The sequence below is a fragment of the Scyliorhinus canicula genome, chromosome 4 (genome assembly GCF_902713615.1).
Source record: "Scyliorhinus canicula chromosome 4, sScyCan1.1, whole genome shotgun sequence".
NCBI classification, from domain to species: domain Eukaryota; kingdom Metazoa; phylum Chordata; class Chondrichthyes; order Carcharhiniformes; family Scyliorhinidae; genus Scyliorhinus; species Scyliorhinus canicula.
The window spans coordinates 65850401-65985675 of record NC_052149.1 but is presented as its reverse complement, the minus strand read 5'-3'; the positions used below and the strand labels follow the sequence as shown (position 1 = coordinate 65985675).

At 48.2% G+C, this 135275-nt stretch overlaps 2 protein-coding genes across 3 annotated transcripts; both read left to right on the top strand.

The window, feature by feature from the left end:
- Positions 1-13885: 13885 nt before the first annotated feature.
- LOC119964639 (cytochrome P450 4B1-like) lies at positions 13886-70568 on the top strand. Of its 2 annotated transcripts, none has more exons than XR_005460340.1 (12): positions 13886-14142; positions 15865-16009; positions 24358-24402; positions 34123-34250; positions 36796-36920; positions 41478-41629; positions 45322-45428; positions 49890-50080; positions 52956-53086; positions 55787-55853; positions 59665-59747; positions 69160-69295. XR_005460340.1 is itself a non-coding variant. In XM_038794383.1 (12 exons), exons 1-12 carry the CDS (start codon positions 13969-13971, stop codon positions 69329-69331), a joined length of 1521 nt encoding a protein of 506 aa, XP_038650311.1. In that variant the 5' UTR covers positions 13886-13968; the 3' UTR covers positions 69332-70568. The 2 variants fall into 2 exon arrangements, 1 of the variants encoding a protein (XP_038650311.1); XM_038794383.1 differs by having other exon boundaries at positions 52956-53089; positions 55789-55853; positions 69160-70568.
- Positions 70569-105014: 34446 nt separating this feature from the next.
- Positions 105015-120899, top strand: magoh (mago homolog, exon junction complex subunit). The gene is made up of 5 exons (XM_038794382.1): positions 105015-105228; positions 111514-111572; positions 111760-111870; positions 115763-115845; positions 120573-120899. Exons 1-5 carry the CDS (start codon positions 105108-105110, stop codon positions 120670-120672), a joined length of 474 nt encoding a protein of 157 aa, XP_038650310.1. The 5' UTR covers positions 105015-105107; the 3' UTR covers positions 120673-120899.
- Positions 120900-135275: the final 14376 nt, after the last annotated feature.

The window sequence follows — 135275 nt, the reverse complement described above, 5'->3', positions numbered from 1 at the left end:
AAATCTGACTTCAATTCATTTAAAATTCCTTCAACTGAATGAATCAGAAATCAAAAAACTGGCATCAGTAATGATGACCATGAAATTAGACAATTGTTTTAAAAACTCATCTCATTCGCTAATATTCTTTAGGGAGGTATGGTGTCTGGCCCCTTTAAGGGGCAATGGGCTGATTGGGTTACATAACCCAGAAAAAACAATTGGGGACCAGGGTGGGGGTTCACCCTAACAAGCATAGGTTTTTTTGCCTCAAATCAATTCCGGACGTTGACTGGCAGCTACGAAGATGCAAGACTCTATAAGATAAAATGTTGCATACGTAGCTGGTGAGCCAAAGTTATTACAGGGAGGAAATCTGTCAGCCTCACCCTAACTGACCTATATGTGTCTCCCGATCCACAGAGGGTACTTGATTCTCGATTGCCTTCTGAAATGGTCTAACAAGCAATATAGTTGTGCTCATGAAGGCAGCTCGCCAGAACCTTCTCAATAGTCAATAGGGGTGGACAAGGGTTACTCTTGTCAGTGACACTACAACCTATGAATGAAAATGAAGAAAACTTCCTGCTGTAAGGATCCAGCTGAGGTATTCCAGGAGATGGTCACAAGATCCAGGGTAGATTGTAGAGTAGAAATGCCTCAGAAGATTCCCCAGCACATGAGCAGTTGTGGTCCCCTAAAATAAGAAAGTTATTGCCTGGATTCCCCACCACTGGGGGCGGAGTTCCCAATGTGGCTGAGAAACCCGGGTGGGGGAAAGACAGGATCGGTGCTGGTCCCCCGCTGGCGGCAGAATCAAGGCTTGCAGGCTGGCGAGAGAATGTAATCTTCGGAACAAAGAATCCAGCCCATTATTTCATTGTAATTTAGAAGAATGAGTGGTGATCTCACTGAAATTTATAGGATTCTTAAAGGGCTTGACAGTCCAAAGAAGTTCAGGTTAGGTGGATTGGCTATGCTAAATTGCCCTTAGTGCCCAAAAAAGGTTAGGTGGGGTTACAAGGATAGGGTGGAGGTATGGGATAGGATGGAGGTATGGGTTTACGTATGGTGCTCTTTCCAAGGGCCGGTGCAGACTTGATGGTCCGAATGGCCTCCTTCTGCACTGTAAATTCTATGATTCTATGACAAGATAAATGCTGAGAGGATGATTCCACTCATGAGAGAGTGTCGGACCCCAGTGGACATAGTCTCAGAATAAAGGGATGCCAATTTAAGACTGAGCTGAGGATGAATTTCTTCTCTCAGAGGGTTGTGAGTCTTTGGAACTCCTTGCCACAGAGAGCTGTGGGGGCAGAGTCCTTGTGTATATTTTAGGCTGAGATAGATTCTTGATCAGGATTATGGGGAAAGGGCAGGAAAGTTGACGTGAGGAACATTGGATTAGCCATGATCCTATTGAATGGCGGAGCAGGCTCGATTGACCGAACGGCCTACTCCTGTACCTATTTCTTATGGTCCCATGTTGGAATGGAGTCCACCCTCCTTTCCCTCCAAGTGGTCAGAGTGTTGACAGGCCTGACAGCGCCTCAGACATGTGCTGCTGTGCTTCCGCATTTTGTTTTTCATAGCTAGGGGTCAGACTTCCACATCTCTGTCCTGCTGAGCAAGGCTGGGAAAGAATGGTCCCCTCCAGTGGGCTGTCCCTGTCACCACTTGCTGCTGCTTCTCACTTTGTTCTGTGACTCACCGGGTGCAGGCATTTCTATTTCTCTATGCGAGTGCCGATATCTGTACTGATGTTGAAGGGGAATACAAGGCATTACATTGGGTATTCAGGGGTGTCTTCCCCTGAGGTACCGTCTCTGCAAGCGGCATCTTGGTATTGAGAAGCGCCTTGAGGAAAGAAGAATGGAAGAATTGAAGGTGGTAATGAGAAGCTGGAGAGGAGCGCATGAGAAGCTTGACCATACTAGTTGAAGTCTTGTAGTATAAATGCTTGTGGTAGACAAAGGTGTACAAGTGAGAAACAGTCATACACTCAGCAGAACCATCAATTTTGCCATCTGCAATACAGCCAGGATGCATGCCCAACTAATTTCCAGTCCTTTTTTACCTGTGTAAGGATCACAAACTAACATGGTCCTCCAAGATCCTGCCACACTCGTATGATCATGTGGTATTTTCTCCTGCGATAGGGGAGAGTTGAGTGGCTGGTAAAGATGTACGGCTGGATTCTCTGTTCCTGTTCTGGGGCAAGATTCGTGGAGTTCGACAACAGCAAAACTGACGCTGCACCTGGGCCGATTGAGCGCCCGTTATTGGGCCAGCGCCACGTGGAACACGATCGATTCCAATGAAAAATGGTGCAGGAATCGCCGTGATTGACACTCAGGAGGCAGCTGCATAGACACTTCACTCCCCACACACACCATCCCAGCCAACAAAATGGCAGCAAGATGCACAGCCCCGAGGTTCACCGACAAGGAACTGGATACCCTGCTAGATTCTGTGGAGGAGAGGTGGGGAACCCTATACCCCGGGGAGGGATGCAGGCTACCAGCCGCCACCATTTACCGGGCCAGGACTCAGGTGGAAGAGGTGGTCAGTGCCGTGGGCAACACCGGACCAGCCTGTAGTGCCGGTGAAAACTGCAGAACCTCCACAGATAGGCCAGGGTGAGTAGGCAGCACTGTCACCCTAGCACCAACCACCGTCCCACACACCCGTTACCCTACTCATGCCCCCTCCCACAACCCAGAGGGCAGCCGAACTCCCACCTTGCACTACATGCCGGCCGCCATGGCCAGGTGCCCTGGCCACTGAAACCACCAGCTCCACACCCCCTGGGTTGCGCCCGTCAGATTGTCTAACACTGTGTGTTTTCTGTTCCCCCATCCCCAGGAGAATGCTGCCCATAACCACCAGGGGTGGGAGAAGACTGAAGGGGGACAACTGGACCTGCAGCCCCTCACTGCAGCAGAGCAGACGGCACTGAACATGGTCAGCGGGCCCGAGGAAAGGCAGTTGTCGGGGTGGAGGTCAGCATCGGGCGAGGAAGTGAGACCCTGCTGAGTTGCAGTTCCCAATGGCACATGTGTCACCCCCCCCCCCCCCCCCCCCCCCCCACCACCACCACCCCCAACCCTACTCTTCCCCCTCGGCCCGCGATGTAATCATGCGTCAGGTGGTGGGGGTGCCTCAGGGGTTATGTCTGCTCGCGCCCCCATCCCATGGAGTAGCCTGGGGCCATCGGGCACCCTGAGGGAGGAGGAGATGATGGGCCCATGCCGGTAACTCCTGCAGGAAAGGTGCTGGAACACCGCATCACCTTGGGCTTCCCCCCAGAACATCAAGTGGGCAGCGGGCAGCACAGAGTGGCACCACTCCACCTGGGACACCCGAGCAGCAGCCCACCCATGCATCTACAGGCAGCCAACAATTCTTTCACCGGCCTGCCAACTGCTTGACTATAATGGCAATTCCATCACTGCGTTAGGGTCCTGTCACCTGCATGTCTTCAACAAGGCCATCAAGGCCACATTGCAGTTTGAAATTGTCAAGCCCGACAAGGCTTCCCTGCTTGGTGCCTCTGCATGCAAGCTACTCAATCTCATCCAGCGCGTACATGCCATGTCCTCTGCCAACATGAATCTTCAGGCCAACATTGACGAGCTACAATTGCAATATCTGGACGTGTTCAGTGGGATGGGCACGCTGCCCTACCGCTACAAAATTATGCTCAGGCCTGATGCCACGCCTGTGATCCATGCACTACGCTGGGTGCCGTCTCCTCTGAAGGAAAGTTTAAAGGCGCAGCTGCAGTAGCTCCAAGACTAGGGTATAATCTCTAAAGTGACAGAACCGACTGACTGAGTCAGCTCGATGGTCTGTGTGAAGATGCTCTCTGGAGATCTGCGCATTTGTATAGATCCCAAGGATCTTAACCGGAACATAATGCGGGAACACTACCTGATCCCGAAGAGGGAGGAGCTAACATGGCACATGCCGAATTCTTTACAAAGCTAGATGCATCGCGTGGTTTCTGACAGAAACAACTGGATGAGTCCAGCAGGAAGCTCTGCACATTTGATACACCTTTCGGAAGGTACTGTTACAACCGCATGCCGTTTCGTATTGTTTCAGCCTCTGAAATCTTTCACAGGATCATGGAACAGATGCTGGAGGGCATTGAGGGTGTGCGGGTTTATGTTGATGACGTCATTACATGACCCTGGAGGAACATATTTCTCGTCTGCAACAAGTCTTCAGCCGCATACATACAACGGCCTTAAGTTGAACAAAGCCAAATGCTTCTTTGGCATGTCATCAATCAGGTTTTTGGGTGATCAAATATCCCAGCAGGGCGTGCAACCAGATTCGGACAAAGTCAAGGCCATCGTATTAGCGAGAGGCAGCACGGTTTTGTGAATGGGAGGTTGTGTCTCATTAACTTGATAGAGTTTTTCGAAGAGGTCACAAAGATGATTGATGCAGGTAGGGCAGTGGATGTTGTCTATATGGACTTCAGTAAGACCTTTGACAAGGTCCCTCATCGTAGACTGGTACAAAAGGTGAAGTCACATGAGATCAGGGGTGAGCTGGCAAGATGGATACAGAACTGGCTAGGTTATAGAAGGCAGAGAGTAGCAATGGAAGGGTGCTTTTCTAATTGGAGGGCTGTGACCAGTGGTGTTCCGCAGGGATCAGTGCTGGGACTTTTGCTGTTTGTAGTATATATAAATGATTTGGAGGAAAATATAACTGGTCTGATTAGTAAGTTTGCAGACAACACAAAGGTTGGTGGAATTGCAGGTAGAGATGAGGACTGTCAGAGGATACAGCAGGATTTAGATCGTTTGGGAGATTTGGGCAGAGAGATGGCAGATGGAGTTTAATCTGGACAAATGTGAGGGAATGCATTTTGGAAGGTCTAATGCAGGTAGGGAATATACAGTGAATGGTAGAACCCTCAAGAGTATTGAAAGTCAGAGAGATCTAGGTGTACAGGTCCACAGGTCACTGAAAGGTGCAACACAGGTGGAGAAGGTAGTCAAGAAGGCATATGGCATGCTTGCCTTCATTGACCGGGGCATTGAGTCTAAGAATTGGCAAGTCATGTTGCAGCTGTTTGGACCTTAGTTAGGCCACAATATAGTGTTCAGTTCTGGTTGCCACACTACCAGAAGGATGTGGAGGCTTGAGAGAGGGTGCAGAAGAGATTTATCAGGATGTTGCCTGGTATGGAGGGCATTAGCTATAAGGAGCGGTTAAATAAACTCGGTTTGTTCTCACTGGAACAACGCAGGCTGAGGGGCGACCTGATAGAGGTCTACAAAATTATGAGGGGCATAGACAGAGTGGATAGTCTGAGACTTTTTCCCAGGGTAGAGGGGTCAATTATTAGGGGGCATAGGTTTAAGGTGCGAGGGGCAAGGTTTAGAGGAGATGTCCGAGGCAAGTTTTTTGCACAGAGGGTAGTGGGTGCCTTGAACTCACTGCCGGAGGAGGTGGTGGAAGCAAGAATGATAGTGACATTTAAGGGACATCTTGACAAATACATGAATAGGATGGGAATAGAGGGATACGATCCCAGGCAGTGTAGAAGATTTTAGTTTAGACTGGCAGCATGGTCGGCACAGGCTTGGAGGGCCGAATGGCCTGTTCCTATGCTTTACTGTTCTTTGTTCTTTGTTCTTTTTATCAACACAATGAAGACCCCAGAAGACAAAAAGGCGGTACTCCTATTTCTGGGTATGGTACATTTTTGGGGAAAGTTCATTCCCAACCTTGCATCACACACCATGGCTCTCAGGCATCTGATGAAGAAGTCCACTATTTTCCAGTGTCTACCCACACATCAAGCAGAGTGGGTCGAGTTAAAGGCAAAGCTCACCACTGCTCCTGTTCTAGCTTTTTTTTGACCCAGAGGGGGAGATTAAAATCTCCACAGACTCCATTGGTGGGTTGCTCCTCCAGAAGGACGACTCCTCGTCCTGGGCTCCAGTGGCCTATGCGTCCAGGGCCATGACTCCCACTGAGCAGAGCTATGCTCAGATAGAGAAAGAGTGCCTGAGCCTCCTCACCGGTATTGTGAATTTCCACGATTATGTCTATGGTCTGCCAAACTTCACAGTAGAGACTGACCACAGACCCCTCGTCCATATCATTCACAAGGACATGAATGACATGATGCCCAGGCTTCAGCGCATTCTCCTTCGACTCCGCAGGTATGATTTCAAACTGGTTTACACACCTGGAAAGGAGCTAACCATTGCGGATGCCCTGCCTCGTGCCATCACCTCGCCCTGTGAACAGGTCTACTTTGTCCGCCAAATTGAGACACAGGTGCAACTGTGAGCCAGCACCCTCCCGGCATCAGACGAACGACTCGTCAACATTCGAGGAGACCGCCAATGACCCTCTTCTGCAGCGGGTCATACAAGACCTTACCATGGCTGGCAGAAAGGGCAATGCCCCCAGTTCTTCAAGGCTGCAGACTCAGCTTCGGACTTTAACTTTGCTCTCTGGCATACAGGGCAACCCCTCTGTCCAACGGTCTGTCTCTGGCACAGCTCCTTATGAATTGTAACTTGCGGACGACTGTTCCAGCCATTCGTTTACCTGACCTGGATCACCTTCCAGTGCTGCAAAAGGTGCAGCAACTCAGAAACCGGCAAAAGCTGACATATGATGCTCATGCTACTGATTTGCCCGTGCTCTCTCCGGAAGATGCTGTTCACATCAAGTTGCCTGGTGGAGGCTGGTCAGCTCCAGCTGCTCTTGTTCGACAGGCTGCTCCCAGGTCGTTTGTGGTTCGCATGGCTGATGGCTCCATTGTCAGGCGCAACAGAAGGGCACTACGCAAACTTGCCTGCCCACCACCAGATCTCACATTCCCAGATATCATTATGCCTTCTCCGGACACCTCGCTCCATGAGGCCACCAATCTGGCTGCATTCCCGCCTGTCAAGGCGCCATCATCCCCACCCCCGCCTCTCAGGCGGTCGACAAGAATCTGACGGCAGCCCCAGAGATTGGACTTATAAACATTTCCTTTGTATATATTGTTCTGTATCTGCACGCTCGACAGCTTACATGTACATATGCATTCACTCACCAATTGCTGTAAATAGTTATTTCTGTAAATACGTCGTATATGCTCTAAGCAATCGACAATTTTTTTTTAAAAAGGGGGATGTCATAATGTGCACCCCTGCACATCATGAGGTAAAAACAGGCAGTGACAGGCACCAAGGTTAGCCAATCAACATACAGGACATAACACTACCAATCACCAGGCAGAACACCAGAGGGGGGGCTTCCAACTATAAAACACACGAGGCATCAGCACTCCGCCTCTTTCCACTGATGGCAACTGTAGTGACAGTCAGGGTGTACATATCCATCAGCACCTTCTACACGTGGATCAGAGCTAGCCTGGTCTAGATAGTTTTTTTTTAATTTAGATTACCCAATAATTTTTTCCAATTAAGGGGCAATTTAGCGTGGCCAATCAACCTACTCTCCACATTTTTGGGTTGTGGGGGCGAAACCCACGCAGACACGGGGAGAATGTGCAATCTCCACACGGACAGTGACCCAGAGCCGGGATCGAACCTGGGACCTCAGCGCCGTGAGGCGGTTGTGCTAACCACTAGGCCACCGTGCTGCCCTGGTCTAGATAGTTGGAGTTAGTTTACTGAGAGTAGTAGAGAGTTAACCCACAGCCAGCTATGTGCTTTGTTACAGAAGTTCAATAAATCGTATTGAACCAACGCCACGACTGCATCGTGTTGCAGTCCGTGTTAGCCCAGGGTGAATAACACGACACACCTCACTTAATTTTCTTTCAATCTGATTAGGCCCACAAAACCTAGCTTTTAAAGGTTCACCTACCACTGGTAACAATACTAAAACTTTATCTCCATTAGCACGAACTTTGGATTTCTTGTCCGCTATCCGTTTCATCACAAGTTGTGCAACTTTTAAATGCTGTCTAGCCAATTCACGTGCTCAATTTAATCGTTCCCTAAAATTTGACACGTAATCTAATAATGTAATTTCCGATTTCTGACTCAACAATTTTTCCTTAATCAATTTAAGTGGTCCTCTTACCTCATGACCAAAGATTCGTTCAAAAGGACTGAATTTGGTTGACTCATTAGGTGCATCCCTAATTGCAAACAGTACGAATGGAATTCCTTTATCCCAACACTCTGGATAATCGTGATCTTCACCCATATCCCCCTTCCCCATATCCCCCCATATGCGATATGAGGGAAGGGGGATATGGGGGAATGGTGGATATGGGGGAAGGGGGATATGGGGGAAGGGGGATATGGGGGATATTGGAGAAGGGGATATGGGGAAGGGGGATATGGGAGAAGGGGAGATATGGGGTGAAGGGGGATATGGGGGAGGGGGGATATGGGGGAAGGGGGGATATGGGGGGAAGGGGAATATGGGGGGATTTAGGGGGAGAAGGATATGGGGCAAAGGGGGACAGACATGGCCCCTCAGGCATACGATGCCCCCAGGATGTTCCAAGGCAGCCATGAGCCAGGGACAGACCCGGAGCACCAGGCGGACGCTGCCCACATCTAGTGCGAGTGCGGCGACGCCAGCGGGCCACACCCAGTGACGAGGAGGGCAGCCACAGCAACAGGCCGCCGTTGCAGCCGACCCAGGACACTGACGCACAAGACGCTGACGCACACGACACCCACACACAGGGAACGGATGGACAGGAATCACCACTGCAGGGGACCCCGGACTTCGGGTCAATGAGGAGCACGCTATTACGCCACTGCTATCTCCTACACCCTTCACCATCGCAGACACTCACCTCGGTTGGAAAATTTAGCGAGAGGCATTTGGGACACTAACTGGTGCATACAACACAGCCGTCCCGGTACAGCAGGTGGAGGCAGGGGCAGCCGAGGGGCCAGGCGGTCAGAGGCAGCGCCGCTCAGGTAACTATCTGCCACCCAGATGCGTCCCGGGTTCCTGGAGTTACCACACCCACCTATAGACCCGATGCAGGCACGGACCAATGGAGAACCGAAGGGGGTGACGGCCGGCTTGCGGCAGCTGCAGACAAAGGTGGAGGAATTATCCGCATGCAGGAGCAGGTAGTGGTGCCGGCCATGCATGCCACCCAGGCTGACACCGCACGGGTGGCGTCCGCGGCGGAGGCAATGGGTGCGACGGTGTCAAACATGGGTCGCAGTATGCAACCATCCCTGAGCTCCATTACTGCAAACGTGCAGACCCTTCTTGATACCAGAGCGGGCCTCCAGGACTGGCAGCGCCAGGTGTCGGGGGGATCGAGTGCTCGGTCCGTTCACGTCCCCTACCCATGGAAAGGCCCATGGGCCATCGGGCACCCTGAGGGAGGAGGAGGTGCTGGGACCCATTCCGGGTCCCCCTGTAGGGGAGGTCCCGGAACACCACGACACCTCGGACTCCTGGATTCCCCCCATTTCATCCCAGGTGCATCTGCTGGGCAACAGGCAGGCTCATCTAGGCCGGGCCGCCCCAGGAAACGGCCGCCAAACGGGTCCCTAGTCACAGGGCAGGATTCACAGGAGTCCACCTCCAGTTCGGCTGTACCGTCTGGTGAAGGGTAGGTCATGCCTCACAAACCTTATCGAGTTCTTTGAGGAGGTGACTGAACAGGTAGACGAGGGTAGAGCAGTTGATGTGGTGTATATGGATTTCAGTAAAGCGTTTGATAAGGTTCCCCATGGTCGGCTATTGCAGAAAATACGGAGGCTGGGGATCGAGGGTGATTTAGAGATGTGGATCAGAAATTGGCTAGTTGAAAGAAGACAGAGAGTGGTGGTTGATGGGAAATGTTCAGAATGGAGTTCAGTTACGAGTGGCGTACCACAAGGATCTGTTCTGGGGCCGTTGCTGTTTGTCATTTTTATAAATGACCTAGAGGAGGGCACAGAAGGTTGGGTGAGTAAATTTGCAGACGACACTAAAGTCGGTGGAGTTGTAGACAGTGTGGAAGGATGTTGCAGGTTACAGAGGGACATAGATAAGCTGCAGAGCTGGGCTGAGAGGTGGCAAATGGAGTTTAATGTAGAGAAGTGTGAGGTGATTCACTTTGGAAAGAAAAACAGGAATGCGGAATATTTGGCTAATGGTAAAATTCTTGGCAGTGTGGATGAGCAGAGGGATCTCGGTGTCCATGTACATAGATCCCTGAAAGTTGCCACCCAGGTTGATAGGGTTGTGAAGAAGGCCTATGGTGTGTTGGCCTTTATTGGTAGAGGGATTGAGTTCCGGAGCCATGAGGTCACGTTGCAGCTGTACAAAACTCTGGTACGGCCGCATTTGGAGTATTGCGTACAGTTCTGGTCGCCTCATTATAGGAAGGACGTGGAAGCTTTGGAACGGGTGCAGAGGAGATTTACCAGGATGTTGCCTGGTATGGAGGGAAAATCTTATGAGGAAAGGCTGATGGACTTGAGGTTGTTCTCGTTAGAGAGAAGAAGGTTAAGAGGTGACTTAATAGAGGCATACAAAATGATCAGAGGGTTAGATAGGGTGGACAGTGAGAGCCTTCTCCCTCGGATGGAGGTGGCTAGCACGAGGGGACATAGCCTTAAATTGAGGGGTAATAGATATAGGACAGACGTCAGAGGTAGGTTTTTTACGCAAAGAGTGGTGAGGCCGTGGAATGCCCTACCTGCAACAGTAGTGACCTCGCCAACATTGAGGGCATTTAAAAGTTTATTGGATAAGCATATGGATGATAATGGCATAGTGTAGGGTAGATGGCCTTTAGTTTTTGACTTCCCATGTCGGTGCAACATCGTGGGCCGAAGGGCCTGTACTGCGCTGTATCGTTCTATGTTCTATGTTCTACCCCTGGCTGCTGCATGCGCATCGTTGTAGCGGTTCTCCGTGTCAGTCTGTGGCCTCCATATAGGCGTCATCAGCCACAACTGCAATGGGTAATCCCTGTCGCCCAGCAACCAGCCCCTCAGCCGGGGGGGGGGGGGGGGGGGTTAGCGCCCCTTGAACATGGTGGGGATCAAAGATTGAGCCAAACGACTGAGTCATGTACACTGCCCGGGTACCGGGAGCAGATGTGCAGGATCATCATGTGGTGGCCGCAGACCCCCTGAATGTTCATGCAATAGGTCCCCTTCCGATTCGTGAACACGGCCCTGTTATCCGCAGGTGGCCGCACGGCGACATCCATCCCATCGATCGCCCCCTGGACCATGGGCATCCTGGCCACGGCAGTGAAGCCCAGGCATCCTCGCTGGCCCGGACCCCAGGGAACTGGATGTAGCGGTCTGCAATGGCATATAGGGCGTCTGTCACTGCACGGATGCACCGGTCGACCGGTGCCTGCGAGATGCCGGACAGGTTCCCACTCGGTGCCTGGAATGACCCCGTGGTGTAGTTCAGGGCCACCGTAACCTTGACGGCCACAGGGAGAGGGTGTCCTCCCCCAGTGCCACGCGCTGCCAGGTGTGCCATCAGGTGGCAGATGTGTGCCACCGTTTCCCGGCTCATCCGGAATCTCCTCCTGCATGCCCGGTCTGTGAGGTCCTGGTACAATGAGCGGGGCTGGTACACACGGCCTCCTCGGGCATCTCCGTGGTACCAGCACCACCTCCTCCTCGTCCTGCCATGCGGACGGCCCTCCAGACCACCTCTGCCACCTTTGCCCAGGCACGGCGAACAGTGGCACCTAGTGGCCTTCCTCCCAGGCCAAGGTACAGGATCATCCTTCTCTCCTCCACGGCGTCCAGAAGGGTGTCCAGCAGAGCACCACTCTTCTTCCAGCCATCTTGTTGGCTGGGATGGTGTGTGTGGGCAGCACGGTAGCATTGTGGATAGCACAATTGCTTCACAGCTCCAGGGTCCCAGGTTCGATTCCGGCTTGGGTCACTGTCTGTGTGGAGTCTGCACATCCTCCCCGTGTGCGTGGGTTTCCTCCGGGTGCTCCGGTTTCCTCCCACAGTCCAAAGATGTGCAGGTTAGGTGGATTGGCCATGATAAATTGCCCTTAGTGTCCAAAATTGCCCTTAGGGTGGGGTTACTGGGTTATGGGGATAGGGTGGAGGTGTTGACCTTGGGTAGGGTGCTCTTTCCAAGAGCTGATGCAGACTCGATGGGCCGAATGGCTTCCTTCTGCACTGTAAATTCTATGTAAATTCCATGTGTGGGGGATGGATCGTTTAAGTGTGTCTGCGTAGTGTGAGCTTCATGTTCACGGCAATCGCGGACTTGACGAATCTTGCACCGTTTTCCATGGAGTTCATTACATTCCACGTGCTGATGGTGCGAGCCCATGTAAAGTAGCTGGATCTGTCGTAAAATGCCACGGTTCCCATACTATCACTACTTAGTCTCAACATCGGAGAATCCAGCCCTAAAACCCAATAAAATCATTTTAAAAATAAATAAGGGGATATAATGAGAAATTGGAAAAACAATTGCCAGTTCAGGGATACTGCCGGGGGGTGATGGAAGCTAAGGAGTAGAAGCAGCAGAGGCAGCTGACTGGATGGTTGTTATTAGAATCCTTTATAGAGGACTTTGTTAAAAGTTTCAAGAAAATCTAGAACTATTGCATATGGGAGAAAGGTGGCATAGAGGTAATCCAGAGGCCCAGACGAGTGTTCTTGGGACATGGGTTCAAAGCTGACCATGGTAGCTAGCGGAATTTTAATTCAATGAATGAAATCTGGCCAGCATGAAACTATAATTGATTGTTGTAAAAACACATCCAGCTCACCTCATTTAGAGAAGGAAATTTGCCATCCTCACCTGGAAAAAATGTTTTTGCACAATGGATGGTTCGGGTCTGGTATGCATTGCCTGGAAGTGTGATGGAGGCAGGTTCAATCGAGGCATTCAAGAGGGCATCAGGTGATTATTTGAATAGAAACAATGAATAGAAAAAATATGGGGAAAGGGCAGTGGAATGGCAGTAAGCCATGATGCTCCTTTGGAGAGCCAGTGCAAACACGATGGGCCTTCTTCTGCGCTATAACATTTCAGTGATATGACTCCAAATCTATACCTATGTGATTAACTCAGAACTGCTTTCTCAAATGGTCCAGCAAGCCAATTGGTTCAAACCGAAGAGTATTTACAGACGGGAAACAAAAGTGATAACGACATCCCATGAAAGAACTAAAATAAATTACTTCTTCCAGAATGTAGTTTGTCTGTAATATCCTCAAATATAAATGTTTAGCTGACATTTCTTTCAAATTTTTCTGAGCAGCATTCATAGCAACACTCCTTAAAACTATTCCTTTAAGGTTAATACTTTAAACTGAATCACATTAACAGTTGTTTGGTTTTTCTACAGCTTGTGAAATTGAGGGGGGGGGGTGGAGAATCATTGCTATCGGAGAGAGAATATTAGAGTAAATTGTTAAGTCTGCGTCAAGAGGACTATACTCCACATTCAGCCTGTCCTATAGTTGACCTGGGTGTGCCAGGAGTAATGTAATTTATATCATTTCTAATCAGGACAACACCTTTAGATTATTTTCTGAATGATATCCAACACGCAAAGTCATGGTTCAGACTCCTTTTACACAATATTTGGACAGTTTGTGTAAATTTACTGTGGGAAGCTGCAGTGAATTTTTTTCTGGAAGGCTCTATTGTCTTCTACAATTGCTTCATAAATTGACCCAATTTCAGGATAACCACTATTATGATATAGGTAAGCCTTGTACTCCACAATAATAAGCTGTAATATCAGTTGCAAATTTCACAATATTTACAGTTTAATGTTAAATCAATGACAAAAAGGTACCCAGAATGACTTGTGAAACCACACAGTAGGAAAAAAAAATGAGGGTTGAGAATTGGAGAATGTCCAGGGGATAGGCAATCAGAATCTGCTTTATGCTGGAGGTGTGGCTCTTAAAAGGCAGATTCAGAGTGAATTCACCTCATTTGAGACTCCAGACCTGCAGGTTTCGACACTTCTTCTTTGAAGATAGCGTTTGCTTAAAATTCACACAACCGCAGAAAATGGTCTCGTATACTATAGACCTAATTCAGCTGTTTCAGCTATTTGTACTTATTTGTTTATCATCTATTCTGATCAAAATATTGAACCTTTTTCGCAAGAGATGGAAGTTGATGGCAGCACTGAAACCTTTCCCTGGACCTGCAGCACACTGGCTATATGGCCATGCCCTTGAGGTATGTATGAAATAAATCACTCAAATGTTATTGCCTTGCTCTTGGAGAATTCTCCTTCTCAACAATATCCAATATTTTCAGCAGTCATTTTGTTAATTTGATGAATTTTACTCTGCTCCAGACACAGTTCAATCATATATAAGAGAAAAAGAGATAACTTTTCTCTCTTTCCTGCCATCATATATTGCTGTGACAGCTCAGTTCAGTTTGTACTGCCCTCAACTCTAGTTAATAAGATTTTGAATTTCAGCCTTTGAGGTTTGTGCTCCAGTGCAGTACTTAAGCAGCACTGTATAGCCACACGCCTCACCTTTGAGATGAATCATTTTACTCAATTTTATGAATTCTCACTTTCAGTGGAGACCGTTGATCACTGAGAATGCATGTTAGGAAATTGTGGAGAGAACTCTCTGCAATTTGTTCCTGCTGCTATTCTTCTTTCTCCTCTCAACCAATGCTACCAAAACATCGATCACCTGATTATTCATCCCATTTTTATTTATCAGAGACTGATGTTGCTGAATAGTTTGCCTATATAACAAAGTCATTTCAGTTAAAAAATGAATAATTATATGATGCACTTTTTCAATATGACATGGTGCTATGAAAATGTTTTTACTATTTATAAAATTATATCATTTATTTTCTGATTGTTCTATGAATTCGGCGCTGGGTTGTTCCCTATGTTCCCTCTCCTCTGAGCTGTCTCACCTTGTTCTTTGAGGGTTTGGGTGGAATCTAATCGTTTTCTGAAAATATTCTTCCATGTCTCACCTGTCTGTGAGATATTCTTGATGGGTTCCTGAGACTGCAGGCCCAACTGCAGGAGTGGGCGCAGGCAATTTAGCCTCCCGAGCCTAATGGGATCATGGCTGATCCCATCCTGGCCTCAACACCACCAGCTGCCATTATGACGTTGTGCGCTGTTAACCCAGTTACAGCTTATTCAATGTAACCTTTTCAAGGTTTCTGCAGAATGCAGAGTAAATTAAAAGTGGAAATTCACACCAATTCAGTTATTCCTGTTTGACTTCCTTCTGCAGAGGGACAGAGAATCACTAAAAGCAACTTCAGGATTTAACTGCACGTGTACCGATGCCAGAAGTCGCTGTGATTTTTGACAGAGTAACCATTGGAAACACTGTCAGTTTCATTTTTATTACAATTTCAAAATCTGGGCCAGTGAACAGTTTTCAGCAGCTTTCTGACACGTCTGCAGGTAACTGTGCTGACAGCTGTAGAACCAAGTTCTCCGGCAAGGAAAATCCTCAGTACTCCTGGGTGTAGGAAAAATAAATGATTCAGGATTCTCTGATTATTTAGTGATGCCTGCTGGAAAATGTATGAGCTGGAACTGAAATATGGCTCATGCCTGAATGTGGTGCCTTTCGTGCTTGAATAACCTGCAACAGGTTTATAGTCTAGAGTTACTTGTGAAGAGTTGTCATTTGGGTAATATGCTGGAAAACTAGCAAAATAAATACCCTGAGGAGCAGAAACTAACATAAGGATCCCATCCTCTTTCTGAATGCTTTAAGACTCCAGATCTTGTTCACTTTCACTGGCGGAGAGTATTTTTGTGTTAAACATCTCTACTTTGAACCTTTTGTTTTCTCCTTGGTAATTAGTTATTCTGAGTATACCAAGATCGACATGGACTTCAGAGGTAACTTCCTGCAAATTTGTCAATGTTTTATTTCACCTTGTTGAATTTCATTGCAGTTTGCTCAAGATGGGACAGATTTAGACAAGGCAGTGGCATGGGCAAAACGCTATCCTTATGGCCACCAGGTGTGGTTTGGTCCATTTACAGCATACTTGGCTGTATACCATCCTGACTATGCTAAGGCATTACTTGCAACTTCAGGTAAGAAATAACAATTTTCTTTCAGTATAAATTAGCTGAAGATCTTATTCTGAATTGTTAAAGGAGTTTGCCACTTTATCTAACGGGAAATATGTCACATTTTGCAAGATAAGCAAGGTTATTTTGGTGATTCAAGATTGGTTTGTCAACACGAAATGAAAGGGCCTAACAACATCTTAAAAGCAATATTGCTGCTTTAATGTGTGGGATTTTTAAAAATATCTTACTCTATTGAAGCGTTTATTATCCTTTGCAACATTGTAAAGTCATTTTGTGGTATGGTGACTTATACTGGTATTTAAAAAGAAAACTGGTTGTATGAATTATCCCATGGTTCTAAATGTAGTAAAATACTAAAATGTAAAATTCACCAGAGCAATGATTATAATAGGTTTGATAGAGAGGTTTGCAATGGAACACAAAAAGATGCAGGCTAGGGGAGAGAGAAACAATACAGAGAAGAAAATAAGCTTTTTCTTGAATCCTATTCAAAAGGACTGTGAGAGGATCCTCCCAGAGGGAGATCTATACATGTCTTGAACAGATGAGGGGAGTGCTTGTATTCAGTAAAAGAAAAGGAAATTGAATGCCTGGGCCAATTTTGACAGTGTAATGTGAGCTTTGATTTAGGTTTCAGTGATCGTATCATCAAGGACAACCTCTAATTGGTCAAAAATTACCACCTGCCATTTTCAATTATGTTCTGGTCTCCAAGTTCCTTTTCACTCCCTTCTATCATTTCTAAAACTCATAAATATATAAAAATTCCTTTCCAGTTGATTTCTCTCTATATATATATGTGGTAGTATGACTAGGGGTATTACGGTACCTGGAAGTAAGCTGCTATTGGTGCAGAGGACCCGCTGCCCATTGGCCCGGGTAAGTCACATGCCTCTCAGCCGATTGACTGAGAGGTAGGTAGCTCCGCCTACGAGGCGGGATTTAAGAACCCGTGCTTCCCGGCAGTCGGCCTTTCTTCTGTACATCTGCTGCCGGATACACTTCTTGTGTATATAAGCCTATCGTTCGGACTTCATCTACGTTTCATGTCCATTGATTGTGCATCAATTTAATGCACATGATTTGAAAGGATGGAGCTTCGTATCAAGCCGGAGTGCCTTCAACTCAGTCACACGCAGCAAATGCAACAGCAGCATTTAAACACTGGCTGGCGTGTTTCAATAGCTACTTGAGCACAGCCGAAAATGTCCCATCGAGGGAAAAGAAATTGCACATCCTCCACTCGTGCGTCGGCACCGCCGTGTACACGCTCATAGAGGACACGACAGACTACGACGTGGCCATGGACTTGCTTAAAGGACATTTCACCAGCCGGTGAACCAGGTCTACGCTCGGCATTTACTGGCCACGAGGCAGCAATTCTCTGGTGAGTCTTTAGACAAATTTTACCGGGCCCTCCTTGTTCTGGGGAGGAACTGCGGCTGCCCACAAGTTTCTGTGGCCGAGCACACCAAACTTTTAATCAGAGACGCTTTTGTTGCGGGTATGAAACCTTCGCAGATTCGCCAAAGACTTTTAGAGAAAGAGACTTTAAGCCTCACCAAGGCACGGGCTCTCGCCTCCTCCCAAGACGTTGCTAATCGTAACGCCCGCACGTACGCTCCCGACCGCAAGGCGGCCCTCTGGGCAGCATGGAAGGCGACCTCCCTCACCTCCGCATACTCGGACACCCCCCCCAGACCTGTGCCGCAGGGCGCCCCGATAAACCCACGGGGCCCCGCTGTTTCTTTTGCGGCTAGGCAAAGCACCCCCGCCAGCGCTGCCGGACCCGCACCGCAACCTGTAAAGGCTGCGGCAAGAAGGGCCACTTTGCGGCCGTCTGTCAGTCTAAAGCGGTCGCTGTGGTCCCGAGCAGCGACCGCGGGTCCCCCCCCCCGCTCTCCTTAGGGGCCCTTCGCCATCCCTTGCCCCGACATGACCACGACCACCATTATTAACGCCCTACACACCATCTTCTCCCTGTTCGGTTACTCTGCTTACATCCATAGCGATTGGGGGTCCTCCTTTATGAGTGACAAGCTGCGTCAATTCCTGCTCAGCAGGGGCATCGTCACCAGCAGGACGACCAGTTACAACCCCTGGGGTAACGGACAGGTCGAGAGGGAGAACGGTATGGTCTGGAAGACCGTCCTGCTGGCCCTACGGTCCAGAAATCTCCCAGTCTCCCACTGGCAAGAAGTCCTCCCAGACGCCCTCCATTCTATCCGGTCACTTCTCTGTACATCCACCAACCAAACGCCTCACGAACGCCTTCTTGTTTTTCCCAGGAAGTCTTCCTCAGGGACCCCGCTCCCGACCTGGCTGGCTACCCCCGGGCCCATTCTGCTCCGGAAGCACGTGCGGGTGCACAAGTCGGACCCGTTGGTCGAAAGAGTCCAGCTACTCCACGCAAACCGGCAATACGCGTATGTGGAGTATCCCGACGGCCAAGAAGACACGGTCTCCCTTCGGGACCTGGCACCCGCCGGATCTCGGCTACACCCCGCAGCTCCAGCACCACCCCCCCAACCCCAACTGCCCCCAGCAAGCCCCCCCACCGGCCCCACCAACACCCCCACGGCCCAGCGGACAGGATGCCCCTCCCCCGGCCTGGCCCCCGCTAGCTCCGACCAGGGGTACGGACACAGGAACAGGATCGTCGCTCCCGGAGTCACGGACGACCACCGCTCCAACGTCGCCGGCACAGCTACGCAGGTCAAGCAAGACATCAAAGGCGCCCGATCGACTGATTGAATCAATGTGACCTACTGGTGGACTCTTGCCTGAGGATGGACTCTTGTTTTCCTTGTTTGTTCTCCATTTTTTTTTCTCCCCCCCCCCTCCAATTTTTATACACTGTACATAGTTGTTGTATTTTGCACATAATTGCGGGCCAGTGGGCAAGTATCAATGCAATGGTACGACCTAAACATCTCTAGTCATGCTACCAGTCTCTCACGTACTCACGGGACACGCCCACCCACCCCCATGTCCGTGTTTCCCGTACCATCCCCTGCCCCCGGTTTTTTTTCAACAAGGGGTGAATGTGGTAGTATGACTAGAGGTATTACGGTACCTGGAAGTGAGCTGCTATTGGTGCAGAGGACTTGCTGCCCATTGGCCCGGGTAAGTCATGTGCCTCTCAGCCGATTGGCTGAGAGGTAGGTAGCTCCGCCTACGAGGCGGGATATAAGAACACATGCTTCCCGGCAGTCGGCCTTTCTTCTGTATGTCTGCTGCCGGGTACACTTCTTGTGCATTAAAGCCTATCATTCGGACTTCATCTACGTTTCGTGTCCATTGACTGTGCATCAATATACATATATATTGAGTACATCTATTCTCTATCTCTTTCAGTTCATATTTCGTATAGATATACAGAAAATCAGAATAATACGGTGTAGAAGACCATTTTGCACACTGTGCCTACACTGATTCTTTGAAATATCCATAAACATATATTTTCTTTGTTGAAACTTTCTATTCCTTTCCTTATAAGTATTAACTCTTTGGGCATAATTCTCCGGGAAAATTTCTATGTGTGGACGTGAGCGGGATTTTCCGCGAGTTCCCGGCACTTGGCCCAGCGAGGCCAGGAACGTAGTTCAACATTAATTGGTCAACTTAACGAGGCCTCATGGGCTTCTCGCAATTGAGGGCCGCCAACTGCTTTGCTGGGACCACGTTCGCCAGAACTTCGCTAACAAAGTCGAGCAGCACTTCAGCTGCACTTACTCAGCCAACCCCAGCCAGCTCGCAACAATGGTGCCGAGGAGACCAGCCCCAGGATTCGGGGATGCTGACCTGGGGAGGCACATAGACATGGTGGAGGCCAAGAGGGATGTTCTGTCCCCTGAGGGTCCTAGAGGGAGAGTCAGCCAGTGCTGCCTGGGTTGAGGTGGTGGTCACTGTCAGCTCGAGGAGTATGACCAGGAGGACTGGCCAGCAGTGAAGGAAGAAGGTCAACGACCTACACCAGGCAGCATGAGTGAGTAGACACCAACCCCCCTCCCACTCTGCTAAAGGAGCACCCACCCCTCAAATCTCCATGCGACCCCCCCAGCCCACCCTCCCGCCTCAATCCCCCAACCCCAAATTCACATCCCCTCTCCCACCACTGTGAACCAATGCCCTCTCTGTGTCTCCTCAGGAAAAGATCTCCCATAATCACCGAGAGAGGGCCCAGAACGGCAGAGGGGTGCCAGAAAAAAGAATTCTCACCTCCTTCGAGGAGCGGGGTCTGGAGGTGACCGGTGTGGCCGAGGATAGATCAGTCAGCCTTGCGGAGGCTGTCGGACGCCGCAGAGTTAAGGGACTACCACGCTCCACCTGGAGGACCTGTCAAACATGAGGGGTTATTGTCTTACTGACTGACTGACCCATCCCTCCCACTGACAACATGTAAATTCTCCTTCAGGCCCTTCAGCCGACAGAGCCGGTCCATCCCAGGCAGCACCCTCTCCTGACTCTGAGGAGAACACCTCGGAGGAGAGCCCTGAGGACGTGACCTTGGTCACGGCACAACTGTCATCCCCCCCCCCTCACCCACCCCCCCCCCCCCCCCCCCCCCCCCCCCCCACCCCCTCCCCCCAGCAACACAGATGCACACACCTCGGTGGGACATATTAGTGGACAGGCTTCTGGGCTTCTGGGAAACAATCTGGTGAGCACCACACCACTGATGATGCACATCAGGTGGAGGCAGGAACCCCCAGGCGAGACAGCAGTCAGTCTGCAGGATCCCAGGATCCAGCTGGGCCCCAGCCTGATGCTGAGCCTCTGGTACAGGGTTCTCCGGAGCTGATGGACACGAAAGGGACCAACCTGGGCATTCAGAGGGAGATGTCAGCGTCACTCCAACAGATCTGTAGCCGTTTGGAGGAGTTGCAGAGGATAGGGATGTAGGAGATGTCGCTGGCCAATATGTGGCACTGAGGCCAACACTGTTAGGGTAGAGACCGCAGTAGAGAGCCTGGTGCACAATGTCGGCACCATGAGTGAAGGTGTCCAAGGCGTTGCACAGTTGGTGACGGCCATGGCTGAAGGTCTCGGCTGGATGTCCGACTCGCTGAGGGATGTTACCCAGTACCATGCCGACCTTGATGAGGTTCTGCGGGACATGTCCCGCTCTCAGATGGGAATGGCTGAGGTGCTGCAAAACTTGTTCCACTCACAGGTGGGCATTGCTGAGGCACTGCAGAGCATGGCCCAGGCACTGAGGAGCATCGCTGAGGGCGTTGACACCATTGTGCAGACCATGGGGAACCACCAGATGATGCAGGGGTTGCCGCAGCTCAAACCAGCTGCCCCTCTATCCCAAGGTGGACCTTGGGACCCTAAGAGCACCGGTGGGGAGGAGGGGGTGCTGTGTACCAAGCCAGAACCGTCCCATGGCGTGGCAACAGTGGCCACCAGCTCCCGCGAGTTCCACCACTCTGATGAGGTTGCGTCTCGCAGTCAGCACACAGGACAGGGTAACACGGCTGTGCATGTGCCACCGACAAATGAGCTGGGGCCCTCAGGCCCAGAGCCCCCAGAGGATGCTCTCCAGGGACATTGAAGGCCAAGGGACGAGTGATAGAACCATCAATTCACCAGACACGTGTTTTCGATATGAATCTAGGCTTTAATCGACTTACTACAGAGCCAGCCTGCTACCCGTTGATGAACTCTCAGTGAACTGCAGGCTGACTCTGGACAAGGGTATTTATACAGGCAGCACTAGGGGGAGGAGTCATGGGAGGAGCCAAGGGTGGAGCCCTGTACAAGCTCCTGAGCCTTCCCAGAGCTACTCCCCCTAGTGATCGGATAACGCTACTGCGCTTACAAAGACATAGTGTGAGTTATCATATTACATTCACCACAACGAGGTAAGCAGCTGTCTGCCTCCAACTCTAATGTGCATCCTGGGGAAGCACCAAGATGTAGTGGTAAACCAAGGAGGGCCAAGCATGTCGTGGACCACTGAGGGCACAGGGGGGAGTTAGGTGTGGGATGGGGAAGGGGGGTGCGGGTTGGGAGGGTGGTCAGGGGCGGGACCATCAGAAGTGCTGTACCCCACACCCCACCGAGCACTGGAGTGGCAAGCCCAGCATCCCCGGCTCTTTGCCTGTGAGGAAAGATTGCTACTCACCTCCTCGGCTCCCCGCAGAAGCCCTTCCGTCATGTTTACGTTTTTCAAAGGGAGCATTAATCTGCACCAGCATGAGTACTGGTGAGGCTACTGAATGACGGGAGGCTGTGGAATATGGATATGGGGTGGCTCTCGTTCCTTGTATGGAAATGGGGCTTAAGTGGTGATAATTGTTTTCTTGCCATGCTGTGGCGAAATCCCAATTTTGCTTACGGGAGCGAGCCGGTTGCATCGCAAACTGTATGGCATCTGGCACGGATCTCAGGCGGGATTCACACAGCACGGGGCCAGGCCGGAGAAACCCGCGACACGCCGTCCCGACACAGAGCGGAGAATCGTCGCAATTGGTGCCGGTGTGGTCGGCGCGGTGCCAGTCGGGCGCCCCCCCCGCCGATTCTCGGCCCGGGATGGGCCGAGTGGCCATTACAAAAATCCTGAGTCCCGCCGGCGCCATTCTAATCTGCTCTCAGCCGATGGGACCTCAGCGTGGATGGGTCCGGGACGGCCTGTGGGGGGGGAGGGGGGGGGATGGGTATCGACCCCCGGGGAGGGCCTCCGTTGTGCCATGGCCCACGATCGGGGCCCACCAATTGGCGGACCGGCCTCTCGGGCTGGGGGCCTCCTTTCTTACACGCCAGTCCCTTTAGCCCTACGCCATGTTGCGTCGGGGCATGCGCGGAGAAGGGAGCCACTGCGCATGCGTGCATTGGCACCCGTGCCACTATGTATGCACAGACACTGTGGTGCCCAGTTTACACCGGGATCAGCAGCTGGAGCAACGTGGATCGCTCCAGTGCCGCGCTGGCCCTCTGTAAGGGCCGGAATTGCTGATCCTGAGGCCATGTTGATGCCATAGAGAAACGCGACGCCGTTTCTAACAGGGTCAACACTTACCCTCAGGATCACAGAATACCGCCCGTCATTTTTGGCTTCTCCATCTATTCACTGGCCTCATTGCGCATAAGAGAGAGCGTGACAAAGCCGGAAAATCACACCCATAGCTTCTTCCCTTTGAACAATTATTTCCTTATTAATCTCCTGTCCAGTCTTACCTTTTCACTCAATCCACCCTACTGTCCATATCCCTCTTTATTTTGCATGCCTGAACTTACCCCATTAATCTAACTTTCGTATAAAGGTAAAATACAGAATAATCACTCATTCCAAAAACCAACTGCCTCTGGGGAAAGTAGGATTAGAGGGCTGAAGTTATTCACCCTCAAGGGATCAGCTACCGTAACAATTTCTTAGGATTCACAAAAGATACAAAAGGGAGCATATTACCTGTAATATTTAAAAGTCGCTGGTCTCAGCCAACAACTATTGATGAAAAGATACATAATAAAATGCAAAAAGATCCATTAAACAGATGAATTAGTGGATAGTAAATAGGTTTCAATGCAAGAAAATATAAGGTTACACACTTTGAAGCTGGATACAAAACCTTAACAGGATGAAAGGGTGTTCATTCACAAATGTGGTAAGTAATTTTGGGCAATTATTGGCTATTTAGTGAAAATATCAAATCAACGTGAAGCAGTATCAACAAGGTTAGCCGGTACAGGGTTACCTCTGAAGACCATTTGATTGTAAATCAAATCAGGTGACTTTTACTCTGTTAAGGTTTTTGTTCAAACAATAGTTTAATAACCTGGTAAGATGCTCCCGGTTCGAATGGTTGTCACAGGTAGCACTATTCAGGAACTTGAGTGACCATAACCCATTTTTACATTTGTTAAGTTAAATAGGACAAGTTAATAAGGGCTGAGATGAGGAGGAATTTCTTCACTCAGAGCGTAGTGAATCTTTGGAATGCTCAACCTCAGAGGGCTGTAGATGCTCAGTTATTGTGTATGTTGAAGACAGAGATCAACAGATTTCCAAACACTATTTGTTGATGTACCATTTGTCAATGTACTCTGTCGATTATTCTTTGGTCTACTATGTACATACTGTGTATGTTCCCTTGGCTTCAGAAAAATACTTTTCACTGTACTTCGGTACATGCGATGGTACGGGGATACCACAGGAAAATAGCATTGAGATACACCATCAGTCATGGTCTAGTTAAATGAAGGAATAAACCCGAGGGGCCGAATGGTCTATCATACTTTTTAGAATGTAATGAGAATGAATAATGCAGTAATGAACAAGTTATTGAACTTGAATCGTGTTTACAAAATATATTTTGTATATAAATGTATATATTTTACAGAGCCAAAAGATGATGTGGCCTACCGGTTTATGCTTCCTTGGATCGGTATGTATTCTGAACCCTATTCACCACACCACTGCAGAGCATTGTGTTACTGTTTATTAGCAATTGCAGCAGCTGTGTTGAGTACTTTTTATGCAATAAAGTACATAGAAAAATATTTTTAGTTTCTGAATAGATAGCACAGCTCGCCTATTTTGAGAAGTATTTTTCTTCTTTTCCATACTTTTGTGGGTTTGTTATGTTTCAGCACCATTCGCCCAATATTATTTAATTGATTTAGTATATTACAGCCCCAATTTTCACCGAAGCAGAAATCAGGGGCATGATTCTTCGGAAACAGGCGGGACGGGCTACTCCGGCGCGAAGGAGTGCCATGAACCACTACGGCGTTGGGCTGCCCCAAAGGTGCGGAAGGGCCTCCGCCGGCCGGCGCAAGTAGGCGCATGTGCGGGAGCACCAGCGTGTGCTGCCGTCATCCCAGCGCATGCACAGAGGGTGGTTAATCGCCGCGCCAACCATCGCGGACCGTTACACCAGCTGGCGCGGAGGAATAGAGTGCCCCCACAGCACAGACGCGCCCGCAGATTAGTGGGCCCCAATCACAGGCCAGGCCACCGTGGGGGCCCTCCGCGGGGCCAGATCCCCCTACGCATGCCCGAGGACCCCGGAGGCTGCTCGTGGAGCCAGGTCCCGCAGGTAAGTACCTGTCGTACCATACGCCAGCGGGACCAGCCGAAAACAGGCAGCAGCTAGGCCAATCACAGGCTGGAGAATCGCCGGGGGGGGGGGGGGGGGCGCTGCCAAAGTCCCCCGACCGGCGCTGCGTGATTCCCACCCCTGCCAAATCCCCAGCGCCGGAGAATTCGGCAGCCGGCGGGGGCAGGATTCACCCCCCCCCCCCCCCCCCCCCACCCCGGCGATTCTCCGATCCAGTGGGGGTCGAAGAAGCCCATCCCAGCTGTGCGGCATCCAAGAAAAATACTAAAACTCCATTGATCTCAGCAGCCTGTGGCCTGGGAGATTTTAACTTGATCCGTTTCTGCCTGCCCTGCTCAGCTGTCTCCACAATTTGCAGGAAGCAGATTGGTGATCCGGCTCCTCTTCCCACTAGTTTCAGCTGGTTGGTAAATCCCATCTGCTTCCCCTCTTTCAGCAATAATAAACTGCCAGTCAAGCCTCAATCGGTAAATTTAATGAAGGACCCCACTGGTTTTGGGTGCGTGTAATTGTTGCTCAGAAGAACATGTTGAAGTAGAGTACAACATGGGACAGTAAATTTTAATTGCCTGCTCAATCAGTTTCCATTGGATCCATTATGTGTTGTAATACCATAACTAATATCTAATACTATTTAGCTGGTCTTTATTGAACATTTCCCACTGAGTTTTTCACTTGCCAGAAAGTGAATCATCTGCCTTTACAATTTTTTTGATATATAGGACAGCAAGTACAAAGACACATAGGCTTGGACCCTCCAGGTCTACCCACTAGATACAGGGGGCGGGATTCTCTCAGCCCGGGGTCGGGCCGGAGAATCCCCGCGAGTGGTGTGAATCACGCCACATCGCCCCGATGCCGGCACTGGTTGGGGCCGTTCGCCGCAGCTGACCCGCCGACTCTCGGCCCGGGATGGGCCGAGGGGTCGTCGTAAAATACCCGAGTCCCGCCGGCATCGGCCACACCTGCTCATCAGCCAGCAGTAACTCATCGTGGAAGGGTCGGGGACGGCCTGTGAGGGGGGGGAAGGGGCGTCCAATCCTGGGGGGGGCCTCCAATGTGGCCAGGCCTGCGATTGGGGCACAGCAAACGGCAGGTTGGTCTCGCTGGCTGGGGGCCTCCTTTCTTCCGCATTGGCCCCTGTAGTCCTGCGCCATGTTGCGCGCGGCCGGCGTGTTGAAGGAAGCCACTGCGCATGAGCGAGTTGATGCCGGTGCCACTGCGCATGCACGGATCCCGCGATGCCCATTTGATACTGGGATCAGCAGCTGGAGCGGCGTGAACCGCTCCAGTGCAGTGCTGAATTGCTGATCATGAGGCCGTGTTGACGTCGTCGTGAAACGTGAGAAAACCCCACCCAGCCAAAGTTCCCACCGGTATGAATTGGTGAAAATACTGAGGAATGTGGACCTGTTGGTTTGCAGTCCGAAGGGTGGAAAAGTGGTAAGTACCCTCCCAACAATTGCCATCAGGATCCAAGGGGAATCCTTCATGGGAGGTGAGGGTCAGGAGGGCTTGTGCTGGGCTGAAGGGGCTTAGGTCATGGGTCTTCGCTGGGATCCAGCTTTTTTGGTTGCTCTATCCATCTGCAGTTTTTAAACCCATTAAACAGTCAGTAAATATGTGAGAATTAAAGTTTTCTCATAATAAAGTGAGAGTCTTTCCATCTGTATCCTAATACATTTAAACAGCCATTCAGTATCTCAGAAATACATGTCTCTCATAATTAAGTGAAAGTGTTCTTTTCTCTGCCGCTATACCATTTAATCGGTCACTTAGTATCACAGAGATACACATCCCTCATAATAAAGTGAAAGTGTTCTCATCTGTACCCCTAAATCCTTTAAAAAGTCTGTCAGTATGCCAAGTTTAAAGGTCTGTGAGATGAAAGTAAAAGTAATCCCTTTAAATGATGGGAAACTTTGAAGTGGTTTCCACACATTCAATTTCATTGCTCAATAAAGTACAGACATCTGTGTGTATGCTTATCAGGCTGAAAGCTTTGATCCATATTGTTCACATTCAATTTCATGCCTCATTGCATGCTAGCTTTATGTTGACAGATTGAGGCTGTTTTGAAGGGGAGAATCAGGTTGTGTATTTTTATAGCTCTGCAGGGATCCATTAACTCAGAGGAGTAGGTGTCTTCCTACCATAGTTTTTTTCTGAGTCTGCCTCTTTGTCCTCAAGTGCTTTCTGGAAAGTGCACTGTGGGGGCTGGCCCTCCACTTTCTAGGTGCAGGACCTGTCAGAAAGATTAAGTCTTGCTGCTCTCAGTTGCAGCACGGAATGACATGGAAAACCTGGTTTTGTTACAATAAACATTCCAAAGTGCCATAACAGGGCATGTTGGGGTTGCTCCTAATCTCAGTGGGAATCACTCCGGTTTTCCGACTGGCAGAAACACTTAGGGCGCGATTCTCCGCACTCACGCCGGAGTTCGGAGAATAGCGGGCCGCGCATATTTTCACAGCGACGCAGGTCCGACGCCCTCCCGCTATTCTCTGAACCCCGCACAAACTACACGTCGGCATTCCCGGCAAAGGCCTCAAAAGCCCCCGCCGACACGACCAGAATCGGTACTTATTGGCCCCCCGCTATTCTCCGGCCCGGATGGGCCGAAGTCCCGACATCATCACGCAATGTTTTCACGCCGGCCAACACACCTGCTTTTCAAGTTTGTCAACCAGTCGTGCTGGCTGACGAAAGCTTCGAGTAGATGAGCGCACCGCTCAGCGCACCGCTCAGCGCACTGCTGGAGTCTGGCCACAAAGGGGAAGGCATCCCCGAGAACGGGAGGGGGGTCCAGAGCGGGGGTGAGTGGGGCAGACTGAGGGGGGAGTGGGGGAGTGGGGGAGACGGAGGGGGGGGAGTGGGGGAGACGGAGGGGGGGAGTGGGGGAGTGGGGGAGACGGAGGGGGGAGATGGAGGGGGGGAGTGGGGGATTCTGAGGGGGGAGCGGGGGAGACTGAGGGGGGAGTGGGGGAGACGGAGGGGGGAGTGGGGGAGATGGAGGGGGGAGTGGGGGAGACTGAGGGGGGAGTGGGGGAGTCTGAGGGGGGAGTGGGGGAGACTGAGGGGGAGTTAGGGAGACGGAGGGGGAAGTGGGGGTGACTGAGGGGGGAGTGGGGGAGACTGAGGGGGGGAGTGGGGGAGACTGAGGGGGGAGGTGGGGGAGACGGAGGGGCGAGTGGGGGAGACTGAGTGGGGGTGTGGGGGAGACGGAGGGGGGGAGTGGGAGTGGGGGGGGTAGGGAGAGAGTGAGCGAGTGACCCGTCCAACCCCGTTACAAAATGTCTGCCACCATGCCATGGCGTGCCGGTCACGAGAACACGGCCGCTGGTTGCCCTGTGGCTTACGGCCACAGGCCACTGATGCACCGGTGAAGAGGACGTAGTTAACTGCCCTTTGGATGCAGAAAGTGACCAGGGGTTAGGCTGCCCGCGTGTCAGCAGCGCGACCAGGCCACCGGGACACACAGGTATCCCGTGGCAGGCGGCTGCCGAGGTGTTGACTAACCTCCGTCTAACATGTCCCGTTTCTCTGCCCCCCACCACCCTTCTGTAGGTTAGCACAATGTCTGCGAACAGAACGGCTATGTTCTGCGCAGTGGTTGGGGCCGCTGTACTGCATTTGGCGATGCAGCAGCATCCACAGCCACAACCCGCAGTGGATGCAGGGCCAGCTGCAGCAGCAGAGGGAAGGGCCGAGGAGTTGCTAGTCGTCGAGCAGCATGGGGAGGAGGAGGAGGAAGAGGAAGAGGAAAGAGTGAGGGTGCAGCCACGGCGCCAGAGGCGACGACCAAGGCCGAGGGTGTACCGTGCCCTGATCTCCTTCCTAACAATGACGGACATCACCTGCAGGAGGAGACTCCGGCTGCGTAGGCGGACAGTGATACATATCTGTCACCTCGTGGCGCACCTCGCCCCACGTGGAACGGGGGGAGGACACGCGATCCCGGTTGCCATCAAGGTGACGGTCGCTCTTAACTTCTATGCGACCGGCTCCTTCCAGTCTCCGAGCGGGGACCTCTCCGGGATCTCCCAGTCATCGGTCCACAGATGTATCCGGGATGTGACCGACGCCCTCTATGCCATCGCTGATCGCTACATCACCTTTCCCGAGGACCGAGCAACTCAAGACTCACGAGCTCGTGGATTTGCCAGCGTGGCCGAGGTACCGATGGTGCAGGGGGCAATCGATTGTGTTCACGTCCCCATGCACCCGCCTGCAGGGGACAGGGAGGTGTTCACAAACCTGAGGGGGAGATACAGCAGGAGTGGAGGAGGACTGCTGCGAATCGCCCCCTTCGACTCGTTTCTCCTTCGGCAAGCGTTTCCTGGGTCGACCCGGCCTTGATGGGCCAGGCTGCTCTGCAGGCGTCTCGGGTGACGTTGTGCCACCCTGCTCTGCCTGCTGCCCACCCGATGCACCAGGGATGGGACGGGGGAGGCCGAGAATTCCGGGACGTCCCGTGATGGAGTTAATGGGACGGGCCCCAAAACCTCCTCCTCCCTCGGGGAGCCCGGTGGCCCCCGGGCCTCACTTTGGGACAGAGGTGCGAGCGGGGAGGTGCCCCATCGCGCCACCGACACCTGGCGCTGCCAGTCCTGGATGCCTGCAACGATATCCACCAGGATCCGAAGGTTTGCAGAGACGGAGTCCAGGGAGTTAGACATTCCCGCCAGGGACTGTGCGATCTCAACCTGTGAGTGCACGACGCCATCCAGCACATGTGTCAGGCGGTTGATGCTCTCCGCGACTGACTGCTGGGACTGTGCCATCGACTTCTGGGACTGTGCCATCGACTGCTGTAACAGTGCCATGGCGTGCTGCGACTGGGCCATGACCTGCTGAGACTCGGCCAAGGCCCGCAGCGCGCCGGCAATGTCGTGTTGGCTCTGGCGCATTGCTGCCTGTGAGAGGGCAACCCTGTCCTGGGCCGAGGATGACGCGTGCACATTAAGCCCAACGCCTTGCATAACCTGACCCATTGCCTCCACCGCGGATGCCATCCGTGCGACGTCGGCCTGGGTTGCTGCCATGAGCGGCACCACTCCCTGCTCGTGGACGCGGTTCAACTCCTCTAACAGCGTCTGCAAAGTCTGGAAGACAGCCCTCATCCCGTCATTGTGTCCCTGGGTTTCTTGATGCATCGGCTTTGCGGGTGGGTTGAGAAAGTCCAGGAACTCGGAAAACGTCTCGGAGCCAGCTGCATGCTGGGCCTGGCCTGGCCTCCGCCAGTCTGGGCCCTCGGGGCTCCGAACTCCACCTGCTGTACCTGCTCAGCTGTGATGTGCGACCCAGACTGTGACCCAGGAGCCTCATCACTAAATAGCCCAACCGGGGTGAGTGTCTCTGGGATCGTGGATGGTGTGGGAGATAGCTGTGCCGCAAGCTCAAGGTCGTCTTGGGTTGACGCCTCCTCCATGTCATCGGCCCGCTGAGAGGCCGCAGGGCGTTCGCGGGCCATTTCTCTCTCTGGCTGTGTCGCCGCCCTCTGGGCGTCCTGCTCCACAGATTCTGTTGGGGAGGATGGGACTCCCCGCTGATCGGGCACCATCTGTTGTGCGGCCCCGGGTGAGGTGGCGGCAGATGCCTGTGTCCGCCTGGAGGCAGACGGCCCTGGTCATTCGGCATCACGTCCTAGGGAAGAGAATGAAACGGGTTAATTAGAGACGCTCGGCCGGGCGCTGGACAGTCCCAGTTGGCAGGGTGTGAAGGGACAGAGGATGGGGGAGGTATCCCAGTGGGCAGGGTGTGTGAAGGGACAGAGGATGGGGGAGGTATCCCAGTGGGCAGGGTGTGCGAAGGGACAGAGGATGGGGGAGGTATCCCAATGGGCAGGGTGTGTGAAGGGACAGAGGATGGGGGAGGTATCCCAGTGGGCAGGGTGTGTGAAGGGACAGAGGATGGGGGAGGTATCCCAGTGGGCAGGGTGTGAAGGGACAGAGGATGGGGGAGGTATCCCAGTGGGCAGGGTGTGTGAAGGGACAGAGGATGGGGGAGGTATCCCAGTGGGCAGGGTGTGTGAAGGGACAGAGGATGGGGGAGGTATCCCAATGGGCAGGGTGTGTGAAGGGACAGAGGATGGGGAGATGTCCAAGTGGGCAGAGTGTGTGAAGGGACAGAGGATGGGGGAGGTGTCCAAGTGGGCATGGTGTGTGAAGGGACAGAGGATGGGGAGGTGTCCAAGTGGGCAGAGTGTGTGAAGGGACAAAGGATGGGGGAGGTATCCCAGTGGGCAGAGTGTGTGAAGGGACAGAGGATAGGGGAGGGGGAGGGGGGGTGTTTGTCATGCAGAGTTGCCTCACTTGTTGCAGCTCCGCCAACCTCGCATTGCGCGATCTCCCGGGTGGCAGATCCCCCAACAAGGTCCAGTGCCCTCTGCTCAAACGTGGTGAGGGGATGCAGGATGGGAGAACCCCCTCCAGTCTTGTTCCGCTCACGGGTGTTGTGAGCGGTCTTGTCCTGTTGGGGGAGGGGGCATAGGTAGATCATTACAATACGGCAGGTATCAGCAGTCCATTCAGATACTGGCACAGTTTGGGGGTCAAGTTGTAATAAGACCATTGCATCTCTCCACGGGGGCCAGAGCGCTGGGTCTGTGACTACTTTGTGAACCACCCTCAACTCACTCTGCCCCAATCCCCCTCCACCCCCTGTGCCGGAGGGGGGGGGGAGGTGGGTGATTAAGTAAAGGGGGGAGGGATGGTTGTGACCCGGGGGCACCCTCTTGGCACTTACCCTGGCAGCCCTGGTGAGGTCGTGCATCTTCTTCCGACATTGGTCTGCAGAGCGAGGGGTCTGCCCCACAGCACTGACGGCAGCAGGCACCTCATGCCAGGCCTGGCGCACCGCGCTGGCAGGGTGGCGATGCCCTCTACGCGGGCAGATGATGCCCCTCCTCTGCTCGATTGATTCGAGCAGCGTCTCCACGTCAGCCTCAACGAATCGTGGGGCTGCTCTCCTGAGCTCCGACATCCTGGCCTAGTTTCTGTGCTCGCCCGCGCCCTTTAACAGCGTCGGGCGGCGTCACGTGGGCGTGTTCGTATCGTCACCGCGTTCCGGCGTCATCGCGCACGTGATTGATGCGGCCCCGGTCAATACCTCGGGAAATGGGCCGTGTCGGGCCGTCGCAAAAGTCGGCCGTTTTCACGGCCGACTTCGCGATTTTCCACGGGTGCGGAGAATCGCGCCCTTAGTCGCAGCTCAGGAGGATCGTGTTCATGAATTCCAAACCGATTTAGCTTTATGGTCCATTTCACTCATCCACTCTTAACAGAGGTAATTCATCCATAATAATAATAATATAATAATCTTTATTGTCACAAGTAGGCTCACATTAATGCTGCAATGAAGTTACTGTGAAAAGCCCCTAGTCGCCACATTCTAGCGCCTGTTGGGGTACACGGTGGGCGAATTCAGAATATCCAAATTACTAACATTACGGGAGCGATTCTCTGCTCCCACGCCGGGTGGGAGAATCGCGGGAGGGCCGGGCGACTCACGACACGCCCCCCTGGTGCCCCCCGCGATTCTCCCACCCCCGCTCGGAAGAATCGGCGCTCGCCGTTTTTCACGGTGACCGGCGATTCTCCGACCCGGATGGGCCGAGCGGCCTGCCGTTCGCGCCAGTTCACGACGGCGGCAACCACACCTGGTCGCTGCCGTCGTGAACATGGCGCCAAACGCTGGTTTGAAGCTTGTGGGGGGCAGAGAGGGGAGTGAGCACCACGGCCGTGCTCGGGAGGGGACTGGCCCGCGATCGGTGCCCACCGATCGTCGGGCCGGCGTCTCAAAGAAACGCACTCTTTCCCCTCCGCCGCCCCGCAAGACTAAGCCGCCACGTCTTGCGGGGCAGCAGAGGAGAAGACTGCAACCGCGCATGCGCGGGTTTGAGCCGTCAGCCGTCGTGACGTCAGTCACGCATGCGCGGGTTGGAGCCCGCCAACCTGCGCATGCGCGGCTGACGTCACATAGGCGCCGCCATCACGTCATTCTCGGCGTGCCGCCTTGACGGAAGCGTCAAGGCCCGGCGGCCGAGAGTTACGGAGCGCCGCTCCTGGCCCCTCGGGTGGGGGTGAATAAGGTGAGAGGAGCGGCCTCAGAGACCGTTGTGAAACTCGGCCGAGTTCACGACGGCCTTCCCGATTTATCGCGAGAGCGGAGAATTCCGCCCTACGTCTTTCGGGACTTGTGGGAGGAAACTGGAGCACCCCGAGGAAACCCACACAGGGAGAACATGCAGATTCCGCACAGACAGAGACCCAAGCCGGGAATCGAACCTGGGACCCTGGAGCTGTGAAGCAACAGTGCTAACCACTGTGCTACCGTGTTGCCCGGTATTGGGTTATTGCTCAATGAGTGTCAGCCAATTACAACTGGCCTGCACCATAAATGATCATTAATCATGTCTGAGCCGAGGTAGTGGATGTGAGCAGGCCATTTGACCAATGCGCCATCACAGCCATGCACCATGCTGTACTTAGCCAATACCCACACAATTACACTTTCCAGAAAGTAGCACAGGGTAGCAATCAAGAATAAAACTCCTAATTTTTATTTATCTCAGCGACTCCGAGACCCATTGAACAATCTTCCTGCCACCCTGGCAGATTTGAACTAAATTAGAGAATCAAATCTGGGATATTCCTAAATTCCATGGTTTACGTGTGTGCGTGGGTTTCCTCCGGGTGCTCCGGTTTCCTCCCACAGTCCAAAGATGTGCGGGTTAGGTGGATTGGCCATGCTAAATTGCCCGTAGTGTCCTAAAAATGTACGGTTAAGGGGGGGTTGTTGGGTTACGGGTATAGGGTGGATACGTGGGTTTGAGTAGGGTGATCATTGCTCGGCACAACATCGAGGGCGGAAGGGCCTGTTCTGTGCTGTACTGTTCTGTGTTCTGTGTACTTCAACTCTGTGCAATATGCTTTTTTGCTTTTTTCTAAATTAACCATCCAACTATTTAAATAATGGCAGAAAAGGCTAACAATTTCACTGGCATTATAGCTCTGTGGCTAAAAGTGAGCCTCTGAATTTCAGGTGATGGTTTACTAATAAACAGTGGCCAGAAGTGGTATCGTCATCGGCGACTCTTGACACCTGGATTCCACTATGATATATTGAAGTCGTACGTGCAGGAGATTGCAGAGTCCACCAAGATTATGTTGGTATGTTTTTTATGAGGCTTCTGATTTTAACGCTTAGATTGTGATGTTCTGACAAGGGTGCTCTGTGCAAAACCCTGGTTATTGCCGTGAGTAAGCATGCCGACCTTCCACACCCTGCGGCCTGCAATTGACACCAGCCCGGGTGGACAGAATGAAAGCTTCTCCTTTTATTTGTTCATTAAGTTCTTATGCAAAATGAGTTTGGGCCATTTCTTTAATTTCTCAGTATAAAAATGCCCATGATGCAAATTTCCTTGTGAATTCTCCTACATTTGGCAGACTGAAGCCCTATTTAAGAGACAAAGTGACACTGGCACTGGAAGAGACATTCTGGGCAATGTCCACCCACTATTTGAAACTAAACTTTCAATTTAATTAAATGATATGGGAGCTTTACAGTTAAAACTCACATCCATCAGTTGCTGCACATTCTCACAAACTGACATGCCCTACAGCTCCAAAGCCATGGCGACCTTCCTCCTTTGGGATGGTGACACAACATCTGCGTGGGTTTCCTCCGGGTGCTCCGGTTTCCTCCCACAGTCCAAAGATGTGCAGGTTAGGTGGATTGGCCATGCTAAATTGCCCTTAGTGTCCAAAAAGGTTAGGTGGGATTACTGGGTTGCGGGGGATCGTGTGGAAGAGTGGCCTTAAGTAGGGTGCTCTTGGGCAGCACGGTGGCCTAGTGGTTAGCACAACCGCCTCACGGCGCTGAGGTCCCAGGTTCGATCCCAGCTCTGAGTCACTGTCCGTGTGGAGTTTGCACATTCTCCCCGTGTCTGCGTGGGTTTCGCCCCCACAACCCAAAAATGTGCACATTAGGTGGATTGGCCACGCTAAATTGCCCCTTAATTGGAAAAAATAATTGGATAATCTAAATTTATTAAAAAAAAAGTAGGGTGCTCTTTCCAAGGCTGGGTGCAGACTCGATGGGCTGAAAGGCCTCCTTCTGCATTATAAATTCTATGATTCTATGAGCAACGTCATCGAAACCCCACTTCTCCTGTTCTGTCATGCTCTGTGAATCAATCAGTGCCACTTCCTCACTAACACTGATTTTTGCACTACCTTCCCCAGCCCCACACTGCCCCAAGGGAGTGAATAAGCAAGTGAAACAATGGGTTGTACAGAGAAGATTTATAAAAGGGATCATGGGGCATAATGTCGATCCATGGATTCATGGGTGCGCTTAAACTCTTCTTTAACCTGGTTATTCTTCTTTTCATAATTATCTTCAGCACAGTCCAAGAAGATGATTTTCCTTCTTTCTTGACCCTCTTCATCCTTATCATCACCATCAATACCATTATCCTCCCTGTCCCTATTGTCTTCCTCCTTTCCCGGTGATGGACCTGTGTGAAAGAGTGGCGAGTGAGCTGGGGTCATGTTAAGAATGAGTCAGCATAGCACAATCGCGGTTAAGAAGACAGAGAAAGATTTTGAAGTTAATTTTTGTAAGGTGTGTGCTCACTAAACCTGGTGCTCTCACTATCGTCCAGGGCTGAAGCGTAACATTTGTCCTGAAGCTCCTTCGTTTTTCTCCTTGCAGGGAGTGGGCTATTTATTATTGAGATGCTCCCTCTCGTGGCCAAATATTCCTACAATTTGAATGAACGAATTACAACAGCAACTTATATTTATATAGCACCTTTAACGTAAGGAGCATTATAGAACCAAGTATGACACCCAACCACATAAGGAGAATTAAATTCTGCCCCCCAACCACCACTCCTCCCCCCAATCAGCAAGGGAACAGGCTGGCAGACAAGGGGAGGGCATAACATTGGATGGCATGATGTGGGTTTGGGCTTACTGCCTGTCCACTTTCACTGCAATTATGCTTGATTGTCTGTCTGCCCTTGGTCAATTGAGGCCCTTAAGTGAAGCATTGGAAGGGACCACATCATGTGACGCGTTCACCAGGCATATCCAGGCAGTCTGACTGTGGGTTCAGGGTGGGATTTCTACCTGTTTGGAAATCCTGTGCCTCACAGAGGGCCCCCAATAGGAGGGTCCCCCAAGCGGAAAGGCTAGCCCTGTTAATTCACTCCTCCTCTTCTGTCCTTCCAATCACCACCAATCAGACGCACCCCACCCCCCCTCCCCCAACTCTGCAACTTGTCAGAGTTTACATGGCTGACTCTAGTCAGCCCTCCCCACTTACCTGATTCTCATGCCTTCATCGCTGCTCCTGTTTGGAGAACTGGCTGCACTCCCAGTGTGTGGCCACCACTTATGGTGGCTGGGACTGAAGAGATGCCAGTCAATCCTGGAAGCAGGACATCCTGCCTCTGGGGGTATGGAAGGCACAACCTCAGGCAACTAATGGCCTGAACACATTAAATAGAGTCGTGGCTTCCCGGGCCAGCAGAGGCAGACTCGCCACTGACTTTCAAGCCAATGGGTGGACCATCACCTCCACATTAAATCTTGGCCATCATGTCCACAGCTTTGGTGTGAAATGAAGCCATCTTGCAGGAAGGCTATAATGAAAGTGTCTTGGCAGCCCAGGATGGTTTGTGAATTAATTGTAATTTTCCCACAGGACAAATGGGAGCTGCTCAGCACAAATGGGAATTCCTTGGAACTCTACCATCATATCAGCCTTATGACATTGGACAGTATTCTGAAATGTGCCTTCAGTTTTCACAGCAATTGTCAGCTTGAAAGGTTAGGACTTGAAAGTCTTAGAAAGTAACCTATGCATTCATTTTACTGATAGTTGTTCACAGATAAAAAAAACAAACTGAGTGTCTCTCTTCCTGTAACTGTCTCCTAATCGCCCACTGTCTATATATTTTCTTCCTTTCTTGTAATCATAGAATCCCTGCAGTGCAGATGGAGGCCATTTGGCCCATCGTGTCTGCAACGATCCATATCCCACCCTACCCCTGCAACCCCATAACCTAACCTTCACATTCCTGGACACTAAGGGGCTGTTTAGCACAGGGCTAAATCGCTGGCTTTGAAAGCAGACCAAGCAGGCCAGCAGCACGGTTTGATTCCTGTAACAGCCTCCCTGAACAGGTGCCGGAATGTGGCGACTAGGGGCTTTTCACAGTAACTTCATTTGAAGCCTACTCGTGACAATAAGCGATTTTCATTTTCATTTCATTCAATTTAGCATAGCCAATCCACCTATCCTGCACATCTTTGGACTGTGGGAGGAAACCGGAGCACCCGGAGGAAACCCACGCCGGCACACGGACACGGAAAAGCGCTGCTCCCTCCAGATTTCCCCCGCGTCCCAAACAATCACCCTTGCTTCCGGATCACATTCAATGCAGATCCGGGGGTACTGTGTCACGAACCTCGCGATACAGGGTGCCGAGTACGCCAGTTTTAAACTCTATGTCCTCCCCGATCTCTGCGCTCCTCTCTTGTTAGGACTAGATTTCCAGTGCACCCTCAGAAGCCTGACCCTGAAGTTCGGCGGACCCCTATCCCCTCTCACCGAATGTAGCCTCGCGACCCTTAAGGCCGCTCCTCCCTCGCTCTTCGTGAAACTCACCTCCGACTGTAAACCCGTCTCCACCAGGAGCAGTAGGTAAAGTTCCCAGGACAGGACTTTTATCAAGTCGGAGGTCCAGCGGCTCTTGAGGGAGGGAATCATCGAGGCCAGTAATAGCCCCTGAAGAGCCCAAGTGGTGGTCGTCAGGACCGGGGAAAAGAACCGAATGGTTGTAAACTACAGCCAGGCCATAAATCGTTACACGCAACTCGATGCGTACCCCCTTCCCCGCATAGTGGATATGGTTAATCAGATTGCACATTACCGGGTTTTCTCCACGGTAGATCTGAAGTCCGCATACCACCAGCTTCCGATCCGCCCGGAAGACTGCCACTACACTGCCTTTGAGGCAGACGGTCGCCTCTTCCACTTCCTCAGGGTCCCCTTCGGCCTCGATCTCAGTCTTCCTGTCGAAAAGGAGGCTCAAGTCATTGTGGAAGCTGTGCGGCATTGGAGGCACTACCTGGCAGGTAGGAGGTTCACCCTCGTCACCGACCAACGGTCGGTAACCTTTATGTTCAACAACACACAGTGGGGCAAGATCAAGAATGATAAGATCTTAAGGTGGAGAATCGAACTCTCCACCTATAATTACGATATTGTGAATCGTCCTGGGAAGCTCAATGAGCCCCCAGATGCCCTGTCCCGCGGCACATGCGCCAGTGCGCAAGATGACCAACTTTGGGCCATCCACAATGACCTCTGTCACCCGGGGGTCACCCGGTTTCTCCACTTCATCAAGGCCCACAACCTGCCCTACTCCACCAAGGAGGTCAGGGCCATGACCAGGGACTGCCAAGTCTGCGCAGAGTGCAAGCCGCACTTCTATCGGCCAGACATGGCCCACCTGGTGAAGGCCTCCCGCCCCTTTGAGCGCCTCAGCATCGATTTCAAAGGGCCCCTCCCCTCCACTGACTGCAACGTGTACTTTCTCAACGTCATTGACGAGTACTCCCGTTTCTCCTTTGTTGTCCCATGTCCTGACATGACCGTGGCCACTGTCATTAAGGCCCTGGACAGCATCGTCACCCTGTTAGGTTTCCCCACTTACGTCCACAGTGACCGGGGCTCCTCTTTTATGAGCGATGAGCTGCGTCAGTACCTGCTCGGTAAGGGCATTACCTCGAACAGGACTACCAGCTACAAACCCCGGGCAAATGGACAGGTGGAGAGGGAGAATGCGACGGTATGGAAGGCCGTCCTTCTGGCCCTACGGTCTAGATGTCCCCCGGTTTCCCGCTGGTAGGACATCCTCCCCGACGCATTCCACTCCATTCGGTTGCTCCTCTGCACAGCCACGCACGAGACCCCTCACAACCGTCTATTTGTCTTCCCCACAAAGTCCATCTCCGGGGTGTCGCTTCCGTCTTGGCTGACAGCACCTCCTTCGGAAGCACGTGAGGAGTCATCAGTCCGACCCCCGGTCGAGAGGATCTAGCTCCTACATGCCAACCCTCAGTGTGCCTACATGGCGCGCCGCGACGGACGACAAGATACCGTCTCCCTCCAGTATCTGGTGCCCGCCGCTTCCCCAGCGACCATCACAACCCCCCCTATACTGCCTATCACCACCAACCAAATCCCTCATGGGTGCCTACCAGCTGCTCCCCTGGGGATCCTGAACACCACCCCCGCCCCTACAGAGCCTACACCCCGCCTTCCCCCATCGCCGACACACCGTGATGAAGCTCCAGACGACATGCTCCCGGAGTCAACGAGTCCAACACCCGGGCCCGCAGCGAAGGCAGAGCTGAGGCAATCACAGAGGCCGATTAAGGCTCCGGACAGACTCGATATGTGAGCCCACTTCACTCCCGCTGGACTTCAATTTTTAACAGGGAGTGAATGTGGTGAACGTATTGCTACTGCAATTCACCACTGTATTGTATTCTATTATGTTGATGCCCCTGTGGGCTCTGCCTGTGGCTCCGCCCCCTCAGGGGAGGTATATAGATCTGCAACCTGTAGGCGGCACTCAGTACAGAGCAGTCGCAGGCAGGCACAGATCTAGCTTATTAAAACCACTGTTCACTTCTACTCATCATCTCGTGTGAATTGATGGTCGCATCAGAGAGAAAAATGCCAGCTTTAACTGGGTTGTACAAGATGAGTACTAGTTTCAATTGCTTGAATATGGCTGAACAGGATAAAGGCACTGCAATGATATAGTCCCGAAGGTTTCCTTAGTTGAATAAAAGAACTTTATCACCAAAACTGTTTCACTAGCTGCATGCTTCCAGATCTTTCGTTCGACTGAAGAAGCCTCCAGGAGTGCATCTTTCCATCTAAAGTGACAATCACCACAGACACATATCCTATCAGCAGTTGGACAAAGTTACACTGAGTGGCATGGAGAATACACGGAGGCAAAAAGAGTTTCCCGATTCTTGCGAGATTTTCTACCCTCGCTGCCGATCCAGCGGGTGGCGAGTGCGGGCTCAAGATTCCGCCCTAGCTTTTGCGAGTTTTTTTTAATTGGCCATTATGCACTTGAATGAACCTGTAACTCGCCTTCAGTAAACAGAATAGAACGTTGGATGACTGAGGTGGGCATGGCATATTTATGGCCTGAAATCAAGAGAGGTTGATTGCAGTGGGGAAGGCTGCAGTTGGGAATAATAGGTCACCAATAATTGTTTGAAGGGAGTACTTTAATGTGATAACATTGAAATGGGAATACAGTGTGAAAAGTTCAATTTTAAAAATATGGAAACCCTAGATGCTCAGGAGCAAGTGAGAGGCAGTTTTGAACTGAGGAATTGAGAAAGAAACAAACAAAGACTGACTGCCTGGAACTGAGGACTGGAGAAAGAAATACAGTACAGCCAAGCTTGGGGGAGTGAACTGATTAGGTATTGGAACATGGCACGATGTGAAGAAATCTCTCCTGTGTGTAGAAGATAAATCTAATGTGGATCTGCCCTACTCTTTCATTGGTAGCTTTGTTTAGATTTTAAACCATAATTCAGAGAGTTTCTCTCGCTATGATTTTAACCTGGAGCGGGTTTCAACCTTAATTGGGTGCAGCATGCAGCAAAATTCACTTCCTAGATTAAGTTTCAGGCCCTGTATTCTTTAACTTCAGGGTTCATTTCAATGCAGCCAGTCCACTTCCTGTCCAAAGGAGCTGTGAGCAGAGGAGGTGCTAGCAGTAGATCAGATGGTCAGGTTGTGGCAACGAAGGGGTTTCTGGAAAGTCTCATGAGAGGAACATGAACCACTCGACTTTCTAGAAAGAAAGAACTAACATCCATATGAGGGTAATCTTATATTCACGTGGTTTTAGTAGTACTGCAGAAAGGTCCATATTTTCTCAGCCTTTGGATTTTCCAATCTGTGTTCCCTGTGAGTGGTGCAGCTCAATACCTAATTCAAAGTCACCTCCAATGAATTACAGTTGAAAAGTGCTCACTTCAAAGATAGTAATCAATTTACACACAGCAAGATCCCAAGATAAGAAACGAGATGAATGACCAGCTAAGAAAAATAAGTAACACTTTTCACAAACTCAGGATACCCCAAAGACGAAAGTGCGACCAATTGAACCCAGCTGTCACTCAGTGAATTTCACTACTATCTTTATGATAGCAAGTCTGTTTCAAATATGACACATTAATATTAATGCCAATATTTCAACGTCAGGATGTGCTATAAGAACTATTGACCAAATGGAAGTTCAGCAGTTCTCTTTTCTAAATTCTGTTTTCACTTTCCAGTAATAACACGTACATCCAGGCTGTTTATGAACTCGGATTCCTTGCCAGTGAACGCTTTAAAACATTCCAGCATCATTATGACCTCATCTACTATCTCACCCCTAGTGGAATTCGATTCCGGAAAGCCTGCAACCTAGCACACAAACACACAGGTAAGCAGGAATGGCCAACATGCTTGATAGGCTTATGGCAAACGATGATACTGAGCTGTATGATTCAAAAATAACATCAATATGAAGGGATGGTTAATCATTTGCCCAGCTTTCCATTTTAATACACTTTCAAAACATTAACCAAGATGTTCCACCAGTGGCCCTGAGCATCACTGGATGTCTCCAAGCAACTCACCAGTGAAGAATATTTAAATGTTGGGCCACTGCAACCCTGACAGTGGGTCGCTGGGAGGAGAGAATTGCGCACTTCCGAGGGAACGTGGCACTCAGGAATGGCAGGAAAATGATTAATGAGTGGGGTGTGCTAAGGAGGAGGAGGAGTTTAGGAAAGGCCGCGTTGAAAGCTGTTAGCTGCAGTTAATATGAGAGGAACCCACCTGCACCCCCAAGCTCATCATTCAGAGCCATATATTTTTTAAACTTCCCATTGTCAAAGGGCTTCAGTAGTCCCTTTAAGGGCTGGGCCCAATGCAGCAGTGTACAGGCCTTCTCATTTTTGTAAAGGGAGTCTCAAAAAGACATTGGTTCCTCATATTTGTTTAGGCTTTACACTTGGTTTGGGACACTTCTTTTTCTGCCTTTACTAATATGTAGGCAGCGCATTTTCGGCATATAATACACACAAGTGCTGCCCACGACATATTAGACAACTTCTGAAAAATAACCGTTGTATTATTAGATTTCAGTCACTGAAGAGACTGAAGGTTATTCATAACTTAACAATCGTACATGATTTCAGGGGAATTAAATTTTCAGAATGTTAGGGAAGCTCCATGAGATTTCCCTCACTTTCTGATCTATCTGAATGTGGCACCCACAGCAAACGGTTTCTCTTCCCAGCACACGATGCATTGACCTCTAGGTTCTCTGAGGATCTATCCTTGGCCTTTTCTCTTCTTCACTTGCATGCGGTCACTTGTCAATGTAATTTAGGTCAGCTTACACAAGTACATTGATGACACCAAGCTCGAAAATCCGCTCTTTTGTTAGAACAGTACAGATTACCAGAAGATCTGATAGAAGTTGGTAAAATTATGAATGAATACACAGGATAGATTGGAAAAGAATATTCCCATTATTTGAGGATAAAAATGAAAGGCACTGCATGCCTGAAGGATCCAGGGACCGAGGTTCAATTCCGGCCCGGGTCACTCTCCGTGTGGAGTTTGCACATTCTCCCCGTGTCTGCATGGGCATCACCCCCACAACTCAAAGATGTGCAGGGTGGGTGGATTGGCCACGTTAAATTGCCCCTTAATTGGAAAAAAAAGGGGATTTAGAGCCAAGCATAGGATGACGATCATTACACAATCTTATTGATTGGGGCAGAACATATGTTAACACTTTTAATTAACATTGAAGAAATGGATGAAGGAAAAGGAACAGAGCAGGACAAGATAAGCATTATTTGCTTGTGTGGGAAGTAAAAAGAAAAATGGACTGATTAGGCAAAATGGCCTGTTTTCTATGGACCTTTTCACCAGCACATTCGCCTTGTGCTTTTGGATTGTAAGATAGCATTCAGGGGGAGATATTCCACTGAGTAGCACCCTTTTTTAGGCACTGCATGCATAGTCTCCTGACCTTTAGAAATGGTGGTTTAGATGGAAAGTATTATGTTCTGTGTGGCCATTGTAAAGATGCACACAGACCATCTAGTTCTTTACTAGTAAGATAGTTTATTGATAAAATCAACACATGGAAAGATAACTAAAGAATAACAATACAAACGGTAACGATAAGTGAATTCTCCTGGAGCTACTTCTAATGCGACTTTCCTTTGATGTGACTTACTACCAACTGCTGGATCTCTGGAGTCACATGGTGGATCTCTACCGCTACCTGCTGGCCGGATGTCATACAGATAACTATATGCATTACTGTACATATACATATCACCACAGAAAGTACATTGGACTCTATTACGGTACCTGCACCCACAACTTTCTGTAGCATGCGGAGCAGGAAGACGATGATGTCAATTGTGAAACACTAGTTTGACATCAATGCTCCAATTTTCAAAATCCACACTCCAGCCTACCTTACCTCATACAGCTAACATTAGCGCTTGAAGAAACCTCGACTAGTGACACTTATAAGGATCATTAACTACTCATAGTTGCTGCATTATTTTGTCTGGCTGCTGGTGCAATTGTACACATTTTTGGAGTTTTTCTATATTTGGCAAAAGTTTTAACAGTTTACAAGAAGTTGTCTGATCAGGGCCGGCTCAAGGCACCGGCAACTCGGGCAGTCGCCCGGGGCGCCATGTGCTAGGGGGCGCCATCAACGAGTGCGTGACTGGCGTCAGAGACCTGCCGACAGAGAGACCGGCCCGCCGATCGGTGAGTCCCGATCATATACCAGGTCATTCCGCCCCCCCCCCCGCCCCCCCGCCCCCGACCCCCCCCCCCCCGGCCCGACCCCATCCCCCCCCCCCCCCCGCCGACCGACCCCCCCCCCCCCCCCCCCGCACCGAAGGGCGCCGAAGTTCAGCTTGCCCGGGGCGCCAGCAACCCTAGGGCCGGCGCTGTGTCTGATGATACTAGAGTCCCTTTTTAGTCATTTAAAAGTTTGAGCTGAAATAGGTTCCTTCCAGACATGGGTGACTTGGTAGGCCTCGATCTCTTTTTTGAATTGAGTATAACTGCATTCAGAACTGCAGGATTCTGGTAGAAGAGGAAGGAGGAGGAATGGAAGAACAGCTCTCAGCAGCTGTCCATATCTGCCACAGGTCCTAACGGAGCAATTCTCTTGCCCATACTTCAGCGACAACCAGTGCTTGGGACATCTTCCCTTCACAAAAGAGGCCATGACTAAAACATGCTAATTCTTCAGCCCCAACTGCAACCTCAAAGTATGGCCAGGGCATCATTGACTGTGGTTGTCAAGGTGACTGTAGTTTTAAAAGTTCATGTCTCTAGCCCTCTCCAGACTGCTGCTGCTGTAGAAATAAGCAACTACTTGCAGTTTGTAATGCACTGCTGCATAAGGGTCATTGAGGTTCTCTATAAACAGAGTTGGGTGTAATGGAGGAATGGATCAGGGTGTCACGGAGGGAGAGTTCCCTGCGGAGTTTTGAAAGGGGCAGTGAGGGGAAGATGTGTCTCTTGGTAGTATCGTTCTGGCGTTGATGGAAATGACAGAGGATGATCCTTTGAATGTAGAGGCTGGCGAAGTGGAAGTGAGGACAAGGGGGTCAGACTGCCTTTAAGTAGGGCGAGCTGCTCTCAATATCGGGCCCCCTGCCTATGTGTGCAGCCAAGGAACAGCATTGGCTGCATGGAACAATAATATAAGGCAACAGGTAGCATGCATTTGCTGTGTTGCCTGAATAATAATGAACAGTCATGAGGTAATCTTGTACTGAGATCCTTGTGCCCGTTTTCTGGGATTAGCCAAATTCACTTCCTCGGTGTTCCTGCAACTCAATATTGTCTTTAACTTATCCCAGTTTGGAATTCAGAATCTTACTGCAACATCGTCTTATATGGTTAAGCATATTAGCGGTCGAGACCACATTGTCAGTGGCAGGACATGATTTTAGATCAAAGATTAATCACACTTGTCTCCCATTCGCAGTTGCCATCAGACAGGTATAAATTAGGATGGGTACTTATCTGTAGCCTTCAACTGAGACATTTATCAAAATTAAACTATTCTTTTGCCAGACATGGTGATACAGAAAAGGAAGGAGGCACTGAAAAATGAGAAGGAACTGGAAAGAATCAAACAAAAGAAGCATTGTGACTTCTTGGATATTCTTCTGTGTTCAAGGGTTGGTACCTATTTGTGTTTATGGTTATGAACATGTTTTCTATACTGAATAGGAAAAAGTCAAATTGATCATCCTTCCATTTTCTAAAATATCTGTGGTGCAGTGTAGCTGTTTATTGTAAAGTTGAGCAGTGTGTTACTACCCACAATTACAAGGAAGAAGAGTATTAATTTACTTGTTAGATAACTAATCTTATTCCAATTTGAGTCTGCAATCCAAGGGGATAAGAGAAGTGGCACTTGGTACCACACCACCTATCTTCACATGGCATCTGGACTTTCTTTCTCTGGTCTTTTGCTATTTTGTTGTATTTTACCCAAAGTATCTGAGGATTGGTCTCATTGACACTGCATTTTTTCAATATCTTGTTCCCTTCTCTGGGTGACTCTGTCAGGTATTCCACTTGAGGATGCATATTAAAAGTACTACAGATCACACAGTAGTCCTCCAATTCAACCATCAGACATTGTGCTCAGACCTAAGCCAAATTCTTCTTCAGTTCCCTGCTGTTTCATCAGCCTGTTCAGCATTTCTAATTTCCAAACATCACCAATCCAAAGCATTTTTCTGCATGAAGGAGATGTGCCAATAAACTAAAAGTGACTCATTAAGTGAGTTGACTTCAGCAATTTACTGTAAGCTTAGGGCAGGAGGAACTCAGGGTCGAATCTTTGCTTCCAATTTGGGAAAATTCCAACTCTGCTTAACCCAACTCGAAAGAAAGTGACCTAAATCTTCAATATTTATGGGGGTGGATGCACACGGGAATCAGGCCCCCTGAAAGGGCTTGGAGGCAGCCAGAAGGGCTGTCAGGTGCAGAGGCAAGCTTTTGAACAGGCAGGCCTGGGTGATCTGGGACGTCATCTCAGTTACAATAAAAACAAGGTAATCTTTTAACTCTTCTTTTTTTCCGCCATTTCTGGTTTCTTCATTTCCGTTTCTCTTTGAAGTGGTCTCCCTTTTTCCTCCAATTCAAGAGTTTTCATTAACAACGAGATTTTAGCCAATTCAATTGCCTCCACCCTTGGAGATCTTGATCCCTCAGCTATCCCGTGGAGTATCAAAAGCTCAGCTAAACTTTCAAATAAGTCTGTTTTCTTTAGCCCTGCAGGTAATCCTAATTGCAATTTATCCACCAATTTATTTTGTGTTACACTTTGCAAATCCTCCAAGGTTATATATCCTCTACTCCCAATCAAATCTTAGCAATTGACAAAGCTATTTTTCAGTCACCCGCTTTGAAATCTCACAATACTTCCCCTGGTTCAATATTCTCCTCGCTGTTGTAACTTTTAAAAACAGTAATTCCAATACAATCAAGGAATTATGTTTCTAATATCCCAAATGAGCCCCCCTCCAATGTTTATTGAGAGCACAGCCACTGTTAAATGCTAAGGTATTCCAAAACCCAGAAGGGAACTTTGGAATGCTTGCTCTCAGCTGTATTTTGCAATTTAGTATAATGTGAGGAAAGAGATGAAGACCAGTGAAGGATATTGCAGACTCTGATGTGATGATTTCATATAAAATATATTTTTATTAAACAGAAAAACAGACACAAAAAAGTCAATTAAAACATATTAATGGCTAGCCACAATATCTTTAGCTGTACCTAGTTCCAGCCCCTTTTATTTTCCTCACCTCAGAGCTGAACCTCCCCAAACAACATCCCATAGGTTTTAGAGCTATAAGCAAAATCTAGCAATAGTTATCACATCAATGCCTACATTTTTAAGGTTGCTTCTGAGTTAGAATAGAGACAACTGGCTTCCAAAACAGGTTTTCTCAAGTTGCAGGTTGTTGGGGGAGGGGGCTATGTGGGCTGCAATCTCTAACAGCTTCCATGCAGATGGCAAACTTGCCTCTGATACTGTATTTTCTTTTTATCTTCCCTGATATGAACTAACCTCCTCAGAAGTTACCCATAATGATCTTTATCACATGAGTTCACCTTTTAGAATGTGATTGTGAAATTCATTCTCATCTTCCATTGCTACCATTTGGTATAGGTAAAGATTTTTTCCTAATTGCAGTGCTAACCAACTTGCCAAAGCCCTAGTTCCACCAACTCAGCCAATCTGCCTTTCTCCCAATTTCTAATCTTAAAAAAAAACTTGTTTTTCCTTTAAACACACTCTCATCGGAACATATTCTCAATTATTGGATTTTCTTATTTTTCCCATTTTATCACAATGTCCTAACATAACCTATCCCCCTCTCCCCACCCTCCATCCCAACTTATGACCTCCCAGTAGTCTCCATACCTTTTATAGCCCTTATGTCAAGCTAGTGCCAACTCATGCCTACAAATGCCACCCCACCGACCACCCTTTCCCTTTATATCGTCCATGTCAACTCACTCAGTATCCATCATGAACAGATGTCAGGAGGCGTGGTGAGATGAAATAAAATAAAGTTCTGTGTCTTTTGCAGACTTCACTATATTTTCATAAAACATCATTGATAACATTTAAATACATTTTAGTACTTAATTCTTTGTGAAAACATATATCTGTATTCATAGCCCCACATCAGAGACAGGTAATCGCTTTGTAACCACTTGGAGCTGTCAAAGTGTGAACTTACAGGTCTCAATTGTGATCATTGGTTACAGAAGCAGTCAAACAAAATTAATCCTTATGTCAAAAAACAGTGAAATCGCAAGAACGGATTTGTTTTCAATTGCAGGCTGGATGTTCTCTTTCAAAAATTTAAATGGCTTGGGGATTGAAATTGCTTTACAACTTGATAGTTTTATAGAACTTCTCAACTTTTTATATACATTCATGTGTAAAGCTATAGAATCACACAGCACAGAAAAGGCCCTTCGGACCAACACGCCTGCACTGGTCAAAAAACACCTAACCATTCTAATCCCATTTTCCAGCACTTAACCCATAGCCTTAGTATGCCCTGGGATTGCAAGTGCACATCTAAATAATTCTTAAATATCATGTGGGTCTCTGCCTCCATCAATCTTTCAGGCAGCGAATTCCACACACCAATCACCCTCTGTGCAAAAAAGCTTTTCCTCACATCCCCTCTAAACCTCCTGCCCTTAACCATAAATCTATGTCCCCTAGTCATTGATCCCTTCACCAAGGAGAAAAGTTTGTTCCTGTCTACTCTATCTATGTCCTCATAATTTAATACATCTCAATCATGTCCCTCCTCAGTCTTCTCTGCTCCAAGGAAAAAAATACAAGTCTATCCAATCTCTCTTCATAACTAAACTCTCCAACGCAGGCAACATCCTGGTAAACTCCTCTGCACCCTTTCCAGTGCTATCACATCGCTCCTGTAATGTGGATTCCAGAACTGCACATGATACTTTAGCTGTGACCTCACCAACATTTTATACAGATCCAACATAATTCCCTGCTCTTAAACTCTGTGCCTCAGCTAATAAAATCAAGTACACCATATGCCTTCTTAACCACCTTATCCACCTGCCCTGCTACCTTAACTGACCGGTGTATATGCACATCAAGATCACTCTGATCCTCGGTGCTTCCCCGTGTCCTGCCTTTTATCATGTATTCCCTTGCCTTGTTTGTCCTGCCCAAGTGCATCACCTCACACTTATCCGGATTGAATTTCATTTGCCACTGATCAGCCCATCTGACCAGCCCTTCTATATCCTCCTGAAATTGAAGGCTATCCTCCACACTATTTATTACCCCACCAATTTTTGTATCATCCGTAAACTTACTGATCGCCCCTCTTACATTCATATCAAAATCATTTATATATCCCACAAACAGAAAGGGCCCCATTTAACAAACCCAAGGCAGCACCTGACTTCTCCCAAAGAGACACATGACCTCTCTCAAATAGCACCTTATCTCTCCAAACAGGTACCATACCTCTTCAAAAAGGTACTGTACCTCTCCAATTAACTCTTGACAGCCTCAGACATTTTCCTCAAATGTCTAAAGACCCATGAGTCAGATTTTGGAACTCCAGATTTGTTTGAAGGCAGCTAAACGTGTATATGTGTCGCTGCCTCTGTGAACCACAGATGTGCAAAGTACAACCCACAGGTGAAAATGGTGCATGCCAGATTCAAGGTTACGATTTCCACAATTGGAGCTCTGGTGCCATTTTGGCTAAGATACAGAGCCCTTCCGATTCCGCAAAAAAAATCAGGCCTCAGTATGTGGAAGTCCTACCTCCAGAGCACAGATCTGCAATCACCCTGTGGATTCTTGAGGCCACGAATCATCAATTCATCAATTTTAATGCGAGTCTCATTCTGACACTTGTGTTTTGACTTCACAGACAGCTGTAATATTGTTAAACTTAGAATGGCAGAGGGAAATAAAGATAATTTCATTTTCTAATGGTTTCTCTGTAGACAAAGAATAATTTGTCAATAGTATCCAGTGTCTTTTCTCCAATGAGAATAGGTTTGTGGTAGATAATAGGTTCTGACTCAGTGTCACTATCATTTTGTTTTAGGATGAAAATGGAATTGGATTATCGGATGAAGATCTTCGAGCAGAGGTGGACACATTCATGTTTGAAGGCCATGATACTACAGCTAGTGGAATCTCCTGGTTCCTATACTGTTTGGCTCAATATCCAGAACACCAGCAGAAGTGTAGAGAAGAGATCCACGAACTTCTGGAGGGTCACGAGAAATTTGAATGGTGAATTTTAGAATAAATTTTACTCTTGTCTGTGGTTATTTGATGTAAAATCGGACCTTCTTGATCAGAATTTTTTGTACATCATCATGCTTTGCATGAATTAGCAAACAAAATGATTCAGGTTACATAGTGAGTATTGTGTTTAGTACATCTTGAGAAAACATAATCAGACAATGACAAGAAAACAGAAAAGCAGCAGGACAGATGCCAGTGTAAAGGAGATGAATGATGAGAAATGATTCGGCTAGAAGGGTAGTCAACAGGGGAATCACTGAGGTATATGGAGTAACCTAGAGCACTATTGTAAATTAAGCCAGGAAGTAGAACCAGAGAACATAGGCTTCAATTTTACACAACTTTTCTGGCTCATGAAAGTGTCAACAGAAATAAATATTGGTCAGGAAATATGGCTACGGGCAGGAGACCTGATTCATGACTTGCCACATTGAGGTGAAAAATTGCTAGTGTTACGAGGGTTGTGTTGTGGATCATTGCAAGCCTCATGTTTATGAGTAAGTGCCACGCTGAACTTAACAGTTTTCTCATTGTCTGCTCACCAACACAGCTGTTGAATGGATAGCAGTTTATTGATTCTGTTCTCTCAAAGTAGGCTTTGCAAAGCATAGAATTGTTTTTGCTTACTATTAGCATGTTTTGTTCAGGTTAGATTGGATTCTTTTGCATTACCTCTAGCTGTATTCTTTTTATAATTGTTGAGCTTCCAATTGCTATTTCACTTGAAATGAACAAAGCAGACAAAATGAGGTTTCAAGAATGCATTTAGATTTGGAGTTGAAAGAGTGGTTATTTATAAGAAATGAGTATGCAAGCGTACCTGGCACATAATATAATTACTACCCTGTATCCATGCCCCAATTGTCCCTCTTGGATATGACATTACAACATTATAATCAATGCTTTGGCACTATTCCCTGAGGGCTGACACACAGAAAACCTGCACCACAGGATTAGTGCTTCACACTTGTGTCGTCAAATCTCTTGAAGCCACCACAGGAGACACATGACAAATCAGTCAGTCAATGGTTCCCAAAGGGATCAAGCTAGTGACAGAGGTATTGTTTGAAAATGGCAACACACTCATCACTTGGAAAGGAGTGATTCTCGATGACAGGGTTCTCAATAATCCAGAGCATCATAGATGGCACGGTAGAACCATTTCCAGACAAGCACAGTGCACGGCTATCATGTCAAATGGATATACTGCCAAATGGATTCACATCACACAACAGTTTTTAAGAACATAGAACATACAGTGCAGAAGGAGGCCATTCGGCCCATCGAGTCTGCACCGACCCACTTAAGCCCTCACTTCCACCCTAACCCCGCAACTCAATAACCCCTCCTAACCTTTTTGGTCATTAAGGGCAATTTATCATGGCCAATCCACCTAACCTGCACGTCTTTGGACTGTGGGAGGAAACCGGAGCACCCGGAGAAAACCCACGCAGACATGGGGAGAACGTGCAGACTTCACACAGACGGTGACCCAGCAGGGAATCGAACCTCGGACCCTGGCGCTGTGAAGCCACAGTGCTATCCACTTGTGCTACCGTGCTGCCCTTTATTCCACTTTGTCAACTATCTGATATTGGATTTCCTTTCAATTCATTTTTCTCTGAAACATTTTCTCTACTGCACCACACACCCCAGTCATGGTAAATATTTCAAGTACATTTTGAACCTTTATTACCACTCAAAGTAGCCATCCTAAATCCAGGCAGTTGTGCCCTATGTGTGCAGCCAGAAACTGCTTGGCACTCACCCACTTGCCATAATGATGTTTATCCGGCCTCCCCAATCATGGTCACATTCTCCTTTGCTTGCTGATGTGTTGGATGGCCAATCAATGTTTATTTTTAAAAATACATTTCCAGATTGATTCCCTGGTCTGGACCTCATCTTTGACCTGCATTTTTCTAACTGGAGGCTAGTATATCTCAAGTACTTAGAAGATCCACCCCTAAAGATATGCGAGGTCTGAACTGGCCCACTGGACTAAGAAATCCCAATTTAGGGAGAATGAAATCAATGGAAAATAAAGTTGAGCATGATATATAATGGGCTGTTAATGTGTTAGCGATTGTTGTCATCCAGTTATAAAAGTCAAAATGACCCCAATATTATTTTGGAGTTGAAAATATTTTAAAATCTAGTCTCTTTCTTTGTTCTGTTAAGTAGGCAGATTTAGTTTAGAATTATGCTGGGAGCACTGTTGAAATTCAGAACATATATTTGGTTTGAATGCAATACAGGACATTGTGTGTATTTGTAACTGAACACAGCTGCTGAAGAATAAAAATATGCTTAAGTCAGTCAAAACCTAAAAATGTAGGCTGCAGAACTTCTTTAGAGCAGGGCTAATACTGACAAGTTATTGAAACTCTGTAAAACCCACCTGTATAACAGGAAACGGTATTATATATGCTGCGTTTTGGTTGAGATAGAAATGAAACAGTCATTCAGTGTGAGCTGGCAACAATTTGTAAGCAATGTGTAAGAGGACACCTATTGGTTGAGAATGTGTCCTGAATCATACTCTTGTAAGTGTGAAGCATGATGCAGTGGATAATTTGATTTTGTGTGACAATGGAAAATAAGCGACAACGAATTGACAGACGAGCTCTCCTGATTTATATTCAAAAATTTGGCAGATGTAAATCAACCTGCCAATTCACCATTGCCCAATTTACATTATCACACAAAGTACAAGTTATCACCTCTGTATCTGTGGTTGTCCATAAGATCACACAACCTTGGGTCCTTCTGTGAGCAAAAATAAACTAATTCAAATGAAATATGTCAATTATTTTCTTGAACTCCTGTTAAGAATTTGTTTTTTATTCTGCATTTACAGGGACTTCCTAAGTAACATGCCTTACACCACCATGTGTCTAAAGGAAACTCTACGGCTTTATCCCTCGCTACCAGGAGTGTCCAGGAAACTGACCAAGCCACTCATATTCCCTGATGGAAAGCATGTACCCGAAGGTCTTGTATTTCAAAAATAAGTTTTAACAGTATCAGTGTCGCTCCTATTATTTGCAAATTTACATCACAAAAGTACGTAGAATGGTGCTCCAAATGACACTTTGCTTGCAATCTCAGAGAAGTTCAAAGGATGGCTGGCATAAGAGTTGTAAATGTCACGGTGTGCAGTGGGAAATTTTGTTTTAGAGTGTATTTTATTTTGTTGGATATTCTCATCACTTGGACTCCAATTCAATGGTTTATGTCCGCAACATTCCATTTGCTCTATGAATGGTTGTCACAAAATATGTATTTATTAAATAAGAGATTAGAAAGTGTAGATGCTCAAAGGGACCTTGGTGTCCTCATCAATAAGTCACTGAAGGCTAACATGGAGAGGCAGCACACAATTAAGAAGGCTAATGAAATGTTAGCCTTAATCGCAAGAAGATTTGATTACAGTGATGGAGCCTTGTTACAACTGTGTAGAAACTTGATTGGACTAAACTTCAAGTACTATGTGAAGTTTTAGTCCCTTTATCTTGGCAAGGATATTATTGCCACAGAGGGATTCCAACAAAGGTTCACGAGGCTGTCCTGGGATGGCAGGATTGTCCTATGAAGACAGATTAGTGAAACTGGGCCTGTATTCTCTGGAGTTTTGAAGTATGAGAGATTATCTCACTGAAACCTACAAAATACTTAAAGGGATAGACAGGGTGGCTGCAGGTAAAATGCTCCCCTGTCCGGGGAGTCCAGAACAAGGGGACACAAAATGAAGGGGAAATCACTTAGGACTGAATTTTTTTTTTGCTCAGAGGATTGTGAACCTTTGGAATTCTCAACCCCAGAGAGTTGTGAAATCTCAGACACTGAGTATATTTAAAGCAGAGAATGACAGATTTCTAAATAGCAATGGCAGAAATGGATATGGAGATAATGGGCGTGATCCTCCAGCCACGCTGCACCTGAAAAGCAGCTCGCCGTGGCGCACCGTGGCCGGTGAAAGCCGCGATCTACCAGGATCTACCCGGCTTGCAATGCCTCACGAGATTCAACACCATCTTGCAAAACATTGCAAGGGGAATCCCGTCCACAATGGCTGAGATCACTTTTCAGCAAATCTGCATATTAGAGCAAGTAAGCCTTACTCTAATGTGCAGATTCCCGAGGTACCTGAGGCTTTGAGATTCAATCCCTTTGCCTTGGGGACCTTGGGCGAGCATCGTTTTGTACTGGTCCACACAAACGGGGATGAGACGGAATGGCACTTGTGGGGGACTCCAAGGGGTTTGGAGTCCCCCAGCTGCAAGTCCTTTGGGCAGGTTGGTGCCCTGATACTGTTGGTGCCACCTTGGTACCCTGGCACTAACAGCCAGGCAACCTGGCAGTGCCACATGTGTGCCAGCCTGGCACTGCCAAGGTGCCCAGATGGTACTGCCAGCTGGAAGGGGTACCGCCATGATGCCACACTGGCATTTTCTTTGCAAGCACGCTATTGGGCTGGGCATGCCCCGTGTGGGTGTTGAGAGGGGTCGGGGGATCCGTGGCGCCCCGATCTCTCACTACAATGGGGAATTCTGACGAGCGGAGCTACCCAATTTAATAAACGGGGCTAAGTGCGGCTTGTTCAAGACTATTATTCAAAGCAAGACATGTTGAATAGCCATGTGTTTCTTGGCACTAAGCGTGCTCGCCCAGGGACTCTGTGCCCTTTTGGGAAGATCATGTCCAATGTGAGAAAAAGGCGTCAAAGTGGGTGATCACCCATGATTATATTGAAAAGCGGAGCAGGTTCGATGGGCTGAATGACCTACTCCTGCGTTTCTGTCATTTTTAACATTTCGGCAATTATCATACTCATACCTTTTTGCTTCCCTTATTGACACTACTAGCTGCATTTCCATTAATTATAATCTTGTGTTGTGTCTAAGAACTACAAGAAGGTGGCATGTTATTGGATGGGCCTTCTTGGTGCTGGGTAATGAGGTAGCTTTACAGCAGTTGACCACATTTTTAGTGACTGCCTGCAGTATTATCAGTGGGCCAGCTAAGGAGAAGCTGATTCATTCATTTCTTCTTCCGTTGTTGGGTGCTCTTGCAGGATAATGAGTGATCTGCTTGAAATAAAGTATTGAAATGTGGAGGAATGCCTATTAAAGGATTCACATCTTCCACATTGGTTAATTAAAGTAAAAGCATTTGTTCGTCAATCCTGATAAGGGGTTCAATGGACTCAAGAGCAAGAGAGAACAGAAGGGAAAAGCTGCAAGAATACACACTTTTTGAATGGTAGAGGTGGTTAATAGGAATGAATTGCAATTATTGACCCTGACCCGAGATCAGGTTTGCTTGAAATTCTTTGATGACATTAAAGTTAAATTACATGTGGTAATTCATTCCAAAATTTCCCAGAGTTCATGGATTACGGAGCCAAATATTAATTTGACATTGGCACAAAGTACAACATCTGAAATGTTGGGAAGTATCAAGTAGAAAGACTCTTTTCCACAAAGAGGGAATATCAGATAACTTTTGCACAGCTTCCAGTTGCAACCTCAAATTAGACATCATTAGCAGGAACTTTGCAGCAGACAGACTGTTTGCCATCTAGTCCGGGAAATGGTACAGTGTAAAAGGAGATTTGAAAACAAAAGGAATGAGTGACATGCATGTACTTCTGAAATTGTTTTTGAAGGTATTAAATTATATTTTCACAGGTTGTCTGGTTGCATTAAGTATCTACAGCCTCCACAGGAATCCACTGTTCTGGGATGATCCTGAGGTAATTTCCACTTCCATTACTGAGATAATAAGCAGAGTCACTATATTACAGGTTTCTTATTAGTCTGTTACCACCAGGCCAGTGCCTCCATAAACAAGTCCCTATTTTTCCCATGATTTCCATTAATTTGACTTGCATCATATTTATCTGCCAAAAGTTCAGTGAAGATGATTCTCCGATCCGGCGCCAGGTCGGAGAATCGGCGGGGGGGGGGGGGGGCGAGAATCACGCCACGCCACTCCGACGCCGGGCCACCGATTCTCCGGTCGCAGCAATCGCACCCGCGGAATTGCCGCCGCGCCGGTCGGGGACCGTTGAAAGCGGCTCCCCCCGCGATTCTCCACATCTCGACGGGCCGAGTGCCCGCCGAGTTCAGCCGAGTACCGCCGGCGTAGGTTACATATGGTCCTACCCGGCGGAACCTCGGAGTTCTGGTTGCGGGGGCTGTCCTGGGCATGGGGATCCGACTCGGGGGGGGGGCTCCATGGTGGCCAGGCCCGCGATCGGGGCCCACCGATCGGCGAGCAGGCTAATTCCGTGAGGGGGCCTATGTTCCTCCGTGCCGGGCCGCTGTAGGGCACCGCCATATTGCCCGTGGGCCAGCGCAGAGACGACAACCCATGCGCATGCGCGGACCCGTGCCGGCCGTGGCGCGCAATTTAATATTTAGCACTATGGCTGACTTGGACTTAGAAGGGGCAGACAAAGCACCTGCTTACATCTGTTTTCCATATAGAACATGTCACTGGCGTGAAGATAATCGCTATACCTTCAGTTGAGGGGTGCCACTCACATCAAGCACGACTGACCACGTGTCTGTTCCAATCTTACCATCTGCCATGGGTGTATTGGAAGGATTTACGGGTTAACAATCAACTTGTTTGGTTGCATTATGAATGCACCTTTGGTGGTCATTAAGTCCTGGAGTGGGACTCCAACTTGGTGTTTCTGGCTCAGAGGCAGGGATGTTACCCACCTTCTCCACAAGATCTTCACTCACTATGGCTGAATATGCACATAAAATGCACAATATGTTAAAGTGGTTGTGTGGTAAATTTACTGAGTCATCTCCTACGACCAATGTCTAAAAGTAAATGGAGAAAAATCGAGCTGTGATTTTCTAATTGGAGCTTGTGGGGTTCAAGGACTCAGAAAATTTATTCTGTGGCTTCTACCTGATTGAATCAATTCCTGTTGATAACTGGAATCTCCAGTCGTAGGAGGGTAGAGGGATTCTCCAGCAAGTGGTCAGTGAAACACCCAGATAAATGGTATAAACAACAAAAAACACTGTTTACACTATTCTCCAGCGTTTCCACCAGTGGGAGATTTGGAGAACCCCATGAAAATCTCTTTACCTATACATCTCTACCATGGCATGAGAACACTTTACGCTGAGTTTTTGCTGTCTGTAAAATGTGGCACTCCTCATACTGATAAGCCAGTGAGCACAGCCTTCAACAATAACAATGTTATCAGCTGGAATGTGGACTAGGGACGAAAGTAAGTCCAATATGATAGGAGGTTTCTGCAAGACCGTTGAATTGCTAAGACCAAAATATAACTTGTCTGGAATTCAAGGCAAAAATACATTAATAGATAACAACAAATCAAGCCTGAGTACTTTATTAATGTTATCGCAATCTCTTAGAATAGTGTTCCCCTGAAGCATGTTTAAAATGTTGCTATTATGTATAATATAAAGTTGTCAGTAATTACTAGTTTCTTACAGTTGTATCAGAATGATGGTGATGAACAAATGTTTCCCACTGTTGGATCATATGATTTGAATAGCAGCACGATTGTACATTGTACTTTGAACAGGATTGATATTGAGATGTATTTTACTGTGTGTAACAGAGGAACTCAATACTTATTATTGAAATAAAAATGTTAATACATTTCTATCCTACATCATATTAAATGCAATATTGTAAAACTAACCTCACATATCAATGAGACATGCACATCCGGGGTGAGATGTGCCCAGGTGGCAGGCTGAGGCATGGGTTGGTAAAATGACAGGAAGCTGGGTTGGGATGGTTGTCTGAAGCAGTTCCGCTGTCAGGATAATAGCCGGAAAATGGTAGCAGATCATCCACCCTGCCGATCAGAGCCAGACAGCCAATTACAATAATTAAAGGTGCCCAAAAGGTTGGGTGGGGTTACTGGGTTACGGGGATAGGGTGGAGGTGTGGGCGGAGGAGGGGTGCTCTTTCCAAGGGCTGGTGCAGAGTCGATGGTGTTGCTCGTTATGCTTTCCCTTAATTTGCTCTGTTTTAATTACCTTTGCTCAAGAGTCGCCAGGTATCTTTCTGATACCACCACAGGGTTCAAAGCCAAGTACTGATCAATGACTCGATATACCAGTTAGTAAGTTTGAAATCAATACACATTTATTTACACACACAGTCAATTATTACTCATGCATAAACTCTATTCGCTAAACTACCACTACTACTAAAAGCCTATACTTAGCTTTGAGTGGCCCACTCAGTCAGAGGAACAATGGCCGTTGTCCGGTTCTGATATTGCTGGCTTCGAACTAATACGGAATAGTAGCTAGTAGCGTCTATCTCGTAGCGTGCGTTGACCTTAGACTTACTTGGTTGGTGCTTGGCGGCCTCTCGTCGCTGAGAGCCAAATGCCAAGTTGAAGATGGAGAGGAGTCGGGGTAAGAGAAGAGAAGAGCGAACTGACCTTGGGGGCTCTATTTTATACCCCAAGGGGTTTTGCGCCCTTCTGGGCGGACCCCGGACTTGGTCGCAATTAATTGGACCATGTCCCAATCGTGCGTATTGATTTTCTCCAATACCGGAGGCATTCCCTGATCGTTGGGCGGGCCCTATGTGACCGTTGGCCTGCCTTTGTCTTAGCTCCCACTGGCACCGGGGAGTCTGTCCTTGTCTCGATTGTTTCAATGTTTCCTTTTTGTCCCCGGAGATAGCTCATTAATATGCTAATGGCTATTGGTTTCAGTTCTGTCTGGGTTTTGCAAATCTTAATACACAGGAAACCTTGCACCTGCTTGTTTTCTCTAGTGCTGTCCGATTTTCCCTGCACTCTTTGCGAGTATCCATTTTGGAATCGGGACGTGGCCACCCCAGGTGGCTACACTTGGCTGAATGGCCTCCTTCTGCACTATTCATTCTATGATTCTATGACTTTGAGTTTTCTCATCAAGAATCAGTAAACCTCATCAACAACAGTATTGAGTAACATATATTACATTCAGTAGTATAACATAACATACTACCAGAAGCATAATAAAACAAACTCCATTGTAAAGGTACATCAAAATGGAGCCACCTTCTTGTCCTCGTTACAGCTTCAGCAGTTGTAACTTCTCTTGGTGGCACTGCATAAGCTGCAGCACTGCTGACCTTCTGATTGGGCTGGCTGCTTGGAAAGGCAGTCCCCCTTCTTAATTGGATAGCAGACTTTTACAAATTAATATATGGGATGTGGGCTTCGCTGGCTCAGCCAGTATTTGTTGCCCATCCCTAACTGCCCTTGAGGTGGTGGTGAGCTGCCTTCTTGAACCTCTGCAGTCCCTTCATTTGGGACTTGGGTCTCTTCAATAGCAGGAACGTTCCCATTAAGTATCCTTTGTAATTCGCCATATTGTAGCTTTTTATGCGGTAATGCAAACATGTAACATTGGTTTTGTAACAGTACCAACAAGTTGAACTCTTTATGCAGCAGGTTTACTATAAACTAGCTTTTTCTTGGTTTTTGTATGATCCTATATGAACAGCAGAATTCTGGCTAATCCCAGTTGGTAATGTATACTATTGCTTTTTCACATCAGGTATTTAACCCGTTGAGGTTTACTCCAGAAAATTCAGAACACAGACACCATCATGCTTTCCTACCTTTCTCTATTGGACCAAGGTAGGAACAGTTGATAATTCATTATTTTGAAGCTAATTATTTTTATATGAACCTAGTTTTCAGCAGGTGTATTAAATGGATGTATAGGCAATCCTTTTATGACATTCAAGTTATGATGAACGACACTTATGCCATTTATGAATTAACACCCCATTTTCACTTTACAATGCCTGTTTTGACTTTAGAATGGCACTACAGTGAATTATTGGTCTTTATTAACTGACGTTCCTTTATGTCCGGCCTTTCACAACCTCAGGAAGGGCAAACTGCTTTTCGCATGCGGTTTTCAGGAACAATTGTATCGTAAGTCCGAGGATTGCCTGCATTCCAATTCAGTGGAACACTTTCAATAACCTTATGTTAATGTTAAATTATATATGATATTGGGTACGGCACTAGGATAGGGGTGGGACGGTATTTCTGATGTAAAAGAATATCTCAGTGCTGTTTGGGATGGGATGGGAAGACATTTAGCAGGAAGAGACCAAAGGTCGGATGACAGAGTTAGGCTGTTATGAAAGCATGATTAATTAGAACAGGATGCAGAAACTTTGGGCAGCACAGTGGTTGGCATTGCTGCCTCACAGCCCTAGGGGCCCAGATTCAACTCCGACCTTCAACTCCCCGTGTCTGCATGGGTTTCCTCCGGTTGTTCCGGTTTATTCTCACAGTCCAAAGATGTGCAGGTTAGGTGGGTTGGCCATGCTAAATTGCCCCTTAGTGTTCAGCTGTTATGAAGATAGGGCAGGGGTGTGGGCCTGGGTGCTGTTCCCTTTCAGAGGGTCGGTGCAGTCAATGGGCTGAATGACTTTCTTTTGCACTGTGGGGATTCTGTGATTCTATGAAACTTAGGAAAAGAGTATGGGGCAGGAATGCTGAACGATGAATTTCTGATCGTGGTGCAAAGAAATATAGAACAAGTAACATAAAATCAGAGGAATAGAGGGATGATGATAGAAGATTCTGTAAATTGAGAGGAGTGATGCCATGTAGGGTTTTGGAAATAAAGGAATCACTGGGAGTCAGAGAAAACGACTGTGAATTAGGTCAGGTCCTGGATAGGTATAGAAGTTCCACTTCTCTGGCTTGGCAAAGACTAGAGAATCAGTAGTCCAAATGAGACCAAATATATCAGTCTGCCAAATTGCAGAAGTGGGGCCCATCCTCTAATCCAGGTCTGTATTGTGTCCTGAAACCCGAGAAATGGCAGATCTTTATTTTTAACTTTTGACTCCCCTCCCAAAGAGAACCAACAATGCACTATTTTCTGTGAAAGCATTGGCAGTAACTCCTCCACACAATATTGCATTTCATTGTCTCATTCCTGCAATGAGGCAAAGATAACTCCGAGTGTCTCAGATGCTTCTCAGGATATTTAAATTGAAGATTTCCCTCTGACTCCACAAACCTTGGAGCAGTTAACACCAGACGTCACAATTTGGCATATTGCAACACTTATATTGGAATGTCGAGGCCACAGATTATCCAACACAAATTGCACTCAAGAAGCCAACTGAGGGTGGCACGTTGGCACACTGGTTGGCACTGCTGCCTCACGGTGCCGAGGACCTGGGATCGATCCCGGCCCCAGGTCACTGTAAGTGTGGAGTTTGCATATGCACCCTGTCTGCATGGGTTTCACCCCCACAACCCAAAGATGTGCAGGGTAGGTGGATTGGCCATGCTATATTGCCCCTTAATTGGATTGTTTTTTAAAAAAGGAGCCAACTGAGCTCAATAATAATGAAAGTGATGGGGATGCAGAGCTTCCTACAGAAGAGGCCATCGTGGAGAGTTCAGAATTAGCTGAGGATTGTGTAGTGTGAAATTGGGGAAACTAGCAAGGAGAGCGTTACAGAAAGTAATTCTTTATACTAAAGGCATGGATGGAGCTGAGGTAGGGGTGTGAATATGTATGTTTTGAAGATCCCAGTAAAGACCTTGAAACAGTTTAGAGCCAAATTGAACGCTGACATTGCACATTGTGAGATTCTACCACAGTGGATAACCAGCAAGGTCGGTGAAGTTGAAGGCTGAGACACAAAGGTGCAGACAAGGGATGAACAAGATGGCAATACTGAGTTGAAAGAAAAAAATATGGCTGGAGAGTACAGCAAAACTCCTGTTTTAGTAACAGCACAATGCTAAAATTGAATTTCATCTGCATTCAGGTAATGTTGATCCCATACCTGAAATAATGTCATGGAGGTTTGCATGTAAATGCAGAATAAGATGAAGCTGAACATTGTTATGGGCCAGGGTTTAGAGAACACCAAGTATATCATGGAGTTCACCTGACCTTCAACTTTTAATATATTTTGATTATGAGGAGCACAAGGGCCCACTTTCCAGGTGTGATGCAAGAGAGATCTAAAGTATTTTTAAACAAAACAATTAATCCAGTTAACATTTTATAAATAACGGTAAACATCTTATTAACTACCAACACAAATACCCCCTGCCCCCAAAGATACAGTACTCTAGAGGTAACCCTTAATAACTTTCCTAACAACATCCATAAGCCAAACACTCTTTTTTCCTACAAAACAGTAGGCTTGAATTCCTTACAGAAAACAGGTATTACCTTGAAGTTATCAAGTAGTCTGGGGACATTCTTTAGCATGCAGAGAGAGAGACCAAAAATACACCTTCTTTGTTTGAATGCAGCTCCCAACTGAAAACGAAACCAAAAAACTCAGAGCCACAAAGCAGCTTCCAGCTCAAAAGTAAAGTAAAATACAAAACCAAGCCCAGCTCCACCCACACAATGACATCACTGCAGCCATTTGATAAAACACACTTTTCTTAAATGGACCCTCACATGACAACATGTATCCCTTGGGCATACCAGACATGAACATGCAGGCATGGAAGAAATCAACTGAGATCTAGTGAATACGTTTAGGAAGGTAGAACCACAAAAAAGTGGTACCATGGAGGAGAAGTAATTCAGAGTAATGGAGGGTCAACAGTATCAAATCCAAGCTAGGAAACCAAGGAGGAAGAGTGAGCAGAGCAACAGTTTGTGATTGATGACTTTTGATTGTGAGAGTTGAAATGTTATCAGCTGATCAGAAACTAAATTAGACAGATTCACATACCAAGTGTTGGGAGACAGGAGTGCAGGAATGATTGATATTAACCAGTTTAGAAGAACCTTAGAGAGAAAGAGTAAGTTACTGGTAAGATTGTGTTTGTGAAGGCTTGAGGATTTATTTTAAGCAGTTATGTGATGACAGTGCTTTGAAAGATATAGAAACAATGTCTGGTTATAGGGATAGCATGGATTCAAAACTGAGAAGTTGGGTCACTAGAAACAGGATTGAAAGATTGAGGGAGGTGGTGACATCGTGAATAATGTGATTTTGTGCAGCTGGGGCAGATAATCAGAGAAGTATAGGGGACTGGATTATAATGAAGTGATCGGGCCCAGGGGGTGGCAAAGGGCGGGCATCAGCAAATTGAGGGACCGGTTTATTGGCGGGAGGTTTGCGGGCCTGGGGGAACTGGAAGATAAATTTGGCCTTCCCCAGGGGAACATGTTCAGATACCTGCAGGTAAAGGCGTTTGCTAGGCGACAGGTAGAGGGATTCCCTTTGCTGCCCTCGCAGGGGACGATGGACAGAGTGCTTTCGGGGGTGTGGGTAGGAGAGGGGAAGGTGTCTGACATCTATAAGGTAATGCAGGAGGTGGAGGAGTCGTCAGTGGAGGAGCTGAAGGCTAAATGGGAGGAGGAACTCGGGGAGCAGATAGAGGACGGGACTTGGGCGGAGGCCTTGGAGAGAGTCAACTCTTCCTCCTCATGTGCGAGGCTTAGTCTCATCCACATGTCCGGGACTAGGATGAGTAGGTTCTTCGGGGGTGAGGACAGGTGCACCAGATGTTCGGGGAGTCCTGCGAACCATGCCCATATGTTCTGGGCATGCCCAGCACTGGGAGAATTCTGGAAGGGGGTGGCGGGGACGGTGTCGAGGGTGGTTGGATCCAGGGTCAAACCAGGGTGGGGACTCGCGATTTTTGGAGTTGCGGTAGAGCCGAGAGTGCAGGAGGCGAAAGAGGCCGGTGTCCTGGCCTTTGCGTCCCTAGTAGCCCGTCGAAGGATTCTGTTACAATGGAAGGATGCAAGGCCCCCAAGCGTGGAGACCTGGATCAGTGACATGGCGGGATTTATAAAATTGGAAAAGGTCAAATTTGCCCTGAGAGGATCAATACAAGGGTTCTATAAACGATGGCAGCCTTTTCTGGACTTCCTGGCTCAGAGATAGGTAACTGGGTCAATAGCAGCAGCAACCCGGGGGGGGGGGGGGGGGGGGGGGGGGGGGTGCATTATTGTAGTGTTTATTCTGTAACTTTATAGTGTGTTAATTTGCGTTGTTGTTAAAATGCTGGGTTGTTCATGGGGATGGGGCGAATGTATATGATTGTTAATATTATTGTTATTTTCGGTATTTTACTAAGGTGCGTCAATGTTGTATAAAATCAAAATTTCTCAATAAAAATTATTTTTTTAAAAAAGAAGTGATCGGGCTACAGAATAGAATAAAATGAGTAAATGGCCTCCACTTTGGAAATATAGGAACTCCTAAATTTTTACATCCATTATCAGAGGGAAGTACACATGGAGTGATAAAGGAAGTTAGACAAGATTGTGATATTGAAGGTAAAGGTTAGCTTGTTCCATCCCTTCAGAGTCACCTGGATTTAACGGTAGATTTTGAGGGTTATTTTGCTTAAAGTGGCAAGTCAGTGGCAGATAGCTGGTCAAAGGCCATGTATAGTCCAACCTTACCTTCACAGACACCAATTGATGAAGATTTCTGTTATACGAACTGATTGAAAAATTTGAGTGAACAGGTAGACAAAGATGCCAATCTCAGTGTCCCCAATCTCCCTAACCCCATCCCCTTTTATTCAGGGGATCATGGTTTCATAGAATTCACAGTGCAGAAGGAGGCTATTTGGCCCATCGAGTCTGCACCGGCCCTTGGAAAGAGCACTCTACCTAAGCTCACACCTCCACCCTATCCCCACACCTCCAACCTATCCCCGTGACCCCACCTAACCTTTTTGGACACTAAGGGCAATTTAACATGGCCAATCTACCTAACCTGCACATCTTTGGACTCTGTGAGGAAACCGGAGCACCCGGAGGAAACCCATGCAAACACGGGGAACGTGCAGACTCCGCACAGACAATGACCCAAGCCAGGAATCGAACCTGGGACCCAGGAGCTGTGAAGCAACTATGGGGACTCTTCTTCCGAGGTAGTATGGGCTGAGGTTAGAAACAGGAAAGGAGAGGTCACCCTGTTGGGAGTTTTCTATAGGCCACCTAATAGTTCTAGGGATGTAGAGGAAAGGATGGCGAAGATGATTCTGGAAAAGAGCGAAAGTAACAGGTAGTTGTTATGGGAGACTTTAACTTTCCAAATATTGACTGGAAAAGATATAGTTCGAGTACATTAGATGGGTCGTTCTTTGTACAATGTGTGCAGGAGGGTTTCCTGACAATATATTGACAGGCCAACAAGAGGCGAGGCCACATTGGATTTGGTTTTGGGTAATGAACGAGGCAAGGTGTTAGATCTGGAGGTAGGTGAGCACTTTGGAAACAGTGACCACAATTCGGTGACCTTTACGTTAGTGATGGAAAGGGATAAGTATACCCCGCAGGGCAAGAGTTATAGCTGGGGGAAGGGCAATTATGATGCCATTAGACATGACTTAGGATGTGTAGGTTGGAGAAGTAGGCTGCAAGGGTTGGGCACACTGGATATGTGGAGCTTGTTCAAGGAACAGCTATTGCGTGTTCTTGATAAGTACGTACCAGTCAGGCAGGGAGGAAGGGGTAGAGCGAGGGAACCGTGGTTTACCAAAGAAGTGGAATATCTTGTTAAGAGGAAGAAGGAGGCCTATGTGAAGATGAGGCGTGAAGTTTCAGTTGGGGTGCTTAATAGTTACAAGGAAGCGAGGAAGGATCTAAAGAGAGAGCTAAGACGAGCAAGGAGGGGACATGAGAAGTCTTTGGCAGGTAGGATCAAGGAAAACCCAAAAGCTTTCTATAGGTATGTCAGGAATAAAAGAATGACTAGTGTAAGAGTAGGGCCAGTCAAGGACAGTGGTGGGAAGTTGTGTGTGGAGGCTGAGGAGATAAGCGAGATACTAAATGAATACGTTTCGTCAGTATTCACTCAGGAAAAAGATAATGTTGTGGAGGAGAATGCTGAGACCCAGGCTATTAGAATAGATGGCATTGAGGTGCATAGGGAAGAAGTGTTGGCAATTCTGGACAAGGTGAAAATAGATAAGTCCCCGGGGCCTGATGGGATTTATCCTAGGATTCTCTGGGAAGCCAGGGAAGAGATTGCTGAGCCTTTGGCTTTGATTTTTATGTCATCATTGGCTACAGGAATAGTGCCAGAGGACTGGAGGGTAGCAAATGTGGTCCCTTTGTTCAAGAAGAGGAGTAGAGATAACCCCGGTAACTATAGGCCGGTGAGCCTCACGTCTGTTGTGGGTAAAGTCTTGGAGAGGATTATAAGAGGTACGATTTATAATCATCCAGATAGGAATAATATGATTAGGGATAGTCAGCATGGTTTTGTGAAGGGTAGGTCATGCCTCACAAACCTTATCGAGTTCTTTGAGAAGGTGACTGAACAGGTAGACGAGGGTCGAGCAGTTGATGTGGTGTATATGGATTTCAGTAAAGTGTTTGATAAGGTTCCCCACGGTCGGCTATTGCAGAAAATACGGAGGCTGGGGATTGAGGGTGATTTAGAGATGTGGATCAGAAATTGGCTAGTTGAAAGAAGACAGAGGGTGGTGGTTGATGGCAAATGTTCAGAATGGAGTTCAGTTACGAGTGGCGTACCACAAGGATCTGTTCTGGGGCCGTTGCTGTTTGTCATTTTTATAAATGACCTAGAGGAGGGCACAGAAGGTTGGGTGAGTAAATTTGCAGACGACACTAAAGTCGGTGGAGTTGTAGAAATTGAGGAAGGATGTTGCAGGTTACAGAGGGACATAGGTAAGCTGCAGAGCTGGGCTGAGAGGTGGCAAATGGAGTTTAATGTAGAGAAGTGTGAGGTGATTCACTTTGGAAAGAATAACAGGAATGCGGAATATTTGGCTAATGGTAAAATTCTTGGCAGTGTGGATGAGCAGAGGGATCTCGGTGTCCATGTACATAGATCCCTGAAAGTTGCCACCCAGGTTGATAGGGTTGTGAAGAAGGCCTATGGTGTGTTGGCCTTTATTGGTAGAGGGATTGAGTTCCGGAGCCATGAGGTCATGTTGCAGCTGTACAAAATTCTGGTACGGCCGCATTTGGAGTATTGCGTACAGTTCTGGTCGCCTCATTATTGGAAGGACGTGGAAGCTTTGGAACGGGTGCAGAGGAGATTTACCAGGATGTTGCCTGGTATGAAGGGAAAATCTTATGAGAAAGGGCTGATGGACTTGAGGTTGTTTTCGTTAGAGAGAAGAAGGTTAAGAGGTGACTTAATAGAGGCATACAAAATGATCAGAGGGTTAGATAGGGTGGACAGTGAGAGCCTTCTCCCGCGGATGGAGGTGGCTAGCACGAGGGGACATAGCTTTAAATTGAGGGGTAATAGATATAGGACAGAGGTCAGAGGTAGGTTTTTTACACAAAGAGTGGTGAGGCCGTGGAATGCCCTACCTGCAACAGTAGTGAACTCGCCAACATTGAGGGCATTTAAGAGTTTATTGGATAAGCATATGGATGATAATGGCATAGTGTAGGTTAGATGGCTTTTAGTTTTTGACTTCCCATGTCGGTGCAACATCGTGGGCCGAAGGGCCTGTACTGCGCTGTATCGTTCTATGTTCTATGTTCTATGTTCTATGCGCTGCCCTGAAGTAGGTGGAGGTTCCAATTCCGACAAATCTCTCCAGAATCTCCTTTCACAGTTAAAAGACAAGGAGGTCTAAATTTGACAGCCTCTGAAAATAGTGATGGGAATTGCAATACGCGATTATCTCACACACGTTGATTGGAAAGCAGGTAGCATGACAACTTTGTGCTGCTCACTTACAGCCTAGAATTAGAGATGGTATTTGTTATGACCCTTTAAGGGGTTTGAACCTACATTGTATCAGATTCCCCTCCTACACCTTGGAATACAAACTCACCAGGGGTTTAGAGGGCTGAGTTTCCTCCCAATTGGAGGAACCCCCACAGAATATAATCCCTGACCTGGGAGGAGGTCGGGGAAGGAGACCCTGAGGGGAGTGGAGTAGAGAGTTAATGTATTGTGGAGTCGTAAAATAAACCTTGTTGTATCCTTTCTATTTGGTTACATAGAATCATAGAATTTACAGTGCAGAAGGAGACCATTGGCCCATCGAGTCTGCACCGGCCCTTGGAAAAAGCACCCTACTTAAGCCTCACGCCGCCACCCTGACCCCGTTATCCCCATAACCCAGGAAACACAACTAATCTTTCTGGACACTAAGGGCAATTTAGCATGGCCAATGCACCTAACCGGCACATCTTTGGACTGTGGGAGGAAACCGAAGCACCCGGAGGAATCCCACGCAGACACAGGGATAATGTGCAGATTCCGCACAGTGACGCAAACCAGATCAAACCTGGGACCCTGGAACTGTGAAGCAACTGTGTTAACCACTGTGCTACCATGCTGCCCAAATGTGGGATCCTTGCCTTTGATCACACCAGCAATGATGTTGAAACTGTCAGCTTTTGCTGTTATTGCACCTGTGAAACTGATAGCAAATTCTGATCTCTGCATTTGCGCTTAAACATGGAAATCCAGAGGTTGCTGTCAGTGATTTCCTGCTCCTCCACAACGTGTGCTGCTGAAGACACAGTCTTCAAGAAATCTTTGGAATTGATGTGAACCTCCCCATTTACAACGTTTTTAAAAAAAACATATAATAATTATGTCTTATTGAATGAGGTATAACTTTATGGCATACTGGTTCAGAATTATTCATTGAGACAATTGGAAGATTTTCGGAAATTGGATTATAAATGTAGTGGGTAGGGCAGCATGGTGGCGCAGTGGGTTAGCCCTGTTGCCTCACGACGCCGAGGTCCCAGGTACGATCCCGGCTCTGGGTCACTGTCTGGATGCAGTTTGCACATTCTCCCCGTGTTTGCATGGGTTTCACCCCCACAACCTAAAGATGTGCAAGGTAGGTTGATTGAACATGCAAAATTGCCCCTTAATTGGAAAAAAAATGAATTGGGTACACTTAATTAGAGGGGTTGTTCCATGTATCTAATGGCACTTTTGTTTTCCGGGCCTCAAGGGGGAATGTCCTGCCAAGGCTGCACTCAGCCGCATTTACTGATTGCATAGATTTCCAAAGACAGATTGAAAATGTCCTACTTATAAACCCAGTATGTTTAACTCTTTTGCAGGAACTGCATTGGGCAGCACTTTGCCATGAATGAAATGAAGGTGGCCGTCGCACTGATTATTAATCGATTTGAACTGGAAGTTGACGAAACAAAACTACCGATTAAAACACCACAGATTGTCCTCAGATCCAAAAATGGCATACACCTGAAAATTAAAAAACTGGAGGAGTGAATCAGAAAAAAATAATGCAAATCTCCCGCAATTTCCTTCTGCCAGTTGACAAAAATGATAGCTATTCTTAAAGTAGCACCTTCAAGGCCAGATAAATCTATCTGAATGTGGGTAATAATTTAATGGTAAAACACTGTAGGCTAATTTTGAACTGTGTGCGATTGTGTAAAATGGGTAACAGAATTGGGAGAGATATAAAGTGGGCTGCCAATTTGCCAGCACCATTTTACTACTAATTATTTTCTGGGGTTCCCATCACGTTGTCTTTTCTTTTTGAATCTGGAGAATAGGTTTTTGGTGGCAACCAGAATGCACAGATTTAGGATAATAGGCAAAAAGAAACAAGAGGTGGGAAGAGTTTTTTTTATGCAATGAGTTTTGATCTGGAGTGTACTGCCTAAAGGGGTAGAGGAAACAGATTCAATAATCACTTTAAAAAAGGAAGTGGATATACTTAAGGCTATGGGAAAGAGAGGAGAACAGATACATTGTTCTTACAAGGGGCTAGCACAGGTAGAGTAGGCTGAATGACCTTTTTTATGAGATTCTACGATTAAATGATTTACACTATCACACAAAGTCAAAATCCTTATGACTTTAAGGGCTATTAAAAATATTGTAGTAGGCTATTTGTCACTAGTCTGCTCTATCACCGCATGGGGTTTTACAAACCAATATATTGGATGACTGACAATGATTGTGAGGCAGGAATCTCTCTCATTAAGATTAGATGTAGATGTAATGATGTAAATCAGTACAAAATAGCTCGAGTAGTTTTTATAACTGTTATCCAAACCCTGATGTTAAAGTCATTCCCTTTATGTTTTATTATATAATATATATTGCAGTACAGTATTGGTGGGAGTCATTTTATTCTGTTTTACTTCCAATTTTGTTTACAAACTATGACAGATTCAAACACGTTGACAAGTATATCACAGGCAAAAGAAACCTGTTAAAACAGCTACTCAATGTCCTTGGTTCCTGGTCTGCATGGCTGCTGGATCCTGTTAGTGCTGAGGTTTTTTTCTTTTTTCCCCAAAAGTGAGAAAATTAGAGATTGCATTTTTGAAGCAACAGTATTCATAACTCCAGTGAAAATGCTGAATGGAAATGAGTTATTTGATGTGAAACTGTTTCACTTCTGCCCAGAGGGATGATAGTATTCTTTTGATTTTTGCATTCGATGTGACAGAATGATGGAGCCTGGATCCCTGAGCTAACAATATCACATAGCTGAACAATTTCATAGAATCATAGAAATGTAAAGCTCAGAAAAGGCCATTTCACCCATCAGGTCTATGCTGGTACTAAATAATTAACTGGAGCTATCAACTCTAACCCAATTTCCTTGTCCATTTAATTACTATCTATATTTAAGGTTATTGATTGTGGCCTAACCAATGCAAATTGACAGAGTAATAACCAAAGAAATAACAGCCAGCATGTTATTATGTTTTAATTAACATATTTACTAATATTAAAAATCTTGTGGATAGTATACACACACTTCAACATGCACCCTCTAAAACCTATCACTCTTTTCATTCAATTATAGTTACATTTATTATAATTATCCACAAAATATTTTAGTATAAGCAAGTGTTTGCTACTCGCTTCTGATTGGCTAGTTCTACACAATATCCTAAACCTTCAACACTTGATCTTAATTTTTGAGGTCTACACCTGGCCACTCTCACATCCCACATTGGGACTGTTGCTCAAAGTATCCCACTACCAGAAGGATGTGGAGACTTTGGAGAGGGTGCAGAGCAGGTTTACCAGGATGTTGCCTGGTCTGGAGGGTGTTAGCTATGCAGAGAGGCTGAATAGATTTGGATTGTTTTCATTAGAACGACGGAGGTTGAGGGGTGACCTGATAGAGGACTACAAGATTATGAGTGGCATGGATAGAGTGGATGGGCAGGCACTCTTTCCCAGGGTGGAGGGGTCAGTCACCAGGGGGCATAGGTTTAAGGTCCATGGGGCAAAGTTTAGAGGAGATGTGCGAGGCAGGTTTTTTTTTCTGTAGAGTGCCTGGAAAGCATTGCCAGGGGAGGTGGTGGAAGCAGATACATTAACGGCGATCAAAAGGCATCTTAACAAATATATGGATAGGGTGGGTATAGAGGGATACGGCACTCGGAAGTGCTGAGGGTTTTGGCCAAGGTTGGTACCATGACCGGTTCAGGCTTGGAGGGCCGAATGGCCTGTTCCTGTGCTATATTGTTCTTTGTTCTGCCCTTCCACCTCCAACATATTAGTATCTTCCGTTACAATTTTCCTGTTCCTCCTCCTGTGTCATCCTCAGTTCTTCCAGTCCTAAACTCCCAAATGGACTTTGTGACCACCGTGACACACCATCCATTATGTACCGCTCTCTATTTCCTTTCAACTGAAGAAAGGGAAAGGAAAATTGGGAGAGGTTTAGAATTGTCAGTCGAACCGGCAGCACTTGTTATACATTATCATTGAAAGATTAAATTACACCGAAAATATTCACACACACAAAAGCTTTAAATACCACATGGTGCTGCATCATTCAATTTACTATGAGCAACAAGGAACTAATGATGAAGAAAGGGGTACTCCAATGTAAATTCAACTTGGAGATTCACACAAAAACAGCCAATAGCACATCAACAGCCCACTTTACACCCTGCTCACTTTGTTTTCCAGTGCCTCAATGAATTGTGTGGTAAGGTGCTGTGCTAAGTTTACTGATTTCATTTAGGATGGCAGTAAGGGGAGAGGGACAGTATAGCTGGCCTCAACACCCAGCAAACAGCAAATTGAAGCATTGCTACCGTTTTCACTGGCTATCGGACAACCTCGGGCTGGATTCACCGACCCCCCGCCGGGCCGGAGAATCGCTGGGGGGCGGCATGAATCCCACCCCCGCCGTCTCCCGAAGTTTCCGGTACCAGAGATTCGGCGGGGGCGGGAATCACGTCGCACCGGTCGTCCACCCCCCGGCGATTCCCCGGCCCGCGATGGGCCGAAGTCCCGCTGCTGTCATGCCGGTCCCGCCGGCGGGAATCAAAACACCTCCCTTACCGGCGGGACTGGCGGTGCAGGCGTGGTCCTGGGGAGGGGCGCGGTCTGATCTGGCCCCGGGGGGTGCCCCCACGGTGGCCTGGCCCACGATCGGGGCCCACCAATCGGCGGGCGGGCCTGTGCCGTGGGGGCACTCGTTTCCTTCCACGTTGGCCATCGTCTTCACGATGGCGGACGCGGAAGTGACGCCCTCCTCTGTGCATGCGCGGGGATGACATCAGCAGCCGCTGATGCTCCGGCGCATACGCGGACTTCCGCCGGCCGGCGAAGTCCCTTCGGCCCCGGCTGGCGTGGCGCTAAAGGCCTTTCCCACCGGCCGACGGGGCGCCAACCACTCCAGCGCGGGCCTAGCCCCTCAATGTTAGGGCTTGGTCCCTAAAGGTGCGGAGAAATCCGCACCTTTGGGGCGGCCCAACGCCAGAGTGATTCACGCCACTCCATCCCACCAGGACCCCCCGCCCCATCGGGTAGGGGAGAATCCCGGCCCTCATTTCCATGTAGGAGAGGGCATATGTTTAAGGTGAGTGGAGAGAGATATAAAAGAGACCAGAGGGGAATTTCTTTCACAGAGGCAGTGGTAGAGGCGGGTACAATTTTGTCCTTTAAAAAGCAGTTAGATAGTTACATGGGCAGGGTGGGTATAGAGGTATATGGGCCAAATGCAGAGAAGTGGGTCTAGCTTAGTGATAGAAACCGGGCGGCATTGACCAACTGGGCCGATGGGCCTGTTTCCATGCTGTAAACATCTATGACTCTATGATGCTACATTGTGGATACTGCATTAGAAAAGGATCAGCTCATTTCTGATGGGTCCTAGGTTGAACAGTTCACCAACACTCAAATGTTCAAACTTGCAAATGAAGGAAAGTAATTGAAGCAAATTTACACAATGTTTGTTAATCTTCACTCCACTACAAAGCCGCCACCTTCAAAAGAGGATGGGTAAGGAGAGAAAATGACAGCATAAACAGAAGGCAAAGATACATTTGTTGTACTGAGATTAAGGGCTGGTTTTTCAGTGTCGGGCAGACTCCGTGGACTTGTGAAGATGTCAGGCGGGGCCTGGATGCGAAGGTTCAGCCCCATTTCTGATAAGATCCAATATTTGCCACCAACCCACCCACCCCAGAGACCCCTCCATGCCAGCTCATGCTCCATGTCCATGCTCCATCACAAAGGGAAACTGGAACTCAGCAGAAGTGAAAATTGTGTCTCACGGGGCCCTTTAAATCGAGACGCGTCTGGCAAGACGTAAAATCTCCTGACTTGGGCTACCCTCCTTGTATCAAGAATTTAGCCCCAATTGTCTTAAAATGTGTTCCAAATTAGTTCATTGTTAATGAATTAATAATTATGATCATTTGTAGCATGCATTTTAATTAACTTTGTGTCTACGTAATAGTTTTCTCTTGACGTTGTTGTTGTGCCCTTGTGAACCTACAGCATCAGGCGTTCCAGAGTATCAGAGAACTTCTGCCACGATGAGAGTCTGAGTGGTGGCCTGAGTGACAATATTATATATTGTATTCTCACTGGGAGTAATGCATAAAACATACAAGAAATATGCAGTGGACAAAGCTTACCAGTAGTTGCAATTATTTAAAATCTGTAATGAACATAATTTTACTTCCTATCTGGTGACTGGAGGATCCTGGACAAAGAGATTAGCAAATATATTCGCTTCTTTTGAATCGTACTGTAAAACAACAAAGTTATTGCTGAAATTAACATGCTATATGAATGTGGATGCTGTTTGTATTTTGCTCAAATTATTTTTGGGATTATGTATGATTTAGCTGTAGAATATTATTGCTAATAAACAAATTGGTAACAAATAATAAGAGCCTTTCTTGTTTATACTCACTGGGAGTCGGTTAGCTCAGTTGACTGGACGGCTGTTTTGTGATACGGAGCAAAGCCAACAGCGTGAGTTCAATTCCCGTTCTGGGTGAGGTTATTCATGAAGGTGCCGCCTTCTTAACCTTGCACCTCGCCTGTGGTGTGGAGATCCTCAGGTTAAATCACCGCCAGTCAGCTCTCTCTCTCTCAAAGGGCAGAGCAGCCTATGGTTCTCAGGGACTATGATGTCTTTCATTTCAGTTACAAATAAATTAACAATGGAACTGCTGCTGCTCTGGATTCAACATGGTCATAATTTGGGTTAGTTTCAGAGTGCAAATGGCAACAACTTTGCAAACACAAAAGATTGTGGATGTGCCTTGTACTGAAATTGAGTTTGTGACTGTAAAGTTCTGACCATGGACTTTCTCTAATGCCAAGGAACAGGCCAGCAAAATAAAAATGTACAACTTAGCTTATCCATGGTGTGGTGAATGTATAAATACTGTTAATTCACCAGTATACTGTATTACGTTATACCATGTTATTAACCCTGTGGGCTCCATCTATGGGCCATTGTGTGGCTTCACGCACAGGGGGAGATGTGGAGCATGTACGGGCTTCGCCCATGGCTCTGCCCCTTATAGGAAGTATAAGAGCAGCAGACCTGCGGGACTGCCTTCAGTATTGTTCCGGTCACAGGCAGGCAAAGTTGTAAGCTGATTAAAACCACTGTTTACTTCGACACGAGTCTTCGAGTGAATTGATGGTGGCATCACATGGTTAATAGAAAAATTACACACAATGCAAGTCAGAGTCACAACTGGACAGAAGGAGGCCATATCAAGTCCATGCTGGCTCTCTGTAGAACAATCCAGACAGTCTCATTCCCTGCTCTCTCCTTGTATCCTTCATGTTTATTTCCCTCCGTGCCAATCCAATTTCCTTTTGAAATCACGTTGATTACATCTCTACTTCCACCACTGTCATTGGCATGATTTCTAGGTGCATAAAGACGTTCTTTCTTACATTCCCCCCGCCTCTCTTGTGTATGACCTTAAATCTGTGTCCATTAGTCCCTGTACCATCAGTTAATGGGAACAACTTTTGTCTACCTTTTCTAAACCCGTCAAACCACTGTCAAATCTTGCCTCAATCGCCTTTGCTATGAGAACAACCCTAGCTGCTCCAATCTGATCTTGTAGCTATAATCTCTCATCCCTCCCTGGGATCATTGTGGTAAACCACTTCTGCACCATCTCCCGTACTTCCTGGTGCAGTGATCACAACCTGTTCAATCCTCTAGTTGTAGCTTAACCAGAGCTTGAAAAAGATTCAGCAGAATATTTCAGCTTCTGTACTTAATGCCTCTATTTCATTAATTGCACTCTCAATATGTCCTGATGGTCATTTACAACTACCAATGGTAGTGTACTCAGAGGTATCGAGAATAACAAAAGGCAACATTGTGGGTGGCGCAATGGTTCGCACAGTTGCCTCACAGCGCCAGGGACCCGTGTTCAATTCTGGCTTTGGGTGAATGTCTGTGTAGAGTTTGCATGTTCTGCCAGTGTCTGCATGGATTTTCTCCGGGTGCTCCGATTTCCTCCCACAATCCAAAGATGTGCAAGTCAGGATGATTGGCATGCTAAATTGCCCCTTAGGGTCAACTATGTGCAGTCTGGGTGGGGGTGGAGTGTTGTTTGGGGATATGGACAGTGCAGACTCGATGGGCCGGGTGGCCTCCTTCTGCACTGTAGGGATTCTACAGTTCTATTATGTGCCATATGAAAGGACATCTATGGCTGAATTAGTTTTAATACCATGCACTGCAACCAAAGTATTCTACTCACTGCAATTATAAACATGGAATGTGTTCCTCTCATTGCTCAAACTGTGCCTACCATATATGCCAACCTAAAAAAACTTACAATGGTAATCAACAGCTTCAGATGTGCTAACACAGTCCTCAAAATGTTAGCAACTCAACATTATCTCTACCCCAGAGGAATGTGGATGCTCAGTTGTTGTGTCTGTCCAAGTCAGAAAATAATGCATTTTTGGATACTGTTCTGGGCGCCTGGTCAGCTCTCTGCAGTGGCTAAGAGGCTGGACCAAATGCCATAACATTTAATGTGGTGCGGAAAGATCAATTTGTTCCAGGAGTGAGAATATAAGACAGTGGGCAGGGTTCTCCATTGCCCGACACCAAATCATGTTCGGCGATCAGACGGAGAATGGCCATGCCCAAATCGGGGCCAGCACGGGTTTGACACCGGTCAGCCATGCTCCATCCCCTCCGAAATGGCGTTATTGTGACGTGTACCATGTGCCGTTGCAACGGCATTGGATCGTCATCAACCGGCCCACCCGCGATGCTCAGCCCCCGAAGGGCTGAGTTCTCGACGGCGTGGGACATGTCTCAGCCATACGGGAACCCAGCGTGGCGGCTGTGGACTATGTCCAGCGCCACCACACTCAGCCAGGATCCGTGCCGCTGGTTGGGGGGGGGGGGCTTCTGCGAGGGCTCGGGGGACTTGTGGGGGGTGAGCTATGGGGTCGCGGATGGCGGCTTGGGTCTGTGCATGGCTGGCGCCATGTTTTACAGCACGACCGCTGCCGGTCGACAGCCGTGCGCACGCGCAGCCTGGGACCCGGCCATTCTCTTTTGGTGTGGGAGGCGAGAGTTTCACCTGGCGCCAGTGCTGGCCCCTCACCGGTCTTGGAATCGGTGAGGGTTTCACACCGATTTTTTGGTCATAAAAGACCACCCATGCTCCGCTGATGCTGTCACCTAGCCGCTGAAACGGAAAATCCTACTTTGACCAAATGGCTGTCCCTCCCAATCCCCACCATGTTCACTGACTACGTAGGTGAGCCTGTCCTCACTTTTATGCATTTGAAATTAATATAACTGACCTTCCTCAAGAATGATGGTAAATTGCATTCAGTTCTGCATACTTTTTTAAAAAAAATCTTTTTATTGGCATTTCTCATATTTATAAACAGTTATATATATACACATCACATTTTTCTCGCCCGCACTAATTTCCTTCATTATACAGAGAGGTTTAGTTTGTCCTTCGTTTAACTGACCCTACGTGCATTTTGTTGCCCTCTGGATCGGTCTGTGGTTCTTCCCCCCCACCCCTGCACCCCCCCCCCCCCCCCCCCCCCGCCGCCCAGGCCCCTTCTTCGGCTATGCTTTTCTTTTATTTTCCGGACAGAATGGAAAAAAAAAGGGGGGGGGGGCATCTCTTGTGGGAGTTCTGCATACTTAAAGCCAGGATGTTGCATGGCAACAAAACAATTCCACCGTATATATTTTAAATTTCATTTACCAACAGTTTCCCATCTCTGACACTGAAATCACAGTTTTTCTCCAACTGGACGCTTCCAACTTGTACCCGAGGTTTAACTCTGGGCTCCAAAGTACCAAAAGTCTGGAGAACTGACACCCCTTGTACCATCTCACCTACCTAAACACATTCGCTGATCTGGGAGCCCTGTATCAACGTAGATACGTGAATTCAGCTTTAAAGAAAAACGCTAAATCTTATTCCATCAGCATATGCATTCAAAATAAATGTTGAAAATCAGACAATGCACCCATTTACTGTGCATCAGCCATCCACGTTTTTCAGGCGCCATCTCATTTTAAATGGATTCTACAGTAAAATATTTCAATGCGCACAGGAAAAAATAATGAGTTGGATTGTAAGATAATGACGATACTCATCAAACTCTGAAGCCATAGCTTGCCTTCATGGCGGGAAATTCAAGACACAGGAAGAGTCCACTGATCAGGGAAGCTGCAATACTGCACAATCTAAACGGGAATCACTGAATATTCAAAAATACACCTCCCTCCCAATTATTATGTTTTCCTTTCATAAAGTACATATAACTTGAATTGTGTGAGGCAGTACTAAGCTATTACACCGCATCAAAAGACCACATTCTGGCTATGCCATCATCTAGGAGGTCCTCATTGTAATATGGCCTTTTACAAAATGTGTGCTATAAACAGAACAGAACCAGGCCTGTATGTAACGTCATACCAGTGTCGATCCCATAGCCATTCTAAATGATTTCATAATGAAACATTGTATTTGTGTACTGTACACAAATAGGTATTAAATAGACATTGCATTTAACTTTATGAATGTGGGGGCAGCACGGTGGCCTAGTGGTTAGCACAACCGCCTCACGGCGCTGAGGTCCCAGGTTCGATCCCGGCTCTGGGTCACTGTCCGTGTGGAGTTTGCACATTCTCCCCGTGTCTGCGTGGGTTTCACCCCCACAACCCAAAAATGTGCAGAGTAGGTGGATTGGCCACGCTAAATTGCCCCTTAATTGGAAAAAATAATTGGGTAATCTAAAAAAAATTTTTTTTTAATTAAAAAAAAAACTTTATGAATGTGCGCACATTTTTCTTCAAACAGGGTCAGTTTAGGACAGCAAAAGCTTTCCCAGAGAGAAAAAGGAAAAAAAAGATTGTGATCTTTGGGGATCATTTTTGGCGACCCAATTTTCAACACCCGTGATGCAACACGTGGGTCATGACCCCCACTTTGAAAAACATTGATATAAGAAATTGGGCTTGATTATTTTATAAACAAACTTTATTACAACAAAACAAAAAGAAAACAATATTAAAACTTTTACTTCAGCTCTAACACTAACAGATTACATGAAGTTCCTTAACATTAACACCCCAGTTCCCAGTAAGCAATGCTTTACATGAATATGCAGCTCTCGTTCTACTTACACATTTAACAAAGCACTTTTTCTTCTGAGGGACATTTGTTCAGAACCTCTTTCCAAAGTCTGCCTCAGTGGCAACTTTTATAACCTCTCTGGTTCCGAGAAGCACGGCCGGGATTCTCCCCTACCCGGCAGGATGGAGTGGCGTGAACCACTCCGGCGTCGGGCTGACCCAAAGGTGCGGATTTCTCCGCACCTTTAGGGGCCAAGCCCTAACCTTGAGGGTCTAGGCCCATGCCGGAGTGGTTGGTGCCCCACCGGCCGGCGGGAAAGGCCTTTGGCGCCACGCCAGCCGGGGCCGAAGGGAGTTCACTGGCCGGCTGAAGTCCGCGCATGCGCCGGAGCATCAGTGGCTGCTGACGTTATCCACGCACATGGCCAACGCAGAAGGAAAAAAGTGCCCCCACGGCACAGGCCCGCCCGCCGATCAGTGGGCCCCGATCGCAGGCCAGGCCACCATGGGGGCACCCCCCGGGGCCAGATCGCCCCGCGCCCCCCCCCCCCCCCAGGACCCCGGAGCCCGCCCGCGCCGCCAGTAAGGGAGGTGTTTTGATTCCCGCCGGCGGGACCGGCATGACAACAGCGGGACTTTGGCCCATCGCGGGCCGGAGAATCGCTGGCGGGGGGGGTGCCCGCCGATAGGCGTGGCACGATTCCCGGCCACCGCCGAATCTCTGGTGCCGGAGACTTCGGGAGATGGCGGGGGCGGGATTCACGCCACACCCCGGCGATTCTCTGACCCGGCGGGGGGTCGGAGAATCCAGCCCCACAAGTTTTAGTAAGGAGCTGAGGGAAATTAGTATGAGTAAAAAAACGATTTGGGGGAAATTAATCGGATTAAAGGCGGACAAATCTTCAGGCCTAATAGGGCGCACAATAGCATAGTGGTTAGCACTGTTGTTTCACAACTTCAGGGTCCCAGGATCGATTCCCAGCTTGGGTCACTGTCTGTGCGGAGTCGGCACGTTCTCCCTGTGTCTGCGTGGGTTTCCTCCGGGTGATCCGGTTTCCTCCCACAAATCCCGAAAGATGTAGTGTTCGGTAATTTGGGCATTCTGAATTCTCCCTCCATGTACCGAACAGGTGCCGCAATGTGGGACTAGGGACTTTTCACAGTAACTTCATTGCAGTGTTAATGTAAGCCTACTTGTTACAATAAAGATTATTATGTTATTATTGTAAAAAATCTTCATCCCAGAGTACTTAAGGAAGTGGTCCTAGAAATAGTTGATCCATTAGTAATTTTCCAAAATTCTTTGGACTCTTGAATGGTTCCTACAGATTGGAGGATAGCGAATGTAATCCCACTATTAAAAACAGGAGGTGGAGAGAAAATAGGGAACTATGGACCAATGAGCCCAATGTCGGTAGTAGGGAAGCTGCTGGAGCTCATTATCAAGGATTTCATAGCACAGCATTTGGAAAGCAGTGGTGTATTAAAGACAGTCAGCATGGATTTATGATAGAAAAATCATATTTGTCAAATCTACTAGAATTATTTAAGATATAACTAGTAGAGTTAACAAGGGAGAATCGGTGCATGTGGTTTATTTGGACTTTCAGAAGGTTTTCGACAGGGCTTCACATAGCAGTTTAATATGCAGATTAATATGCAGGGTCCCAGGTTTGATTCCCGGCTTGGGTCACTGTCTATGCGGAGTCTGCACGTTCTCCCCGTGTCTGCATGGGTTTCCTCCGGGTGCTCCGATTTCCTCCCACAGTCCAAAGGTGTGCAGGTTAGGTGGATTGGCTATGCTAAACTGCCCTTAGTGTCCAAAAAGATTAGGTGGGGTTACTGGATTAGGTTGAAAGTGTGGGCTTAAGTGTGGTGCTCTTTCCAAGGGCCGGTGCAGACTCGATGGGCCAAATGGCCTCCTTCTACACTGTAAATTCTATGATAAGTTCTGTGCAAAGTTAAAGTGCACGGTTAGTGTCTTAAGATGAATAAAAAGCTGGTTAGCAGACAGGAAGCAAAAAGTTGGAATAAATGGGTCTTTTTCTGTTTAGCAGGCAGTGACTAGTGGGGTACCGCAGGGATCTGTGCTCGGACCTCAACTGTTCACGTTATATATTAATGATTTGGACGAGGAAACTAAACGCATGATCTCCAAATTTGCAGATGATACGAAGCAGTCTTTTCCCTCAGTCTGTGCAACCCCTAAATTGACTTCTACATTTTGGACCCCATTTCTGGACCCAAGTTCCTAATATCTCCCGATCATGACACCTCCCTTCCTAGAAAAGAATGAACCTTTAATATACACAGATGCCTTCATTTTCTGAACCCGTTTAAATTTTAAACATTTCTTCAGATTGCGTACAGTTTACATTTTTTTCACTTTTAAAGAAACAAACATCACATGAATATAGTCCGTTATAGTCTTTTCCCATATCACAGTCATGATAGGCACCGGCAATTAAATTCTCTCTTCCTGGCACATGTAGAATTCGTAAGTTGAACGGTTGTAATAATAAACCACATCTGAATAGTCTTGCATTTTGAGTTTGTCCAAGAACTTTAAGAAATTATGATCCGGGTATACGTGTGTCAGCTATATTGTTGCTAACATAAATGTCAAAATGTTGCAATGCCAATGCCAAACCTAAGGTTTTCTTTTCAATGGTTGACTATTTCTTCTGGTGAATGTTGAGTTTCCGAGAGAAATACCCGATTGGCCGTTCAGTTTCCTCATCATCCTCCTGTAGTATTAGTGCACCGATCCCCATATCACTTGTATCAATTGTCATCTTCAGTGGCTTGGCATAATTGGGTGTCATCAACACTGGTACAGTGGTTAGTACAGTCTTCAGGTTCTCGAATGCCACCTGACATTCCGATGTCCACTGGGATTTTTATTGTTTTTTCAGAAGTTCAGTCAGGGGAGCTACCACGCTGCTGAAATTTGCACACATTTCCGGTAGAACCCGATCATGCCCAGAAATCTCAGTACTTCTCTCCTAGTGCCTGGTATGGGAATTTCTCCATTAGCCTTCATCTTTACATCTCGGGGAGCCATCTGACCTTGTCCAATGGTATGACCTAAGAAAGTGACGTGACCTTTTGCAAACTGACTCTTAGCCAGGTTGACCACCAATCCAGCCTTCTCCAATCGACTGAACAAATCTTTCAGATGCTCCTTCCATGTTGGACTGGACATCGCTAAATCGTCAATGTACACAGCACAATTCTTTAGTCTGGAGATGATTGTGATAGTTAATTTTTGGAATGTGCTGGCACATTCTTCATTCCAATGGCATGATCTTAAATTGGCATTGGCATTAACCATGTGGAGAGGTTAGATAAACGTGGTCTGTTCTCACTGGAACGACCGAGGTTTAGAGGCGACCTGATCGAGGTCTGCAAGATTATGAGTGGCATGGACAGAGTGGATAGTCAGACGCCCTTTCCTAGGGTAGGAGAGTCAAGTGCGGGGGGACATAGATTTAAAGTGCGTGCGGACAAGTTTAGAACTGATGTGCAAGGCAAGTTTTTTACACAGAGGGTGGTGGGAGCAGTATTGTAACGGCATTTAAGGGGCATCTAGACAAATATATGAATAGGGTGGGTAATGGAAGGATATGGACTCCGTATACGGTTTAGGCAGGTACCATGGTCGGCGCAGGCTTGGAGGGCCAAAGGCCTGATCCTGTGCTGTATTGTTCCTTGGTGTAGGCCATTTGGTGTCACACAGGCCAAATTTTCCTTCACCCAGTCTGATAAAGGTACTTGCCAATATCCCTTCAATAAGTCCAGTTTTGTAATAAAACGTGCTTGTCCCGCCTTTCCAACACAATGTTCCAGGTGAGGAATAGGATACAGATCTGACTTTGTAACAGCGTTAATCTTTCTATAGGCCACACACAATTAGTGTGTTCCATCCGGTTTTGGCACCATGATGATCGGTGATCTTCGATCGGTGCAATTCACTTTGATGATGTCATCTTTGAGCATGTTGTCGATCCCATTTTGCACCTGACTGAGCTTCAGTGGATTGAGCCTGTATGGGTGCTGTTTAATGGGAACAGCATTTCCAATATCTCCATCATGTGTAATTATTTGTATACGTCCCAAGTTATTCCCAAACACCGCTCTAGGTGACTGTAATATCCCTTTCAGGTCATTTTGATTTTCCTCTGGAAGGTAACTCAATATTGTATCCCAATTTTTGAATGCTTCCTCAGTGTCCAATTTGATTAGAGGAATGTCAAATTCAGAATTGTCTGGATTTATCTCTTCTCCCTGAGTCACAATGGCTAACACTTCCTCTTTCTTTCTTTCTCTATCAAAATATCCTTTGAGCATATTAACATGACACACGCTATGAGTCCCCCTTCTGTCTGGCTCTCTTACCAAATAATTCACCTCACTCAGTTTCCTTTCAATCTGATATGGCTCACAAAAGTTTGCTTTTAATGGCTCTCCTACCAGTGGTAACAATGCTAGTACTTTCTCCCCACTGAAAAAATTACAATATTTTTATTTCTTATCCGCCTCTTTCCTCATCACCCATTGTGACACTTTTAAATGTTTTCTCGCCAATTCATCTGCCCTATTTAATCTCTCCCTAAAGTTTGACACATAGTCAAACAACATAGTCTCTGACCGCTGACTCACCAACTTCTCTTTGATCAATTTAAGTGATCCCCTCACCGCATGACCAAAAATCAATTCAAATGGACTGAATTGAATTGATTCATTAGGTGCATCCCTAATTGCAAATAGCACAAATGGAATTTCTTATCCCAATCCTCTGGATAGTCCTGACTATAGACCTGCAGCATGGTCTTTATATTTGATGCCAGGTTTCTAATGCCCATTGTGATTCTGAAAATGAAAAATGAAAATCGCTTATTGTCACGAGTAGGCTTCAAATGAAGTTACTGTAAAAAGCCCCTAGTCGTCACATTCCGGCGCCTGTTCGGGGAGGCTGTTACGGGAATCGAACCGTGCTGCTGGCCTGCTTTCAAAGCCAGCGATTTAGCCCTGTGCTAAACAGCCTCAGCCCTGTGCTAAACAGCCTCTGATATGCCATGGAGTAAAATTGCTTTACTCCTAAGCTATCTAACACATACTTGAATAACTTTGACATAAGATTGGATCCCTGATCTGTTAGAATTTCAGAATTTTTTTCGGTCGTCTATACCAAGTAAAACATTTGGTTAGCTCCTCTGAAACCCTCTTAGGTGAAATGTTTCTTAAGGGGATTGCCTCTGGAAATCTAGCAGACACATCTATTATGGTCAACAGATACTGATTCCCACGTTTGGTTTAAGGTAGGGGTCCCATGCAATCAATTAAGACATTCGTGAATGCTTCTTCAAATGCTGGAATGGGCATTAAAGGTGCTGGTTTGATTACCACATGAGGTTTCCCGATCACATGTGTGACATGTACCCCAAAATTCAACTACATCCTTATGTAGTCCAGGCCAAACAAATTTCTTTGCATTTCTCTTGAGTCTTCCTTACCCCTAAATGACCCCCTACGGAACCACATGCTCTACCTGAAAAATCTCCTTTCTATAACCCACCAGTAATACCACTTGATGAACTTCTGCCCAATTCTCATCTGCTTGAATATGTACAGATCTCCATTTTCTCATTAATACATTATTCCTAATGTAGTAACATTCAAGTATATACACTTAGATTCCATTTCGGTATATGCTTTCTGGTATAACTTCTTTATCTCTGAATCTTTTTCTTGTAATTCAACCAACTTGCTTGAACAAAAGACATCCGCTTCCTCGACCATCTGTTCGTGGTCTTGACTAACCATCTGACCAAACATGGTGTCTCACAATTGAATCTCAGCCTATCGGCATGCCTCCAGTCCTCTTCCTCCTGTCTCAGCCTGGGTAAGACAGGGTAACCAAACAATCAGGAAACACTACCGGATATAAGAACATAAGAACTAGGAGCAGGAGTAGACCATCTGGCCCTTCTAGCCTGCTCCGCCATTCAATAAGATCATGGCTGATCTTTTGTGGACTCAACTCCACTTTCCCGCCCGAACACCATGGGCGGGATTCTCCGACCCCCTGCCGGGTCGGAGAATCGCCGGGAGGGGGGTGAATCCCGCCCCGCCGCTCTGGCACCGGCTGCTGAATTCTTCTGCGCCGTTGTTTTGGCAGGGGCGGGAATCGCGGCGTGCCGGTTGGGGCCATTGGCAGTGGCCCCCCCCCGCAATTCACCAGTCCCCGACGGGCTGAGCGGCCGCCCATTTTTGGCCAGTCCCGCCGGCTTGGATTAGACCAGGTCCGTACCGGCGGGACCTGGCTCTGAGGGCGGCCTGCGGAATCCTCGTGGGGGATGGGGGGATCCGGCCTCGGGGGCGGTGCCCCCACGGTGGCTGGCCCGTGATAGGGACCCACCGATCTGCGGGAGAGCCTGTGTCGTGGGGGCACTCTTTCCCTCCACGCCGGCCTGTGTAAAGCTCCGCCATGGCTGGCGCGGAGAAGAAACCCCCTGCGCATGCGCAGAAATCACGGCAGCGGTTCAGGGAACACACTGGCACTCCTGCGCTTGCGCCAACTCGCACCGGCTGGTGGACTCCCTTCACCGCCGGTTGGTGCGGCGCCAGCCACTCCAGCGTTGGCCTAGCCCCCGAAGGTGCGGAGGATTCCGCACCTTCTGGGCAGCCCGACGCCGGAGTGATTCACGCCACTCTTTGGCACCGGTACGGCCCGCCCCACCGGACAACGGAGAATCCCAGCCCATAATTCTGTATTCCTTTATTCTGCAAAAAACTATCTATCTTTATCTTGGAAACATTTATTGAAGGAGCCTCAACTGCTTCACTGGGCAGGGAATTCCATAGATTCACAACCCTTTGGGTGAAGAAGTTCCTGCCAAACTCAGTCCTAAATTTACTTCCCCTCATTTTGAAGCTATGCCCCCTAGTTTTGCTTTCACCCTATTGGAAACAACCTGCCCGCATCTATCCTATCTGTTTCCTTCATAATTTTATGTTTCTATAAGATCCCCCGCAACCTTCTCAATTCCAGCGAGTACAGTCCCAGTCTACTCAACCTCGCCTCGTAATCCAACTCCGTCAGATTTGGGAATAACCTAGTGATGTGACCATCAATTCACTCGGAACACGATTGGAAGTAAACTATGGTTTTAATAGTCTTACAACTGAGCCTGCCTGCGACCAGAAGAACTGAGGGCAGGCTAACACGGCTGCAGTACTTTATACTTCCTATAGTGGGAGGGGCCATGGGCGGAGACGAGGGTGGAGCCCTGTACAAGCTCCTCATCTCCCCCTATGGGCAGAGCCACACCCCCTGTAAAAAAAAATCAAGTCCGGCGGGGATAGCGGGTCTACAGGTTGAGCCGGAGCGGTGGCCGAGTCGTCCTTTGGGATCGGCGGAGCACCGGGGCTGCAGACTCTTCGGGTGGCTGGGTGGTGATGATCGGTGTGGGTATCGGGGTGGACTCCGGGGATGTTTCGGTCCAAGCTCCGTTCCTGACCGGTTCGACGGGCGAAGCAGGAAACCTATAGGCGCGGGGGCACGGGGCGTGGGCAGGAAACCTATAGGCGCAGGGGCGCAGGGGGTTGGGTGGGGTGTAGTGTGAGGGGTACCTCGGCGGTGGTGGTAGTGGTGGATCCTGCAGGCGCCAGGTCCCAGAGGGAAACGGTATCCTGATGGCCGTCGGGGTATTCAATAAAGGTGTAGTGTGGGTTCGAATGTAGCAGTAGAACCCTCTCTACTAGTGGGTCCGTTTTGTGTGTCCGGCCGTGCTTCCGGAGGAGAACCAGGCCCGGTGTCCTCAATGGAGATGGGAGCGAAGCACCCATGGTAGTGCCCCTAGGGAAAACAAATTATCGTTCGTGAGGGGTCTGGTTGGTGGCGGTGCACAGGAGGGACCTAATTGCATGGAGCGCATCGGGGAGGACCTCCTGCCAGTGGGAGGTTGGGAGATTCCTGGACCGGAGGGTCAGTAGGACGGTCTTCCAGACCGTCGCGTTCTCCCTCTCCACCTGCCCGTTCCCCCTGGGGTTGTAGCTGGTAGTCCTGCTCGAGGCGATGCCCTTGTCAAGCAGGTACTGTCGCAGCTCGTCGCTCATGAAGGACGAACCCCTGTCGCTGTGTACATAGCTGGGGAAACCGAACAGGGTGAAGACACTGTGCAGGGCTCTGATGACTGTGGGAGGTCATATCGGCGCACGGGATAGCAAAGGGGAAGCGGGAGAATTCGTCGATGACATTTAAAGAAAGTACACATTTCGCTTGGTCGAGGGGAGTGGCCCTTTGAAATCGATGCTCAGGCGTTCAAAGGGCCAGGATGCCTTTACCAGGTGGGCCTTGTCTGGTCTATACAAGTGCGGTTTGCACTCCGCGCAGATCGGGCAATCCCTGGTGATGGCTTTTATCTCCTCGGTGGAGAAAGGCAGATTTTGGGCTTTGATGTAGTGGGCGAGCCGGTTGACCCCCAGGTGGCAGAGGTCGTTGTGGATAGCCTTCAGGCGGTCGTCTTGCATGCTGGTGCATGTGCCGGGACAGGGCATCTGGGGGCTCGTTGAACTTCCCCGGTCGATATATGATGTCATAATTATAGGTGGAGAGTTCGATCCTCCACAGCAAGATTTTATCGTTTTTTATTTTGCCCCTTTGCAAGTTGTCGAACGTGAAGGCAACCGATCTTTGGTCGGTGATGAGGTTAAACCTCCTACCTGCGAGGTAGTGCCTCCAATGCCGTACGGCTTCCACAATGGCTTGAGCTTCTTTTTCGACTGAGGAGTGTCAAAGCTCCGAAGCGGAGAGGGTCCAGGAGAAGAAAGCTACTGGTCTCCCTGCCTGGTTCAGAGTGGCAGCGAGAGCGACCTCTGAGGCATCGCTCTCCACCTGGAAGGGGACGGATTCATCCACCGCCCGCATGGCGGCTTTGGCGATGTCCTCCTTGATGCAGTTGAAGGCCTGGCGGGGCTCAGCTGACAGTGGGACGAGTGTGGTCTTAAATAGTGGGCGGTCTTTGTCCACATACTGGGGGACCCACTGGGTGTAATAAGAGATGAATCCCAGGCACCTCTTGAGGGCCCTGGGACAATGAGGGAGAGGGAGTTGTAAGAGGGGGGGGGCGCATACGGTCTGGGTCGGGGCCCAGGACTCCGTTTTCCACGACATAGCCGAGGATGGCTAGTCTGGTAGTGCGGAAAACGCATTTCTCCTTATTGTAGGTGAGATTGAGTTTCTGGGCGGTTTGGAGAAATCGGTGGAGGTTGGCGTCGTGGTCCTGCTGGTCATGGCCGCAGATAGTGACATTGTTCAAGTACGGAAACGTGGCCCGCAGCCCGTACTGGTCCACCATTCGGTCCACTGTTCGTTGGAACACCGAGACCCCATTTGTGATGCCAAAGGGGACCTGGAGGAAATGGAAGAGGCGGCCGTCTGCCTCGGACGCCATGTAGTGGCGGTCCTCCGGGCGGATTGGGAGTTGGTGGTAAGCAGACTTCAGATCCACCGTGGAGAATATGCGGTACTGGGCGATCTGGTTGACCATGTCTGCAATTCTGGGGAGGGGGTACGGATCGAGGTGCGTGAACCGGTTAATGGTTTGGCTATAATCAACCACCATCCGGAACTTTTCCCCGGTCTTGACGACCACCACCTGAGCTCTCCAGGGGCTGGTACTGGCCTCTATGACTCCCTCACATGGGAGCCGCTGGACTTCGGCTCTGATGAATACTCTATCCTGCAGGCTGTACCGCCTGCTGCGAGTGGCTACTGGTTTACAGTTAGCAGTTAGATTAGCGAAGAGTGGAGGGGGGTCGATTTTTAGAGTCGCTAAACTGCAGATAGTGAGTGGAGGTAGGGGTCCGCCGAAGCTGAGTGTGAGGCTCTTGAGATTACATTGGAAATCGAGCCCGAGTAAGAGTGGGGCGCAGAGGTCGGGGAGTACATACAGCTGGAAATTAGAGTAGCTGGTGCCCTGAATCATTAGGGTTGTGACAGTGCGCCCTTGTATGTGGACCGAGTGCGAGCCCGAGGCGAGGGAGATAGTTTTCCGTGCAGGGAAGATAGGGAGCGAACAGCGTCTTACCAGGTCAGGATGTACGAAGCTCCCGGAGTCGAAGAGGCACGGTGTCCTGTACCCGTTGATTTGAACGGACATCATCGAGCTCTGGAGGTGTTTTGGACGCGACTGGTCCAACGTAACAGCGTTTTTGTTGCGGGTAGTCGGTGGCTCGATCAGCAGTGCTGGAGTGGCCCCGTGATGACTGTCCGCGGAGGTCGTAGTCGCGTGGTGAACATCAGATGATGGCCAGGATGGCGGCCCCCATTGATCGCACGTGGCGGGTGATGAAGAAGATGGCATCCAAGATAGCCACCCCCGTGGATCGCACGTGGCGGACGGCGAGGAAGATGGCGTCCAAGTTGGCGGCCCCCATGACTCGCACATGGCCGGCCATGTGGGGGAGGATTGCCAAGAAGGCGGCCCCCATGACAGAGTCGGCAGACACGCTGCAACATTACGGGGTCTGCGGTCCTGCGAGTTGGGGGAGCGATTGTTCTGAACTGCGGGGGAGTTAGAGCGTTTCGACTTCGCCAGGCATACTCTGGCATAATGTCCTTTGCGACCGCAGCTGCTGCAGGTCGCGTTGCGGGCCAGGCAGTGCTGTCGGGGGTGTTGGGGCTGGCCACATAAATGGCACGCTGGCGCTCCATAGTGGGTGAGTGGCCGCACGGCGCAGGCCTGGGGCAGACGCTGGTTGGGGGTCCACGATGGGGTCACTTGGTCCGCGGGAAATTAGTTTAGACTTCGGAACGCGACCTCCATAGTAGTTGCTAGTTCTACCGTGTCCTCCAAGTTCTGGGCCCCTTTCTCGAGCAGTCGCTGGCGCACATAGTTAGACCGGAGCCCCGCAACGTATACATAATGGACAGCGAGTTCCATATGTTGGGAAGCAGTCACAGCCTGAAAGTTGCAGTCCCGAGCAAGGGCAGGAAGTCCTCTAGCGACTCTGCGGGGCGCTGGCGGCGGGCAGTGAAAATGTGCCGCGCGTAGACCTCGTTTACCGGCCGCACGTACAATCGGTCGAGCATAGCAAGGACCTCAGTATAGGAGTCGGTACAATTGAGTTGCATAGAGATTCGATGGCTCACCCGTGCGTGCAGTAGACTGAGTTTCTGCTCCTCTAAAGTCTCGGAGGTGATCGATTCAGCCAGGTAGGCCTTGAAACACCGAAGCCAGTGGAGGAAGATTTCCTTCGCCTCTGCAGCCTGCGGGTCGAGTTCTAGTCGATCAGGTTTGAGGGCTGATTCCATAGTAGTTTTCTTCAAGTTTTCTAAGACTATTAAATTGATGTGACCATCAATTCACTCGGAACACGATTGGAAGTAAACTATGGTTTTAATAGTCTTACAACTGAGCCTGCCTGCGACCAGAAGAACTGAGGGCAGGCTAACACGGCTGCAGTACTTTATACTTCCTATAGTGGGAGGGGCCATGGGCGGAGACGAGGGTGGAGCCCTGTACAAGCTCCTCATCTCCCCCTATGGGCAGAGCCACACCCCCTGTAAAAAAAAATCAAGTCCGGCGGGGGTAGCGGGTCTACAGGTTGAGCCGGAGCGGTGGCCGAGTCGTCCTTTGGGATCGGCGGAGCACCGGGGCTGCAGACTCTTCGGGTGGCTGGGTGGTGATGATCGGTGTGGGTATCGGGGTGGACTCCGGGGATGTTTCGGTCCAAGCTCCGTTCCTGACCGGTTCGACGGGCGAAGCAGGAAACCTATAGGCGCGGGGGCACGGGGCGTGGGCAGGAAACCTATAGGCGCAGGGGCGCAGGGGGTTGGGTGGGGTGTAGTGTGAGGGGTACCTCGGCGGTGGTGGTAGTGGTGGATCCTGCAGGCGCCAGGTCCCAGAGGGAAACGGTATCCTGATGGCCGTCGGGGTATTCAATAAAGGTGTAGTGTGGGTTCGAATGTAGCAGTAGAACCCTCTCTACTAGTGGGTCCGTTTTGTGTGTCCGGCCGTGCTTCCGGAGGAGAACCAGGCCCGGTGTCCTCAATGGAGATGGGAGCGAAGCACCCATGGTAGTGCCCCTAGGGAAAACAAATTATCGTTCGTGAGGGGTCTGGTTGGTGGCGGTGCACAGGAGGGACCTAATTGCATGGAGCGCATCGGGGAGGACCTCCTGCCAGTGGGAGGTTGGGAGATTCCTGGACCGGAGGGTCAGTAGGACGGTCTTCCAGACCGTCGCGTTCTCCCTCTCCACCTGCCCGTTCCCCCTGGGGTTGTAGCTGGTAGTCCTGCTCGAGGCGATGCCCTTGTCAAGCAGGTACTGTCGCAGCTCGTCGCTCATGAAGGACGAACCCCTGTCGCTGTGTACATAGCTGGGGAAACCGAACAGGGTGAAGACACTGTGCAGGGCTCTGATGACTGTGGGAGGTCATATCGGCGCACGGGATAGCAAAGGGGAAGCGGGAGAATTCGTCGATGACATTTAAAGAAAGTACACATTTCGCTTGGTCGAGGGGAGTGGCCCTTTGAAATCGATGCTCAGGCGTTCAAAGGGCCAGGATGCCTTTACCAGGTGGGCCTTGTCTGGTCTATACAAGTGCGGTTTGCACTCCGCGCAGATCGGGCAATCCCTGGTGATGGCTTTTATCTCCTCGGTGGAGAAAGGCAGATTTTGGGCTTTGATGTAGTGGGCGAGCCGGTTGACCCCCAGGTGGCAGAGGTCGTTGTGGATAGCCTTCAGGCGGTCGTCTTGCATGCTGGTGCATGTGCCGGGACAGGGCATCTGGGGGCTCGTTGAACTTCCCCGGTCGATATATGATGTCATAATTATAGGTGGAGAGTTCGATCCTCCACAGCAAGATTTTATCGTTTTTTATTTTGCCCCTTTGCAAGTTGTCGAACGTGAAGGCAACCGATCTTTGGTCGGTGATGAGGTTAAACCTCCTACCTGCGAGGTAGTGCCTCCAATGCCGTACGGCTTCCACAATGGCTTGAGCTTCTTTTTCGACTGAGGAGTGTCAAAGCTCCGAAGCGGAGAGGGTCCAGGAGAAGAAAGCTACTGGTCTCCCTGCCTGGTTCAGAGTGGCAGCGAGAGCGACCTCTGAGGCATCGCTCTCCACCTGGAAGGGGACGGATTCATCCACCGCCCGCATGGCGGCTTTGGCGATGTCCTCCTTGATGCAGTTGAAGGCCTGGCGGGGCTCAGCTGACAGTGGGAAGAGTGTGGTCTTAAATAGTGGGCGGTCTTTGTCCACATACTGGGGGACCCACTGGGTGTAATAAGAGATGAATCCCAGGCACCTCTTGAGGGCCCTGGGACAATGAGGGAGAGGGAGTTGTAAGAGGGGGGGGCGCATACGGTCTGGGTCGGGGCCCAGGACTCCGTTTTCCACGACATAGCCGAGGATGGCTAGTCTGGTAGTGCGGAAAACGCATTTCTCCTTATTGTAGGTGAGATTGAGTTTCTGGGCGGTTTGGAGAAATCGGTGGAGGTTGGCGTCGTGGTCCTGCTGGTCATGGCCGCAGATAGTGACATTGTTCAAGTACGGAAACGTGGCCCGCAGCCCGTACTGGTCCACCATTCGGTCCACTGTTCGTTGGAACACCGAGACCCCATTTGTGATGCCAAAGGGGACCTGGAGGAAATGGAAGAGGCGGCCGTCTGCCTCGGACGCCATGTAGTGGCGGTCCTCCGGGCGGATTGGGAGTTGGTGGTAAGCAGACTTCAGATCCACCGTGGAGAATATGCGGTACTGGGCGATCTGGTTGACCATGTCTGCAATTCTGGGGAGGGGGTACGGATCGAGGTGCGTGAACCGGTTAATGGTTTGGCTATAATCAACCACCATCCGGAACTTTTCCCCGGTCTTGACGACCACCACCTGAGCTCTCCAGGGGCTGGTACTGGCCTCTATGACTCCCTCACGTGGGAGCCGCTGGACTTCGGCTCTGATGAATACTCTATCCTGCAGGCTGTACCGCCTGCTGCGAGTGGCTACTGGTTTACAGTTAGCAGTTAGATTAGCGAAGAGTGGAGGGGGGTCGATTTTTAGAGTCGCTAAACTGCAGATAGTGAGTGGAGGTAGGGGTCCGCCGAAGCTGAGTGTGAGGCTCTTGAGATTACATTGGAAATCGAGCCCGAGTAAGAGTGGGGCGCAGAGGTCGGGGAGTACATACAGCTGGAAATTAGAGTAGCTGGTGCCCTGAATCATTAGGGTTGTGACAGTGCGCCCTTGTATGTGGACCGAGTGCGAGCCCGAGGCGAGGGAGATAGTTTTCCGTGCAGGGAAGATAGGGAGCGAACAGCGTCTTACCAGGTCAGGATGTACGAAGCTCCCGGAGTCGAAGAGGCACGGTGTCCTGTACCCGTTGATTTGAACGGACATCATCGAGCTCTGGAGGTGTTTTGGACGTGACTGGTCCAACGTAACAGCGTTTTTGTTGCGGGTAGTCGGTGGCTCGATCAGCAGTGCTGGAGTGGCCCCGTGATGACTGTCCGCGGAGGTCGTAGTCGCGTGGTGAACATCAGATGATGGCCAGGATGGCGGCCCCCATTGATCGCACGTGGCGGGTGATGAAGAAGATGGCATCCAAGATAGCCACCCCCGTGGATCGCACGTGGCGGACGGCGAGGAAGATGGCGTCCAAGTTGGCGGCCCCCATGACTCGCACATGGCCGGCCATGTGGGGGAGGATTGCCAAGAAGGCGGCCCCCATGACAGAGTCGGCAGACACGCTGCAACATTACGGGGTCTGCGGTCCTGCGAGTTGGGGGAGCGATTGTTCTGAACTGCGGGGGAGTTAGAGCGTTTCGACTTCGCCAGGCATACTCTGGCATAATGTCCTTTGCGACCGCAGCTGCTGCAGGTCGCGTTGCGGGCCAGGCAGTGCTGTCGGGGGTGTTGGGGCTGGCCACATAAATGGCACGCTGGCGCTCCATAGTGGGTGAGTGGCCGCACGGCGCAGGCCTGGGGCAGACGCTGGTTGGGGGTCCACGATGGGGTCACTTGGTCCGCGGGAAATTAGTTTAGACTTCGGAACGCGACCTCCATAGTAGTTGCTAGTTCTACCGTGTCCTCCAAGTTCTGGGCCCCTTTCTCGAGCAGTCGCTGGCGCACATAGTTAGACCGGAGCCCCGCAACGTATACATAATGGACAGCGAGTTCCATATGTTGGGAAGCAGTCACAGCCTGAAAGTTGCAGTCCCGAGCAAGGGCAGGAAGTCCTCTAGCGACTCTGCGGGGCGCTGGCGGCGGGCAGTGAAAATGTGCCGCGCGTAGACCTCGTTTACCGGCCGCACGTACAATCGGTCGAGCATAGCAAGGGCCTCAGTATAGGAGTCGGTACAATTGAGTTGCATAGAGATTCGATGGCTCACCCGTGCGTGCAGTAGACTGAGTTTCTGCTCCTCTAAAGTCTCGGAGGTGATCGATTCAGCCAGGTAGGCCTTGAAACACCGAAGCCAGTGGAGGAAGATTTCCTTCGCCTCTGCAGCCTGCGGGTCGAGTTCTAGTCGATCAGGTTTGAGGGCTGATTCCATAGTAGTTTTCTTCAAGTTTTCTAAGACTATTAAATTGATGTGACCATCAATTCACTCGGAACACGATTGGAAGTAAACTATGGTTTTAATAGTCTTACAACTGAGCCTGCCTGCGACCAGAAGAACTGAGGGCAGGCTAACACGGCTGCAGTACTTTATACTTCCTATAGTGGGAGGGGCCATGGGCGGAGACGAGGGTGGAGCCCTGTACAAGCTCCTCATCTCCCCCTATGGGCAGAGCCACACCCCCTGTAAAAAAAAATCAAGTCCGGCGGGGATAGCGGGTCTACAGGTTGAGCCGGAGCGGTGGCCGAGTCGTCCTTTGGGATCGGCGGAGCACCGGGGCTGCAGACTCTTCGGGTGGCTGGGTGGTGATGATCGGTGTGGGTATCGGGGTGGACTCCGGGGATGTTTCGGTCCAAGCTCCGTTCCTGACCGGTTCGACGGGCGAAGCAGGAAACCTATAGGCGCGGGGGCACGGGGCGTGGGCAGGAAACCTATAGGCGCAGGGGCGCAGGGGGTTGGGTGGGGTGTAGTGTGAGGGGTACCTCGGCGGTGGTGGTAGTGGTGGATCCTGCAGGCGCCAGGTCCCAGAGGGAAACGGTATCCTGATGGCCGTCGGGGTATTCAATAAAGGTGTAGTGTGGGTTCGAATGTAGCAGTAGAACCCTCTCTACTAGTGGGTCCGTTTTGTGTGTCCGGCCGTGCTTCCGGAGGAGAACCAGGCCCGGTGTCCTCAATGGAGATGGGAGCGAAGCACCCATGGTAGTGCCCCTAGGGAAAACAAATTATCGTTCGTGAGGGGTCTGGTTGGTGGCGGTGCACAGGAGGGACCTAATTGCATGGAGCGCATCGGGGAGGACCTCCTGCCAGTGGGAGGTTGGGAGATTCCTGGACCGGAGGGTCAGTAGGACGGTCTTCCAGACCGTCGCGTTCTCCCTCTCCACCTGCCCGTTCCCCCTGGGGTTGTAGCTGGTAGTCCTGCTCGAGGCGATGCCCTTGTCAAGCAGGTACTGTCGCAGCTCGTCGCTCATGAAGGACGAACCCCTGTCGCTGTGTACATAGCTGGGGAAACCGAACAGGGTGAAGACACTGTGCAGGGCTCTGATGACTGTGGGAGGTCATATCGGCGCACGGGATAGCAAAGGGGAAGCGGGAGAATTCGTCGATGACATTTAAAGAAAGTACACATTTCGCTTGGTCGAGGGGAGTGGACCTTTGAAATCGATGCTCAGGCGTTCAAAGGGCCAGGATGCCTTTACCAGGTGGGCCTTGTCTGGTCTATACAAGTGCGGTTTGCACTCCGCGCAGATCGGGCAATCCCTGGTGATGGCTTTTATCTCCTCGGTGGAGAAAGGCAGATTTTGGGCTTTGATGTAGTGGGCGAGCCGGTTGACCCCCAGGTGGCAGAGGTCGTTGTGGATAGCCTTCAGGCGGTCGTCTTGCATGCTGGTGCATGTGCCGGGACAGGGCATCTGGGGGCTCGTTGAACTTCCCCGGTCGATATATGATGTCATAATTATAGGTGGAGAGTTCGATCCTCCACAGCAAGATTTTATCGTTTTTTATTTTGCCCCTTTGCAAGTTGTCGAACGTGAAGGCAACCGATCTTTGGTCGGTGATGAGGTTAAACCTCCTACCTGCGAGGTAGTGCCTCCAATGCCGTACGGCTTCCACAATGGCTTGAGCTTCTTTTTCGACTGAGGAGTGTCAAAGCTCCGAAGCGGAGAGGGTCCAGGAGAAGAAAGCTACTGGTCTCCCTGCCTGGTTCAGAGTGGCAGCGAGAGCGACCTCTGAGGCATCGCTCTCCACCTGGAAGGGGACGGATTCATCCACCGCCCGCATGGCGGCTTTGGCGATGTCCTCCTTGATGCAGTTGAAGGCCTGGCGGGGCTCAGCTGACAGTGGGAAGAGTGTGGTCTTAAATAGTGGGCGGTCTTTGTCCACATACTGGGGGACCCACTGGGTGTAATAAGAGATGAATCCCAGGCACCTCTTGAGGGCCCTGGGACAATGAGGGAGAGGGAGTTGTAAGAGGGGGGGGCGCATACGGTCTGGGTCGGGGCCCAGGACTCCGTTTTCCACGACATAGCCGAGGATGGCTAGTCTGGTAGTGCGGAAAACGCATTTCTCCTTATTGTAGGTGAGATTGAGTTTCTGGGCGGTTTGGAGAAATCGGTGGAGGTTGGCGTCGTGGTCCTGCTGGTCATGGCCGCAGATAGTGACATTGTTCAAGTACGGAAACGTGGCCCGCAGCCCGTACTGGTCCACCATTCGGTCCACTGTTCGTTGGAACACCGAGACCCCATTTGTGATGCCAAAGGGGACCTGGAGGAAATGGAAGAGGCGGCCGTCTGCCTCGGACGCCATGTAGTGGCGGTCCTCCGGGCGGATTGGGAGTTGGTGGTAAGCAGACTTCAGATCCACCGTGGAGAATATGCGGTACTGGGCGATCTGGTTGACCATGTCTGCAATTCTGGGGAGGGGGTACGGATCGAGGTGCGTGAACCGGTTAATGGTTTGGCTATAATCAACCACCATCCGGAACTTTTCCCCGGTCTTGACGACCACCACCTGAGCTCTCCAGGGGCTGGTACTGGCCTCTATGACTCCCTCACGTGGGAGCCGCTGGACTTCGGCTCTGATGAATACTCTATCCTGCAGGCTGTACCGCCTGCTGCGAGTGGCTACTGGTTTACAGTTAGCAGTTAGATTAGCGAAGAGTGGAGGGGGGTCGATTTTTAGAGTCGCTAAACTGCAGATAGTGAGTGGAGGTAGGGGTCCGCCGAAGCTGAGTGTGAGGCTCTTGAGATTACATTGGAAATCGAGCCCGAGTAAGAGTGGGGCGCAGAGGTCGGGGAGTACATACAGCTGGAAATTAGAGTAGCTGGTGCCCTGAATCATTAGGGTTGTGACAGTGCGCCCTTGTATGTGGACCGAGTGCGAGCCCGAGGCGAGGGAGATAGTTTTCCGTGCAGGGAAGATAGGGAGCGAACAGCGTCTTACCAGGTCAGGATGTACGAAGCTCCCGGAGTCGAAGAGGCACGGTGTCCTGTACCCGTTGATTTGAACGGACATCATCGAGCTCTGGAGGTGTTTTGGACGCGACTGGTCCAACGTAACAGCGTTTTTGTTGCGGGTAGTCGGTGGCTCGATCAGCAGTGCTGGAGTGGCCCCGTGATGACTGTCCGCGGAGGTCGTAGTCGCGTGGTGAACATCAGATGATGGCCAGGATGGCGGCCCCCATTGATCGCACGTGGCGGGTGATGAAGAAGATGGCATCCAAGATAGCCACCCCCGTGGATCGCACGTGGCGGACGGCGAGGAAGATGGCGTCCAAGTTGGCGGCCCCCATGACTCGCACATGGCCGGCCATGTGGGGGAGGATTGCCAAGAAGGCGGCCCCCATGACAGAGTCGGCAGACACGCTGCAACATTACGGGGTCTGCGGTCCTGCGAGTTGGGGGAGCGATTGTTCTGAACTGCGGGGGAGTTAGAGCGTTTCGACTTCGCCAGGCATACTCTGGCATAATGTCCTTTGCGACCGCAGCTGCTGCAGGTCGCGTTGCGGGCCAGGCAGTGCTGTCGGGGGTGTTGGGGCTGGCCACATAAATGGCACGCTGGCGCTCCATAGTGGGTGAGTGGCCGCACGGCGCAGGCCTGGGGCAGACGCTGGTTGGGGGTCCACGATGGGGTCACTTGGTCCGCGGGAAATTAGTTTAGACTTCGGAACGCGACCTCCATAGTAGTTGCTAGTTCTACCGTGTCCTCCAAGTTCTGGGCCCCTTTCTCGAGCAGTCGCTGGCGCACATAGTTAGACCGGAGCCCCGCAACGTATACATAATGGACAGCGAGTTCCATATGTTGGGAAGCAGTCACAGCCTGAAAGTTGCAGTCCCGAGCAAGGGCAGGAAGTCCTCTAGCGACTCTGCGGGGCGCTGGCGGCGGGCAGTGAAAATGTGCCGCGCGTAGACCTCGTTTACCGGCCGCACGTACAATCGGTCGAGCATAGCAAGGGCCTCAGTATAGGAGTCGGTACAATTGAGTTGCATAGAGATTCGATGGCTCACCCGTGCGTGCAGTAGACTGAGTTTCTGCTCCTCTAAAGTCTCGGAGGTGATCGATTCAGCCAGGTAGGCCTTGAAACACCGAAGCCAGTGGAGGAAGATTTCCTTCGCCTCTGCAGCCTGCGGGTCGAGTTCTAGTCGATCAGGTTTGAGGGCTGATTCCATAGTAGTTTTCTTCAAGTTTTCTAAGACTATTAAATTGATGTGACCATCAATTCACTCGGAACACGATTGGAAGTACACTGTGGTTTTAATAGTCTTACTGAGCCTGCCTGCGACCAGAAGAACTGAGGGCAGGCTAACACGGCTGCAGCACTTTATACTTCCGGTAGTGGGAGGGGCCATGGGCGGAGCTGAGGGTGGAGCCCTGTACAAGCTCCTCATCTCCCCCTATGGGCAGAGCCGCGCAACGGTACACAGACAGAGCCCATAAGGACACAATATCATACAATACAATAGTGTGAATTACATTCACCACACCTAGTGAATCTCCTCTGTACGTCCTTTCTCAGGTAAGGAGACCAAAACTGAGCATAATACTCAGGTGTGGCCTCACCAACACCTTATACAGTTGCAGCATAATCTCCTTAGTCTTCAACGCCATGCCTCTAGCAATGAAGGGCAAAACTCCATTCACTTTCTTAATCACCTGTTGCACCAGTAAACCAACTTTTTGCGACTTATGCACTAGCATACCCAGGTCCCTCTGCACAGCAGCATGTTTTAATATTTTATCATTTAAATAATAATCCCTTTTGCCGTTATTCCTACCAAAATGGATAACCTCACATTTGTCAACATTGTATTCCATCTGCCAGACCCTAGCCCAGGGTTCTTCAAACTCGGGGGCCGCCAACATGTAAAAAAAATTCGGCAGCATTGTGCATACGCGCACGATCATCGGCGCACATGCGCAAAACTATGTGCATGTGTGCCCTTTTGCGCACGTGCGCGGCGATGATCGTGTGTGCATGCGCAGTGCGGCCGCTATTGTTTTGGTGGAGGTCTCAGTGTGAGGGTCTCTCCCTCCCTCCCCGGTGGAAGCGCGCTGTTGGCGGGGTTTGTTTGACGCTGCAGCGGGCTGTGTGAGGTGGGATTTGGAGCAGGGAATCTGCCTGGGGAGCGGGGTTGGGGCTCCGGCTGCAGTTTGTGGTGAGCAAAGCCTTGGTGCTGAATTGTTTTGGGTTTGTCCCGGGCCCGGGGTGCCTCATCCCGGGGGCACCTCATCCCGAGGCCGCGCTGCCGAGTGACAGACGGCTCCGCAGCTCCCCCACCCCCGCCCCAAACACACCGGCCTCTCGGCGGGGCTGCTCCCCCTCTCTGCCCAGATCAGCCGCCCGGCCCGGGTGGAATTAAGGACCTCCCCCCCAGCCAGTGTGCCCTCTCACCCCCCCACCCCCAGTGTGCCCCCCTCCCCCAGTGTGCCCTGTCTCCCCCATCACTCCCATCCTGCCCTCTCCCCCACCCATTGTGTGCCCTCTCCCCGGGGTACCCATTCTGGTGCGGGGGGGGGGGGGGGGGGTTATTTGAAAAAGATTTCCAGGAAAGAAATGCAGAACTTTGGACAGATGGAGACTCCATACTTTCCGACACCGAAAGGCTTCACTTTCATCCAACTCGTTCCATTGGAGGAGCGTGTACGAGGGCCAAAGGGACCCAAAACCATTTCCTCCATTTTTATCAGCAGCAAACAAGGTAAGAGAAAATGGTGGGTCGCTCAGGTCGGCCGGGTTGGTAAAAATGGGTCCCTGAAAAAAAGTTTGAAGAACACTGCCCGAGCTCATTCACTTAACCTATCCAAATCCCTCTGTAGACTTCCAGTATCCTCTGCATTTGGACACATTGCCCTTGGTCCCCAACTCCAAATCATCTATGTAAATTGTGAACAATTGTGGGCCCAACACTGATCCCTGAGGGACACCACTAGCTACTGATTGCCAACCAGAGAAACACCCATTAATCCCCACTCTTTGCTTTCTATTAATTAACCAATCCTATAAGACCATAAGACATAGGAGCAGAATTAAGCCACTCGGCCCATCGCTTCTGCTCCACCATTCAATCACGGCTGATATTTTCTCATTCCCATTCCCCTACCTTCTCCCCATAACCCCTGATCCCATTATTAATCAAGAACCTATCTATCTCTGTCTTAAAGAGACTCAGTGATTTGGCCACCATAGCTTTCTGCGGTAAAGAGTTCCACAGATTCACCACCCTCTGGCTGAAGAAATTTCTCCTCATCTCTGTTTTAAAGGATCGTCCCTTTAGTCTGAGATGGTGTCCTCTGTTTCTAATTTTTCCTACAAGTGGAAGCATCGTCTCCACGTCTACTCTATCCAGGCCTCGCAGTATCCTGTAGGTTTCAATAAGATACCCCCTCATCCTTCTAAACTCCAACGAGTGCAGACCCAGAGTCCTCAACCGTTCCTCATACGACAAGTTCTTCATTCCAGGGATCATTCTTGTGAACCTCCTCTGGGGGACCCTTTCCAAGGCCAGCACGTCCTTCCTTAGATACTGGGCCCAAAACTGCTCACAATAGCCCAAATCCATGTTACTACTTTACCCTTAACGCCATGCATCTTTATCTTATGTAGCAACCTTTTGAGTGGCACCTTGTCAAAAGCTTTTTGGAAATCCAGATATACCACATCCATTGGCTCCCTGTTATATACCGCGCTGGTAATGTCCTCAAAAAATCCCACTAAATTAGTGGAATTGCCATTAATGAACCCATGCTGCGTCGGTACACGAACATTTCTCAATTCTGCCACAGTCCTTCTATTATTCCAACTACCACTTCCCAGTAGAATAGGGGCAGGAGATGGCGCACCTATCGTTGGTGGTCAATGGCAGCAACCCGAGTTTGTTGGGACACAACTGGCTTCACCATCTCCGGTTGGACTGACAAACGGTTTGCCAAATGTACCCACGTGGCCCTGAGGGGCTCTGGCCAAGTTCCCATCCATTTTACAGGAGGGGTTAGACCCCATCAGAGTGGCCGTGCCCCGCATCAGTGTGGCCCGATGGCCCAACCGAGATATTTCCGTGCCCGGCCTGTCCTGCATGCATTACAGTTGAGAGTGGACGCGGAGTTGGACCGTCGCGAAGATTTGAAGATAATACGCCCTGTCCAATTCTCCGACTGGGTGGCACAAGTCATGCCGGTGATGAAGCCTGATGATTCCGTCCGTCTCTCTGGGGACCAGAAGATGATGGTAAACCGTGTCTCCCGTCTAGATTGCTACCCCGTCGCTCGTACCCGTCACATCACCCATACCACGAGTGGAACAGACAACTGCTGGACTGATAACCCACTAATCCACTCTACAATCTCCATCAGCCTGGTCCCAAACTGGCAGAGGTAGAGAAAACTCTGCTGCAGGAGACTAAATGTCCCTAGATACATAATCTTGTAGATCTCTATCACCCCTCAACCTCCATCATGCCAATGAAAACATTATGAGTCTATTCAACCTTTCCACATAACTAACACCCTCCAGACCAGGCAACATCCTGGTAAACCTCCTCTGCACCCTCTCCAAAGCCTCCACATTCTTCTGGTAGTGTGGTGACCAGGATTGTGCGCAATATTCCAAGTGCGGCCTTACCAAGGTTCTATACAACTGTAGCATGACTTGCCAATTTTTATACACGATGGCCCCTTCAAATGAAGGCAGAAATCCAACATCGACTCCAAAGCAGCAGCCCAGCCTTCAGACGTCTGAGGAATAGGATGTTCAAAGACCGAGATCTCAAATCTAGCACCATGCTCATGGGCTATAGAGCAGTTGTGATCCTGTATGCATCAGAAACATGGACAAAGTACAACAGACACTTCAAATCCCTGGATATTTCGAAGGAATAATTTGACAAGGAAGTAGTCAATGAATAGTCTGACACTGGAAAGTTCCAAGGAGCAAAGGGACCTTGGCTTGTTTGTCCATAGACCTCTGAAGGCAGAAGGACAGCTTAATAGGGTGGTGAAAAAGGCATATGGGGCACTTGCCTTTATTAATCGAGCCATAGATTACAAAAGCAGGGTGGTCATGTTGGAGTTTTATAGAACTTTGATGAGGCCACAACTGGAGTACTGTGTGCATTTCTGGTCGCCACATTATAGGAAGGATGTGATTGCACCGGGGGCGGAGCAGAGGCCATTCACCAGGATGTTGCCTGGGAATGTTTAGAACATACAGTGCAGAAGGAGGCCATTCGGCCCATCGATTCTGCACCGACCCACTTAAACCTTCATTTCCACCCTATCCCCGTAACCCAATAACCCCTCCTATCCTTTTTTGGTCATAAGGGCAATTTATCATGGCCAGTCCACCTAACCTGCACGTCTTTGGGCTGTGGGAGGAAACCGGAGCACCTGGAGGAAACCCACGCACAGGGAGAATGTGCAGACTCTGCACAGACAGTGACCCAGCAGGGAATCGAACCTGGGACCCTGGCACTGTGAGGCCACAGTGCTAATCACTTGTGCTACCGTGCTGCCCAAAGTTATGAAGAGAGGTTGGATTGGCTTGGATTGTTTTTGCTGGAGCAGAGAAGACTGAGAGGTAATCTGATCGAGGTGTACTGGATTAGGATGGGCATGGACAAGGAGCTGTTCGCCTTAGTTGAAATGTCAGTTACGAGGGGACACAAGTTCAAGGGGAGAGGCAGGAGGTTTAGCGGGCATTTGAGGAAAACCTTTTTTCCCAGACAGTGCTGACAGTTTGGAATGCACTATCTGGGAGGGTGGTAGAGGGTTGCCTCACATCTTTTAAAAAGTACTGGATGAGCACTTGGCACATCATAACATTCAAAGCTATGGGCCAAGTTCTGGCAAATGGGATCAGGCAGGCAGATCAGGTGTCTTTTGCGCGTCAGTGCAGACTTGATGGGCCGAAGGGCCTCTTCTGCACTGTATTCTCTATGATTCTGTGAGAGATCATAGAACCATAGAATTTACAGTTCAGAAGGAGGCCATTCGGCCCATCAAGTTCCTTGGGTAGGGTAGGGAAAGAACACCCTACCCAAGTACACACCTCCACCCCATCCCCATAACCCAGTAACCCCACCCAACACTAAGGGCAATTTTGGACAATAAGGGCAACTTATCATGGCCAATCCACCTAACCTGCACATCTTTGACTGTGGGAGGAAACCAGAGCACCCGGAGGAAACCCACACACAGGGAGAACGTGCAGACTCCGCACAGTGACCCAAGCCGGGAATCAAACCTGGGACCCTGGAGTTGTGAAGCAATTGTGCTAATCACTATGCTACCGTGCTGCCCACCAATGTTATCACCAATGATATCACCAATGTTGCCTGCTTAAAATCCTGCAAATCCACTGGCAGGAAAGGTGTACCAACATGTGCACCCTCTCCCAAACCAATATCCCTAGTATCGAGGCACTGGTGTCATTGGACCAGCTGCAATGGGTGGGCCACATTGTCCACATGCCCAATACAAGATTCCCTAAACAAGTGCTGTACTCGGAGCTCTGCAACGGCAAGTGATCACTAGGTGGGAAGAGCAAATGCTACATGAACATTCTAAAAGCTTCCCTAAATAAATGCAACATGCCCACTGCCAAGTGGAAATCACCTGTCCTAGAATGCAAACTGGGGAAGAAGCATCCACGAAGGCATCAACCACCTAGTGTCACTGAGTGGAGCATGTGGAGGTCAACTGCAAAGAGCACGCAGAATTCAGAGCGTCCCTCTCACCCACCTCATAGATAACCAACAACCCCCTTGTGGCAAAGTTTGCAGCTCCAGGATTTATCTATTCCACCACCACAGGCCCCCGCCCCCAGCCATCCCATCCAGAATGCCAAAGAAGAACAGATTGTTCTACTTAGGGTTAGTGGGTGATTGGAAATATAAGATATAAGAGATTGTAAGATATCAATACTGAAAGTTTTTTTAATTCCAATGCCATCCATTTAATGTGATTTTTTGACTTTCACATTTGAAATGTTTAATTTAACCACTTTATACTGAGTATTAATAGATCTTTGATAAAAGTAAAACAATGCGACATTTGGATTAACAGTCCAATGACACCATCATCACTTGACTAATAGTTACCTCCCACATATATTCTGTGTTTCCTTCTCTGCAGTGCAGACTGGCACTTTTCATTCCAAATCAGCTAATGAATGCCTGCACATTGTTCTTCCCCAATGGCTTCCCCCAACAGCATTGTCTCCTCTCTGCCCCAAAGCAGGCAGGCCCTTCTCCACAATTCCTCCATTTCTCTCTCCTTCACTTCCATAACATTGACACTTAATTTAATAACGTCTATCCCTCCCCCTTCATTCCTGCCTTCACCGACACTGAGACGAGAATACATTGCGTTACAGATACCAGGAATTGAATAGAAAGGTCCAAGTCTGCACGTAAATGCGGACGCAATACGCAGCGTGACGTATGACGCCACCAAAACTTGTGGCCAGAGCGTGACGTATGACGCCACCGAGACTTGTGGCCAGAGCGTGATGTGCGACGCAGAGGCGGCTTGCCAGCCAGAGCGTAACGTATGTCGCAAAGGCGGCCTGCCGGTGCGGGGAGCATGTCGAGTGATTTCTACCTGCGGTATTATGTGGGGCACAAGGGCAAGTTTGGCCATGAGTTCCTAGAGTTCGAGTTCAGGCCGGACGGTGAGTTTTGACTGGAATGCCTGAAGCGGCTGTCAATCTGGAGCCCGGGAAATCGGGCGGAAGCCGGGCCCAGACTCCTGGGCCTCACGCTGCTGCACGTCTCTAAGTCAATGTGCTGCAGTCGCCTTCCCTGACTGTAAAACAATACACCCCTTACAACTCCTCGCACACAACTTTCTCATAAACGGGCATTTCAGGGTTTATAAAGCTCAAAATTTCTGGGGTCTATAAAACAGCATCAATATCCTGAGGCACTCTGCTGTGTTTGCTCCTGAGTATGAATTCCTTGGCAGTGATGGGCTGAGGATGTGAAACGCAGTAGAATCAGAGAATCCCTACAGTGCAGAATGAGGCCCATCGAGTTGCACCGACCCTTGGGAAGAGCACCCTGCCCAAGCCTTGACCCTAACCCATTAACGGTGGCATAAGTGGCTTCACACCGCCAGGGTCCCAGGTTCGATTCCCTGCTGGATCACTGTGTAGAGTCTGCAGGTTCAACCTGTGTCTCCATGGGTTTCCTCCAGGTGCTCAAGTTTCCTCCCCCGGTCCAAAGATGTGCAGGTTAGGTGTATTGGCCATGCTAAATTGCCCTTAGTGTCCAAAAAGGTTAGGAGGGGTTATTGGGTTGGGGGGATAGGGTGGAAGTGAGGGCTTAAGTGGGTCGGTGCAGACTCGTTAGGCCAAACGGCCTCCTTCTGCACTGTATGATCTATGTTACCCCCACCTAACCTTTGGACACTAAGGGGCAATTTAGCATAACCAATCCACCTAACCTGCACATCTTTAGACTGTGGGAGGAAACTGGAGCACCTGGAGGAAACCCATGCACACATGGGGAGAAAGTGAAAACTTCACACAGTCAGCCGAGGCTGGAATTGAACCCAGGTTCTCTGAGTTGTGAGGCAACAGTGCTAACCAATGTGCCAGCGTGCTGCACCTTATTGTGTTTGTATTCCCAGCTGGCAGTTTTTTTATGATGATCTTTATTGTCACAAGTAGACTTACATTAACGCTGCAATGAAGTTACCGTAATAAGTAAATAACCGGAAACCGGAGCACCCGGAGGAAACCCACGCAGACACGGCGAATGTGCAGACGGTGACCCAACCTGGGAATTGAACCTGGGACCCTGGTGCTGTGAAGCAACAGTGCTAACCACTGTGTTACCGTGCCACCCGTTTACATGGAGCTTACTGCACAGGAACAGGCCATTTGGTTCACCTCATCTTTGCTGGTGTTTATGTTGCACAGAAGCTGTCTGTGCGGAGTGTGCATGTTCTCCCCTTGTCTGCGTGGGCTTTCTCCGGGTGCTCCAGTTTCCTCCCGCAAGGCTTGCTGTTAGGTAATTTGAACATTCTGAAATCTCCCTCCCGTGTACCCGAGCAGGTGCCGGGATGTGACGACTAGAAGCTTTTCACGATGGCTTTTTTGCAGTGTTAATGTAAGCCTACTTGCGACAATTGAGATTAGGTAAGAAAAGCCTCCTCCCACCCATTTTCTTCAGATTCTTTTTTCCTCATGTGTTTACCAAATTCTCTGAATGTGTCTACTAGAATCATAGAGTGGTTACATTACAGGACATAAAGAGGCCATTCAGCACATTGTCCCTATCCGTTTTCTGCAATAATAACATAGTCTCACTCTCCCGCCTTTTGCCTGTAGCCGTCTAAAATCTTTTCTCTTCCAATAATTATCCAGTTTCCTTTTAAAAACGTCAATTGAACCTGTCTGCACCATACTGAGGCAGCAAATTCCAGATCCAAACCACTTGTTGCATAAAGATGTTTTTTCCTCATGTTGCATTTGGTTCTTTTGTTAATCACCTTGGTGTTCTCAACCTTCTGCTGATGGGAACAGTTCCTCCCCGATTCCTCTATCCGAACCCCTCATGATTTTGAACAAGTAAAACAAATCTTCTCCCAACCTTTTCTTAGAGTCATAACAGAAAGAGGAGCCCATCGTGTCTGCACTGGCCATCAAGCACCTATCTACTCTAATCCCATTTTTCAGCACTTTGCCTGTAGCCTTACATGTTGTGGCGTTTCAAGTGCTGATCTAAGTATTCTTAACTGTGAGGGTTCCCGCCTCTACCACTCTTTCCGGCAGTGACTCCCAGATTCCAACCACCCTCTTGGTAAAAAGGCTTTTCCTCACATCCCCTCTACACCTCTTGCCCCTTATCTTAAATCTATGCTCCCTGGTTATTGACCCTTCAGTAAGGGGAAAAGCTCTCGCCTATCCACCATATCTGTGCCCCTCATAATCCTATACCCCTCAGTCTGGTTCCCCTTCAGCCTTCTCTGCTCGAAGGAAAACAATCCCAGCCTATCCAGTCTTTCTTGAGAGCTGAAAAACTCTAGCCCAGGCAACATCCTGGTGAATCTCCTCTGCACGGAGAATAGCCCAAGTTTTGCTGATCTAGCTACATACCTGACATCTCCCATCCTCTGAACCATTCTCAAATCGTATCTGCACCCTTCCTAAAATCTTCACATCCTTTCCATTGAGGTTGAACATGGGTTTTATGAAGGAATAATAATCACTTATTGTCACAAGTAGGCTTCAATTAAGTTATTGTGAAAAGCCCCTGGTCGCCACATTCCGCCGCCTGTTCGGGGGGGCTGGTACTGGAATTGAACCCAGGCTGCTGGCCTTGTTCTGGATAACAAGCCAGCTGTTTAGCCCACTGTGCTAAATCTGCCCCCACTCACACAACTAACTTGCTTTTGTACTCTATCCCTTTTTAGAAAACCCAGGATTCATTATAATTTATTAACTGATTTTTCAACATACCCTGCCACCTTCAACAATTTATGCACATATACACCCAGGTCCCTCAGCCCCTGCATTCCCTTTCAAATTGTATCTTATTTTATGTCACTCCTCATTCTGCAGACTAAAATGTATAATTTCACACTTCTCTACATTAAATTGCACCGCCATATGTCCACTCAGCCCACCAGCATGTCTATGTTCCTTTGGAGTCTTATTTAATTCTCCCCACAGTTCGCAATACTTCCAAGTTTTGCATGATCTGCAAATTTTGTAATTGTGCAATGTACACCCAAGTCTAGGTTAATAACATAAATCAAGAAAAGCCATTTTCTCTCAATCATTACTCTCTTTACTGACACTCAGCTAACTTCATAACCATGGTGCCATTGTATCTTTTATGCCATGGGCTTCAACTTTGCTTGAAAGCCTGTTATGAGGCACTTTATCAAATGTCTTTTGGAAGTCCCTGTACACCACATCAACCATATTAACCTCATCTATGTACTCTTTTCGTTACCGCCTTAAAAAACTCCTTGCCTTTACAAATCTGTGCTGACTTTTCTTAATTAACCCATATATGTCCAAGTGACTATTAATTTTGCCTCAGCTACTCTCTGGGGTAGCGAGTTTGATGTTCTAACCAATCTCTGGGTGAAGGCATTTCTTCTGAATTCACTATTTGATTTATTAATGGTTAGTGTCTTCTTTTTTTTTGTTTTTCCTAAGAGCGAAAAACATTTCCTCTTGTTACTCTCACTCATTGTATCAAGGCTCCATCTGTTCTGTACATCTTTTGCAAGCCCTTGTTTAGTTCCTGGTCTGGTAGTGCCATGATTTTAAAATTCTCATCCCTCTTTTCAATTCTCTCCATTGGTCTATTTTTCCCCAACTCTGTGACCGCAAGTCCTACAACCTTACAGGATCTTAGTGATTCTCTGATACTGAAATGAAAATGAAATGAAATAAAAATCGCTTATTGTCACAAGTAGGCTTCAAATGAAGTTACTGTGAAAAGCCCCTAGTCACCACATTCCGGTGCCTGTTCGGCGGGCTGGTACAGGAATTGAACCGTGCTGTTGGTCTGCTTTCAAAGCCAGCGATTTAGCCCTGTGCTAAACCAGCCCCGGCTTCTTGTGCTCCCTGATTTTTATTGTTGTTTCACTGGTGGCCGTCATTCAGCTACCAAGGTCCTAAGATCTGGAATTCCCTCCCTAAATGTCTCGGCCTCTAGTTTTCTCTCCTCCTTTCAGACGCTCCTTAAAATCTTCCTTTTTGAGCAGATATTTGATCACCTGTCGTTTATAGCTCTTTGTGTGATGAGGTGTCAAATTTTGTTAACACTCCTGTAAAGTGCCTTGGGATGCTTTATGTCAAGGACACCACATATTTGCAAGTTGTCATTTTGCTAGCATGGGGTTCATTTGTATGTATATATACATAGCTGTTATATATAGTCCTACCTGAATAAAATGTATATAGAACAAGATCTAATGATATTCATGCATACCTTTCTTGCATGCAAACTTAACTCTGAAGGACGTAATTACAACATCCCTCCAACCCAACGACTCAGCAACAGAGCCAATCCAGAAGAAATGAATGCACTCTTCTGTCCTCCCTGTAAATGTATGCTACTTGTAGGTCTAGAAAGCATTACCAGTAATATATAACTTTTTAATGTGCTACAATATCACTTCTGTTTGGAAAACATGAAACATAGCTGCAGGGAAAATTGGTATAAGATGTTGCAGTTGTTCCCTTATCCAAATGAGTTGCCATATTAATAATGTATAAATCTAACAAATAAGTTATTGATTGGAACAAAAAAACACCTAATGATTGTGTCCCATTCACATAGGTTCTAAATATCATCCATTTCTCCACAGCGAATGATGATGGAGCCCTGGTGAGATGACTCCTGTAAGAAGTTTTGAATTGAAACTTTTGAGGAAACCATGGCGAAACTTGAAACAAACATAACTATCGTCAAATTAATTAACGATGCAAACAAATTATATAGACTTTCTCTTTTTTAAATTTAATTTAAAGTACCCAATTCATTTTTTTCTAATTAAAGGGAAATTTAGTGTGGCCAATCCACCCACCCTGCGCATCGTTGGCTCGTGGGGGTGAGACCCACGTAGACATGGGGAGAATGTGCAAACTCCACACGGACAGTGGCCTGGGGCCACTGCACCATGTGCCGCCCCTTATATTAACTTTCTAATGATGCCATCAAAAAGTTGTCAAATGTTAGAAATATCGTAGGAGATTATATGGTATAACAATTTGTCATTGTCTGTTCAGAGTTAAAACTAGTGTTTGATTTTGGGAGAGCTTATTTTGAGAGGTATTCATTTATTGCTCCTCTGCATTCTTTTTTAATCTATGTCATGTATGTAAATCAGCTGTAAACCATAATTTAGATTACCAATACTTTGTTTAATGGTCAGTGCACCCACAAAAATAGAGCATGGGGATTTACTTACAGTATCTTAATTTATGACCTTGCTTACCCAAAATCACCTGGATAATAGGTTTGTAATCAGGCCTTCACATTGTTGAGCAATCCTGTAATGTAGCTCCTTTATCAGAAAATGAGGGTGGGTTGGTGCTGGACGTTAGAAATTGTTGCACTGGAATCTTAGTGGTGTTTTTATGATTTTACAGTATGCTACTCATCAGATCACCTAAGATAGTAAGTAGCTGAGTCCTGAAGACCAGGAGATCCCAACCTCCAGATTTTCTGTCCACAGCTTTTAAAGCTATAGCATCTTCCATCAACAGGATCTAATCTTCTTCATTATTTATTTTTTACATAGAATTTTGTAATGTCTGAAAGGATGCATGACATAATTGCTTGATTATCTGATTTCCTGGTTTTGGCTGTGTGACTAAGCAGACAACAAATTGTTCTAGTCTTCAATGCCCTTGAGTTAGGGAGGATGGGAGAGTCAACATTCCTGTTTTCAGTTGTATTTAGATACCCCTGTAGTAAAGTGCATTTGTGTGCATCTGATGGCACAGGTTTGGCTGTGATGACTATGGTCAAATAGTTTGCAGACATTCACTGTGCTGGTTTACATGTGAAAGATGTCGCCTTGAGATGGATGGGTGACGATCAACTGTGGAACATAAACCAACGAGGAGCGAACATCTTCTGGCAAGGCCAGAAAAAAAAATAACCAAAGCGGTAGGGGAATGGATTGGAATTTCATGAATTCATAGCTTTCAAGGCTAAGTGTGTCAAAGATTTTCACTTTTCTGCTGAAGGAACTACATACGTCAAGTTTCACCTTTAAAATAAACCCATCACTGATTCAACAGTACCTAACAGTGGAATATCTATTTTCAGCATTGGTAGTCTGTTTTAAATACGGGGCTGAATGTTATGGGCATCAGCGAAAGAGAAAAACTATCAGGCAGTCACAAGCGAATAGGTAACTGGTGTTATATTCAATGCCTTTAGCCAATGATACAAATCAAACTTGTTTCTCATTTGATTGACAGGTAAACTCAGATATGCAAATAACAGCAATTACAAAAATGACGTAATGATTAGGAAGGAGGTAAGCATGCTTGAAACTTCATCTTTATGTTGTGAGTTGGAGAAAATGCAATTAATTTTGAAGGTTGAATTCATAAAATGGCTTCTGATCTGAGATTGGATTTCATTTAAGCCCATCCTGTTTTGTAATTTATGCAGTTTTATATTTTCTTGTGAAATACCAGTTAGTGATTGTATGATTGTTATAGGCATATGTCCATAAAAGTGTTATGGAAGAGCTAAAGAGAATCATAGAAGACAGTGAAATCACAAAAGAAGATGATGCTTTGTGGCCCCCACCAGACCGAGTAGGGCGACAGGTCAGTATTTTACTCTTTATTCCTTGTAAACTAAAAAGAAGCATGCGTATCATAGAATGTTGTTTCAGATAAACAATGCTTCACTTGGCAATGAATCTTGAGCTCACCAGAAAACACGACGGTAGATTCCAATCAACTAACGCTGAAGGTATCATGGTCATGGTCCCAGTTGATGCTCTAACTGGACGGGAAGATCACAGAATGGAACCCTGGCTCAAAAGACTTTTTTCTTATAAAACGTGGAGGAACAGAGCCACAGAACCTCTAATTAGTTTCAGCAACAAGACAAAAGTCATGGAAAAATTGTATTAAAATACAATACTCCTTTACTCCCCTTTATCTTAACAAATACACAGATTTAAAGATTAACATGGATTACAAAGTACATCTAAGCTACAATGATCTTGTTAACACAAATTTCCATTTTAAGCGCACAAAGTTACTGTGGTCAAGTGCACTCCGCTTTGAACCCCAAGTTAGTGTCTGTGGATATCTTCTCCCAGATAACGATCACATGAGATTTTCCAAGCTCCACTTGCAAAAACACGCTTTTAAATCTTCTCTCATAATAATGCTTTCCCGTAGCAGTTTAATTCTGTAATCCAGTCCAGGTTTTACAGTGACTCAACTTGAGCTTCTGCTCCAGCGAACCCAGTCCAGGATTTTACACCAACCCCTTTAGGATTTCTTTGTCTTGAATGCTTTCACTCTTGATTCCCAGACTGTATTAAAATGGCATCAGATGTTTGATTTACCTTCGAATGCTGCTGTCCCACTTTAAATCTGGTTGTTGCAATTGTTTCTTTAACCGAGAACACTTTGTTTACTGTGAACACTTTGTTTACTCTTCCTGAATATACCTTGATCTCTGTTCACTTATCTCCAGTCGTCTTACACATTATTTCTGTCTCAATTCCCTGGTTATCTAGACTAAAGGAAGCCTGCCTCTTTGCAGCTCCCATCCTGTCCGGTCTTTCTCCTGGAAAAGTTGAGAGATGTTCATTCCCCGAGGCCCTGTCTCCAACTGCCCATAAATTCAACTAAAATTTAAAAGCTTTTTAAATCGTTAAAAGGGCCTCCAGTTGCTAAGCAACCTCTTCTATTTATTTTTCACGCCATAACCCCCTCCAAGCACAATAGAATCACAGTTGGAATTGAAACCAACTCCCTCACATTCAAACACCTTTGTCCAATATGAATGTAACTACAGGTTTTACCCTTTCAGGCACAGAATTTTTAAATTAAACTCACTTAAAACTATACCTTATTTCTAATGTTTATCAATATAAATATACATTCCTTAGTTTTCCTAACAATGGATAAAACAGTCTAAATTATACTGTATGTTGAGAGATTTTTTTGAACCATTTTTCTCCTGAAGGCTCTAACCTACATTTGCATACACTCCAAGGGGACCTTTGTGCCCTTTTTTGTTAGACCTACGAATGTTGTAACTGTGTAGAAATTGGTGACTAGCTGTGAATGTGGTTATGCCAACACTGCTTTAACAAAATATATTACATTTTATGGAAAATGCCTAGCATGCACATTGCTATTAAATGTATTTTACCTGTATATTTATGCAATGTGTATTGCGATTCAGTGTGAAATTTTACAGTATTTCTCTTAATCAAAGTTTGAAATTCTAGCATGAATTTATGAGACACGGCACATATTAATGTCGCTTTTGGCAAGCAGTTCTTTAACTTCAGAGTGATTGCTGAGTACCTTGACTCACAATTTAATTTTACCAACACAAAAAGATTATAGTACACGTACATTCACCATGCAAAATTAAGCATTGAGATTACATTCCCAATGATGATTGTCTATTAATCATTTTATTTACCGAGTAGATTTGGATTTGTTTATTGTCACGTGTACCGAGGTACAGTGAAAAGTATTTTTCTGCAAGCAGCTTAAACAGATCATTTAGTACATGAAATAAATAGATAAACGGGCAACACAAGGTCCATAATGCAAATACATAGATACCGGCATCAGGTGAAGCATACAGGAGTGTAGTATTAATCAGGTCAGTTCATGAGAGGATCGTTTAGGTGTCTGGTACCAAGGGGAAGAAGCTGTTTTTCAATCTGTTTGTGCGTGTTCTCAGACTTTTGTATCTCCTGCCCGATGGAAGAAGTTGGAAGAGTGCGTAAGCCGAGTGGGAGGGGTATTTGATTATGCTGCCCGCTTTCCCAGGCAGCGGGAGGTGTAGATAGAGTCAATGGATGGGAGGCAGGTTTGTGTGATGGATTGTGCTGTGTTCACGACTCTTTGAAGGTTCTTGCGGTCTTGGGCCGAGCAGTTGCCATACCAGGCTATGATGCAGCCAGATAGGATGCTTTCTATGGTGCAGCTGTAAAAGTTGGTAAGAGTCGGTTTGTTGATGCTGAATTTCCTTAGTTTCCTGAGGAAGTATAGGCACTGTTGTGCTTTCTTGGTGGTAGCGTCGACGTGGGTGGACCAGGACAGATTTCTGATGATTTGCACTCCTCTGAATTTGAAGCTGTTAACCATCTCCACCTCGGCTCCATTGATGCTGACAGGGGTGTATACAGTACTCTGCTTCCTGAAGTCAATGACCAGCTCTTTAGTTTTGCTGGCATTGAGGGATAGATTGTTGTCGTTGCACCACTCCACTAGGTTTTCTATCTCCCTCCTAAATTCTGACTCATCATCTGACCCACTATGGTTGTGTTGTCAGCAAACTTGTAGATGGAGTTGGGTTGCAAATTTTCCACAATAGCTAATGCCTATTATGACATGCATTAGCTGTATTTCAGTGGTGAAACTCACCTCTTAAGTCAGCAGATTGACGGTTCATGTTCCTCTCTAGAGACAAGAACAAGATCTAGACTGACACTCCGGTACAGTACTAAGACGGGCTGCGCTGCCTGAGGTGCCATTTTTTGAATGTAAAAGATCCCATGGCACGATTTTTTGCTTCCTGTCTTAATGTTTATCTTTCAATCAACGTTGTTTTTGAAAAGAAAAATCTGGCTATTTGTTGGCCCTTGTTGTACACAATTCACTGTCATGTTTCCTACATTACAACAGTGGCTACACTTAGAAAACAAAGAGTATTTTTTCACAAAGCACTTTCGACCATCCTAAAGTGTGAAAGTAGTTATATAAATGCAAGTCTTCCTTTATTGACAGCGTTGTGTTAAACACTTAAGAAGTGCCTATTCTCCAAGGATCTATTATTGGCTTCCTGCTTTTCCACATCTTCATGCTGGGTTTCGACAATATGATCTGTAGACATAGGATCACATTCTATACTCGAGAACCAGCTTGAGCTCTCTTCCACTTCTCTGAACTTCCATATGTTATCCAGTTGCATAGTTAGTAGCTGCAGGGGCCCTGTCATGGCCAGATAATTTTATTTGTTTTTAGAAATTCTGGTTGAGGGCTTAATGTAGGTCAGGATGCTGGAAGAGTTCTTCCACCTCTCTTTGAATTGTGCCGTGGGATCTTTTACATCTGCCTGAGAGGGAACACAGGTCCTCAGTTTAATGTCTCATTTGAGAGATGATGTGTTCAACAATCAGCACTCCCTCGGCAGTGCACTGAAGGATCAGTCTAGATTACATACTTGGGATTTTTGGAGGTGGACTTGTTTTCAAGACATTTTGATTCAAAACCAAGAGTACCACCACTGAACTTTGGCTAATACCTATAGCAGTTATTAAGTCAGGTGCTGTAAAGTTATTGATGATTAATTGTGATGGGGTTAACGCTGAACTTTTGTAAAAATATGCAATCAATCATCAGAAAATGTCAGTACAGAATGTTTGAAGAAATTTATATTTTGTGCAGTATGCTTGATCGTGGAACCTCCTTAAGTATGCAGATAATCATCCTCTTCATATTTTGTTTACAATAGGAGCTGGAGATTGTAATAGGAGATGAACATATTTCGTTTACAACATCTAAGATTGGGTCTCTAATTGATGTAAATCAATCAAAGTAAGTATAACTTTGGTAAAAGTGTAAAAACCACAAAAATAAATCAGCTCTGGAGGACAATAGATTGCCCTAATGATTTTTTAAAAAGTTTTATATTAATCGCCAAATGCTTATAAAAATAAATTGCCTATACCTATTGCCCATTGTGCCAGCATGCTCATGCCCCACCAAACTTATTTCCTATCTTGACTCCTCTGGTCCATTCCCTCCCCACCTACATCTGGGATTCCTTTGATGCCCTATGTCATTGTGACAGCTTCCAGTTCGCGGGCCCTAACCGCATCCTATTCACCATGGATGTGCAATCTCTTTACACCTCCATCCCACACCAGGATGGCATGAGAGCTCTCGCTTCTTTCTTGAAAAGAGGCTTGGACAATTCCCATCCACCACCATTCTCCTCCGCCTGGCTGAAATCGTCTTTTATGGCGTATTTGGAACATTCCTTGTTCCAGGCCTACCCGTGTCCCCTTCCACAACCCCTTTACCGGTACATTGATGACCATTTTGGTGCCGCTTCATGCTCTCGTCCGGACTTGGAAAAATTCATCAACTTCGCTTCCAGTTTCCACCCCTCCATCACTTTCACCTGGTCCATCTCAGACACTTCCCTTCCCTTCCTTAATATTTCTGTCTCCATTTCCGGCAATAGACTATCTGCTAATATCCACTACAAGCCACTGACTCCCACAGCTATTTGACCACAGCTCTTCGCACCCGACACCCTGTAAGGACTCCATCCCTTTCTCTCAGCTCCTTCGCCTCCGTCGCATTTGTTCCAATAATGCCACTTTCCAAAATATTGCTTCGAAAATGTGTTCCTTCTTCCTCGACTGTGATTTCCCACCTACAGTTGTTGGCAGGACCCTCAACAGTGTGCGGTCCATCTCCCGCACCACTACCCTCGCCCCTCCCCTCGCTCCCAGAAAAAGGATAGTGTCCTCGTTCTCAAATTTCATCCCACCAGCCCCTGTATGCAAAGTACAATCCTCTGCCATTTTCGCCAACTCCAGCGTGATGCCACCACATCTTCCCTACACTCCCTCTGTCAGCAATCCGCAGAGACCGTTCCCTCCGAGATAATCTAGTCCACTCCTCCACCATGCCCAAGTCCTCCCATCACCCATGGCATATTCCCATGCAATCACAGAAGATGTAACACCTGTCCCTTTACATCTTCCATGCTTAACATCCCAGGCCCAAAACATTCATTCCAGGTTAAGCCACGTTTCACTTGCACCTCTTTCAATTTGGTCTATTGCATTCGCTGCTCCCAATGTGGTCTCCTCTATATCAGAGAGACCAAACACAGACTGGGTGATCGCTTTGCTGAGCACCTTCAGTCTGTGCGCATTCAGGACCCAGACCTTCTCATTTGCCATTTAAAAAAAAGACCCTGCTCCCATGCCCACTGTCCTTGGCCTGCTGCAATGTTTCAGTGAAGCTCAACGCAAACTGGAGGAACAACATCTCATCTTCCGGCTAGGCACACTAAAGACTTCCGGTCTCAACATCAAATTCAACAACTTCAAATGATTAGTTCTACCCCACCTCGACCCATTTGTGTTCATCCCCTTTCATTTTATTAGTCTTTTACCATTTCTTTCTCTCTTTCTTTATATATATTTAACCCCCCCATCTTATCCACCTTTCCTTACTCTTTCTCCCTTTTGCTTCCCCCACATCTACATCAGTCACAGTTTACCCTATAAGGTTAGTTTCTCTGCTGTTTGGCCTTTCACACCTTTTGTTCTCTCTGGGGACTAACATTAGCACTCTTTCTCCTTCGTTTCTGTGGCTATTAGCACCGTATTTCCCTGTGTTTCTGTGGCTATGACTCATTTTTCATTCTCACCACAATATAAATATTTCCCACTTTCTCTGATTTATAGCTTTGGCAAAGGGTCATCTGGACTCAAAACGTTAGCTCTTTTCTCTCCCTTCAGATGCTGCCAGACCTGCTGAGATTTTCCAGCATTTTCTTTGGTTGCCTATACCTCTGATCAGCCAGTGTGACAATTGGCCTATGCAATTGGTGTCATCCCAAAATGAGTTAGTGTTTCTGGGAGGAAAGGAGTCATAGTCTGAAGGAGCCAAAAATCAAAATGCGATGATTAAAAAGAGAATTATTTAATTCTTTCATGGACTGGGGAAAAGCCAACATTTATTGCCCAGTTCTGAATCTAAAGTTTTGGTGTAACAGAATGGCTTGTTAGGTTATATCAGATGGCTGTTATGTGAACCACATTGTTCTGGATCCCATATAAGCCAGACTGAGTAAGTACAGCAACTTTCATTGCTCAAAGGGTATGAGCAGCACTGCCAACTAGCACAGATTTTCCATATTTCTTACCGAAAATCTGCTTGAATACGGCAGTACGATTTCTTGCGTTGAAATATGCAATCCACTGCAGACCTCTGTCAAATCCAACCTGACACTGCACTGGAAGAGAGTATTTAAGCGAGAGGAGTTTTTTAGGGAGGGAAGAAAACAAATATTAAGAGGCAGCTCCCTGTAAATGGCTGGTTGGCTTTGTGGGATGGGGGGGGGGGGGGGGGGGGGGGTGTGAGGAAAGAGGAGCTGATTGGCAAGCCTCAGAGAATGCATTCCTCCTGAAACGCTTTGATTGGTTTCCTTGGCGACGGCTGCTGGAAGACAGGACTCTGTGCCGAAGCCCCGCCCTCTCTCATCTCCACCTGCACACTATACAGTGCATGCGTGTCATGTGATCCTTTGCGCAGTCTCGCATCGAGGTGCCTGTACATGTATGTAAAAGCTTTGGATTTGCATTTTCCATTTGTGTTTTAGATTTGTGCAATACAGGTGTAAGTAAAGCTGTACTTCAGATCGGTGGGCATTTTCTCTTTGAAATGAAAACACCGATTTTACTACCAAAATATTGATTTTTGGTATCTGGAATACTGATTTCTGTTGGGAAAGGTTGGCAGCTCTGTACGAGTGCAGCAGTTAGGTTTTTAACGGCAATCCAGAAGTTACATGGTCACCAGCACACTTATCTGGATTAAATGTCTCCTGCCATTTGCTTCTGATTTATTAACCATCCATCTTCCCCAACTGAAATATGTAATTATGGTTCCAGAGTATTAGTTAAGGCCTCTGGAATACTAGTCCAGTCAGATAACCACTATCCTACCATATTTTTCTGCAGGGAATCACAATGGCTACAGCACAGAAGAGGGCCATTCCGTCTGCCATGTCTGTACTAGCTCCATGAAGGAGCAATTCACTTTGTGCCAGTCCTTTGCCTTCTCCCTGTAGCCTTACACATTCTTCAGAATCCAATTCCCATATTAATACCTCATTGAACCACCTTCTGCCACACTCTCAGGCAGAGCATTCCTGAACCTAACCACTTGCTGCATGAAAAAGCTTTTCCTCATGTCTTCATTGCTTCTTTTGCTAATTAGCTTAAATCTATACCCGCTGGCTCTCAATTCTTCCACTAATGGAAGCAGTTTCTCCCTGTTTACTCTATCCAGATCCCTGAATAACTCTATCAAATTTCCTCTCAACCTTTTCTCTCCGAGGAAACAGTCGCAACTTCTCCAGCATAACTGAAGCATCTCATCCCTGGAACCATTCTCCTTCTGCGCCCTCTCTAATGTTATATATCTTTCCTGAAGTGTGGCCCCCAGAACTAGACACAGTACTCCAGTGGACAAACCAGTATTTTATATCGGTGTAATGTAACTTCCTTGCTTTTGTACCCTATGCTCATATTTTAAAAACCCTGGATGCTATATGCTTTAACTGCTATTTAAACGGTCCTGCCATGTTGAATGATTTGTGCACATATGCACTCTTGTCCCTCTGCCCTTGCATCCCCTTTAGAAATGAACCCTTTATATTCGTCCATAACGTCCTGGCTCCCCAGCATCGGATTTAGGGGATTCCCCAGTAATGCACTGGAGAATCCCTCTTGTAACTTCCCAGGTAAGGGCTCATGCTGCAATTGTCCAGAAGCGTTAACTTCCCCCGGACAATTGTGCTGGGCTGGATACCATCTGACAAAGTGATTTAAATTGTTATTCGTCTGCCAGTGTTACTTTAACGATTACTCTGAAAGAATTAGAAGAAATAAATCCACTTCTAACGTCAGTATAACTATTTAAATAACCCAGATTGATGGAGTCGTTCTACCCTCCAACCCCAAATCCCATCCACTTGCTTTAGACACTTACTTTATCCTAGACCTATTATTTTCAATCTGACCTTTAAATTCATCTGCTAGTGCCTTACAAAATGGACGTGTCCTCCACTGCAATTCTTTTGGACTCTGATATAGACTGAGCTGCCTAAATCTCACCCGGCCTAAGTCAGGAAGGTCAGGCGAGATGGGCACTGAAGAAATTTGGTGCAGCTAAGTGGGTACTGAGAGGCAATCCGACGCTAATTGCCACTCTGTTATTTCTACCAAAATAATTCACTTCAAATTTCTCTGCATTAAATTTCATCTGCTATTTGTCTGTCTAATCCATCAATTGCCTATGTCCTTTTCGAGTTCAGCACCATTTTCTTCGCAGTTCACAATACTTCCCAAGAGAATGCGGGTGTCAATCCTGCTGACTCACATGCAAAACGATCACTCTGCCATTGGAGCTCATTCCACATGCTCTGTAAATAGAAGTTTGGCTGATTTGTTTTAAACTATTGTAATTTTAATTGCTGTGCATTTTCTAAATGGGAAAAAAATGTTTACATCTAGGGATCCAGAGGGTCTGCGCGTATTCTACTACCTGGTCCAGGACTTGAAATGTCTAGTTTTCAGTCTCATTGGATTGCACTTCAAGATCAAGCCTATCTAAGAGTTTGGTGTTCACACATGGATGATGGAATTGGGCATGGACTGGAATGGGAAGAGATGGGAAGGCTTGAATTGATTTGGACTCAATATGTGTTACAGTAACTTACTTTGTCTCATGTGGATTGTGAATTTCGTAATTTTTTAATGTGAATATATAGCAATTTCACCTTGCTCACAAAATATTGGATTTCCTTTTTATATTAAAATAAATTTCATTGGATAAATTTGTGTGGTTTGTTTGCTGGAATTTATTAATTAAAATTTAACAAAGATATGTGAATGGTATTGCCGTTTCCTAATGTATTCGTGTTATTAAATAATCTTTTGGCTAGATATTTGTAAACAAAAAGTGTAGGTGCAAACTAGCCGTGTTCTAAGATATGGAAAACAAACCGAAATTTACTGCTGAAGCCATATTAAAACTTTGCCGATGCTATCATTTTAATAATTTGAAGGCTTGTTATCTCACAGAAGGCTGGGTCCAAGGGTTTGTTATGAATAACTTGTACCTCACGGGTACTCTGTTCTCTTGTTGCAGCTTCAACACAGAAACTGCTTTCCTATGGCAGGCAGAGGAATTAATCATGGGTCGCTATTTAACATTCTCTCAAACTCAGCTGAGAGTAATTCTCACATACACTGTGGAACAGCTGAAGGTGGTCTAGGCCTGGAGAAAATATAAAATAAAATAGAATTATATTATTGCATCATAAAGAGAAGATATATATACACAATGTTAAAATCTGTGAAGATCAATCAACTCCAGTATTGAATAAACTGATATAGGTTCTTAAAACCTGATGGAAAAATCTGCTTAGTGCTCAGCATTTTGCTTTTCAGAAGCATGACTTTTCAATGCAAAATATCATCTTTTTGATAACTTACTAAATAAGGTATTACTACATTTGTTTTCTGGATTTTTGGCTTCACGGGAGCGATTTTTATTTTCTAAGGAAGTGCTGAAAATATCTAATCTCAAAAAGGGATATGTGAAGAAATTTTCACAGTAATTTCATTGCAGTGTTGATGTAAGCCTACTTGTGACAATTATTAAGATGCAGGGTTTGTAAAAAGAAACATTTCTTCAAGGTTAGCTGATTTTTAGTCATATGCTCATTGAGACGGAACAACTTGCTTCTGAATTCCTTGGTTATGATTTGAAAACATTAGCCTGAGATTCTGTCCCTTGGATCTCCTGGTAATCACTAGCTTGTTTCATTTGAAAAATGGCACTTGGGTACAGCAAGAGAGCCGGTAGGGCCCAAGGAACATAACCCCAGCATAAAGAAGACAAAAAGCACGAGCACAAAAATAAAGAACAAATAAGTTCTAAATAAAAGCAAATTACTGCGGATGCTGGAATCTGAAATAAAGGGTCATCTGGACACAAAACTTAGCTCTTTTCTCTCCCTACAGATGCTGCCAGACCTGCTGAGATTTTCCAGGATTTTCACTTCTGTGTTGAGCATTGTCTGTTATAGCTGATGGATGATGACTGTCCCTTCTGCATTGGACCAAGGTCACCTGCTGTTCTTTCCTTCCGGCAGGCTCTCTTTTCCACTTTATGGTCATTTATTTTGCCGTATGCTTTTTCCACACCCTTGCTGACTACTTATCTCCAGGCAGTCTGGTCAGCAGAAAGGACTTCCCATAAATCAACTTTGATCCTGATTGAAGTCTCACTTGCAGACATCCTTGTATCACAGACGTGAGTGATCTTTTTAGTCCTGCACTGATAGCAAGCTCGCCGTAGAGCATGCCTACAGGGCTGCGGCCATCACTCATTTGGCTCATGACCCAGTCAATGGAGTTGTTGCTGACTTGAGGGCAAACCTGTTGGGGACCCTGCATGTTGGTGTACTTCCATGTTCAACACTATCTTACCAGGAGTTGCTCAATATTCATCTGAGGTAGAAGCTGTTCAGTCACTTTTCTTGGCTTAAATAAGTTGTTCATGCCTTGCTACCATAAGGGAGGGTGCTGAGAAATGCAAGCCTGATACATATGGAGCTACGTATTTTCATTTAGTTAGCTATTAGTTCACATTAGATTTTTCAACTTTTTGACAGCTTCAGCCTTGGCAATGCTCGTGCTGATTTTGTCATCGGAACTGGTTGTTCGGAACTGTTGGTCCTAAGTGTATGAAACCGTTGACACGTCCCGAGTGAGGTTATCCATGTTGGTGAAGTACCTATATCCTGGCCTATAACTTAGCAGTTATGTTCTTGTGCAGACACTATTTGTAGTTATTCTTCCTATCAGTGCTTTAATTTTCTCATGCAATGCTCTCCTGTGACTTTTCTTGTTCATTTTTGCAGTGGTTTTCATACCACTTTTATTGTTATTCTGTCTCCTTTCCACCATCATATCTAACATTTCATCAGTCATCACTTTTGATATTTCCTCCTTTCATTTCAGTTACTCTGAGTTTCGTGCTTTGTTTCTTCCTTTTCCAATGCTTTCTCAACAGTAAGGTCTTAATCTGTCACTTCCTGCAGTAAAGCTTCAGACTTGTTAATTGTCTCTGAAAAATTCCACTTCTCTTTGAAAAAGAAAGTTGTTATAGTCTAGACCAGAGGGATGAACTAATGACTCTGCCTTCCACTTCCGACGTTGACTTTTACAGTTTGAATTTTAAAAAAAATATCACTTTTTCAATTCAGTATGTACTTTCATGGATGCGAAGATACATGAAGAAATAAGCCAGCCACATCTCTTAGTAAAAATGTAGTTTTATTGTTGAAAACTCACGTGGGTAAAAGTATAAGGTAAAAAGTGTCCCGAATCCCATGACACACGCTAGCATGCAAAACGGAACAAGTGATGGGGTGGAGGAGGTGAAACTGATGAAGAGCTAAAATCCGTCAGAAAAAAAATATGTTTTGATGTTCCTTTGGTGGTGAAATTTCAATAGGTTTGCTGCTCATGTAAATTGGTTACTTTGCTCGTGACAGTCTCTTTTACATTGAAATCTATCTCCAAAGTCAATATTATGACAATTGAAGTTTCCTTCATTTAAAATTCTCTCTGATGTATTCCAAAATGTAACAGAGATAGGGTCCAAACTTAAGAATAGCAGGGAGAGAGATGATGATACATTCTGCAGACTTAGCTAAAATCATAGAATTTACAGTGCTGAAGGAGGCCACCAGGCCCATCAAAATGAACACGACGCAAGGCCACGACTCCACCCCATCCCCGTAACCCCACTTAACCTTTTTTGGACACTAAGGGCAATTTAACATGGCCAATCCACCTAACCCTCACATCTTTGCAAACCAGAGCACCCAAAGGAAGCCCACACAGACACCGGGAGAACATGCAGACTCCGCACAGACAGTGACCCAAGCCGGGAATCGAACCTGAGACCGTGGTGCTGTGAAGCAACAGTGCTACCCACTGCTACCATGTTGCCCCTTGTAGCAAACAGACAAGCATTATAACCATAGCCTTTCATACATAGGGTTTTGACCATGTGACAGCTGGCTATCAGTAAACAATGGAGGGAAATCCATATTAACAAAGAAGTTTTGATCTCCCACTATCAAAGCTATGCCTATGCCATTGGAAACGGGGTCCGTTGAACCATTCTGGCATAATGAGTTTTGACAGTCCTTTCTTTGTTCCTGGCAGTTTCTGGAGTCTCTAGTAGCCTTTGTCCCTATATTTTTCAGATAATGGCATATGTGAATTCCATCAAGCAAACTGCTAAGACATGTCCTCTCGTAATCTACTTTCAGAAGCTGCTAGAAACACTGACACGGTTACATTGCAGCTATTTTAACACACAATGTCTTGCAGTACTAGTTTCTTTTCCTTTATTTGAAAACAATCCAAGGGAATATAGCAGCTGATGAAGCTAACAATTAATAGTTTGCATTTCATACAACACATTGTCTTGACAAAGTCTAGAGAAACAATGAGTGAAGAACTTCAAAGAGCTATCAGAGAATGATGAAGACAGTAGTGAATTGGTACCATCAGAGATGAGAATGATCAGAGATACTTGAGGCTAAACTGCAGCAATCAAAAATCTGAAAGTAAAGAAAGTACCTGGGATCAGGTTGATTAATCGGGGGTTATGGGGAGAAAGCAGGAGAATGGTGATGAGAAACATATCAGCCATAATTGAATGGCGAAGCAGACTCAATGGGCCGCATGGCCTAATTCTGCTCCTATGTCTTATGGATTGTGATGCTAAAATAATACATTATTCCTACCCAAGAATCACATGCAGTCAGTATTCAGTAAGCTCCCAAAGAAATCAAAAGCCCTAGAGTCCTCAGCGCGCAGGACAATAAGCTTCACGGAACATGTGATGGAAATATTCCAAAACCATTTAGCAACAAAATGACCATCTGCAGAAACAGGTACAGTTGATAAGCTAGTCAGGATTCATACCATAGAAAGGAACATGTTTGGGCATTTTGAATTTAAGAGCAGTCATTGAAAGATACCTGCACATTCAAAAAATGTGTCTGTATGCTTACTAAACAATGAGAAGGCATTTGTTAGAGTCTACCATCAGGAAATGATGGATTGCATAGGCAAATTAGAAAGTGACAGAAATTATAAAACAAAATTTTGAATCTATAGTAAAATCACTTAGCAGCCTGTCAGCTTCCCAATCAATGGAATGTGTCAGGAATATGTTATATCCACAAAATTGTTCAACTTGTATACTGAAGCAATCATCAGAGATATAGAGGATCGACCTGGTTTCAACACTGGAGGATTGAACATCAACAACTTTTTTTAAAATATATTTTTATTGAAGCATTTGCAAAATTTTTATAACAATAACAAAACACTAATAACATAAACATCAACATGGTAAACTAGACATTTCCCACCCATCCCCTTCTGTACATCCCTTAACCATATTGCACCTACCCGGCCCCCGCTCCCCCACCTTCAGAATGCTGCTCTGCTGACATTTTAATTTTTCCTCAAGAAAGTCGACGAACGGCTGTCACCTCCGAGAGAACCCCAGCATTGAGCCCTTCAAGGCAAACTTTATTTTCTCCAGCTTGAGAAACCCAGCCATGTCACTGACCCAAGTCTCCACACTCGGGGGCTTCAAGTCCCTCCACATTAAAAGGATCCGTCTCTGGGCTACCAAGGAGGCAAAGGCCAAAACGTCGGCCTCTTTCACTCCCTGAACTCCCGGGTCTTCTGACACTCCAAAGATCGCTATCTCTGGACTCGGCACCACCAGCGTACCTAGCACCTTGGACATTGCCTTGGCAAACCCCTGCCAGAATCCTCTGATACACAATCAATGGACACGAAATGTAGGTGAAGTCCGAAACGAAAGGCTTTAATTAGCAAGAAGTGAGCCCGGCAGCAGACGTACAGGAAATGGCCTGGCTGCAGGGGAACATAACATGGGTTCTTATACCCCACCTCGTAGGCGGAGCTACCTTCCTCTTAGTCAATAGGGATAAGAAGCACAAGATACTTGGGCCAATGGGCAGCGAGCCCTCTGCACTAATGGCAGCTCCCAGGTACCGTAATACCCCTAGTCATACTACCACATCCTCCAAGCTTTGGACATGCCCAAAACATATGGACATGGTTTGCTGGGCTTCCAGCACGTCTCGCACATCTATCTTCTACCCTGAAAAACTTGCTCATCCTCACCGCCGTCATTTGTGCCCAGTGTACCACCTTAAACTGTATTAGACTGAGAGTGGCACATGATGAGGAGGAATTAACCCTGCTTCGGGCGTCCGCCCATAGACCTGCCCCAAACTCCCCACCTAGCTCCTCCTCCCACCTGCCCTACAGTTCCTCCACCGGGGTCTCCTCCGCCTCCAACAACTCCTGATAGATATCTGACACTTTCCCCTCCCCCACCCAGGTACCGGACACTACTCTGTCCTGTATCCCCTGTGGCGGGATCAGCGGGAAAGCCAACACCTGTTTCCTCAGAAAGTCAAGAACTTATAAATATCTAAAACCATTCCCCGGCGGCCACTTGAACTTATCCTCCAGCGCCTTCAGACTGGGAAACTCCCGTCCATGAATAGATCTCCCATCCGTCGAATTCCTGCTCTCTGCCAACTTCGGAACCCGCCATCTATCCTGCCCGGCGCAAACCTGTGGTTGTTGCAAATTGGGGTCCAGACTGACGCACCCTCCACCTTCTTATACCTCCTCCATTGCCCCCAGATCCTCAATGCTGCCACCACCACCGGGCTAGTGGAGTACAGGGCTGGTGAGAACGGCAGAGGTGCCGTTACCAGTGCCCCCAAACTGGTGTCTATGCATGACGCCGCCTCAATCCGCTCCCATGCTGACCCCCTCCCCCATTACCCACTTCCTAATCATCGCTATAATCGCCGCCCAGTAGTAGTTGCAGAAGTTCAGCAGCGCCAACCTACCCTCCCCCCGACTGCGCTCCAACAACATTTTCTTCACCCGCGGGGTTTTATTCGCCCATACAAAGCCCAAAATAATCTTGATTACCCGCTTGAAAAAGGCCTTAGGAATGAAGATGGGGAGGCACTGGAAGACAACCAATAATCTGGGGAGCACCGTCATTTTCACAGTCTGTACCTTACCCTCCAGCGATAGTGGGAGCATATCCCATCTTTTAAAGTCCCCCTCCATTTGCTCCACCAGCCGGGTTAGGTTGAGCCTTTGTAATGCCTCCCATTTCCGAGCCACCTGTATTCCCAGGTAGCGAAAGCTCCTGTCTACCATCCTGAGTGGCAGCTCCTTCATTCTCCTCTCTTCCCCCTTGCCTGGATCACGAACAATTCACTTTTTCCCATGTTTAATTTATACCCCGAGAATCTGCCAAATTCCCCCAAGATCTGCATAACCTCCCCCATCCTCTCCACCAGGTCCGAGATGTACAAGAGCAGATCGTCGGCGTACAGCGAAACCCGGTGCTCCAACCACCCCCCCCCCCCCCCCCCCCCCCCCCGAACCAGCCCCTGCCACTTCCTTGATGCTCTCAGCGCCATGGCTAATGGCTCTATAGCAACAGGGAGAGGGGACACCGCTGCCTCGTCCCTCGGTGTAGCTTAAAGTACCCCGACCTCAGCTGGTTCGTGCACACACTCGCTACCGGCGCTGGTAGAGCAATCGCACCCAGTCGATGAAGCCCTCACCAAACCCAAACCTTCCCAGCGTCTTCCAAAGATACTCCCACTTCATCCGATCAAAAGCCTTCTCCGCGTCCATCGCAACCACCACCTCCGCCTCCTCTCCTTCTGAGGGCATCATAATTACATTCAAAAGCCTCTGAACGTTAGCATTGAGCTGTCTGCCCTTAACGAATCCAGTTTTGTCCTCCCCTATCACCACTTGGACACAGTCTTTTATCCTAGTGGATAAAATCTTAGCCAGCAGCTTGGCATCTACGTTCAAAAGCGAGATCAGCCTATATGACCCACATTGCTCCGGGTCCTTTTCTCGTTTAAGGATGAGGGAAATTGAGGCCTGCGACATAATTGGGGGGAGGATTTCCCTCTCTTTAGCCTCATTAATGGTCCTCATCAGCAGTGGGCACAACACCTCTGAGAACTTCTTATAGAATTCTACCGGGTAACCATCCGGCCCGGAGCCTTGCCCGACTGCGTGCTCTCAAGTCCTGTAACAATTTCCTCTGCTTCAATCAGGGCCCCCAGCTCCTCGACCAGGTCCTCCTCCATGCTCGGAAACTTCAACTGATCCAGGAACTGCCTCATCCCTTCTACACCTGACTCATATAATTTGCTAAAAAATTTTTTTAAATTGTTGTTCCCCCCCCCCCCCCCCCGGTCCAAGACCATGTTGCCCTCCCTATTACTTAATCCCCCAATCTCCCTGGCTGCTTCTCTCTTTCTAAGCTGGTGCACCAACATCCTGCTCGCCTTTTCCCCATATTCGTAGACCGCCCCCCTTGACCTCCTCAACTGCTCCACCGCCCTCCAGGTGGTCAACAACTCAAACTTTGCATGTAGTTTCCGATGCTCCCTCAGGAGTCCCGCGTCCGGGGCCTCCGCATATCTCCTATCCACTCAAAGTCTCTCCCTCTCTGAGGGCAGCACAGTAGCATGGTTGTTGGCATAAATGCTTCACAGCTCCAGGGTCCCAGGTTCGGTTTCCGGCTGGGTCACTGTCTGTGCGGAGTCTGCACGTCCTCCCCGTGTGTATGTGGGTTTCCTCCAGGTGCTCCGGTTTCCTCCCACAGTCCAAAGATGTGCGGGTTAGGTGGATTGGCCATGCTAAATTGCCCGTATTGTCCTAAAAGTAAGGTTAAGGGGGGGTTGTTGGGTTACGGGTATAGGGTGGATACGTGGGTTTGAGTAGGGTGATCATTGCTCGGCACAACATCGAGGGCCGAAGGGCCTGTTTGCTGTTCTATGTTCTATGCTCGTTCCACCTTTTCTCTATGGGACCGAATTGAAATTAGTTCCCTTCTTACAATTGCTTTCAGAGCCTCCCAAACCACCACTGCTGATACCTCACCCGTATCGTTTGTATCCAGGTAATTCTGAATGGACTTGTTCAGACCGCTTCGTCCGCTAACAACCCCACTTCCAGCCTCCACAGCGGGCGCTGCCCTCTCTCCTCACTCAACCGCAAATCCACCCAATGCGGAGCATGATCAGAGACTGCAATCGCCGACTTTTCCGTCCCAGCCACCTTCGGAATTAGCGCCCTGCTCAGAACAAAAAAATCAATGCTGGAGTAAACCTTATGGACATGAGAAAAAAACAAAAACTCCTTCGTCCTCGGTCGTTCGAATCTCCACGGGTCTGCACCCCCCATTTGCGCCATAGAATCCCTCAACTCCTTCGCCGCGGCAGGCCTCCTTCCAGTCCTGGATTTTGACCGGTCCAGATCGGGATCAATGACCGCGTTAAAGTCTCCCCCCATGAACAAGCCATTCGACTCCAGGTCCGGGATCTTGCCTAACACCCGTCTCATAAATCCCACATCGTTCCAGTTCGGAGCGTATATGTTTAGAAGCACCACCTGTACACCCTCCAGCTTCCCACTCAACATAATATACCTACCCCCTTATCTGCCACAATTCTTCCAGCCTCAAACGCCACCCGCTTGCTGATCAATATTGCTACCCCTCTGGTCTTTGAGTCCAGCCCAGAGTGGAACACCTGACCAACCCACCCCTTTCTCAATGTCGTCTGATCAATAATCTTTAGATGTGTCTCTTGAAGCATTGCTATGTCTGCCTTCAGCCCCTTTAAATGCGCGAAAACGTGAGCGGCCAATTCAAACCCCTCACATTCCACATAATCAGCCTGGACGGGGGGCTGCCGCCTCCACCCACCAACCCCCCCACCCCTCCCCCCACCCCACCCCCCCACCCCCCCACCCCCCCCTCACTGACTAGCCATAACCTTTTTTAGCCAGCCCAGAGCCCGCGCCCCCAGCTTTCCCGAGCTCCCCCCCCAAGCATCCACTGCCCTCGACCTCCCTTTTGTTCCCCGATAATAGTTCCTCCCCTGTCAGCGAAGCAGCCTCCCCCTTTCCCCCCCCCCCCCCTCCACCCCCCACAACAGCCCCCAAAACATAATCCCCCAGGTCAAGCTTAGCACATGTTCACACCCTGCCACACTTTCGAGAGTCAGCTGACCCATGCTGACCCCGACAGCCCCCGCCCTTGGTGCCAAACAGTCTGGCTCCCTATTGTTCTAACCCCTCTCCCGACATGCATAAACCATTTAACAACATCGCAGTCCCCAGTAAGTAAACAACCTCAAGTAAAATAAATTAACATAAACCAATGCAGAAGCAATCGCTTGGAACCAAACCCAACCTCCCACAGAATAGCACCAACTTCAGGGATCCCCTCCCCCCTACGCATCCAAACTCAGCAAAAACAAACCACCCTCAAACCACCACCCCAACCCAATATTTAACCCAGAACCACATACAGTCTTATTTGAACCGATACAAGAATTACAAAAATTACAAACCGCCGCCACATAACTCCTTCAAGACTTAAGTGTCCTTTAAGATGCTTCCAACTTCTTTTTTTTGATAAATGTCCATACATCGTCCAGTGCCTCAAAGTAAAAGTGCCGGTCTACGTGCGTAACCCACAACCGTGCTGGATACAGCATCCCGAATTTCACCCCCTTCTTGAAGAGGATCGCCTTCACCCAGTTAAACTCAGCACGTCTCTTGGCCAGCTCCGCTCCCATGTCCTGGTAGATGCGCACCTCGCTGTTCTCCCATCTGCTGCTCCGCTCCTTCTTGGCCCACCGCAAGACGAGTTCTTTGTCCGAAAAATGGTGGAAACGCACCACCATGGCCCTCGGCGGGTCATTCGCCTTAGGCTTCCTTGCGAGGGCTCGATGCGCTCCGTCCACTTGCAGGAGCTGAGAAAATGCCCCAGGCCCCATCAGCGTCTCCAGCATGCTTGCCACGCATTCGACCCCTCAATTCCTTCGGGGAGGCCAACAATCCTTAGGTTCTGCCTCCTGGAACTGTTCTCCAGGCCCTCCACCGTCTCCTGCATTCTTTTGTGGCGCTCATCCAACAACTCCACCTTATGCTGCATCACGGTTAGATAGTCCTCCTGGCTGGACAACTTCAGCTCAATTTCTTGTATTGCTTTCTCTTGGGCTGCCTGATTCAATACCATTTGATCGATCGCAGCCTTGATCGGGTCCAGCGTTTCCTTTTTCAGCTCAGCGAAACAGCCCTTAAAGAACTTCATCTGCTGCTCCTTAGACCACTGAGCCACCGCTCCCTGGTTCTGATCCTCCGCCATGCTGCGCCGTGATACCAGCTCCGACTGCTTCACTCTATCCGGGCTGAGTCTTTTCACACGGCCACTTCTAATCCAATTAGCCATACATCGAAGGGGGAATCCTTCTTAATATCGTCCACTACACCGATCTATCCCCTAAAGTCTGAGAAAAGTCGGGAAAAAAGGTCCGAAAGTCCATTTCAGGCGGGAGCTATTGAATATGCGACTTGCTCCTCCATGGTCGCCACCGCAAGTTCGAACATCAACAACTTGAGATACACAAATTTTATTGCACTGATTGCAGTCAGAAAAGGAACCACAGGAGACTTCCGGTGGCAGTTATGCAGCAATAAGCCACACATGTGGGAGCTCCCGTTTTAAAGAGATTTTTCGGCTCTTTTGAGAGCCCAAAACGGAAATTTTTCGACGTCTCCCGGTGGGGGAAGGTGTGCTGAACGACTTTCCCTGCAGTCCATGACTCGAACTCGGAGTGGAAAGGTGTAAAAAACAGCAGCAGCTCCTCAGAAAAAACGGGGGAAGGGATCCAAGATGGCCACCGACAAAGCTCCAGGGGAGTGGAAACTCTGGGCCCAGAAACAACAAACTGATCTCCTGCGCTGCTTTAAAGAATTCAAGGATGAAGTACTGAGCTCTCTGCAGGAAACAAACGGAAGGCTGTCAGAGATTCAGTCCACCCAGGGTGCTGCCATCAAGAAGTTGCAGACGCAGGCCATTGAACGAGAGGAGGAGGCCGTGGTCCTCGTGAGTAAGGTGGAGGGGCACGAAGCACTCCACAAGAAGTGGCAGGAACGCTTCGAGGAGCTGGATCACCGCATGAGGCGGAAAAACCTGCGGATCTTGGGCCTTGCGGAGGGGCTGGAGGGATCGGACCTGACAGCCTATGTGGCTGTAATGCTGGGTTCGCTAGTGGGGGCCGGGTCTCTCCATCTGCCCCTGGAGCTGGAGGGAGCACACAGAGTACTGGCCAGGAGGCCTAAGGAGAATGAACCCCCGCGTGCGGTGCTGGTGAGGTTCCACCGGTTCAGTGATCGGGACTGCGTGCTGCGCTGGGCCAAGAAGGTGAAGAGCAGCAATTGGGAGAATGGGGTAGTGCGGATCTACCAGGACTGGAGTGCGGAGGTGGCTAAGCGGCGGTCCGGATTTAATCGGACGAAAGAGGTGCTTTATAGAAAAAAGATAAAGTTCGGAATGTTGCCGCCCGCGCGCCTGTGGGTAACTTATTCGGACCGGGACCATTATTTCGATTCCCCGGAGGAGGCGTGGGCCTTCGTGCGGACGGAGAAACTGGACTTGAACTAGGGGTTGGGGGTTGCGAGGTCGGCTGTAATTATTAGTGCTGGATTCGGCTGTTGCTGTGTTCTCTTTTTCTTCTGTTTTTTTCTTCTTGTTTTAGTACTTTTGCAATTTTGATATGGTTATTTACGGGGGGGTTGTTCTGCTATGTTTTTGTTTTTGTGCTTGGGGCATTGTTTGGGCTGTGTATCTTGCGGGGAGGGTCGGGGGGGTATGTTGTATTCTATGTCGGAGTGGGGGTATGGAGGGGGGCTGATATTTGGGAGCTGCGTCAGAAGGGTGTGGTGGGGCATGGCGAAAGCGCGGGCTTTCCTCTGGTTTCCCGCGCTGCGGGGCTGGGGGGGCGGAGATGGTGACGGGGGAGGTGGGGCCTTAACTGGTTCTTCCCCGCGCTGGAGCGGTGCCAGGAGGAGGGATAGATTGGGGGATGATCCCACTTCGGGAGGGGTCGGGCTATTGGCGGGAGTTTCCGGGGTCAGCAGAAGTTAGCTGACCCACGGAAGTACAATGGAGGACGGTTCGCGGCTGGAAGGGTTCCTAGCCTGGGGGGGAAGGGAGGGGGGGAAAGGGGAATACCGGGTTGCTGCTGGTAGGGTCAAGAAGGAGCTGGTGGGGGCTGGGGGGACAGAGGTGAGGGGTTGTCGCTATGGGGACGGGGTCGAGCACGGGACGCTGGCCTGGGGCGGGCAGTCGACGGGCTATGGCTAGCCGACGGGGGAGGGGGGCGGGACGCCCTCTGATCCGGTTGGTCACCTGGAATGTGAGAGGGTTGAATGGGCCGGTGAAGCGGTCAAGGGTACTGGCTCACCTGAAGGGGCTAAAGGCGGATGTGGCAATGCTTCAGGAGACCCACCTGAGGGTGGCGGACCAGGTCCGCCTGAGGAAGGGATGGGTGGGGCAGGTTTTCCACTCGGGGTTGGATGTGAGGAACCGGGGAGTGGCGATTCTGGTGGGGAAAAATGTGTTGTTTGAGGCATCGGAGGTGGTGGCGGATAAGGGGGGTAGGTATGTGATGGTTAGGGGCAGGCTACAAGGAGAGAAGGTGGTACTGGCTAGTGTGTATGCCCCAAATTGGGACGATGCGGGCTTTATGAGGCGTATGTTGGGACGGATCCCGGATCTGGAGGCGGGAGGTCTGATCATAGGGGGGGACTTTAATACGGTGTTGGATCCTTCACTGGATCGGTCCAGCTCTAGGACGGGTAGGAGGCCGGCGGCGGCCAAGGTACTGAGAGGGTTTATGGATCAGATGGGTGGAGTGGATCCATGGAGGTTTGTGAGGCCGAGGGCACGTGAGTACTCTTTCTTCTCCCACGTACATAGGGTCTACTCTCGGATAGATTTCTTCGTGGTGAGTAGGGGACTGATTCCGAGAGTGGAGGAGGCCAAGTATTCGGCCATTGCAATCTCTGACCACGCTCCGCATTGGATAGAGTTGGAAATGGGGGAGGTGCGAGACCAACGTCCGTTGTGGCGGTTAGATGTGGGGTTGTTGGCGGAGGAGGAGGTGTGTAGGAGGGTCCGGGCAAGTATTGAGGGGTACCTTGAGGTGAATGATACGGGGGAGGTTCAGGTGGGGTTGGTCTGGGAAGCCCTGAAGGCAGTAATTCGTGGGGAGCTGATATCCATCCGGGCACACTGGGAGAGGAGCGAGAGGAGTGAGAGGGATAGACTGGTGGGAAAGATGCTGGAGGTGGACAGGAGGTATGCAGAGGCACCAGAGGAGGGACTGTTGGGGGAGAGGCGCAGCCTGCAGGCTAAATTTGATTTGCTGACCACTAGAAAGGCTGAGGCACAGTGGAGGAAGGCACAAGGGGCAGTGTACGAACATGGTGAAAAAGCGAGTAGGATGCTGGCTCATCAGCTCCGTAAGCGGGATGCGGCTAAGGAGATTGCTGGAGTGAGAGACAAGAGTGGGAATGTGGTGCGGAAGGGGGTAGAGGTGAATGAGGTCTTCAAGGACTTTTACGGGGAACTGTACCAGTCGGAGCCAACGGGGGAGAGGAGGGGAATGGAGAGGTTCCTTGACAGGCTTTCTTTCCCGAATGTGCAGGAGGAGAAGGTGGAGGGGCTGGGTGCGCCGATTGAGCTGGAGGAGCTAGTTAAGGGGATCGGGCAGATGCAGTCAGGGAATGCACCGGGGCCGGATGGGTTCCCGGTGGAATTTTATAAAAAGTTCGTGGACCTAGTGGGCCCCTTGCTGGTGCGGACACTCAACGAAGCGTGGGAAGGGGGGACTTTGCCCCCGACGATGTCACGGGCGCTGATCTCGTTAATTTTAAAGAAGGACAAGGACCCCCAGCAGTGTGGTTCATACAGGCCCATATCTCTCCTCAACGTGGATGCTAAGGTGCTGGCAAAAATCCTGGCCACCAGGATAGAGGACTGTGTGCCAGGGGTTGTGAATGAGGACCAGACAGGTTTTGTGAAGGGAAGGCAGCTGAACACGAATGTGCGGAGATTGCTGAATGTCATTATGATGCCGGCGATTGAGGGGGAGGCAGAGATAGTGGTGGCGCTGGATGCGGAGAAGGCCTTCGATAGAGTGGAGTGGGGGTACCTATGGGAGGTGT

Coding starts and splice junctions, on each gene's coding strand:
- LOC119964639 (XM_038794383.1), top strand. CDS start 13,969: ATGGTCTCGTATACTATAGACCTAATTCAGCTGTTTCAGCTATTTGTA. Junction 24,403..34,122: donor GTTTATGCTTCCTTGGATCG/GTATGTATTCTG, acceptor TCTGAATTTCAG/GTGATGGTTTACTAATAAAC. Junction 41,630..45,321: donor CCTAGCACACAAACACACAG/GTAAGCAGGAAT, acceptor TTCTTTTGCCAG/ACATGGTGATACAGAAAAGG.
- magoh (XM_038794382.1), top strand. CDS start 105,108: ATGTCGCAAAGGCGGCCTGCCGGTGCGGGGAGCATGTCGAGTGATTTC. Junction 111,573..111,759: donor ACGTAATGATTAGGAAGGAG/GTAAGCATGCTT, acceptor TGATTGTTATAG/GCATATGTCCATAAAAGTGT. Junction 111,871..115,762: donor CAGACCGAGTAGGGCGACAG/GTCAGTATTTTA, acceptor TGTTTACAATAG/GAGCTGGAGATTGTAATAGG.